The sequence below is a fragment of the Nilaparvata lugens genome, chromosome 11 (genome assembly GCF_014356525.2).
Source record: "Nilaparvata lugens isolate BPH chromosome 11, ASM1435652v1, whole genome shotgun sequence".
Classification (NCBI taxonomy): domain Eukaryota; kingdom Metazoa; phylum Arthropoda; class Insecta; order Hemiptera; family Delphacidae; genus Nilaparvata; species Nilaparvata lugens.
This window is the reverse complement of record NC_052514.1, coordinates 44,508,075-44,609,746: the sequence shown is the minus strand read 5'-3', so window position 1 is coordinate 44,609,746 and position 101,672 is coordinate 44,508,075. Positions and strand designations below refer to the sequence as shown.

Sequence of the window (101,672 nt, the reverse complement as noted above, 5' to 3'; positions counted from 1 at the left end):
ATATTTTAATAAATATTGCCAAAATGGCTAAAAAGACAACTCAGTTGTAATAATTTGACAAGATGTTTTCTATAAGATGTAATATCGGGGACCGAGCTTCGCTCTGGAGTACACAAACATAAAAATTCAAAATATAAAGAAAATAAAAATCTCAGTACCCTTTTTTAAAATATTTTATCACAACATGTTTCGGTCATTTATGCCATTTTCAAGTGATATGAATTAAATTTGATTTTCTTGAGATTTTTATTTTCTTTATATTTATATTACAAGTAAAAATAAAAACAAGTAAATGAAAAATTCATTACGAAAGAAGAAATTTATAATAACATTCATACAGAAATGTTCTATTCAATCACAGTAAATTGAGATTAATTCCCAGAGGAATGCAAAAATTTCCCTCACAAAGGCCCAGTTGCACAAAAGCCGGTTAAATTTCAATCCCGTTTAACTTCACATGAACCAAATCTGAAAAGATCATTTCAAAAAGATGGATCTACTGGATTTAATCAGGATTGAGAATAACCCGGCTTTTTTGCAACCGGCACTAAGTACCTGATTGAATGATTATACAAAAGTTCAACAGCTGAGTCATAATTTTGACACAGTCCCACACAAAGACCTTAAAGATGCATACACTCACATGCAGCGCTAGTGTCGTACTTGGAATTGAAATCCGCCATTGAGGGGGCAACCCATAAGATTATTACATACCAATGCCACCAATGCCTTTGTGATCTATAGTATTACAAATATATATAGATATAATATCTCGTGCTAAAATACCCCAATGGCGGGCCTTCATTTCAAGTAAGAGCTATCATTGGGAAGGCATAGGCATTGTGGGTCTATATCTCTTCAAGGTCTTTGGTCCACACCACATGAACTCGCTCACTCACTTCCATCACCAACAGACGACGAAATAATTATTATCAGCTGTGTTTTACCAAGGATAATGTCCTTCTAATGAATGTCCTTTAAATCCTTCAGCGAGTTTTCCTAGGGATGAGACCTAGTTAAATCGAATCTCTATATTAAAAACCTATTATGTTATGAATTTCGTAATAATCTGTAGAGCCGTTTTTGAGATCCGGTGAAATACAAACATATAAACATCTAAACATCTTAATATCTGAACATCTAAACAGAAGTTGCTCGTTCAATAGTATAGGATATAACCACAAGCAACCAGAAATTCATCATTCAGTCACTGAATATATCTCGATAATGAATGTGTCAATCATTATATTACTGAATATTTCGATAAATATATAGTCAAAATTGTTTGAATAGACAACTCAGTTGTGATAATTTGACAAGATGTTGTCTATAAAAATTATATAGCCACAAGTATACAACAAGTCATCATTTAGTCACTGAATATCTTGATAATGAATGTGTCAATCATTATGTCACTGAATATCTCAATAAATATTGTAAAAAAATTGTATTAAAAGACAATTCAGTTGTAATTATTTGACAAGATGTTTTTCTATGACATATGTGATCACAACCATCCAACAATTCATCAGTTAGACACTGAATATTATATTGATAATGAATGTTTCAATCATTTAGTCACTGAATATCTCAATAAATATTGTAAAAAATTGTATTAAAAGACAATTAAGTTGTAATAATTTGACAAGATGTTGTCCATAACATGTTATATAACCACAAGAAACCAACAATTCATCATTTGGTCACTGAATATCTCAATTAATATTGTCAAAAATTGTATAAAAATACAACTCAGATGTAATAATTTGACAAGATGTTGTCTATAACATATATAATCACAAGAAACCAACAATAATTCATCATTTAGTCACTGATTATTTCGATGAATAATCGATAGGTTGAATATTGTAATACTAAAGAGACAGATGGAAACAAAGTGGAAGTTGCATTTATCAAATGCTAATTTAATAAATAATCATTATTAAACGAAAATCTCAATTAAATGCTGTAAATCACCCGAAGACCTCTACTACTACAAATATTTGCGAATCTTTGGGTGATTTACAGCATTTAATTATTGCGATTTTTGGTCAATAATAATTATTTATTAATTAGCATTTGAAAAAATGGAGCTTGCACTTTGTTTCCATCTGTAGACTGGCTGGCCGCTATATGGCTTTGTGTAAAAATGAGTGCTGCTATCCAGAGATTTTGGATAGGACGCTGCTATCAGTTTGGTGTTAGGGTAAGCATTCCTGACCGACATTTAGGAGGTACGGGGTTTGATTCTCGGGCTGACAAATAATTTTTGAATAGTAGCGCTCATCGAATTTCCATCTAGCTGTTTACCCTGTTGTCAATATTTGCAATAGCAGGGTCTTCGGGGCGATTTACAGTATTTAATTGAGATTTTGAGTCAATTATGAATTGAGTTACTGAATATGTCAATAAATAATATCAAAATAGTATAAAAAGACTATTTAGTTGTGATAATTTTACAAGATGTTGTCTACCAACAATTCATTCTCGGAATAACTCAATGAATGTGTCTATGATTGTATGGGAAAAATCAACTTAGTTTTTATCAATAAGATGGCAAGATATTGTTTTCTTAAACATGCATACAAGAGATTTACCACAATCATCTAACAATTCATTTTCACATTTTGTATAGTTGAGAAGCTGATATTGTGGTAATTATTCATATATCGAATAAAACGACTAAGAAATTATTGTGAAAAAACCACAGATTTATTGATTATCTGATAAAATTGTGGTTTTTGACAATTTCATAGCTGATAAAATTGTGGTTTTTGACAATTTCATAGTCTTTTTATTCGATATGAATAGTTACCAGAGCTGATTTTGAACTGAGTTTATCGGAGAATCAATAAATCTGTGGCTATTGATATATCTTAGTCTTTTTATTAATTCATTTTCAAAGAATGTGAAATTGAGAATTGTCTAAACACCCTTTTTTAGAACGTAAATACAAAAGTTTAACAAGAGTTTTCAAATTTGGTACCCCCATCAGCTACTATACAGGATGAGTTAAGAAGCTGCAAACATAGAATTCTCAAATTTTAAAATGGTCATATCTCCTGAACGGTAAGGAATTTTGAAAATATAATTCCAGATTCGTGTTCTCGCATCAAAGACCATAAGATCACGAATTTTGAGCGATTTTTATTTTTCATAAAAATTGAGAAATCCATGGACTAAAAACCATCGTGAAACACACTGAAACAAAAAGTATCTCACATTCGGCTGAAATTTGCATCATAGATAAAGCTTGACTTGAGAAATGTCGGAGCCAAATTTGGCACCCCCAGCTTATATACAGGATGAGTTATGAAGCTGCAAACATGAAATTTTCAAATGCTCATATCTCCTGAACGGTAAGGAATTTTGCAAATCTGATTCCAGATTCGTGTTTCTGGCATCAAAGACCATAGGATCACGAAGTTTGAGCGAATTTTATTTTTCACAAATCAATGACATCGTGCAATATTCGGTTCATGAAATCAACCATCGCGCAAACAGTGAGAGAAAGAAGTATCTCGGATTCGGCTGAAATTTGCACCATAGATGAAGCTTTAACTGAGAAATTAATGTCGGAGCCAAATTTAGCATTCCCAGCTACTATACAGAATGAGTTATGCGGCTTCAAAACATGAAATTTGCAAATTTCAAACGCCATATCTAATGAACGGTAAGCAATTTCGCAATGTGATGACATTATAATTATTGTTTCTCTTGTCAAATATTTTTATCATTGCTGAGAGTTTTAGTGATTTTAATTAATTTTTGGATTCATGAAAAATGAATCTGTTGTTACCTGTTGCTTTTTTCTGCTGTGTGTGTTCTAATTCTCATCCAATACAAATGAGCTCAGTAGTCACAAAAATCCTGAGAAATTTGAATTTCCCGCTCAAATCAGTCGGTACCTCTTTGCATGTTTCTGTTGCCCTGGTAGTATTTTAGTTGGTTTTTAAGTGTACCAGGGAGTCAGAACACTTGAAGAGGTAGCAGCATGGTTTTTCAACGCCTTCCAATGCAAGCATAGGCAACCCGCAACACTGATCTAGTTTGTGTACCTCTTGCATGTTTCTGATGCCCTGGTAGAAATCTGGTCATTTCTAATATGCAAATGAGCTACTATTGAGCGGGTAATTCAAAATTCTTATGATTAGCGGGAATTCAAATTTCTCATGAGTTATATACTATTTGAGCGGGTAATTCAAATTTCACATGATTTATACTATTTTAGCGGGAAATTCAAATTTCTCATGATTAGCGGGAAATTCAAATTTCTCCTGATTTATGTGACTACTGAGCTCATTTGTATTTTAGGAATGTAACAGGAAGTTAAAACATAGCAAGTGGTAACTGAGGCATTACGATTAATGCTTACACACATTAAATACTATATGTGTTCAGTTCAGTTGATAAGGTGTCTTTATTTTCCATTTCATCAAAGACTTTAATTTGATACCAAAATCAAACAAATCCGACCATCCTTACGGAGTTTCCAAAAAATTTATGTCATTTGAATTCTGGAAACAGACGAAAAAAAGGTACAGTAGGCCAAGGAACAGGTGAGTGGACCTTGTGATGGATGACCTGAGAAGGATGGAAAGAAAGAGCCATGAACAGAGAGGAATGGAGGCGGGTTGTGGGGGAGGCCGGCTCACCTAGGGCTGTAGCGCCAGATAAAGAAGAAAGAAAAAAATTCTGGAAAATAAGATTATTGAAAATAAAATTCCAATGCAAGTAAGTTACATTCTTCTCCAAAGCAAAGAAATAGCAATCAACTTCTGAATTATTATTTTTGAGATCGAGAAATAAATAGAGGTTGTAAACGATTAGAGTCTCAAATGTAATGCGAAATTGTCACAGTAGCAATAAATAAATAATAAATATACATCGATCTAACTAAGCCTAATAAATTCGGAATAGTATTGATAAAGTTGGCAAATCTTTACAAAAAATGAGTACAAATGAATATTTATAGCATTTAAAATTGTTTACACAGGTTATTACTATATTTTACAAATTCACAACCTTAAGAAAAGTATAAAATCTATTTGTAATGAAAAGTTTAATTCAATAATTTTTTCATTTTCTATATTAATCTGTAATAATTTGGTAGTTTTTTCAAAATTTTAATTTTCATGGGCAGTAGCATAGCCAGCCACTTTAGGCGTATACACCATAGGCGTATTTGACAGAAAATAAACATGCAAGTTGTCAACTTTGATTTTTCAAAGTTGTGTGATTCAAGTTTGTAGAGCGAGAGAGAGAAAACTTTCAGGATTTACATTGTGAAATTTAAAGAGGTAATTAAAATATAGAATTGAAGTTAGTTTATAAAAAGCAATAGCTTACATTCCAAAACTAGTTCAAATTTGAGGTTGAGTGGTAGAGAGTCCTAACCCCGCATAATAAAGAATTTTTTCATTTCATTTCAAATTTTAATAAATCTTAATTCACTAAATATCGAAAATCAGATTATTAGAAAAATAATCGTTCTGAATCGCACAAAATTTGTATAAATTTGCAATACGAGTAAAATATGAATATCTTTTCAAAAATCAGAAAAATGATCGTTCTAAAACGCACAAAATTTTTATAAATTTGCAATAAGAGTAAAATAATTATTGCTTTAATGATAGTAAGATAATAAATTGCTATGGAGCAAAACACTTCAAACTGTCTGAATTGTTTAAATGAGAAGCATGGATTACATTTATAGTCATTGCTGACATTTTAAAGTGAACCTCAATAAAAAAATATGCAAATTATTATTTTCATTGACCAGTTCTAAAGTATTCTCTGAACACTTCCCTCCAAATCTCAAAGAATTTATAAAATTTGACTTTGGACTAAAATTGTCTGATAAACCCGTGTTTGAGACATCGATTCAAAATATAGATATTCGTGAATTTGGCGGTTCCAAAGTGAGAGGTCGCATTTTCCTTCGCTCCTAAAAATCTTAAATCAAAGTTCATAATATTTCCTACAGTTACGTTGAAAAGTGTCCATTGCTGCACTGATTACAGAACGCAAAGAATCACTTTTCGCTCTAGTGGGGAAAAATTTTTCTGCACTCCAGATTTGCAACATGGCAACGCAAAATACTTAGTAGGTTATATGGAGCAACAGTGCAGCAAAATCAAAATGAAGTTGGTAACAGTGACTGCTGTGGCTGCTATAGTGAGCAGAGGTGCAACCAAGCACAACGCGCTAATTATTACTATTATATATTATAACCAACGACAACGAGGACTTTAGGATTTTAGGATTAAGGTTTTTATCAATAATAAAATTACACAGAAAAACATTTGATGCATTTCAGGCAATTTTACCCATAATTACCCACTTTTCATATTCAATGGTAACTGTAGGAAAAACTTAATGTGAATACGTGCGCAAAGTTCCTCTGCTGCACTCAAGAAACCATTCCGTTTCTTCCGGTGCAGCAAACTGTCACTTTGCGCACTAGTTGCACAAATATACTATTTCAGGCGATTTCTCTCAATTCCTAATGTATTTCTTACTTACTTTTCTCATGGAAAACCTCAAGAATTCGGTAAATAACTTGCGAATAATATTGTAGACATGAAATGTATTTTAATTGATGTTATTACAATAAAAAATACAATATAGTTCATAATCAATGACACAGCAAACATTCAGATACTAGAAAAAGTAAGCCGTTTTCAAAACAACATACAAAATGAGAAGTTCTAATTAGTTACAGGGTTTTTTGTAATTAAATAATACAATAGCTTACAAGTTTTGCCACAATAATATTGCAAATCATACATCCAAATTATTTATTCATACAATAAGTACATTATCGAAATGATAGGGAGAGGAAAAATAAGGTAACCTTGTGCTATTCCTCTCCCAAATTTAGATAACACATAGTCTGAAATAGGTTAAGTCTTGTAGTTCTTCAATTCACACAATTTTCAGTCTTCTAATATTTTCACAAACTTAAACAATTTTTGAAACAACATGCAATATTTATAGTCTCAAAATTTTATAGTTTTTTCAAAGTTTGGAATTTTCTATTAATTGTGATTGATTTAATTCAATTTAGAAGTATTTTTTAATTTAAAAATGATTTTTGTGTGTTTTGAATATTGTAAATTGAATGTGTAATTGATGAATGTTAAGTGACACATAACCTAGCTACATTTGGACTGTTGTATAAATTAGAATTGGAACCGTTTTGGGCGTAAGTTAGCCTGTGGTACTTTTCTGTAAGTGTGTAATTCTGAATGATTAAATAAATAAATATAAGAAGTTTAAAGTTATTAGTCTACAGGGTTTTTCTATAATGATATAAACATGGAAGAATCAGAAGTAATAAAGTAACATGTTTTGTATTTCAGATTGATTAAATTGTATTTCTATGAATGTTTAAAGCATTAGCATAAATTTATTAGTATCATAATTTAGTACTAAAAATTCTGATTGTTTAATGTGCAATTTACAAAAATACATTCAAGATTGCGTGGAAGGTGGCCTTTAAACGCAACTTCCAACATACATGGTTTATATGGCCCAGAAACTTCCAGTACAGTAATAAATCAATCATTATGATATACATATGATACAGATAACATACATAATATAATACAGCTAACAATTCGTTTCACAATAATCTACAAAAATATGAAATCCAACAACTCCTAAGCCTGGTTTTCACTAGTAGAGTTAGTGGTCAACTCCATATAACTCTACTCTACTTACTTGGTCGAGTAAATGTTTTCACTACAATTGAGAATAGTAGGTAAAGTGTGTTGTCTAGTGAACAGAATAACCTTGAAATTTCAATACTTTTTTAAAAAATAACACTTGATCACTTATTGACACTTTTTAATAAATTGATACTTTTTAATAAATAACAATAGGCTTACTACTTAAACTTGATAGCCTAAGGCACGACTCTACTCTACTAGCTCGAGACTGTTTTCATTAGCATAGCAGTGGTAGAGTAGAGTGAGAAGCGGTGGTGGGGGAAGGCAAGTGGTAGAGTACTATCCCACGGTGCTATCCCACTCTACTCTACTAAAGACTAGTACTCTACCATGAACGTTTTCATTGGGAGAGTTCACAAGATAGTTAGTACTCTACCAGACTCTTTCCTGCTCGAGACTGTTTTCAATAGCATAGTAGTGGTAGAGTAGAGTGAGAAGTGGTGGTGGGGGAAGGCAAGTGGGTAGAGTACTATCCCACTCTACTCTACTAAAAACTAGTACTCTACCATAAACGTTTTCATTGGGAGAGTTCACAAGATAGTTAGTACTTGCCCAGGAAACTCTACCACTAACTCTACTAATGGCAACCAGGCTTAAACAGTCTCATATGGATATATAGTAGTTTATAAAGGTTTCTCTAAAACAGAAATATTCTATGCAGATGTGAGAGACGTTTCGATGTGATCTATAATAATTCATACAGCAGAAGGATCAATAACGACCACTAAGGAACTCCACCACTAAGGCCCGGTTGCACAAAAGCCGGTTAAATTTTAACCGTGATTGATTTCACGAGAACCAATCAGAGAAGGCCTTTTTGATAAGACGGCTTCTCTGATTGGTTCTCGTGGGATTGATCACGGTTGAAATTTAACCGGATTTGTGCAACCGGCACTAATTCTACTAATGAAAACCAGGCTTTATTTCTATTTTCACTTCAGATCATACAATACAGATAACATATCATAATTTCAACAAAAAACATCCAAGAATGTATTTCTCACTTTATAGCATGATCCTGAGCTTCCAGTTCACAATTCATTCATTCATGAACTTCATTCATGAAATTCATCCATGAACTTCATTGATGAAATTCATCCATGAACTTCATAGATGAAATTCATCCATGAACTTCATTCATGAACTGTATTCATGAGATTCATTCATTCATTCTTATAGGATCACACTTGATGATCTTGGACAGTCCTTTATTATCTCTGTACACTTTCCAGAAACAGTTCACCTTCTCCTCCCGGGTGAGACGCGCGATAAAGTCCTCATCGTGAGTGATGATTATCATCTGAAAGTGCTTCTGTGTCGCTCTAGACGAGACAAGGCTGCAAAAACAAAGTTAAAATTAAAATTAAACGAGTAAAAATTAACACATCCTATCCTATACTATTAAACGAGCAATTTCTGTTTATATGTTTTTATGTTTATTATATATCTGTATGTGACCGGATCTCGAAAACGGCTCTAACGATTCTCACGATATTTTAAACAAAGTAGGTTTACGATATGAAGATTCGATTGCACTAAAGTGCGAGATAAATTACTTTTAACACGGCTCTTTCTCGAAGACGGAGAGGTCCGATGCTCTATCCTCCACTTATCACTCCCACTACCTAGCAGCATTCTCCTTCTTTTGTGTCTTGAGTGAGAGAGCTTTGTAACGCGACGCGGCAACACTCCTCTCCAACAATTGCTGGCAATGTTCCAGTAGTGTACTGGTCAGCAGGTACTGTTTGTGTATGTCACAGAGATGTTTTCATCACAAGAACATGAAGCAAAATGACACGGCGCATCCAATTGTGCGCAGGATGTCCGTCTGTGTCCACGCTACAAACTGTGGAGGGAGAAATGGGTTTCTCCTCTTCATGTTAAAAGTAATTTATCTCGCACTTTAGGTCTCAACCCTGGGATAACTTGCTGAAGAACATTAAAAGGATAAATACGTCCTTGAAAAAACAGCTGGAAATTGTGTCGTCTGTCGATAACGTGGAAGTGAGTGAACGAGTGCATGTGTGTGGGATCATCCAGCTGATCTCACAAGAGGAAAAATTCAGCAAGAGAAACTTATTTTCGTTTATATTTCTTTTTTTTAGAAAACATTTTTACTTCAGAAAGTCTGAAATAGTAACTAGATGTGTTAGTGATACATAGTATAAATAAATAAATAAATGTTTATTTCCCAAAAAAAAAACTAAAACTACAACATCAATTACACAAAATATTAAATAAATTACAATATTACATACAATAGTTAGTTACAAAAAAATCTTATAATGTGTCCTCTACTTGTTTAGTTTTTTCTGTGTGGAAATGACCTACTCCACTATGGCGTACCATGTTCTAGAGTATATTAACAAATATTGTAGCAAACATAGTATATCATTCTAAATCGAATTCATAGTATATCTATTTGTAATTGATGATGTGTTCGTTTTTCGAAGTGTGAATAAATTTTTATTTTGATGAGTGATAGTAGCTTAACCTAGATTTTGATTTGGACTGTAGTATAAATTTGAAAAGGGACAGTTTTGGGCATAAGCCTGTTGTGCCTCCTCATATAACTGTAAAACTAATTGTATGACTAAGAAAATAAATAAATAAATAAATATAACTATAAAATCAATCTTTCGTTACAAATTTTCTATGCTTTTACACTCCAGAGCAAAGCTCGGTCACCCGATATTCATCACTAAACGAGTTCTAAGTTTTTAAACTCTACGGTTTTGATGTTTATTCATTTATTATTATGCGTGCAAAGGCCAAAAGTACTGTAATAATAATTACTGAAAGTTGTCCCAATTGAATCATTTTAATGACAAGTGCTATTGTGGATAAAGGATTATTAGGTGGGTTCCTTAGCACTTACTTGATGAGAGCGTTGCAGAGGCTGATCACATTGTCTCTGTCGAGGTTGGTGGTGGGCTCGTCCAGGGTGATCACTCCGCAATTCGTGCTGAACGTCTCCGCCAACGCCAGGCGAATTATTATCGACGCCAAGATCTAAAACAATCAATAATTTATCAATCAATCAATCAATGATCTATAGTGAGGACCACGTTATAATGGCAGTGAAGAAAGATAGGAGAAAAACGTTGCCAAGTCTCTCCATTTTGCCACTGAGTGTACACAGCTGTTACTCCCAATTCATACCATTAAACTTGATCTAATAATAATTATCATTTCCTTGATAAAATAATCAATTTAATGTCAAATTAATCAAGAATATATATTTTTTCATAATTAGATTTAAAAATTTGCTTCCATAACTGAGATAAGATTTTTATTGTTATACAAACTGAAATGGCGGCTAATTTAAAAAGCTATGATACACCAATTTGATCTAATAATAATTATCATTTCCTTGATAAAATAATCAATTTAATGTCAAATTAATCAAGAATATATATTTTTTCATAATTAGATTTAAAAATTTGCTTCCATAACTGAGATCAGATTTTTATTTTTATACAAACCTGAAATGGCGGCCAATTTAAAAAGCTATGATACACCAATCTGAATTTCAAAACAAAAGAAATTAAGTTATTTGGTAGGTATTCTATTCCAATTTCTTTTAAAAATAATAGAAATCCTATTTAAAATTAGTAATTTCAATAGAAATGATTCTGAAATAACCTATATGTGTAGGCTAACCGAAGCATGGATGAAGTCTTGGATGATTAGCTATCAACTTTTAAAATGTCATTTCAGGTATTTTAATGTGTTTCTCATTTCAGGTATTCTAATTTGTGTTTACCAGGTATTTTAATTTGTGTTTCTCATACGGTAATGTCTAAAAATTATTTCATTGTTTCAAAAATACATTTTAAATCAATTATACGACTTGTGTACTAAAGTATTTTGATAGAATGAAGAAAAAAAATGGCGGCTGAGAATTGTTTGTTAACTTTTGTACAGTCACTGTCAAATGTAAACATAAAATATTCTGGCAAACAGACAACATTGCAAAGCTAGAGAGAAATAGTGCTATCTGTTTTGTTGTATGATAGAAAAGGACAGCAACAGTATTGTCAATCCTACACTGCCATATAACTTGAAGATCTACAGAACAATCAATAAGTCAATAATTAATCAATGAAATCAAAACTTGAGACACTGAACGAATAGCTTGCAATTATGTAGATCAAACAATCTATATATATAATAAGGGAAAGTAGGGTTGTGTTTGTTCGTGTGTTCGTTTGTTCGCATCAAAACATGTCAACTTGTGGATTGCATACCGGAAAACGGGAATGATTTAGATCTCAAAATTTTGCACATAGATTCTAAAAATATCATTCTCGAGTACCTCGAAGTCCAAGTATCAATTATTTTCCTTCTAGATTTTTCATAATTAATGTTCAAATTTGTTCAAATTAGGGGACATACGATTTCATACGGCGATTTCACATCAAATCATATGATAAAATTAAAAAAAAAACAGCTGTTCTATTATGCTTTTTACCTGATTCAACTTAACCTCAATAATATTGTTTTGATAATTGTATTGATAAATATTATTAATAATAATATTGTTATTATTATTAAGATTATAATAGTATTGTTTTGATAATTACATTTTATTTTCACAAACTCTGTATAATAATATGGTGAATGTGAACTGCTGAATCAAAGAAATAATCTCAAAAACATCAGTTTTGAAACTTCGTTTTTCTGATGCAATGTATAAGGCTTCATGTGGCATGGATTATTAATTTTTCAGCTAGAACAGTTTTTTGAGACAAAGTGCTAAATAACGTATACAGTTTTATTAATGCTGTATCGGCAATATGAATACGCATGCAGTTAATATGGCTTTGAATAAAGGTGCTGATATTCTTACATTATTCTCTTCAATTTTTATTTAATTACAGTCCAAAATTATTCGAGCCCTGATAGAATGATTGACTCACTGTACAGTCAGTCGGAAATTTTAATATTGATATGAGGGTTTTTTTTTTGGCAAGCTGAACAAAAAAATAAGGCCTATGCACCTTTTCGATATTTTTTCAAGTGAAAAATGAGTTTGTGGGTGTCAAAACCCCCCTGGAAGGGAACTATTCAACTTATCCTATCATTTAGTCAAATAACAATGATTTCTCTGCGTTGAATAACATGTTTCTTGCCAACAACAATCGAACTCTTTGTGAATTTAGATAATATGATCTACACTGTAGATTTATATAATTTATCAATTAAATACATGGAAATTGAAGTATTTATTTCAGTCAGTTTATGGTAGTTGATGAATTGTTGATTAATTGTAGAGCAAACTGCACGGCGAATTGTAATGGAGGACTCTGATTGGCTGAAAAGTTCAGCGTTCGGAGTACGGTACGGCGAACAGTTAAAACAGAGGCGAGCGGCACGGTGAACGGTTCGGAGTACGGTACGGCGAATGGTAACAGCTGATTTTTAACTTTATGAAACATATGCTCATGTTCGCTGAAAGGCGCGATGTTCGGCGGAATGCACGGATTGCTGCGCGGTTCGAGGTTCGGTTCGGCTTGTGTAGTCGCTCCTTTAGATGATACAAGACATTATAGACATTATACAAGACATTTTTACTGATCACAGATCAAAGCAACATAATAATCTATACTATAATAAGGAAAGAACTGGCTTATACACGTACGGGATAGGAAAAATATGTTTGACACACTCACGTTTTAACTACTGGACTGATTAACTTGACATTTTTCATATAGGTTCCTTTTAACCGAGGATGGTTATAGGCCTATTTTCGATTCTTCAAGATTGATCACATCAAGTTTTCAATTTGACATGCTTCCAGTTTTTGTATGGAAGCAGCTGAACATTTTTTCAAAAAGGAAAATTAGAAGATATGATGGAATCCTATTCGAATAATAAAAATAAAGGTTATAAATTAAAAATAAAGGTATGGAAGCCAGCTGAACATTTTCTCAAAAAAGAAAATTAGAAGATATGATTGAAGATATGAATAAAGGTTTTCAGTCACACCCAAATTTCGTCCACCATTTTTGAACTGCCATTTTGAATTCAACTTCATTTTTTTAAATTGGAAGGTGGTCATATGATTTTTTCAGAGGTGGCCTGTTTTTCTTTTCCGATTCTTGTATTTTTGCTAACCTTATAATAAATAATAAATAAATGATACATGATTTGATACAGGATTTCAGAGAAACTATGGTGAAAACCGCACATCGATATCTCAAACCTTCCAAAAGTTAATTCTAATTCGAAGATACTGATAATTCATCTATCTATCATCTTCTATACTGTAATGAAGTGAAGAACTGGCTTGAACTTGTATACACGTGTAAAGGATAGGAAAATCAAGTTTGACGCTTCATCACGCTTCTCACATCTCTTTCTCGCTTTGCTCTGTTGCCAGACCGTCTTCAACAATATAGAATTAATTGACCGAACGAAGTGAGGACTAAGATTCAAGTCGACGGTTTGGCATATCTCTTAATGTTTAATGTTTATATGTTTATGTGTTGCGCATTTACGGCGAAACGCGGTAATAGATTTTCATGAAATTGACAGGTATGTTCCTTTTTAAATTGCGCGTCGATGTATATACAAGGTTTTTGAAAATTTTGCATTTCAAGGATGATATAAAAGAAAAAAGGAGCCTCCTTCATACGCCAGTGGTAGAGAGGACTTAAAAGTCCTAACTCCGCCTAATAAAGAATTTTTTCATTTTCATTTTCATTTAAAAATCAGACTATAGAATATTATTCATCATAAATCAGCTGACAAGTGATTACACAGATGTGTGGAGAAGCCAGTCTATTACTGTATTTGTATAAGATCTATAGTTTCAATCAAAGACCTTCAAGAGGTATGCATCTTTAAGCTGGGTTTAAATTTTGTTAATAACTTAATCCGTATAGATTCTATTGAATTGAACGCAAGTTGACAAACACACATGTTCATCATGTGTATGATAAGTTATGTTCAATCTAATATAATCTATAAGGATTGAGTTATTAACATTTTGTTAATAAATTTGGTCCAATCGCAGTTTTAAGGTATTGGTTTCAATATTTTGTTTTGGCAGTCATGGTATTATTATGCGTGTCCATCAGTGTCAATATTCTCACATTCGAAAAAACTAATTCAATAGGTGATTAAAAATAATCAAATGAACTAAATAATGCTGAAGAAATTATAATATTTTTGATTGAAAAAAAATTAATTTTCATTAGATATAAAGATTATCACGGAACTGGATGAATATTATATAAATTCTGGAATAGAAATATATTCTATTCATTGTTTAAATTAACATAAATATTAATAAATTATGGAATACAAATTCAAACGTGAACTGATTTTGTTAACATTTAAACAGTTGACATCAGGTACTTGTGGATGAGAATACTGCGTGAGGTCTACTGTTCAGAACTACTAGTAATTAATAAACAAAATATTTCATCTCAATTATGAAATTATAGAATAATATAATTTCTTGCTTGATAAAATATAATTGATTATTTTAAACGAGAATGAACAGTTGATACTACATCAATAAACCTGTATCAGCTACCGTCTATAGAAGGCAATGACAAGACAGAGTTCCGGCAACATTGTTCGCCTATCTTTCTCCACTGCCATCATAACGTGGACCTCACTATACACATAGAGAAACAATAGCATAAGTAGATATCCCATGGTATAGGGCGTTTATGTCGCAACTTTTACTGTTATCACAAGCCGATAGTCCACGTAGTTCTTTCCTGTGAAGCTTTATGACGCTGGTAGTATCTCATATTGTGCCGTTCATACACTCTTACCCGGTCAAAACAGTAAAAATCGACAATAATCGACAGTAATCGGCTTGAGATAACAGTAAAAGTTGCGACATAAACGCCCTATGCCATGGGATATCTACTTACGCTATTGTTTCTCTATGCTATAGACCACAAACTCAAGTTCTGTTGTAAATTTGTCAAACTCTTTAAATAAGGATGATATTTATAGATAAATGGGCCAATTTATTATTTCATTTATTATTTATTTATTATCTATTTCAATTTATTATTTCTATGCTATAGACCACAAACTCAAGTTCTGTTGTAAATTTGTCAAACACTTTAAATAAGGATGATATTTATAGATAAATGGGCCAATTTATTATTTCATTTAAAAAATTTTAAAACTCTCCTGCTACTACAAATTACTTCTTATTTATTATTCATTTATAAATATTTATTTATTTATACTAACCTTTTGGCCGGCACTACACCGTCCACGCATGTCCAGTTCCGTTCCATTCTTGACTTGGACCACCCTGTAGTTGAAATCTCTCCTCTTGTCAGCTGCAAAAAAGGTAAACATTTATAGGAACGTTGTTAAAAGTTATATGCAATGATTCTTCTATATAATTATATAAAAGCGAAATGGCACTCACTCACTGACTGACTGACTGACTCACTCACTCACTCACTCACTCGCAGAACTAAAAATCTACCGAACCAAAAACGTTCAAATTTGGTAGGTATGTTCAGTTGGCCCTTTAGAGGCGCACTAAGAACGGATTTGGAAAAATTTCCAAAGATACGCCCAAATTTGCGTTTTTCCAGCGTTTTCTCAGCTTTATCGAGAACAAATGAACAGAAATTGTTCAAATTTAGTACAAAAGCTAAGCTAGGGTGTAATAATGTTGTGTTAGAAGGAATTTGCAATAACGTCAAAGATACGCTCAAAATTAGCGTTTTTTGCTTTTCTCAGATTTATCGAGAACAAATGAACAGAAATTGTTCAAATTTAGTACAGAAGCTAAGCTAGGGTGTAATAATGTTGTGTTAGAAGGAATTTGAAATAACGCCATGGATACTCCCAAAATCTGCGTTTTTCCGGCGTTTTTTGCGCTTTCTCAGCTTTATCGAGCACAAATGAACAGAAAATGTTCAAATTTACTACAGAAGCTCAGCTGGGGTGTAATAATGTTGTGTTAGAAGGAATTTGAAATAACGCCAAAGATACGCCCAAAATTAGCGGTTTTTGCGTTTTCTCAGTTCTTTCATGAAGTAATAGACAGAAAATGTTCAAATTTGGTACAGTGGTTTAGCTAGGGTCTACAAATTTTGTGATGATGTGACTTTAATATATTTCATCAAAGATACGCCCAAAATCAGCGTTTTTCCAACGGCTAGTAATCTAAATATAACTGAGTGTTATAAATTATTATTTTGGTATTTGTAACATCTAAATACAAAAGAATGGTTTGTAGAAATATACTTGGACTAAAAAATTTGTGGAAATCCAGAAGACATAACCTCATTTCGGACTTTTTAATTCGGACTTATCTAAATTTTGAAGAGAAATAGTATAAGTTATTTTCAGTTTTTCTCTCCCGATCTGTGCTTTATTGTAAAAAGAATAAATAAATATTATAATAAGCTTGTTTCAGTAGGTAGTGTAAGAAATCATCATTCTTGTACCGAAAATCAAGTGACGAAGCAGTGTGTGATTACATAACCTTATCTTTTGGACAACATTAACATTTTATCAAAATTTTTGGAGAGAAATAGTACAGGCTCAGCCTAGTTTTTCCTCCAATGTCATAATTGTATTATGATTATAGTATTTTATACAATAAATAAATGAAAATGAAATGAGATGAAAATGAAATGACAGGTTCATAGATCCTCAAAAAGAAAAAAGTGAAATCCTACAATAAAACCATACAGGAGAGATATCTCATCCTATATTTTATCCATGATAAAACGTTGTATAGTGGAATCCACGTTATAATGGCCATGGAGAAAGATAGGAGAACAACGTTGCCGAACCTCTCTGTCTTGTCAATGCCTTCTATAGACAGTAGCTGATACAGGTTTATTGATGTAATATCAACTGTTCATTCACGTCACCCTGAAGGTGCATAGAGATTTACGCGCCGCGAACACGCGAATTTCACTTTTCATCAGCTGATTATAATCTGTATTTGTACAGAAACGGTAAGATACAGATATAAAAAGCTTGGCATCAGCTGATTAGAAGTGAATTGCTCATGTTCGCGGCGCGTAAATCTGTACGCACCTTTAGAGAGTATAGGAAATCTTCAAAAAGTACAAGACATTAAAAAAAATTTAATAGATTCTTTTATCAATTGACTGATTGTTTTGACTGACTAATTCCTTGTTTGATTGACTGATTGACTCTTGGACAGTATAGGAAATCGTCGAGAAGTCAAAGAGATTGAATTAAAGAGTGAATATATTAATTGACTGATTGACTGACTGATTGCTTTTAACTGATTGACTGCTTTTAACTGATTGACTGACTGCTTACAACTTATTGACTGACTGATTGATTGATTGATTGACTGACCATCTTTGATCTCGTCGTCGCTAGTTTTGATCTCGATGTAGTCAATGTCGTTGCCGACATAGATGTTGCGCCATAGGTCGCGAATGATCACATTGATTGTGCGCATGCGCTCAGTGTGTGTCTTCTTCAGAGCCCAGTCCATTGCCAGGTAGTAAGCGCCCAGGTCTTTGATCACTGCTTCCTGCACCTAACGCAACAATCAAGAATCATGAATCAAGAATAAAGAATCAAGATCAAGAATCAAGAATCAAGAATGAAGAATCAAGAATAGAGGATAGAGAATATTTTATTATCACAAACAAAATAATTGCATTGACAAAAGTCACCTCATTTGGATACAATAAAATATTTCTTATAAAAATCTGGTGTGGCGCACTCACACAACTTTCCTTGCCGTTATGAAAATTGATCACCTGACGCTAGTGTTCACGCGCATCTCAAGTCTACTATTCAAAGATTTGAGCCAGCTGGTGACAGGGCAACGCTGGAGACACACAAGGTCTGCTATTTCTTCATAGTGAATGATTTAATAGAATCTACAATATTTTGCAATTGAATAATCAAATTTTCCCGAATTTCGAGCTTATTTTAAATTTTAGATGAAAATGTTACTGAACATTACTTGTAGAGATTTTTATGCTTGATCTTTTCCACTTAGAATTTTTTGTTTCGATTGTATCTGAAGCCTGATAATTGGGAATCTAAAATCAAACTTTGCATAGATGGGGCGGTGCTCCTGGAATTTTTACATATATGGGACTTGTGGCAGTTGATAGAGCTTATCTAAGACTATTTTAGGTATAAATTTGATCAAAATCGTTTTAGCCGTTTTCGAGAAAATCACGAAAAATCCTGTTTTTGACAACATTTTCGCCATTTTAGCCGCCATCTTGAATTGCATTTGATCGAAATTGTTCGTGTCGGATCCTTATAGTGTGAGGACCTTAAGTTCCAAATTTCAAGTCATTCCGTTACACACACACCCAGACACACACATACACACACACATACAGACCAATACCCAAAAACCACTTTTTTGGACTTAGGGGACCTTGAAACGTATAGAAATTGTGAAATTGGGGTACTTCAATTTTTTTCGGAAAGCCATACTTTCCTTACCTTTGGTAATAGGGCAAGGAAAGTAATAATTGCATTGACAAAGTCACCTCATTTGGATACAATAACTTTTCCTTATAAAAGTACAGGTTAGCCTATATACGTGTCGTCTGTTTCTTTGTCCTCGAGTTGATTGTAAATGATGAATAAAAATAAAATAAAATAATATTACAAACTAGCAGAAAACTCGTGCTCCGCAAGGGTATAATTTAAAACTTGACTTAATGAAATTTTGAAGAATTGAAAATAGACCTATAACCATCCTCAGTTAATTAAGAATCTATATGAAAATTTTCAAGTTAATCAGTTGAGTAGTTGAGACGTGATGATGCGTCAAACATAATTTCCCTATCCCATACGTGTATAAACCAGTTCTTCACTTTATAATATTATAGATTAAAAATACAAATAGGCTATCTAAATATATTTCAACTATGGATAAGAGTTAAACACCTTCATTTCCTCGACTGAATAGAATGCTTTAAGCCTGGTTTTCAATAGTAGAGTTCCCTGGGAAAGTACTAGTTCTTGTGAACTCTCCCATTGAAAACTTTCATGGTAGAGTACTAGTTTTTAGTAGAGTAGAGTGGGTTAGCACCGTGGGATAGTACTCTACCACTTGCCTTCCCACACCATTTGGTAGAGAGTTATTGGGAAGGATATTTTGAATATTCTTTCAAAAGAATGGACATTGATATGTCCAAAGCTCCGCCAATTTATGTAGATGCATAACAATACTAGTAGTTCTGTGAACAGTAGACCTCACGCAGTATTCTCATCCACAAGTACCTGATTGAAACTATAGACTTTATAGAAATACAGCAATAGACTGGCTTCTCCACACATCTGTGTAATTACTTGTCAGCTGATTTATGATGAATTTTCCTAGTCCGATTTTTACTCTAATATTGGCGTATAAAGGAGGCTCCTTTTTCCTTTTATATTATCCTTGAAATGCAAAGATTCCAAAAACCTTGTATATTCGTCGACGCGCAATTAAAAAAGGAACATACCTGTCAAATTTCATGAAAACCTATTACCAAGTTTCGCTGTAAATGCGCAACATATAAACATTAAAACATTAAGAGAAATTCCACACCGTCGACTTGAATCTTAGACCTCTCTTCGCTCGGTCAATTATCTATAGTTATTCCAAATTGCTTTTTTCATATCATATACAGTTCAATAATTTTTTTTTTAGTCTATATTATGTAAATTCATCTATAATATTTTGCTGTATCGTAAGCTATAATATATAAGTGTATAAGCCAGTATATATTGTAATCTACATAAATAAAGTACTCAATCAATCACCGCTTCTCACTCTACTTTAACACTACTATACTAAAGAAAACAGTTTCGAGCTAGTAGAGTAGAGTTCCGTATTGACATTTTAAAGTTAGTTCTTTTAATATTTCATTTTATCAGTGCTAAGAAATACTATATTATTGAACTATTGATTGATATTGAGTTCTGTTCACTAGACAACACACTTTACCTACTATTCTCAATTTTAGTGGAAACAGCTACTCGACCAAGTAAGTAGAGTAGAGTTAGCTCGGTAGAGTTAGTATGCCAGTTACTCGACCACTAACTCTACTAGTGAAAACCAGGCTTTATTCTTGAACCATTCTTTTATTGTTCTATTGAAACAAGTATTAAAGGAGGAAGTACATAAAAATAATAGAATAAAATTAAATAAATTGTAGATGAATGGAATAAATAAAATAAAATCATAGATAAAAGATAGCATGAAAAGATATCCCATGGTAGAGGTCGTTTATGTTCCAAATTTCACTGTTTACTCTAGCCTATAGTCATAGTATTTTCTTCATTAAGCTATGTGACGCTGGTAGTCTCTCATACTGTGCTATTTTTACTCTCTCACTCGGCAAATTTCAAGCCGATTTTTTTCGTTAACTCAAGCCGATTATTGTCGGAATTATTGTTGACATATTTGTCAATAAAAATTTATAACGCTTTGCCTGAATGTGACGCTGGTAGTCTCTCATACTGTGCCATTCTTAAACTCTCACTCGGCAAATTTCAAATCCATGATTTTTTAACTCAAGCCTATTATTGTTGGCATTATTGTTGTCATATTTGTCAATAAAAATTTATAACGCTTTGCCTGAATGTGACGCTGGTAGTCTCTCATACTGAGCCATTTTTACTCTCTCACTCGGCAAATTTCAAGCCGATTTTTTTCGTTAACTCAAGCCGATTATTGTCAGAATTATTGTTGTCATATTTGTCAATAAAAATTTATAACGTTTTGCCTGAATGTGACGCTGGTAGTCTCTCATACTGAGCCATTTTTACTCTCTCACTCGGCAAATTTCAAGCCAATTTTTTTCGTTAACTCAAGCCGATTATTGTCAGAATTATTGTTGTCATATTTGTCAATAAAAATTTATAACGCTTTGCCTGAATGTGACGCTGGTAGTCTCTCATACTGAGCCATTTTTACTCTCTCACTCGGCAAATTTCAAGCCAATTTTTTTCGTTAACTCAAGCCGATTATTGTCAGAATTATTGTTGTCATATTTGTCAATAAAAATTTATAACGCTTTGCCTGAATGTGACGCTGGTAGTCTCTCATACTGAGCCATTTTTACTCTCACTCGGCAAATTTCAAATCCATGATTTTTTAACTCAAACCTATTATTGTTGGCATTATTGTTGACATATTTGTCAATAACACTTTATAACGCTTTGCCTGAAAATATCAAAAGAATGAGCTGTAAATAGTTACTGTAAATATTTGAAAAAGTACTGGTAAATGAATGTTTATATAAAGTTGAAGATTTCTTTGTAATAGATTTTTAAACTGATGTTTTCTATGTTATCAATGACGTTGTTGTAACATTTTAATGTTGTGTTATATATTATTATTAGCGTATGGCAAACACATAGACACACACATGAATTCACAAAAATATATGCAGGTTTTTGACCTTTGTCAGCTTGAAAAAATATATATATATAAAACAAAATAAAACCATCTATCTAGGTTATAGAATAAATGTCTAGTTTAATGTTGTGTGACAATGAATGATTTGATTTGATTTGTAATTGGGCCTGAAAAATTCAAAAAAATAAAAAACTTACTTTATGGTCGATCAGTTTTTCCTTGTAATCCTTCAAGGCATTCTTAAACTGGGGCTTCGCAAGATCAGCTTTAACCTCTTTCACTTTCGATTCAATTTCACGTTTCGTACCGAAAGCTTGATTTTTCTTCTCTTTCAGGTTATCGTATTTGAATTCCAACTCGGCCGACTCTTGTATTATTTGCTCAAAATCCAAATCGCCGATATTCGTTTCCAAATCTTTCAATCGGTTTTCCAGTTCCTCTGCTTCTTTACGCTTTTTCCTCAAATTCTTGTTGTCGTTCAGGTCACGGTGCCGAGCCTACAAAGAAAGAATACACAAAATTTGAATGAATTGCTGCCTTTATTTCAAGTCTGGGAAGTAGATAATGTATAACAATAAAGGAAGACAATATATTAATCAGTGAATCCTTTGATCCTTAGAATAATTGGGGCAAAACTAAGAATTGAACAAATATTGAAATATATAAGGCTTGAAAAAATATATAAAGAGGGTACTAGTAATTTTCTATGATATACAGGGTGATTCTTAATTATGGTAAAATAATGATAGTAGAGGTAAAAATAAGAAAAAAGTTCTTATAAACATATATCCATAAACGCTTCATTAGCGAGCTATACAGGGTGAAAGATTTCGCCCGGAATTCAGTTCCTCTGGTGAAATACACCGATACTGAATTGTTTAAGAACTAGTTTTTGATAAAATTATGCTGGATTAATATGGAAAAATATCTGAAAAATTGAATAAAACTAGTCTGGAAGCTGTAGTGGGAGTAGTTTTTGAGAAAAAAGTTGAAATATGCAAAAAATCTAAGTAGAAAAACACAGACTTCTATGTTTGATGCCCAATAACTTTCTTCAATGACCAGTAAACAAATATTTTTTTGCAATAAAAATTGTAGAGAATTTAATTCTGAAAAGAATTATGTAAGTTGTGTAAACTAAATTTAAATAAAATGTATTCTTATGTAGTACATTACACCACGAAAATTTGCTGTTTTATGAGGAGAGAACTAATAACTCATAGGTTGTAGCTGAATTATTTGTTTACTGGTCATTAAAGAAAGTTATTGGGTATCAAACGTAAAGTCTGTGTTTTTCTACTTAGATTTTTTACATATTTCAACTTTTTTCTCAGAAACTACTCACACTACAGCTTCCAGACTAGTTTTATTCAATTTTTCAGATATTTTTCCATATTAATCCAGAATACGTTTATCAAAAACTAGTCCCCAAACAATTCAGTATCGGTGTATTTCACCAGAGGAACTGAATTCCGGGCGAAATCTTTCACCCTGTATAGCTCGCTAATGAAGCGTTTATGGATATATGTTTATAGGAACTTTTTTTCTTATTTTTACCTCTACTATCACGTATTAAATTATTTTACCATAATTAAGAATCACCCTGTATTGAGATATAATTGATAATCTACAACAAGAATCAACAATTAAAATCGGATTATATAATAACGGGATAACTTGAATCACAGACAGATATGTACGAGTACTATAGAAGGCGGTGGAAAAGAGAAAGTGGCATCAATGCCTTACTATGATTTTCACTGATATTGAAACATGAATCTCCATATACTCACATCCTGATTGGATATATCAGCCTTTGCCATATCCTTCTGCGATAGCAGGGTCACCTTGTTCTGGGCACGACTGTCAATGGTCCTTGTCAATTGGCTTATCTCCTTCTCTATCTCCTCCAACTGCTGGTTGATCTTCTGTCGCTCAAACTGCAACACTTTGCTGTTCAACTTTTGCACGTCCACGTTTTGCTGTTCGATCGATTTCAGCTGCAAGAAACAACAGAATTTTCATTTATACATTGATAGAAACCATATAATTCTCAACAATGAATGATTGAAAAAAACTGATAATATTGATTTTATTCATTTAATACGACAAGAAAGACTACATAAATGACAAGTCTTACAGAATACAAAAATAAAAGAGATGAATCGAAGTGAGCCTGGTCGAACAAATCGACCTATCGAACAATCTATAACAAACTGAATAAATCTAAGTTACGAATGATTCAGTCTATAGTGAAGGCGACGTTAAAATTGCAGTGGAGAAAAACGTTGCTGATCCTCTGTCTTGTCAATGCCTTCTTCAGACGGTAGCTGATACAGGTTTATTGATGTAATATCAACTGTACATTTTCGTTTAAAATAATCAATTATTATATTTTATAAAACAAGAAATTATATTTTCAATAATTTCATAGTTAAGATAAAATATTTTGTTAATTAATTATTAATTTATTTATTCATTTACAATGCAAATGACACTTATGCAAAAACATTATGAAAGATAAAATAATAATATCAAATCGTTTATTGCACAAAAATATATACAGAATACAACTGAAAGGAAATTGACAACTTTGTGCTACACATCGGCAAAAGAAAACTTGTACGCCGACGTGGAGTCTTAATATAACTTATTCACTTATACATTAATATTAATATATAAAATGGTCCTACAATATTATAATATAGGCTAATAGTAATTAACATTCAACCAACTAAATATTCTATTCTAAGAAATAACAATAAATTAAAGATATACATAAAGCTGAATTTAAGATTCATACAACATCAATCAATATTAAACCAAATCATTAATTGAATAAAAATAATTTTCTTTCACCCAGGTATGGAAATCTTTTATTTTAGGCTTCTTTATCAACCATCCTTTTGAACTTTATTATAGAGTTTATTTCTCAAATATGAAATACTTCTACGGGATAGGGTGCTATCAACTCTTTCAATTGTGATTAAGTTTTGAGCGACTTGTCTAGTTACTCTTTGAAAATTTTGAATATTTTTAATTTGAGCACATGTTTCTTAATAGTCTTTAAAATGAACAATTGTCTTATAGTGAACAGATTGGAATTTTGAAACAATGTGACACTTGGGAAATCTCTCGGATACCTCATTATTGTTTGATAACTAACTTTTGTAAAACAAATAGAGGTTTTAAAGTTGAATCAAAAGTTCCTCCCCATATAGAATTACATACTGAACTAAGGATTGGAATAGAGCAAAATAAACAGATTTAGTAATTTTAGACTCAAAATACTTCTAAGCATGTACATTTTTAAATTGACCACCCTTAATTTTCTACAAAGGTAGCTAATCTGAGGTGACCAGCGTAGATGCTTATCAACAAAAATACCAAGATACTTGTAATTGTTTACACTCTCAATAACCTCATTGCAAGAATCACATGGATACCTGTTACAAGCATTATTCAAACAAAGCCTGTTCATATCTAGATCTCCTCTTGTTGTTGGACTGAAGGTCATACATTTTGTTTTACCAAGATTTAGTCTCAAATAATTACATTTTAGCCACTGATACTACCACAATAAGGTAGTCCTTTTGATATTTTTCTTCCAAATTTATAGGTGACAAAGTCCAAGATAAGGTTAGAATATCACAATTTTTGTACAATTTTTATAAAATTTCAGTCCAAAATAAACATGAAAACTATAAATTTTGAATTTAGATGACTTGAATTAATAAATTGATAAGTAATTATTAATTCTACATTGTTAAAAGACGATCTGGCAACAGAGCAAAGTGAGAAAGAGATAGCGCTATCAGCTTTGTTGAATAATAGACAAGGATAGCAATACCGATGCTAATCAAGCACTGCCATTATAACGTGGACCTCACTATAGCAATTTGATAATTGGGTACCTTGTTGTTTTCTCTCTCAATAGCATTACGACTGGTACGCTTGTGTTCGTTCTTCTCTCTCTCAGCCGCCTCCAGCTTCTGTTTGATGGGAAACTCTTCATTCGACAACTTCTCAATCTGGTCACTCAGCGAACTCTCCAATTCCTTCAGTTCGCATTTCTTGTCCATCAGCTGTTTCATTTGTTGTACACCTTTCTCCACCTGCAACACAAAAAACACAACATTTAGGAGAAGAATATGAATTAATGAATAATAATGCCTATAGAAATATGATAATCTATAATATAATAAAGAAAAGAAACCTTTGGAAGCCAATCGCGCTTGGGACCAAGAAAAATAATTTACAAATACCTTATTTGGCTTTTGCGGATGATCTTGCAATAATGGCAGACTCGGGCGAAGTTGCAATAAAACAAATGATAGTAACTTTGAAAGAATGTGCAGAAAAAGTTGGCTTACAAATATCCTTCGAAAAAACAGTGTTCACAACCACAAACCTAGAAGTTACCAGACTACAAACTAAATATGGAACAATCAACAAGGTTCCAGGTTTTAAATATTTAGGAGAGGTTATTTCGGAGAGATTATCACAGAAGGATAGAATAAAGAAAGCTCGTAAAGGCCTAGGGCTGGTGCAATCCATTTACAATAAAAAATGCTTGTCTCTTCACACTAAAATTAGACATTATAATACAGTAATAAAGCCATCAATGCTATATGCCAGTGAGACCCTAAATCTCAACAGGAAAGCTGATCTAGAAAATTTGAAGAAAGAAGAAAGGGAAATAATTAGAAAATTCTAGGTCCGAGATTAACTGAGAATGGTTATAGATTACAGAAAAATAGCACAGTTGAGCAACATTCAAATATTGTAACAGACATGAGAAAAATACGTCTAAAATTCTATGGTCATTATCATGAGGCTCCCTGTCCATAGAATCACAAAAAAAAAAAATAGTAAAATATGTAGCTTCGCTTGCCTATGGAGGAGAATGGATTAGGAATGTTAAAAAAGATCTAGTTTTGGCAGGAATTACTGATGATGAAATTCTCAGAGAATGAAAAGCTTGTGGGAGAACAAGAAAACCGCCAAGTCTAATAAAAATCGATGATCATGATTTTACTCAGCGTCTTCCACTTCGGGAGCTCTACGACTAATAATAATTATTATAATAATAATAATAATAAAGAAAAGAATTCGTCTCTAACTGCAATCAATAAAATAGTCTAGCTCATAAAGCAATCAACTTGAATTCTCATATTCTTGAGTTCATAAATACCGTAAGGGTACAAACACAAGGTTCCAGGTTTTAAATATTTAGGAGAGGTTATTTCGGAGAGATTATCACAGAAGGATAGAATAAAGAAAGCTCGTAAAGGCCTAGGGCTGGTGCAATCCATTTACAATAAAAAATGCTTGTCTCTTCACACTAAAATTAGACATTATAATACAGTAATAAAGCCATCAATGCTATATGCCAGTGAGACCCTAAATCTCAACAGGAAAGCTGATCTAGAAAATTTGAAGAAAGAAGAAAGGGAAATAATTAGAAAATTCTAGGTCCGAGATTAACTGAGAATGGTTATAGATTACAGAAAAATAGCACAGTTGAGCAACATTCAAATATTGTAACAGACATGAGAAAAATACGTCTAAAATTCTATGGTCATTATCATGAGGCTCCCTGTCCATAGAATCACAAAAAAAAAAAAAATAGTAAAATATGTAGCTTCGCTTGCCTATGGAGGAGAATGGATTAGGAATGTTAAAAAAAGATCTAGTTTTGGCAGGAATTACTGATGATGAAATTCTCAGAGAATGAAAAGCTTGTGGGAGAACAAGAAAACCGCCAAGTCTAATAAAAATCGATGATCATGATTTTACTCAGCGTCTTCCACTTCGGGAGCTCTACGAATAATAATAATAATAATAATAATAATAATAAAGAAAAGAATTCGTGTCTAACTGCATTCAATAAAATAGTCTAGCTCATAAAGCAATCAACTTGAATTCTCATATTCTTGAGTTCATAAATACCGTAAGGGTACAAACACACTGGACGCGGAGCGTGGAGTGGCGTGGTCAGAGCGTTCATGATACACACAGGAAGCGTCTGAGCGTCAAGCGTCAAGGGCCTAGAAAATGGCGGTGTCTAGTTTGCACGGACATTAGGCTACTTTGTGACAATAATTACTTAAATCATTTGATATTAGCTAAGACTCAGTGTGTTCAGCCAATACCCACTATTACTTAGGTAATATAAGTAATAGTAGGTATTGGTTCAGCACGGGGAAAAATATAAACCAAATTTCCCCCACAACATTTACAAGATATTGAATGAAAAAGACTGAGAAATTGTCAAAAACCACTGATTTATTGATAATTAGAAAGACCGGTTTCGGTTATTACACCATTGTCAATCTCTGATAAACTGAAACTAAATACAAGAGCAGCAGAATTTATACTAGTAGGTGAGTACTGCTATTGGTCAAGGGCATGAACGCCTGCCAATGGCCCAGCTAGACAGTCTCCTCCCACTCAACGGTGTGACAAAATGGCGGCTTAAGCAACAGAATTGCCATGATTACAAAATTTACAAGATGATTACATGATTTACAAGATAGTGAGAGATATTATCATATTTATCATTATGAGATAATCTCAAGACATTACTTTGTGAGAATAATTACTTAAATCATTCGATATTAGCTAAGACTCAGTGTGTTCATCACGGGGAGAAATATAAACCAAATTTCCCCCACAACATTTACAAGATGATGAGAGAATTGATACATTTTTGAAATTTCATAAAAATATGAATGATATGGATTAAAATAGCCTTACTTTTGAAGTGCAATAGATGAGTTTTCTCTTTTGAATAATCAAATAATACACATTACAGGGGAATTTGGACAAACATTAAAAATATACTAGTGTACTAGATGGTGAGAAAATGTAGTAGAACAAGTGCATTATTATGTACAAGAGTAGACCACTAGTATGTACATTAGTAGGGCACTCGCACTTTGACGCTCCGCTCGTAGACGCTCCAAAAAACAAACCAGCTTGTTCCAAAGTTTGACGCCACGCTCCGCTCTGCGAGTAGACGCTTCCAGTGTGTTGCAGCTCATTACTTAACATGGTATTGATGTAATTAAATAGAGAATGCATTTATTCAAATGATAATCAATATATAACTATTATTTAACGAAAATCGTAAATAAATGCTGCAAATCACCCCGAAGACTTCTGCTACTGCAGACATTGACAACAGGGTTAACAGCTAGATGGAAATTCGATGAGAACTACTATCCTAAAATTAGTTGCCAGCCCGGGAATCGAACCCAATACCTCCCAATTGCCAGTCAGGAATGCTTACCCTTACACCAAACTGACAATCTCTGGATAGCAGCGCTCATTTTATACTAATTTTATATTAATTTTTGGATAGTAGTTCTCATCGAATTTCCATCTAGCTGTTAACCCTGTTGTCAATGTCTGCAGTAGCAGAAGTCTTCGGGGTGATTTGCAGCATTTATTTACGATTTTCGTTGAATAATAGTTATATATTAATTAGCATTTGAATAAATGCATTCTCTATTTAATTCCATCTATAACTGGTTGGCCGCTATGGCTTCATATAAAATGAGCGCTGCTATCCAGAGATTGTCAGTTTGGTGTAAGGGTAAGTATTCCTGACTGGCAATTGGGAGGTACCGGGTTCAATTCCCGGGCTGGCAACTAATTTTTGGATAGTAATTCTCATCGAATTTCCATGTAGCTGTTAACCCTGTTGTCAATGTCTGCAGTAGCAGAAGTCTTCGGGGTGATTTGCAGCATTTATTTACGATTTTCGTTAAATAACATGATATTGTTCACGACGCTACTCAACGCCACGCTCCGCTCAGCTTCAAGTGTGTTTGTACCCTAATAAAGGATATAACTGGCTTTTACACGTATGGTACGGGATAGGAAATTCACGAATGACACATCGTCACGTCTGAACTACTGGACTGATAAACTTGGAATTTTGTATTTTTGATTCTTAATTTACCGAGGATGGTTATAGGCAATTTTTTTTAATTCTTCAAGAATTTAGTTCGTCAAGTTTCCAATTGGACCCTTGGAATTTTCAAATTTTTGAGTTCATCTATCTTATATCTATATATATAAAAGCGAAATGGCACTCACTCACTGATTGACTGACTGACTGACTCACTCACTCACTCACTCACTCGCATAACTAAAAATCTACCGGACCAAAAACGTTCAAATTTGGTAGGTATGTTCAGTTGGCCCTTTAGAGGCGCACTAAGAAATCTTTTGGCAATATTTTAACTCTAAGGGTTGTTTTTAAGGGTTTAAAGTTCGTCTTTTAGCATGTATATTCTTCTTCTCCCAATCTCTTAATTATAATTGAAATTTCCATATCATATGTTACTATAGAACTATAATCTAGATAGAGTACCTCTTCGAAACAGTTGTAAACTGGCAACTAAATTAATAATTTTGTCAGGTTGGCATTAAGTTGAGTTGACTTTGTTAGGTTGGCACCAAGTTGAAGATTTAAATGCATTTATCGCGGAAAATTGATTGGGCACTGCTACTTCAATCCTGGGAATATTATAATATTAGTAGCAGTCAGGCTCGCTTCGCTCGCCATATCCGTTTAGCAAGCCGTTTAGTCTGGACCCCCGACTGGATTGTCCTAAAATATGATAAAAGTGCCCAAATGAAAAATGCAGGCGAGCGAAGCGAGCCTGCTGATCTCATTCTTGGACGACCTAGTCAGGGGTCCAGGGGGCGGAGCCCCCTGGCTACACGGATATGGCGAGCGAAGCGAGCCTGACGGCTAGTACTATAATAAAGGAAAGAACTGGCTTATACACGTACGGCATAGAGAATTCATGATTGAACCGAGGATGGTTATAAGCTTATTCCAAATTCTTCAAAATTTCTTTACGTCAAGTTTTCAGTTTGTCAACTTTTATAGACCCTTGCGGAGCACGGGTTTCCTGCTAGTCTAGGAAAATGATGTTTGACGCATCATCACGTCTGAACTACTCAACTGATTAACTTGAAATTTAGTATTTTTGATTCTTAATTTACCGAGGATGGTTATAGGCAATTTTTTTTAATTCTTCAAGAATTTAGTTCGTCAAGTTTCCAATTGGACCCTTGGAATTTTCAAATTTTTGAGTTCATCTATCTTATATCTATATATATAAAAGCGAAATGGCACTCACTCACTGATTGACTGACTGACTGACTCACTCACTCACTCACTCACTCGCATAACTAAAAATCTACCGGACCAAAAACGTTCAAATTTGGTAGGTATGTTCAGTTGGCCCTTTAGAGGCGCACTAAGAAATCTTTTGGCAATATTTTAACTCTAAGGGTTGTTTTTAAGGGTTTAAAGTTCGTCTTTTAGCATGTATATTCTTCTTCTCCCAATCTCTTAATTATAATTGAAATTTCCATATCATATGTTACTATAGAACTATAATCTAGATAGAGTACCTCTTCGAAACAGTTGTAAACTGGCAACTAAATTAATAATTTTGTCAGGTTGGCATTAAGTTGAGTTGACTTTGTTAGGTTGGCACCAAGTTGAAGATTTAAATGCATTTATCGCGGAAAAATTGACTGGGCACTGCTACTTCAATCCTGGGAATATTATATTACTAGCAGTCAGGCTCGCTTCGCTCGCCATATCCGTTTAGCAAGCCGTTTAGTCTGGACCCCCGACTGGATTGTCCTAAAATATGATAAAAGTGCCCAAATGAAAATGCAGGCGAGCGAAGCGAGCCTGCTGATCTCATTCTTGGACGACCTAGTCAGGGGTCCAGGGGGCGGAGCCCCCTGGCTACACGGATATGGCGAGCGAAGCGAGCCTGACGGCTAGTACTATAATAAAGGAAAGAACTGGCTTATACACGTACGGCATAGAGAATTCATGATTGAACCGAGGATGGTTATAAGCTTATTCCAAATTCTTCAAAATTTCTTTACGTCAAGTTTTCAGTTTGTCAACTTTTATAGACCCTTGCGGAGCACGGGTTTCCTGCTAGTCTAGGAAAATGATGTTTGACGCATCATCACGTCTGAACTACTCAACTGATTAACTTGAAATTTAGCATATAGATTCTTTATTTACCGAGGATGGTTATAGACCTATTTTAAAATTCTTCAAGATTTCAGTTTCCCAAGTTTTCAATTGGACCCTTGCGGAGCACCTGCTAGTAATAAAATTAGGAAATAACAGAAGTTTTGGGCAATAGCTGGTTTTTCATTTCCCGACTATTGTATTGTTTGCTCTATCTTATGAATTAATGAATTACTGAGTGAATAAATAATACAATAAAATAATTACTCACTTTGAACAATTAATTACGACATAGCAGTCAGGTATTTATATAAATAAAAGCTATTAGCTTCTACTTACATTAGTGTAGCGCTTTCGGACACTAGTTCCTTCATCAACACTGGCTGTCACTTCCGTTGTTGAATACATATGGTTAGTAAGCAGCGTGGGTTGTGGGAGTGGCGGGAATTTTTGAACTGTTGGCGGCGGGGGTGGCGGGAATGTTTGAATTTGTGGATTATTGGAGTAGGAGGTTGAAGAGGCTGTGTGATTTGAAGTTGGTTTGCTCATTAAGGATGTTGTGGGGGTCTCTTTTTGTATGTTTATATATTTCAAATTGTTCCAAGGTGTTTAGTTCAGGCCCTTTGTTTCTGATGTGTAGAATTTTCAAATTTGTGGCTATGTCTGTGTAGGTGTGATTGTTTCCTATCAAGTGGGTAGCAAATGCTGATTCGGGGTTGTTAATGTGTTCTTTGAATCTTTTTTCAAATGACGGGCCGCTGTGCCCAAGGTAGTATTTTTGGCAATTTGAACAGTTGAGTTTGTATACCCCTGGGTTTTCATATAAGTTTTGTTTCTGTTCTCTTGTGGTTAGTAGGTTTTTGATTTTGTTCTTTGTTTGGAATGCTATCTTGAATCCTGCCTTTTTGAAATTCTTTGCTAAACTGTTGGACTTTGAGTTTATGTATGTTAGTGTTATGAATTTGTTATGTTCAGTGCTGGGCTTTTGAGTTTTTTTTTCAACCCCGAATCAGCATTTGCTACCCACTTGATAGGAAACAATCACACCTACACAGACATAGCCACAAAATTTGAAAATTCTACACATCAGAAACAAAGGGCCTGAACTAAACACCTTGGAACAATTTGAAATATATAAACATACAAAAAGAGACCCCCACAACATCCTTAATGAGCAAACCAACTTCAAATCACACAGCCTCTTCAACCTCCTACTCCAATAATCCACAAATTCAAACATTCCCGCCACCCCAGCCGCCAACATTTCAAAAATTCCCGCCACTCCCACAACCCACGCTGCTTAATAACCATATGTATTCAACAACGGAAGTGACAGCCAGTGTTGATGAAGGAACTAGTGTCCGAAAGCGCTACACTAATGTAAGTAGAAGCTAATAGTTTTTATTTATATAAATGCCTGACTGCTATGTCGTAATTAATTGTTCAAAGTGATTATTTAACAAGCAGTTCGTAATGGAATCAAACATTGGAGAAAATAATTACCTTGAGTTGTTCTTTGACAATTTCGTTTTGGTCAGTGGTAAGCTTGTTGATTTTATTGACATGAGTGGTTTTCTTAGCCTGGATACTCTCCACCGATTTCCTTGCCGATTCCAGTTTTTCTTGTAGCTCCTCACGTTTATTGCGAGCTTGTGATAAGGTAGAACCTGAAAAAAGCAATGAAATTTGTCATAAAGCATACAAAACTCTCAATAAAATCCAATTTATTCCAAAAAATTCTCAACTTAAACTTATTTTTGGTCATCTTTAGTAAATTGAATAACTTTCTCAAAATTCTGGTGTGGCGCACTCACACAACTTTCCTTGCCGTTATGAAAATTCATCACCTGACGCTAGTGTTCCGCGCATCTCAAGTCTACTATTCAAAGATTTGAGCCAGCTGGTGACAGGGCAATAACGCTGGAGACACACATGAGATCTGCTATCTCTTCATAGTGAATGATTTAATAGAATCAACAATAATTTGCTATTGAATAATCATATTTTTTCGAATTTAAAGCTTATTTTCAATTTTAGGTGAAAATGTTACTGAGCATTAATTGTAGAGATTTTCATGCTCAATGAACTCCATTTGATTTTTTGTTTCAATTGTATCTGAAGCCTGATAATTGGGAATCTATCTGCATAGATGGAGCGGAACTCCTGAAATTTTTTTTTACAGATATGGGACTTGTGGCAGTTGATAGAGCTCATCGATGACTATTTCAGGTACAACTTTAATCAAAATCGTTGGAGCCGTTTTCGAGAATATCGCGAAAACCCCTGTTTTTGACAACATTTTCGCCATTTTAGCCGCCATCTTGAATCGCATTTGATCGAAATTGTTCGTGTCGGATCCTTATATTGTAAGGACCTTACGTTCCAAATTTCAAGTCATTCCGTTAATTGGGAGATGAGATATCGTGTACACAGACGCACATACACACACACACACACACAACACACACACACACACACACACACACACACACACACACACCACACACACACACACACACACATACAGACCAATACCCAAAAACCACTTTTTTGGACTCAGGGGACCTTGAAACGTATAGAAATTTAGAAATTGGGGTACCTCAATTTTTTTCGAAAAGCAATACTTTCCTTACCTATGGTAATAGGGCAAGGAAAGTAAAAATTGGTACTTTCAGAAAATTTTTGTTTTATTAGATCAACAATATCATGAAGAATCTCTCCCCTAAATCTCATGGATTTATCTCTTACCGAACTTGAAATGTTCTGTCCCAAAAATTTAAGCTTTAGGCGCTCATATCTCAAAAAATAATTATCGGAAAGAAATGTTTTCCTGAGAAAACTTCTTCATTTTGATAACTTGATAGTATACAAATCGAACAACTTTGAAAAATATCACCAGTAGAAAGTTTATTTTTAGCCTTTGCACAGCCTTAAACATCTGAAATTCAAGGAAACTTGACTAATGTGAACCTTACTTTAGGCGTTCAAATTTATGGATATATAAAAGCGAAATGGCACTCACTCACTGATTGACTGACTGACTGACTCACTCACTCACTCGCATAACTAAAAATCTACCGGACCAAAAACGTTCAAATTTGGTAGGTATGTTCAGTTGGCCCTTTAGAGGCGCACTAAGAAATCTTTTGGCAATATTTTAATCTAAGGGTTGTTTTTAAGGGTTTAATGTTCGTCTTTTAGCATGTATATTCTTCTTCTCCAAATCTCTTAATTACAGTTGAAATTTCCATATCATATGTTACTATAGAACTATAATCTAGATAGAGAACCTCTTCGAAACAGTTGTTAACTGGCAACTAAATTAATAATTTTGTCAGGTTGGCATTAAGTTGAGTTGACTTTGTTAGGTTGGCACCAAGTTAAAGATTTGAATGCATTTATCGCGGAAAAATTGATTGGGCACTGCTACTTCAATCCTGGGAATATTATATTACTAGCAGTCAGGCTCGCTTCGCTCGCCATATCCGTTTAGCCAGCCGTTTAGTCTGGACCCCCGACTGGATTGTCCTAACATATGATAAAAATGCCCAAATGAAAAATGCAGGCGAGCGAAGCGAGCCTGCTGATCTCATTCTTGGACGATCCAGTCAGGGGTCCAGGGGGCGGAGCCCCCTGGCTAGACGGATTTGGCGAGCGAAGCGAGCCTGACGGCTAGTTTATGGATATAGGCTAACTTCTCAATTTTATATTAGATTAGATTCATTTATAAAACAACTGACCAGTAGTTGGTATCTTTGCCCGCAAATTTTCAATCTCCTTTTCAATGTTTCTGGCCTCCAACATTTTCTGATCCAGGTTGATGACATCCACTTGGATGCCTTTGGCGAGGTTCTCGTCCTGTTTGAGTCCAATCTCCAGGTCACCTTCAATGGCTGCTATTTCCTCAGTCAGCGCCTTGATTTGCTCCGAAACGGCGCTCAGCTCTTCACTGAAAATACAAACAAATTTCAATCAAAACTTACAAAATAAATTGGTCGATGTACAGTTAAAAGTTTAGAGTGTTTCAAATAGAATGACCCAATTTTAAACTGTTATATTTATTAAAAAAAAATGATGCACACAAACAAAATTTACATCAATTTACTCACAGAAGTATCGAGTTTATGATGATGTATTATAAGTGTTCTATGTGTCCTCCTTTTTAGGCTCGGATGACACCTACACCTTTTCCAACAGTATTTAAGAAAGTATCAATTGTAATTGAGAATAGTCATTTGTATTTGAGAAAACGTCAGATGTAAATGAGAAGAGTCAATTGTATTTGAGAAGTCATCACTTGTAATTAAGAATAGTTAATTTTATTTGAAAAAAGTATCATTTTAATTTGAGAACATACGATTTGAAATCGAGAAGTTGTCAGTTGTAATTGGGAAACGATTTTAAAAAGCCAGTGCTTCCAGTGCTTATATTTTTCATAACTGCACTCATATAAAATACTATGATAATGTAATTAATATTCCAATAAAACGTTTAGTTTTTAAATGAAACATTATTTTCAAGCCTCAAAATCCATTGAAGAATTGCCGAATCGTTTGATCAAGAGATTCAATTGATTGATGATAAAGTTTAATTGCGCCGTAAACATAGAGAATTTGATCTTCATCAAGTGCAATGTTTCACAAAATGTTTGGAGACTAAAGTCGCGTTGCCAATACATACATAGAAATAATTCTCATTAATCATTACTTTCACCATTGAAAATATTAATTTTCCCCCATGCAAAGTCTATGCTAGTAATTGGAATACTGTGTACGAAGTACAGTACCCTTTCCTGCTCAAATCGAACCTGTACTGTAGGCTACAGAAGAGTCACGACATGTCAATTGGAAAATTTTCTCATTTTCAATTGATATCTTGTCATTTACATTTGACGATTTCTCAAATACAGTTCACTATTCACAATTACATGTGATGACTTATTTTCAAGCCTCAAAATCCATTGAAGAATTGCCGAATCGTTTGATCAAGAGATTCAATTGATTGATGATAAAGTTTAATTGCGCCGTAAACATAGAGAATTTGATCTTCATCAAGTGCAATGTTTCACAAAATGTTTGGAGACTAAATTCGCGTTGCCAATACATAAATAGATTTAATTCTAATTAATCATTCGTAAACAGTACTTTCACCATTGAAAATATTAATTTTCCCCCATGCAAAGCCTATGATAGTAATTAGAATACTGTGTACGAAGTACAGTATCCTTTCCTGCTCAAATCAAACCTGTACTGTAGGCTACAGAAGAGTCACGACATGTCAATTGGACATTTTTTAAAATTTTCAAAAGATATCTTCTCATTTACATTTGACGATTTCTCAAATACAGTTCACTATTCACAATTACATGTGATGACTTCCCAAATAAAATTGACTATTCTCATGTACATCTGACATTCTCTGAATTACAAGTGACTATTCAAAAATACAATTGATACTCTCTCAAATTAACTTGATACTTTCTCAAATAAAATTGGAAAAGGTGTAGACGGTAGCCAAATTCATCCTAGACTTCGTAAGATGTCTTCTCGGACCGTAGCTACTGCATTAGTTATGCTGGTTCCTGGGTTTTAGCTCCTCATTATCAAGTGCTAAGGGAGTGCAACGTTAAAGATAGTGTTGATGTTCCTCCCTAAGCACTTGATATTGAGGAGCTAAAAACCAGGAACCAGGATAACTAATGCAGTAGCTACAGTCCGAGCTAGAAGACATCTTGCGAACAGTCTGGGATGAATTGGCTACTGTCTACACATTTTCCAATTTTATTTGAGAAAGTATCAAGTTGATTTGAGAAAGTATCAATTGTATTTGAGAATAGTCACTTGTAATTGATTGATTGATTGATTGAGTACTTTATTTATGTAGATTACAATATATACTGGCTGATACACTTATATACAATAGCTTACAATACAGCAAAATTATAGATGAATTTACATAATATAGACTAAGAAAACAATTATTGAACTGTATATGATATGAAAAAGTAATTTGTAATATAATAACTATAGATAACTATATTGTTATGCATCTACATAAATTGGCGGAGCTTTGGACATATCAATGTCCATTATTCGGAAAGAATATTAAAAATATCCTCAAGTACCTAATCTTTGAGTTCCGTAATTCCTGTTCAACTCTATTTCTAAGGCTCCTATACTTTATCAAACTGTAATTGAGAGAATGTCAGATGTATGAATCACGATTGTACGATTGAATGAATCATAGGATGAAGGAATGAATGAATACTTGGTTTCTCACTTGAACTGAGGTAAATCGGTGTCTTTAAGCTGACTGACTCGTTGGTAGACAGGTCTCAACTGCTGTAATCTGGTTAGCTTCTCTTCCAGTCGATTCTGTTCTTCCGTCGATGACACCAGTCGCCTGGGTACATTCTCCAGTTTTGTCTCTAACTGCAATCAATTAAATAATAATATTAACAATTAATAATGATAATAAATGAAAATTAATCAATAAAATAATAAGCTCCTCGCACGCTAACGACAACCAAGCTCTAATAATAGCTATAATAATAATAATATCGAGTGACCTGGCTGGCTCAGGTCTGGTGTCAGTTTTCAGGTCGCAACTGATCAATTTCAGGGCCTCAGACATGACCTAACGACTGCTTTTTAGGCAGCCGGGACCGACGGCTTAACGTGTCCATCCGAAACACGGGATTGGCCCGAGATAAATATCTTGGCCCGGGCCGGGAATTGAACCCGGGCCTCTGAATCATTAAGCCAGCATCTGATCCACTCGACTACGGCCACTCCTTCCCCGAGAGCTGATCCTCTATCGAACATTGTTCAGATGTATTTTGTGCATTTTGATGAATAAAGAAATTTTCAATTCAATTCAACATTGAAACCAGCTTGAAGCGGGCGGGGAATTAGTAAAATCACAGACACAATTTCACACATTCTATGAATTCGATTATTAGAAGAAAAGCTTGTTAATGTTGTCACTTCTATCACTACAAAAATATAATGAAATAAACCTTTTCTCTCTCCTAATCCAACTGACTTGGAAATGTTTCTTATTGAATTGGCAACAGTATTATTGGATAACAGTATTATACCGGGTGATTACAAATGAAATAGACAACTTCAATAGCCTGTACAAAATTAAACTGGTGTATTTCAACATAGCAAGTGATATAGGTTTGTAGGGAATTTCTTAAAGTTTATGTTGGTAGAACTGTTGTTGGCTATTGTTGGCTGCTCCGTGTTACAACAGCCAGTTTAGTTTAGCAATATGGCCGCTACTCAAGTGGAGAAAGCTTATTGTGTTCTTGAATTAGCCAAAACAAACTCTGTTACTGTTGTGCAGCGTCATTTCAGAACAAAATACGGTAAACCACCACCAACAAGGCAATCAATTTATGACTGATATGAACGTTTTGAAAGCAGTCGATGTGTGTGTAAGAAGAAGAGTACTGGAAGACCTTCTGTTACAGAAGAAAAAATTGATAGTGTTCGTGATGTTTTTGTACGAAGTCCAGGAAAATCGACTGGATCAGCGAGTTTAGAATTGCAAATTCCTCAACCTACTATGTGGAAAATTCTGCGGAAACGTTTGAAAATGACACCTTATAAATTGCAGTTAGTACAAAGTTTAAATGACAATGATAAAGTTGTACGTAAAAATTTTTGTCAAGAGATGCAACATTGTCTTGAAAATGACGACACATTGTTAAGTCGCCTGATTTTCAGTGATGAATGCACTTTTCACATTAGTGGAAAAGTTAACAGACATAATGTACGAGTATGGGGAACAGAAAACCCAAGAGAGACTGTACAGCATATACGCGATTCTCCTAAAGTGAACGGTTTTGCGCTTTATCTTGTGAAAAGGTTTACGGGCCTTTCTTCTTCCAAGAACCATCAGTAACCGGAAGAATTTATCTAGACATGTTAACCGAATGGTTAATGCCTCAACTACATGAAGATAGTTGTAACTTCATTTTTGTACAAGATGGAGCTCCGCCTCACTGGTACTCAGACGTCAGAGGGTATCTGGATGAACATCTTCCTAGACGATGGATCGGCCGTGCAAGTGAGGAAAACGTTGTGTTTCAGCCGTGGCCACCTCGTAGTCCGGACCTAACGCCCTGCGACTTTTTCTTGTGGGGCTATGTAAAAGACAGAGTTTTCTACCACCGCTTCCTGTGGATATCGATGATCTTAAACAACGAATCACAAATGCTCTTGCTACAGTTAACCGTGAGATGCTTAGTCGTGTGTGGTCAGAATTTGACTACCGTGCTGATATCTGTCGTGTTGCAAATGGTGCACACATTGAACATCTGTAAATTTTCAATAAAAACTTCAAGAATTCTTCTATGTAATCATGTAAGTAATGATCTAAACTTTTAAATAATAAATTCTCTACAAGCTATTCAAACTGTCTATTTCATTTGTAATCACCCGGTATTATAATATATGTAAGTACGTACAGGAGCGGCCTGAGCGGCCATGCGAGCCTTGCGCTCTGGACGAATTGTAACAATATAATTATGTTACCAGTATTATATTAATGTACGCAAGCACTACATGATTACCAATCATGAGAACACGGTTGTCAAGGTGACTGTTTTAGCAACGAACGTTAACAAGTAAATAACTAGTTGGAGTTTTATGATGAACGTTCAAAGATGATGTTGTATTTTATTTTTATCTTGTTCAAAATTTTAAATATGAATAAAGTATTTATTACAGCAGCACATTTACAACAATATATATAAATACTGATGCCACTAAATACGTTGATTTAGAACTGTTCCAAAATCCATTAAGTAAGTGCAGGAAATATTTGTCACTTTTTGTGTAGTTAAGAAGTTGATATTGTGATAATTATTCATATTGAATGAAAAAGACTAAGAAATTGTCAAAAAACCACTGATTTATTGATAATTAGAAAGACCGGTTATGGTTATTAAACCATTGTCAATCTCTTATAAACTAAAACTAAATACAAGAGCTCAGACTAATAAATACAAGACTAAATTCTGCTGCTCTTGTATTTAGTTTTAGTTTATAAGAGATTGACAATGGTGTAATAACCGAAACCGGTCTTTCTGATTATCAATCAATCAATCAATCTCTTTATTCAAAACATACATCAAAATGTACATGAATGCGTCTTTCTTTATTATTTTCAAAATAATAAAATAAATACAAGTAAAAAACAAAATACATCAACAATAGGTAGTCTAAATACATAATGAGTTGGCACTATAAAATTCTTCATAACTGTATAATTCTAATTCCAGGATATACTTTTTCAGTTTGTTTTTAAACCTTGTAATATCTTTTTCATGATTAATCTTAGTAGGAAGTAAGTGATGAATTTGATGCCCATATAGGTCGGGCTTTGTTTGTACTTCTCTTTATACTATGTTCTTTGATAATAAAGTTGTTCCTATTTTTTGTATTATAGTCATGCACACTGGATTGCCTGGGAATTTGTCTTCATTATTTTTACGTGTAATATTGTTTTATAATATAAAGTCCATACACCGTCATAATTCTAACTTTTTAAAAAATGTCCTGCACGACTCTTGTCTATTTAAATTAAATATTTTTCTTACTGCTTCTTTTTGGAGTTTTAATATCCTATTCAAGTTAAATGCACTAGTCCCACCATAAATCGCAATGCCATATGAAATATGAGAGTGGACAGTGGCATAATACACGGATCTCAAAGTTAATAAATTACAAATGGGTGCCAGCCTTCTTAGTGCAAATATTCCTGTACTTACTTTTTTACATACTCTTGATACAAATATGATACAAGTATCAAATCAGTGTTTTTTTGACAATTTCTTAGTCTTTTTCATTCAACAAATATTTGTCAGTTTACTCGCGAAAACTCCGGAACGAGTCAGGAGCTAGGTTGTCACAAGCTCCTTGCACGCTGGTGTCAACGAGTCTCCCCCGATAGCCAATCCCCTACTGGTTAAGAGGGGACTGATTATCAGGGCCATTGACGACAACCTAACACCTCGCACGCTGACGACAACCAAGCCCCCCGTCAGCCAAGCTCCTCTCTCAGAAGCTCAGTTGACGCCGTCAACCAATCCCCTCGAAAGTGGTTTTGAAAGGAGCTTAGCTGTCGGGGAGCTAGGTTGACGCGTTCCCCTTTTATTGTGTTTCAATTAACTTCCAGTATGAAGTGAGTATTTCTTTGAAAAGAAAAGTGAGCATTTCTTTGTAGTTTGACAGAATTTTGATGGAAAATTATGAGAGAATAAAAGAAGAATAATGACTGACCGATCTAGCCAGTTCTAAAGCCTCCTGGTCCGCACTGAACGTCCTCGTACAGAGGGGACAGCAAGGTCGTGGTTCCTGCAGCTTGGCTATGTACTTTCTAAACATTACCATCGACGACTTCAGGGTGCCTGTGTCATCCTACAATCAACAAACAAACAAAGAATTAGCAACAAAAACGTGTAAGAAATAAATAAACACGACTAGATAAATTAAAAATGAAAAATAATTATTTAATTAAGGAATGAATTATGAATGAATTGAGAATCTAAAAGAATTAAGAATGAAAATGAACAATTATTCAGAGTGTTTGTGTCGTCCCGTAATTGAATCGGCCTGAGGAGAAAATGAAAATGAACAATTCAGTGTTTGTGTCGTCCTGTAATTGAATCGGCCTGAGGAGAAAGGGAACATGTCAAAATTTTTCATTTTTTATGGTTGAAATGAGTTGTTTATTGTGGGATACATCGATTGAAGTTGAAAGGGAACATGTCAGCATTCTCTTTATAAGAGAAACAGATATCGTATTTTTGGTGTACTGGAGTGAAAGGGAACTAGTCATGACACACATGTTCCCTTTCAACGCCGAACATTCGAAAATCACTTGTTTGTCACTTGAGATTTTTATGCTATTTGTTAGGTTTCCTTTGATTCACGCGTTGCTTTGAGGTTAGATTGCTTTCGGTTGAGGTGTTTATTGTAAAAGTTGAAGTGTGATAATTTATAATATTTATTTATTTATTTATTTATTAGAACAGTCACAAACACGATATTTGGAAAGAGAAACAGGCAATTGCCCAAAACTTCTTCAATTCCTTGATTTTGGCACATAAATAGTCCAAGTGAGGTTAAGTTTAAAATTTCTGTTTTCACCAAAAATTAACACTCAGAGAATACGTATTCGAGATATGACTTTTGAATTTCGAAGGGTTGATAAGAGCCGGAAATAACACTAACAATTCGAAAGTTTCAATAATATTGAAATAAACTTGAAAATCAGCTGATAGTTGCAGTGATAGTAGTTTTAATTTTTCTGCTCAAAATTTTCAAGTTTATTTCAATATTATTGAAACTTTCGATTGTTCAGTGTTATTTCCGGCTCTTATCAACCCTTCGAAATTCAAAATTCATCAGTCATATCTCGAATACGTATTCTCTGAGTGTTAATCTTTGGTGAAAACAGAATTTTAAACTTAACCTCACTTTGGACTATTTTGTGCCAAAATCAAGGAATGAAGAAATTTTGGGCAATTGCCTGTTTCTCTTTCCAAATATCGTGTTTGTGACTGTTCTAATAAATAAATAAATAAATAAAATTTTGAGCAGAAAAATTAAAACTACTATCACTGCAACTATCAGCTGATTTTCTAATATCATCATGAGTAAAAGGAAGTTAACAAAAAACTCAATTTTAAGGGGTGAATCTTATATAAAAGTGCTTATACTGAATAAAAATGTTGTCTTAAAAGAGTTTGCACCCTAATGACAAAAAACAATCTTGAAATATCAATACTTATCTGTATTCAGTTTTTTTCTCCCCTGAAAATTCTGATTTTTGACATGTTTAAGATTCAAGATTCAAGATTCATTTATTGTCAGAACACTTTAACAAAAATGCAAGACAAAGTCAACAATTAAATAAAAAATTCTAAAATATAACAAATAAACATTAATAGTCATCACAGTCACATCGTAATATACACAAAAGAAGACAAAGATAAGCAAATTCTATATAATATAATAAACATTTTTAAAACAGTTATATCACAGTTAAGAAAATACACAGACATCACCACAATCCTCATAACCATATGGACAGCAGTCAATTAGAATCTTTTTAACGGAAAACCTAAAACTATTAATATCACATTCTTTATATTAGCAGGCAGTTTATTAAATAACCTCTTTCCAAATTCAACAAAACTTTTCAAAGTTAAACGGTAATTGCACTGTAATAATCTAAGTGCTTCTGCTTGTCTTGTAAAATGATTGTGAATATAACTCTTCCCTTTCTCTTCAGACCGATTCAATTATTACAGTCAAACACAGAGAGGTAAAATTGTAAAAAATAAACACGACTAAATAAATAAAATAAAAAACAACTCGACTTTTTGTGCCTATGACGTCCTGCAAGCACAGACAAACAAAGAGTTAGGGTAGTCAAACAGTACAAAATTAATACTTGAATAGTTTTATTGCAGCATTCATAATTAGTACCCTTCTATTTTATTTGATAAAACAACTGGTTAGGTTATTCATCCCCATATGTGTCCAAATAAATTATTATTCGATATCATTGTTTCAAGAGAATAGTCATTATTCGTGCATGGATGGCATAATCAGGGGTGCTTCACAACCAGTTGGACAAAAAAGAAGTAATTGTTTCTTCTTCACATAGACACAAAAGCATCGGTCACAGTTGAGTGTAACTCCAATAATATGAACACTGATTATCCCCTAATTTCAGATACGATAAAAATGATAATGATGAAGGCTGATGATTGTGAGCCAAATGATTATGATCAAAATTATTATGATTATGATAAAGATGATTATGTTAGATCAGGTCATCTAGAGACCATGATAATATACTTTTCCTACAGTTACCTTGAAAAGTGACGATTCCTGCACTGATTACAGAACGCAAAGATTCACTTTTCCGCTCTAGTGCGGGAAAAAATTTTTCTGCACTCCAGATTTGCAACATGGCAACACAAAATAGTTGGTGGGTTATATGGAGGATTAGTGCACGATAAAAAACATTAAGTTGGTAAAAATGACTGTGGTTAGATTTAGATAAGAATCATTTCAATGGCTACCCTACATTTATGATAAAATCCCAATCTGGAAATCCAAAACAAGAATAATGTTCATCCAAATCATAATTAAATAATCATCATTTACGAATTTTCATCATTAAATAATAAATAATAGTTCTTTTCTATTGATAATTATTATTTCAACTCCAAGAAATGAGAAAAGTAGCAAATATACATTATAAAATTCGAATTTTGAGGTTAAATGATTACCGTTCGATATTCATATAAATAAAAATGATAAAAAACATAACAATAGTACAATAAAAAATATTCTCTGTTGTCTATGTTATTTTTATAAATATTTTTCAGTTTACTTTGAGCATTTTTCTCGTTAATTTGAGCATAAGTCTAAATTTCTGAATCGTGTTTCAGTAATTTTTATCTGGATTAAACAAACTTAGGTACAATTCTTCCCACTAGGTCGCGCGCTTGTCGGTTCAGGCATCTTGTTGTGTTCAGCCATCTTGCATCTCGGTTCAGCCAACAAGCTGTTGGCGTGTATTTTGAATATGAAGTTTTTGTTCCATCTGTATTTTTTCTGATTCTTGAATGAATAAAAATGAGAACTTTGGCTGAGAATTTTCAACTTCAATTTGATTATTAATTTTTAAATGAATTAAAGTTGCTATTAATAGCAGCATCACCCACACACAAACATTTGATGGATTTCAGCCATCATTTAACCCATAATCATTCAATCAACCACTTATCATATTCAATGGTAACTGTAGGAAAAATTAAATGTGAAATACGTGCGCAAAGTTCCTCTGCTGCACTCAAGAAGCCATTCCGCCCTCGCCTACGGCTCGGGGCGTAAACGTTTCTTTCGGTGCAGCAAACTGTCACTTTGCGCACTAGTTGCACAAATAACTATTAATAGACTATCGCTGTTACTATAACCATAGAGAATCAATAGCGTAAATAGATATCCCATGGTATCGAGCATTCATGTCGCAACTTTTACTGTTATCTCAAGCCGATTACTGTCGATTTTTACTGTTTTGACCGGGTAAGAGGGTATGAACGGCACAATATGAGAGACTACCAGTGTCATAGAGCTTCACAGGAAAGAACTACGTGGACTATCAGCTTGAGATGACAGTAAAAGTTGCGACATAAACGCCCTATACCATGGGATATCTACTTATGCTATTGTTTCTCTATGCTATAACGCAGTTTATACTCAGCTGCACAGCTAGAGTCATCGTTCATGGATTGGATCTTAAGCTATTGTCACTCTATTTATAATCTACAGATCGGCAATATTGTCAAAACATTAATAAACCAACAACGTATTTCGAAATGGGCCTATAAATTCATTGATGAAACAATGCAATGGATCAATAAATTTGAGCAAACTAGTCAACTCGAACCTCCCTGATCCCTATTGAAAGCTCTTTTTTTGTGTTGCACTGTGTCTTTTTTCATCTGACACAACACACATCACATCACTAAATACATAAAAGAAAACTCACCATTTAGCTTTGTTTGAAACAGATTTATTTTCAAAGCACAAGTCCACAAAATGTACATCTCCTAATCATCGTATTTTCATCACTCTGCCTAAACCTATAAATTGAATGTCTGTTCCTCTTAGGTTCATTAAAAATTATAATTAAATAAATCTGTTTCAAATTTCAAATTTAGAAATAATGTTTCTGTTTCAAATTTAGAAATACAGTTGAACCTCTCTATAACGAACCTCCACTTAACGAAATCCTCTACACAACGAATTTTTACCTGGTCCCATGACATCTTAGAGTTTTTTCTGCTTATTTACCTCTATTTAACGAATTTCGTACCTCTCAACAACAAATTTTTCTCTTGACTTCAACATACAAAGTGTAGTGTGTATAAGGAAGCAGACGGTCATTTTCAAGGAATTCTTTAGTTTCAGCAGAAAGGTCAATAGACTAAAAATAATGGCAATTCAGGTAGGAAGACGGAAGAAGATACAGTGGTAGACAGTCAATAGAGGGTGAAGCACATGTCGGAAATTGAATGCAAGTTACTGAAAATTGAATTCCAAGAGCTTTCAAGTTTGAATAAAATTAATATTTTATCCAATTCCCTTTAATATTCTTATTAGTTCATAAAGTGTTTCATCATCATTTTCCCATGTCATTTGGTGTGGGCTCTCCGTATCAATTTGCGCCATTCTTCTCTGTCTTTTGTCTTTTGTCGATGGGTTCATTATTGTAGACCAGGCAGGTGAACGACTGGACTTTTTTCCCATTCTTGCTTTTGTCACACATTTCAATTCTTTGAACTGACTATGATGATGATGATGACTGTGACGAACCTGAGGAGAAGAATCCGTCAGATCAAAAAGTTCTAGAGGTTTTCAAAATTATCAGGCAAGGATTAAAACTGAAAAATAGTGTACCAGACATGTCCGACTGTTTGAATAAATGTGAGTCGTTTATAAAACATAATGTTTTATTCAAATGCAAAATTCAACCGATATTACTAACTTTTCAAATATAAAACAAAAAAATAGGAAATTTGAGTTATTATAGTATTTATAGTAAAGATATAGACAAAATAACCGTATTTTGCGTTCCATCTAATAGTAGTGTAAATAGTTGAAAAATATTGCTACAGAATATGTACTTTGATTAAACTCTACTACTAGTACAAATCAAGCATTCTGGAAATAAATTGGTGAGTTTACTTACTTATTACGTTCTACAAATATTCAAAAAACATGTTTTTATCGACAGCATGAATTTTCAAATTTCCATATTAATATTGGCCAAATAGGTACCCTACCTACTTTCGCGATGATATGTTTCATGTACCATATTCATTTATTTACCGCCGTGATACGATATTATAAAATCCATAGGATCGTGGCAGTTTTATTGACAGAACCTCTCAATAACGAATACCTCTCGGCAGCGAATTTTTTCTCGGGATAATCGACTTCGCTATATAGAGGTTCGACTGTAATACATTTATTATATAATCTTTAATTAGCCTAAGAGGAACAGACATTCAATTTATAGGTTGAGGCGGAGTGATGAAAATACGTTTGATTGATTGATTGATTGAGTACTTTATTTATGTAGATTACAATATAAACTGGCTTATACACTTATACACTTATACGCTTATAGCTTACAATACAGCAAAATTATAGATGAATTCACATAATATAGACTAAGAAAATAATTATTGAAAGTATATGATATGAAAAAGTAATTTGTAATATAATAATTATGGATAATTATATTGTTATGCATCTACATAAATTGGCGGAGCTTTGGACATATCAATGTCCATTCTTCGGAAAGAATATTAAAAATATCCTCCCCACTAACTCTCTACCAAAATTGATTGAGAGATGTAAATGTAGTGGACTTTTGCTTTGAGAATAAATCTGTTTCAAACAAAGATATATGGTGAGTTTTCTTTTATGTATTTAGTGATGTGATGTGTGTTGTGTCAGATGAAAAAAGACACAGTGCAGTGTGATAAAACAGTCTATTGAATCCAATAAATTCGAGAAAAAACTAGTAAACTCGAACCCACCTGAACTCTCTTGAGCGCTTCCGTGGTAGTATTGACCACCTCTTCGTAGTCCTGATCGAGACAGATGTTCTGCAGTTCCTCTTCGTCTGCTAACAGCGTCCGTCGACTGGTTCGCAGCTTCTCATCCGTGTGTTGCCTCTTACTCTCCAGTTTTGTCAGCTCAGTCTGTTTCTCCGCGATTCGTTTCTGGGTTGACGTGATGTTGTGTGTCTGAACAGAAACAAATCAACTATATAGTCAGGAATGTGAGGTTTACGTTGGTGTTGCTATCCCTGTCTATCATTAGACAAAGCAGATAGCGCCATCCTTTTCTACTGTCTCTTACTCTCCAGTTTTGTCAACTCTTGTCTGCTTCTCCGCGATTCGTTTCTGGGTTGAAGTGATGTTGTGTGTCTAGACAGAAACAAATCAACTATATAGTGAAGAATGTGAGGTCCACATTATAGTCAGTAGAAATTATAGGACTACATGGTTGCCAAATTTCTTACTCTCCAGTTTTGTCAACTCTTGTCTGCTTCTCCGCGATTCGTTTCTGGGTTGAAGTGATGTTGTGTGTCTAGACAGAAACAAATCAACTATATAGTGAAGAATGTGAGGTCCACATTATAGTCAGTAGAAATTATAGGACTACATGGTTGCCAAATTTCATATCTCCACTGCCATAACTTTCCACTGCCTTGTAGATGATAAGCTATGTTTATGGATTGAAGTTATGTTGTGTGTCTAGGGACAAAACAAATCAACTACAGTTAGGTTCACGTTATAATGACAGTATCAAATCAAATCAAATTTCATTTATTCAAGTAGTTGCATACAAAAGACAAGCTTCACAACATTGAATCGTCACAATCAATAATAAACACAGAAAATACAATATTGAATGAAAAGACTAAGAAATTGTCAAATAACCACTGATTTATTGATAATTAGAAACTAAATCTATTTATCAATAAATTCTAATTATCAATAAATCAGTGGTTTTTTGACAATTTCTTAGTCTTTTTCATTCAATATGAATAATTACCACAATATCAACTTCTCAACTACACAAAAAGTGAAAATACAATAGTGCAAGAAAAACACTGCCTTCAGGAACACCCCCTGGAACATATCGATTAATTTCAGTTGATTTGAAGGGAATTTTTATTTTGTAATAATTCTATGACATGTAATTTTCTTCCCTCAAGACATCCACACATTCATCCACTGTGTATGGCGCTCTTTTTAACAGAACTTTCCTTATCCTTCCGGTCATCTTTGAAAAGTTGGAAAAATCTTTAAAATTATGAGGGAGTCTATTTAACATTTTTATTGCGCAATAGTGTGGGCCTTTCTCCAGAAGGGTTAGTCTATGTGCCGGGTAACCGGGGATTGAGCCACCACTCCTCGTATTGTAGGAGTGATCAAGTAAAACGGTAGAGAATGCCCTCCAATTTTTACTAACGTACGTGATGATCTCCAGAAAGTACATGGCTGGCAAAGTTGATATACTCTCTCTCACAAAATAAGGCCTACAGTATGTTCGGGCACTGAGGTTAAAGATTATTCTCAGAGCTCTTTTCTGCCTCCTGAAAATTACCCCAAGGTGTGTGACATAGCCACCCCAGAATATCAAACTGTAACGAATGACAGACATGAGATAGCCATGATAGATCGCAAACAGGGAATTATACCCTACTGCTCCCCTCACACACCTCAGCGAGAACAGAATAGCAGATATCCTATGCAAGAGACGCTGCACCTGATCACCCCACCTCAAGTCATCATGCCCCGAGAAACCTCGTCACTTTTGACTGATTGTAGCCTGATAGGTCTACGTTAAGTATATTGTTGTTCAAAGTTGATGCTGTAAATTGAAGATTTACAATGTTATCTGATTAACATTGGTGTTGCTATCCTTGTCTATCATCCTTTGCATCATCTTCAATAGTGAGGTCCTCTTTATAATAGCGGTATTTGATTAACATTGGTACTGCTATCCTTGTCTATCATTCGACAAAACAGATTGGGCCATCCTTTTCTACTGTCTCTTACCATAGAGAAACAATAGCGTAAGTAGATATCCCATGGTATAGGGAGTTTATGTCGTAACTTTTACTGTTATCTCAAGCCGATTTTCACTGTTTTGTTGGGGTGAGAGTGTATGAACGGCACAATATGAGAGACTACCAGTGTCACACAGCTTCAAGGGAAAGAACTATGTGGACTATCGGCTTGAGATAACAGTAAAAGTTACGACATAAACTCCCTATACCATGGGATATCTACTTACGCTATTGTTTCTCTATGCTCTTTCTCTCCAGTTTGCCTCCTGTGGGTTGGGGGAGGTTTGAGTCGATCATCGTACTCAAGAATGTATTTAAAACCAGAATTCACCCACAGTATCCATGCTTGTCATAGGAGGCGACTAAAATGTACCTCAAGGCAACTCCAGAAGTTGCCTTGCCTTCAAACCCACGGGATCTGCCCCATCAGGTGGCGACCACAGATGGGCGAAACTCCAGGCACAAATGTGGGTCAAGAGGCTGAGTCTACCGATAGGAAGACCGCGAGTAAGTTGGGAGGAAAACGTTTCACGGATTGCAGCAATAAAGCTGCGTACACATATTCGCGCTTCCAACCCGCACCGAGCACGCTCCTCCCTCGTACCACCATCGAACCACAGTCGCTCCTCCCACGCACCCATCATGAACGTTACTGAAGATGTTAGATCTTCTCGCGTTCCCCGGTCGAACCACTGTTGCTCGCCGGTCGATCATCAATCGCTCTGCTGGAGTGACGTTCGGTTGCGGAGCAGAGCGAAAGTCTGTACGCACCTTTAGAGGCAAGACCATGAATCAAATCAAGAGAATGGCTTTGGATAGGGACCAATGGAGGAGGTGGGTCCGAGGCAACATCACAACGCCGTGAAAACGGCACAATGGGCGAAGAAGAAGAAGAAGAGGCTGAGTCGAGGGTGGCCGGGCGCCGGGCGCCCTAGAGGCAACTTGGCCGCCCCTTCCTCAGTGGAAGGACCTACAAAGAAGGCCAGGAGTGGAACTCACGTAGGTCACGAGGACTAATCAGTCTGCCAAGCATATCACACTGGATTGCAACCAGGTGATGAATGGAATGTTAGTATAGGGGAAAACTCCTGGTTCTTGTAAAGGACATAGGTATTGGTTTGCCTAACTAACATACTACTTGGGAACACAATAAGCTTCGGTTGACGTGTGGAGTTCTTTGAACCTTTGGATCCTTGAATCCGTCCCTTAAAAAACAATAAACAATAGTGAGGTCCACGTTATAATGGCAGTGTTTGATTAGCAATGATATTGCTATTCTTGTCTATCATTCAACAAAGCGGTTGGCGCTATCTCTTTCTCGCTTTGCTCTGTTGCCAGATCCTCTTTTAACAATGCAGAATTGATAACTAATTAACGAAATATTTTATTTTAATTATGAGAATTCATTATGAAATTATTGAAAAATATTTTTCTTGCTTATTAAATATAATTTCTAGGTTGGATTACATAACAAACGAAGTAATAAGAACCGAACTAAATGTAGAGTCTTTATTGCAAATATTGAAGAAAAGTAGAGAAGACTGGTCCAGCCATCTACTTCGTATGCCAGCAAATAGACTTCCAATTCAAGCTTGGCACTACAAACCCGATGGGAGAAGAGGCGGCGGACGACCGATGAAGTAATGGATGCCAGAACAGGCCAACAGAGCCTAATCCTTAATGTCGATGATGATGATGAGAATTTCTTTCTTAATAAAATATAATTGATTATTTTAAACGTGAATGAACAGTTAATATCGCATCAATAAGCCTGTATCAGCTACCGTCTATAGAAGGCATTGACAAGACAGGATCGACAACGTTGTTCTCCTATCTTTCTCCACTGCCATTATAACGTGGACCTCACTGCAGTGAGTGTTATTGAAGTTGGTGTTGCTATCCTTGTCTATCATTCGACAAAGCAGATAGCGCTATCCTTTTCTACTGTCTCTTACTCCACAGCTTTGTCAGCTCAGTCTGCTTTTCGTTCGTGTGAGGCTCAACTCACACTTACGCGACTCAGGTGGAGAAGAGACTCGACTCTAGTCGAAAGCATGTATTTTCAAATGGTGACGTCGCGGAGACTAGAATCGACTGGTCTGAGTGTCACCATTTGCAAACACATGCTCTCGACTGGAGTCGAGTCTCTTCTCCACCTGAGTTGCGTGTGAGTTCAGCCTTAGGGCCAGTTGCACGTACGTCTGTTAAATATGGACATTAACGTCGATTAACAAATCAGCGTTAGTTTTACGGATTCATTTCTGTTCCACCAAGATCGGTTAGTTTTTAATACCGATTAAGTTTACCGGTTAAATAGCCAAGATTTTAACGGTTTCACAATCCGGCAACACTGTAATTTAACTGACACAAAATAATTGAGGTTATGTTATTGAAGCGGTGAATTTAAAACTGAAAAAATATTAACAAACGAGATCATGGTCCAATATTATTAGACAAAGAAAAAATGAGTTTGATTTCAATTCTAATAAGAGAGAATATTTACATAATAGAAAACTGATAATGATAGGTATTTTTTGAGGTAAAAATGAGGTCATGTTATTGAAGCGGTGAATTTGACCATTCAATACAGAGGCATGCGCCATAAAAATGCTCTGTCTGTCGCCAGTGTCAAGTGCTATGCTGCTAACAGACGACAACAGATCGTAAACTAACCTCAAAATTCAGAATCTAATTTTGAATGCTAATATCAGCTAAATACACTTCTCTATTTTATTAATGAATGAAATTCATTCATATATTAAGCCCTTACTTTGAATTTTTTAGTTTTTTTTACCCAAAAACAGCTATCAGTAGGTACCTAACCGGCGTTAGTTGGATTTAATTCCCCGTGAATGGCCTGTTAAAAATCTTTCACGTCGATTAGTTTAACCAGCGTTATTTTTCGATTTTTATTTTTGTGCAACCAAATTTTCTTTGTTTCAACTAATCGCGGTTAAAATAGAATAGAATAGAATAGAATATCTTTATTAGCCTCAATAGTACATCACAATTTGACATATAGGCCAGTCAACACAATACATACAGCACAATAAAAACGGGCAATAAACCACCACAATAAACAGTCACAGTAGTACATTGGATTGAAATTCAAATACATTACATACAGTTCATAATACAACAATACACATCATTCAAAAATATACATTTTTAATTCATTTCAAAATCCCTTGGATATAATTTTTCTCCATATATTCTTTGACGGAGTAGAAGGGATTATCTAAGAGATTTTTCTAGCACATTTCTAAACCTTTTGTAATTAAGTTGTCTTATTTCAAAGGGCAGTCTATTCATAATTTTGATTGCGGCATTAGTGGGGCTTTGATCTGTCTTGTGGAGTCTGCTTCTTGCTAAATTCAAAGATTGACTTGTTCGAGTATTATGTGTGTGTGTAGCACTTCTCAACTCCATTTTTCGGGATTAGCTTTCAAGAACAGTAAACATTGTAATATGTATAATGAAAAGAGTTTGATATACGCAATCCCTTAAAATTTCTCTACAATGTTCACGAAATGGAGCTTTGGCAATGACTCTGACAGCCTTTTTCTGCAACAAAAAGATATCATGCGCTTGTGCTGCACAACCCCAGACTATTAGGCCATATTGGATATGCGACTGAAAAATGCCAAAATAGGCCTGACGAATGCCATCCTGGTCCAGCTCACCACAAAGACGTTTGAGGGCAAATACACTGCTGCTCAACTTATTTTTCAGACTGGCAATGTGATGGGTCCAAGTTAGAGTAGGGTCTACAATGATTCCCAAAAATTTCTGAGCCTTATTATTTGTGCTATTGGAAGCAGATCTACTTTTAAGCCCAAACGTGATTGTTGTTGTTTTATCTGCATTGAGAAGCAGCTCATTCGCATTCAACCACGTTTGAACTACCTTCAAATTAGATTCAGAAAGTGCCACAGCCTGAGTGTCATCTGAATGCCTATTGAGAACTGTGGTGTCATCTGCATATAAGACTATTTTCGATGGGACATTGATGCTCAAATCATCAATCATAATAAGAAAGAGCAAAGGACCCAGGACCGAGCCCTGAGTACTCCACACTTAACAGACAAAGTACCCGAGCTTTTACCATCCACACATACATATTGAGTTCTGCCCTGCAAATAGCTGGAGAATAAATCCAGTGCTAATCCTTCATCTGTAAGTGCTTCAATTTTGCTAACAGGATGTCACCCTTTTCGGAAACCGAACTGAGTCTTACAGAGCAAGTCATTCTCCTCCAAAAATTTGCAAAATTGCTTTCCAAGCAGAATTTCTATTATTTTCGAAAAAATAGGAACTATAGCAATGGGCCTGAAGTTTGTAATATCTTCATGTTTACCCTTCTTGAAAACCGGTATTACTTTAGTGATTTTGAGTGAGGTGGGAAATTTCCCTTCCGCAATGACTTTATTTACAAGGCATGTGAACGGGGTTAGAATACAATTGATAATATTCTTTATTAGAGCATTGGACAGTCCATAGTGGTCCTTACTATTCTTTGTAGACATATGCTTTACAACTTCCAAGATACAATTTCTGTTACAGGTTTGAATCGGAACTTCTTAATATTTTCAGGAATATTTTTCTTTTCTAATAGTTCAGCCGATGTTACTCTATAGTTTTTAACAAGTTTTTTCTTAATTTCTTCAGCTGTATTTACAAAAAAGCTATTAAAATTATCAGGAGATATATTTATTTGCGGTAACTCCTCTCTTTTTGTTTTACTTTTATTTACAATGTTCCACAACATTTTTGACTTATTTTCAGAATTTTCTATAATATTTCTGTTTGCTACTTTCTTTGCTTCTCTTATCATTAGTCTATATGAACTTTTTTCTCTAATATACATATATCTATAATCTAAGTGTGTTTTAGAAAGAAAATACAGAAAGTCCAACCTATTTTTCTGCTCTTTCAGCTCCGGAGTGAACCAATAATTGATTTTATTATAAGAATGCCTAGCGGTTCTTGAGTTAGATTAATTTTTTTGATCATGATGGAACTCAGATCATAATATATATAACTGTATTCAAAAATACATCAAAGCTCGTATCAACATCACTATCATAAATAGAACTGACCAACCTTCCTTTAACAGGTGGCATCTAAATACATTAATATTACTTTCATTTATTTTAGTGACTTTTCTATAGATCTTACTCGAGGACAACAAACTTTTTGAGATTTATTGAATTTTACTGAGATAAGCTGTCCTAAGTGGTCGCTGACATGGCAGTTGCTTATTTCTACACTCAAACTGTCTTGTAAGCTGGATGAGAAAACATTATCAACAATTGGCCCCCCTAGTCGGCTCATAAACCCTCATTTCAAGCCATACATACTACACAAATTAACAAAGTGATCTGCCTGTTTGTCATTTGCATTGAAACGTAAGTTGAAGTCCCCACAAACTATTGACTTTCGGTTTCTCTTATTCAAGTAACTAAGAGCTAATTCCATTATTTTACAAAACATTTCAAAAGTACCTTGAGGACTACGATATACAGTAATGACCATAGTATCAATATTGAGAATTCTACACCTGCTAATTCGCAGTCCAGCTCTACAGAAATGTTATTTATATATTTTAATAATCTATACTGTGAAGGTCTATATTTTGAATAAATGGCTACCCCACCATGCATTCGTGTTGTGCGGCAGTAACCAGTAACTAATTGAAGTTCTTTTAGATTAGAATTTACTTCCAGTTCAACCTCAGTCATCCAATGCTCAGTAAGACATAAATATCTAGTTTCTTATCCACAATGATTTGTTCAATTAAACCTTTTTATTAGATAGACTCTGTACATTCTGGTGGAGAATATTTATATTACCGCTAGCTGAATCGCATTTAAAACTTTTTCCTTTTATAATTGCCCCTGTAACTGTTTTACTGCTAGGTGTTTATCCCCTATATCAGTACATAAAAACGTTGACGTGTCAACAAGAGTCACATTTTGAACAGATTTAGTATTCTGTTTAGTATGCTGCTTAAATGAATAATTCTTATTACAGTTGTCAAAACACATGCAAAACACCCTGAACACCTTTTAGACTGTAAACACATTCTAAGCTCTAAATTGTTTTGATCGTGTTGATCAGTTATAGAGAGTTGTCTAAAAAAATACCATCGTAATGTGATTGAGCAGTTGTAAAGTTCACAATTGAAGAGTCACTCACGTTACCAGCTTCACTTAGTACTGCAAAAGGATGTTCACCGCTGTCAGTTGTTGAATCCCTTGGAGTAAATGAGAAACCTTGTAACTCCTGGCGTGGTGCCAACTAATCCGAATTAAAAATTGTTTACGCCGGTTAGTTTAATCGGCAGCATTATCGCTTGAAATTTCTGTTTTGTGAAACCAAAATGCATCGGTTAGCACTTATCTCGATTAAAGTACAGCATTTAATCGTGAATAAACGTTAACCGACGTACGAAAAACTGGGGGTTAGTGTCAGTTGTTGAAATCCAAAAGTTGAATAAAAAACTTACCAAGTTCGACAAATATAAATCCAGATGATTCTTCACATTCTTCTCAGGATTTCTTTCAATAGATGTTTCAAGATATCCTGTGTTTTAGCTTTCCTGTAACAACAAATGAAAGATTTTATTTGAAAACAAATTTCTTACATACAATGTTATTAAGAACAACACTTCTATTGCGTTCAAGTAACTTTTACAATTTATTTTACTTAATACTTTAATTATACTTCATGCTGAAGAGAGTAGCACAGGGCGGTGAGGAATGGAGTAGGAGAAATCATGTATGGACCTGCCCTAGGGCAGAATACTGATGTGATGTTGAATACTTGAACTTTTACAATTTATTTCTAATTTCATTTTTGAAACTCTCGAAAACGGAAAACGGAACATTAGGTAAAATTCCTTAAGCAAATAGGTTGGTTAATTTCTTTTCCTACAGTTACCTTGAAAAGTGACCATTGCTGCACTGATTTCAGAACGCAAAGAATCACTTTTCCGCTCTAGTGCGGGAAAAATTTTTCCTGCACTCCATACTTGCAACATGGCAACGCAAAATAGTTAGTAGGTTATATGGAGCACCAGTGCAGCAAAATCAAAATTAAGTTGGTAACTGTGACTGTGGTGCACGTTATAAGAATATTGAGGCGGTGGACAACAGTGGATGACAGCAGTTGACATCACAGTGCCACCACAGCACACACCACACAGCCCCCCCCCCACCATTCAAACACACATACATTATTCTATTTTATGTATTAATAATAAAATTACACAGATATACATTTGATGGATTTCAGGGAATTTTACCCATAATTACCCACTTTTCATTTTTATTTATTTATTATTTATTTATTTATTTATTTATTAGAACATCCAAGCACGATATTTGAAGAGAAAACAGGCAATTGCCCAAAACTTCTTCAATTCCTTGATTTTGGCACATGAATAGTCCAAAGTGAGGTTAAGTTTCAAATTTCTGTTTTTCACCAAATATTAACACTCAGAGAATACGTATTCGAGATATGACTGATGATTTTGAATTTCGAAGGTTAATAAGAGCCGGAAATAACACTGAACTCCGAAAGTTTCAATAATATTGAAAAAACTTGAAAATTTTGAGCAGAAAAATTAAAACTACTATCACTGCAACTATCAATGGTAACTGTGGAAAACTTAATGTGAAATACGTGCACAAAGTTCCTCTGCTGCACTCAAGAACCATTCCGTAAACGTTTCTTTTGCGTACTAGTTGCACAAATAACTATAAGCGAGCAGTATTGTATTCAATGTTCTGTAATATCATTTCTGTAACGGAATTTGTTATGTAAATGATGTCATTGAATAAAACTTGATTTGATTTGAATTGCTGTTCTGGGGCGTATTTGGAAGAGGGTCTGCCTCAGGGAAAACGTTACAGATTTATGCCCGGTTGCAGAATCGTCAAGATTAGAAACAGGCAGTTTTTTATGACGATACTCCACACCAGTAACTCTTGAAACGAATAATAAAATAGATGTTTTGATCTTCGTAAACTCATTTACGAAGCCATAACTCCACTTTTCGTTGCACAAACGTCAAAGTAAACTATAGCTCACATACAACTAAGAACGCCCGAATAGACACATGATTTCGATGCACAGTCGTCAGAAGGAGCTTATGTCTCCAATAGCTAAAAACGGCCAGTTAAGTTAAGGCCTGAAGCCGTGCTGTTAAATCCACTATCTCTTCGCACCAAATGCATTTTAGAGCTCATTATAGCTTGTTTTGAAAGTTGCTTACGGAAAGCTATCTTTATATAAGTAAATAATATGAGTAAATTAGCATGTACGGAAAAAAGTGAATAGAGCTGCAGTGTGACTTATTTGTGATGCTAATTCGAGATATAGCTAAATGGGCTTCGGCAAACGACTGTGCAATGACCAACCATTTATGTCTCACATAGCTGTGTTTGATTTTATGTAACGACACTGCAACCAAATGTAAATACTTGGGAACAATTGTCACTGACAACAATGACTACTCCGAAGAAATAAAATCAAGAATTGGACAGGCTAGAGCTACTTTTAATAAAATGAGGAGCGTACTGAGTAGTACTGATCTTAGCCTGCATCTCAAATTAAGAATGCTTAAAGGCTACGTATTTCCAGTTCTATTATATGGAATGGAAGCCTGGACTCTTAAAAAGACCGACACCGACCGGCTAGAAGCCTTTGAGATGTGGGCTTATAGAAGAATTCTCAGAATAAGCTGGACTAGCAGAACAACCAACAAGGAAGTATTAAGAAGAATGGGAAAGGACAGAGAAATCATGATCACCATCAAAATCATGAAACTGCAATACCTGGGTCATGTAATGAGAGGAGAGAGATATACACTTTTGCAAAACATCATACAAGGAAAGTACAAGGCAAAAGAAGTATAGGAAGAAGACGGATCTCCTGGTTAAATAACTTGAGACAGTGGTACAACAGTAGTTCCATTGATCTTTTCAGGGCGGTTGCCTCAAAAATCAAAATTGCCATGTTGTTAGCCAACCTTCTTAAAGAAGACGGCACATAAAGAAGAAGACTGCAACCGCATTAGTCTCAAAAATTGTGTTTTGAAGCTATTTGGAAGCAATTTGGAGAAACTTGAAATAGTTGTAAAATAGAAGGGAAAAATATCAAAACATCTATTTCATTTCTCGTCCAAAGAGGTACCAGTTTGGAGTATCGTCACAAAAACAACACTGGTGTGAGCTGAGAACTCGCTTTGCTAAAACTAAAAATTCAATAGATGACTGTGTATCAATAAATAATAAATGAGAATAAATTAAGGACTGAAAATTTTGTGAAGTGAACAACTACAAGACTCAACCTATTTCGGACTATGTGTAACCTTATCTAAATTTCAGATTCATATTAAGATTCATGTATTTAACAAAACAAAATTCAACTTACGTTCTAGCGTTAAAAATAACTACAAGCAGTAAAATAACATGGTAATTTTCTCCCAAATTTGGGAGAGGAATAGCACTAGGTTACCATATTTTATTCTCCCTATTTTTTGGTAGAGAGTTAGTGTGAAGGATATTTTTAATATTCTTTCCGAAGAATGGACATTGATATGTCCAAAGCTCCGCCAGTTTATGTAGATGCATAACAATATTATCTTTAGTTATTACAAATTGCTTCTACTAGGTACCCTACTGTATAGGGACACCTTATGTATGAATGCAAATGATGTAGCATTTTGAATTATTCAACTTTTCGAGTGATTTCTATCCTTCTATAGCATAGGCAGAAGCTGTAGTACCTTTTCCATGAATAGTGATAATAAATCAGTGAAATTTATCACTACGAAAATTATTGTTCAATTTATTGTGAATTTTATTGGAAGCTCGAGGTATCCTTGAGGTCAAGAAAATTGAATGCAATTAGATTCAATTGATCAGTTCAATGATTATTTTCTTAGTCTATATTATGTAAATTCATCTATAATTTTGCTGTATTATAAGCTATTTTATATAAGTATATAGCCAGTATATATTGTAATCTACATAAATGAAGTACTCAATCAATCAATCATTTGGATGATATACTTATTGTATGAATCAATGAAGAATCAATAAATAAATGACAAACTTACAGTCTATCAACTTCTGAATCGATTGCCGCTTTCCTTTCGACACATGAATCCAACGATGTCTGCAGGTTGCTCACTTCAATCAGATCATCTATCTCTTTATTCACTTCCAACATCTCATCTTCAATTCTGCAAACAAACAGATATTAAAAAAGATGAAAAAAACTGGTTTTCAAGCATCTAAATTTAAAAATCTACTTTGTGAAAATATTTAAGGACTGAAAATCTTGTGAATTCAAGAACTAGACAAGACTTAACCTATATTGGACTACAAGACTTAACCTATATTGGACTATGTGTTACGTTATCTAAATTTGGGAGAGGAATAGCACAAGGTTACCTAAGTTTACCTCTCCCTATCATTTCAATAATGTACTTATTGTATAAATGAATAAAAAATGAATCCCACTAAGATTATTATTATTTAGCGTATGGCATTTTTTTTGTCAATATTATTAAAATTTCACACTTTTATAAGTGCACGTCAAGGGATGAAATATACTGTATTGCCTACTAAGATTGAAGGTAATGCTCAATTCAAATAAATAATCGGTGTACATAATATAAACAAGAAATTAGAAATTAGTAATGAAATCTTGAAGAATTAAAAATAGATCTATATTGTGGTCCACGTTTTAATGGCAGTGGATAAAGATAGAAGAATAGCGATGCCAATTCTCTGCATTAATTAATTATATTTCTACACTGTCAATATCATAATTGTCATCGTTGTGGACCTAGAAAAGGATAGTACCACCGGCTTTGTCGAATGATAGACAAGGATAGCTTTTAATGGCAGTGGATAAAGATAGAAGAATAGCGATGCCAATCCTCTGCATTTATTAATTATATTTCTACACAGTCAAAATCATAATTGTCATCGTTGTGGACCTAGAAAAGGATAGTACCACCGGCTTTGTCGAATGATAGACAAGGATAGCAAAACCGAAGTTGATCAAATACTGTCATTATAACGTGGACCGCACTATATAACCATACTCGGTGAATTAATAATCTATAATACGTGATGATGCGTCAACCATAATCTTCCTATCCCTGTACGTGTATAAGCCAGTTCATTCCTGTATTATAGTAAAGATCAAACATTTCAAAGACATACTTAAACTTATATCTGAAATCAGTCCAGGTCATAAATCAACAATTTGAAAAAGTTATCAGTTTTTTACTTTTCTTGCCCTATTACCATAGGTAAGGAAAGTATTGCTTTCCGAAAAAAATTAAGATACCCCAATTTTTAAATTTCTATACGTTTCAAGGTCCCCTGAGTCCAAAAAAGTCGTTTTTGGGTATTGGTCTGTATGTGTGTGTGTATGTGTGTGTGTGTGTGTGTGTGTGTGTTGTGTGTGTGTGTGTGTGTGTGTGTGTGTGTGTGTGTGTGTGTGTGTGTGTATGAGTGTATGTGCGTCTGTGTACACGATATCTCATCTCCCAATTAACGGAATGACTTGAAATTTGGAACTTAATGTCCTTACACTATAAGGATCCGACACGAACAATTTTGATCAAATGCAATTCAAGATGGCGGCTAAAATGGCGGAAATGTTGTCAAAAACATGGTTTTTCGCGATTTTCTCAAAAACGGCTCCAACGATTTTGATCAAATTCATAATTGGAAAAGTCATTGATAAGCTCTATCAACTGCCACAAGTCTCATATCTGTAAAAATTTCAGGAGCACTGCACCATCTATGCAAAGTTTGATTTTAGATTCCCAATTATGAGGCTTCAGATACAATTTAAACAGAAAATTTCCAGTGGAAACGATTGAGCATTCAATTAATGTTCAGTAACATTTTCACTTAAAATTGAAAATAAGCACGAAATTCGAGAAAATGTTATTATTTCAATTGCAAACTGTTGGCAACTGTTGATTCTATTAAATGATTCACTATGAAGAGATAGCAGACCTCGTATGTCTCCAGCGTTATTGTCCTGTCACCAGCTGGCTCAGATCTTTGTTTATAAGTAGACTTGAGATGCGCGTGCACACTAGCGTCAGGTGATCAATTTTCATAACGGCAAGGAAAGTTGTGTGAGTGCGCCACACCAGATTTTTATAATTTGGTAGTCAAATTGTTTACTTTGAAATGAAAAAATCTGAAACACTCACTCAGTAATTTTTGTTTGCAGTGTTTTGATTTCAGAGTCCATAGCGCTTACGTCCACACCTTCAGATTCCGATTTGATTTCGGCCACCACGCGTTTCAATCGATTATCCAATGCTGTCAAATTCTTCGAAGATTGCCCTACCTTCAAAAATCAAGCAAACATTCCTTGTGTTAGAATTTTATTCAAAATACAGATCAGGAAGTGGAGAATATATGAATTAGAATAGTAATTTGTGCAACTAGTGCGCAAAGTGACAGTTTGCTGCACCGAAAGAAACGTTTACGCCCGAGCCGTAGGCGAGGGCGGAATGGCTTATTGAGTGCAGCAGAGGAACTTTGCGCACGTATTTCACATTAAGTTTTTCCTACAGTTACCATTGAATATGAAAAGTGTGTAATTATGGGTAAAATTGCCTGAAATGCATCAAATGTTTTTCTGTGTAATTTTATTATTGATAAAAACCTTAATTTATTGTCAAATTGAATAAAAATGTTGTCCTTGGTTATAATATCTAATACTAATAATTAGCGCGTTGTGCTTGGTTGCACCTCTGCTCACTATAGCAGCCACAGCAGTCACTGTTACCAACTACATTTTGATTTTGCTGCACTGTTGCTCCATATAACCTACTAAGTATTTTGTGTTGCCATGTTGCAAATCTGGAGTGCAGAAAAATTTTTCCCGCACTAGAGCGGAAAAGTGATTCTTTGCGTTCTGTAACCAGTGCAGCAATGGCCACTTTTCAACGTTACTGTAGGAAAATAATATAACTGTGTAAAATATTGAATAAACAGAATAAAAGCTCATTATTTGAACTCTCTCACTCCCATCACCCAATATAACAAAGGAATGAAGGATGATTCACACAATATGGTGCGAGAAATCGGTAAAGTAGGGTTTACATTAGTAAAGTTTCCTTGAATTCAAATTTTTTTCAACGTTCGAGCACATATTTATTTGTTTATATAGGGCCGGTCTGCGAGCTCGGGATTTAGCTAAGTTCTAGACTTTAAACAGCTGGACTCAGAAAATTGGCTTTCAGAAACGGGGCGTACTCGCAGTTTTTATGACAATCTTTATTTTCTCATTTTTATAATTGGAAACGTTTTTCATTGACTAAATTAAACATTACTAAACAATTCAAAATAGCTGAAACTTACTATTTTCTCTTTATTTTATTTTGTGTTCAATTTTATAGTTTTCCGAAATTTAATTTAAACGTGGACTGTGACTGCGCCCCGTTTTGGAAAGCCAATTTTCTGACTCCAGCTGTTTAAAGTCTAGAACTTGGCTGAATCCCGAGCTCGGAAACCAGCCCTTAGTGTGAGGAAACAGCAAATACAAATAATTGTAATAATACATAATTTGTTATGATTGGTAATCAAATTAAAGACAGTTTCCCAACAGTCTCCTAAACGATCAAATAAATTTCTCCTCCCACACACTCTTTGACAAAATAGTCCACAATTAAGAATTACCGCCCCACTAACGCATCCACCAACCCCCGCCTTCATCCCTTACCACACATAACCTTGACATTAGAGTGAGTTTTACAGTCTGATGATGACCCACACCAACCATTATTAAAAGAAAATCCCAATTAAATGCTGTAAATCACCCCGAAGACTTCTGCTACTGCGAATATTGACAACAGGGTAAATAGCTGGATGGAAATTCGATGAGCGCTAATATTCAAAAATTATTTGTCAGCCCGGAAATCGTACCCAGTACCTCCTAATTGCCGGTCAGTAATGCTTACCGTTGCACCAAAGTGACAATCTCTGGATAGCAGCGCTCTTTTTATACGAAGCCATAGCGGCCATCCAGTCTACAGATGAAAATTACTGAGATATTGCAATTATTCAAATGCTAATAAATTAACAATCATTATTAAACTAGTTTCCATCTGGTTGTTTACCCTGTTGTCAATATTTGTAGTAGCAGAAGTATTCGGGGTGATTTACAGCATTTAATTGGGATTTTCGATTGATAATATTGTTAATTCATAAGCATTTGAATAATTCGTCAGCCTCAACAATATCCCACAGACACACTATTTAAACCAATTTCAAGTTCTTAGCATTACTCAACTCTATGTCAAAACCCTGATTTTGTATATTTTTAAGCGCAAGTCTTCTTTATTCACTAATATCCGCCACAATTACCAAACAAGAACAGCTCTGAACACACGTATCATCACTCCTAGACTGCTTGAAACATTCACAACAACATCCTCGCCTTGAAAAAATAATATGCTTTTCCCTAAGCTACCAGAATTTATAAAAAAATCCCGAAAATAATGAAATAAGCCATCTCAAGCAATTAGTCAACAAATGGATACTTAGTGTGAATCGTGAGGAAATGGAGAATTATATAGCATCAATTTATTCTGATCGATAGTGGTCGAGTAGTGTGATAAGATCGCAAGTATACAATAATATTAAAAATTAATATAGAATATGATTAAAAATGAAAATGAAACATATAAATAGGGAAGTTCAAATGAATTTATACGATATTTGATGGGTGCGGTGTGGTTGATGGATTTTGAGTGTTTGGAATGTCTCTTTTAGGTTTAATTTCTTGTTGTAACCTAATACCATAATCATTTTACGTATGTAAGTAATATATTTTATTTTATTTATTCGTTGATATAATTACAAATCATATTAATATGATCGGGATAGAACAACAGGCATAGCCCAAAACTATTCTGTTCCCAAATTTTGATAAATAATAAAATGTCCGAAAAAATAGGTTATGTTCTCACTGAGGAAATTTATAGTTTAAAAGTTCTGTCCAAGAATATATATTAGCTAGAAATTTTGAATTTAGACTGATTAAAATACCAAATTATAGTCAAATTTTGCACTTAATATCACCGCACTTTGAATAAATTAAGTTATTTCAGAAAATTTTGAAGCCAAAAATTTATATCTTGTAATTAATAATTATTTTTGCTCTGTTTCTTCTATTTTGGTAATATGTTATGGTTTAGTGCTAAAATTGGTTGAAATTGTTTTGTTCTTCAATTGTATTGTATCATTGTCATATCTACCATTGTATATTCAAGTATATGAAATTGTAGAGAACTCGTTCCTCGCAAAACAGGCTTTGCCCATGTGAGGAACCTTCTTCAAGTTTTGTATTTGTATATTGTTTGTACTTTCTAAGAAGAAGAATAGAGATAATTTCAATTTTAATTGCGATATCTCAGTGATTTCCACCCACACCAGGTCGATACGACCGTCACTACCAATAGTCAGTGCATCTTCACTTTCAAGTGTTTTTAAAAATCAAGTTTCATTTCATTAATTAAAAAAAAAAGCAATAGAGTAACCAAGTTAATCTGACTTAAATAAATACCTCTTCAAGATCAGCGACCACCTTCTTCATATCCAGTTTAGCCTTATTCAGCTGATCCGTCTTGAGTTGCTTGGTCTGTTCCAGCTTTGCCTGTTCCCGCCTTATGGCATCCACCCCATCCTGCTCACTCTTCTCTCTCCTGTCCGCCTCCCCTTTCTGTCTCTCCACCTCCGATCGCAGCTCGCGAATTTTATCCTCCACCTCTTCCATGGACGTGTCGAAACTGGTGCACGAACTGCCCGGTGTGGATGGGCCCGAATCTACCGACAAAAAACAAAAAAACAGTAGTAAAAAACACAAGTAGAACACTTTCAATAATTTGGAATAAAATTTTATAAAAATTGTACACGTGAAATTCTAACCTTATCTTGGACTTTGTCACCTATAAATTTAATGACAATTAAATGACTATAAAATTAATGACTATAATGACAATCTTATTACATAAGTGTCATTTGCATTGTAAATAAATAAATAAATTTAATGATTGACAATTTCAATTCGGGTTCTTCATTATAGAAAAATACCCACATCACAACTGTAATCCTATACTATTAAACGAGCAATTTCTGTTCAGATGTTTATATGTTTGTATTCCACCGGATCTCGAAAACGGCTCTAGCGATTCTCACGAAATTCAGGAAATAGAAGGTTTATAATATACAAATTCGATTGCACTAGGTCTCATTCCTGGGAAAACTCGCTGAAGGACATTAGAAGGATAATTATTAGTCACCCTTGGAAAAGCAGCTGATAATAATTATGTCGTCGTCTGTTGATGATGGAAGTGAGTGAGCGAGTTCATGTGTGTGGGACTGAGACAAAATTATGACTCAGCTGTTGAACTGTTGTAATCATTCAATCAGGTACTTAGTGCTGGTTGCAAAAAAGCCGGGTTACTTTTAATCCTGATTAACTCCAGTAGAACTATATTTTGGTCTTCTCTAATTTGGTTCACGTGAAATTAATCAGGATTATAATTTAACCTCAACCGGGCCTTTGTGAGGGAAATTTTTGCATTCCTCTGGGAATTAATCTCAATTTACTGTGATTAGATAAAACATTTCTGTATGAACTATGCATATTATTATAATTTCTTCTTTCGTAATGAATTTGTTATGCTTTTGTACTCCAGAGCGAAGCTCGGTCCCCGATATTGTTGAAAGCAAATAGATCAGTGAAACAAGTCGAAAGTGGAAGAATGAGATAGAATGATAATTGAAAGATGAAAGAAGATAATGTGTGAAAGAGAATGAGCATTATTTTGCCATTGAACATTACTAGATAATTGAATAGTGACGGAGGGAAACGGGAAATTTTCGAAAATTTTTGTTTCAAAAGATAAGTGGGTGGTGAAAGCGACATTGATGTTCAGGTATTGATGTTATACTCTTCCACTTTTTTACAATTTCCACTAAATAAACTACAATAATATAAACTTAATTAATAAAAATTTATAAATCTAACTTATACTCTTCCACGTTTTTCTATAATTTCCACTAAATAAACTACTAAAATGATTTTTTTTAGTAAAATCACGGACCAAATCAGTAAAAATCTACATATCTCACCACTAATGCCAACAGCCATAGCTAGTTTGTTGAATGCGTCATTGCGTTGCTGCACCATATCCTTGTAGGCATCCTGGTCCCGCTTCAGTTTGCCAAGTTTCACCTGCTGAGTGCTCAGTTTACTCTGCATCAGCTTCTCAGAAGAGTCCATATTCTTGATTTGGGCTTCGATTTCTTGCAGTTTCTTCTTCTTTTCCCTGATAAAAAAGAGAAATGAAATGTGAAAAAGATGAATAAACTGTCACCCGACTCAACAGCTTTTCAGAAGAGTCCTATTCTTGATTTGAGCTTGATTTATTGCAGTTTCTTCTTCTTTTCCCTGATAAAAAGAGAAATGAAATGACTATAAAATTAATGACTATAATGACAATCTTATTACATAAGTGTCATTTGCATTGTAAATAAATAAATAAATAAATAAATTTAATGGTTGACAATTTCAATTCGGGTTCTTCATTATATAAAAATACCCACATCACAACTGTAATCCTATACTATTAAACGAGCAATTTCTGTTCAGATGTTAATATGTTTGTATTCCACCGGATCTCGAAAACGGCTCTAGCGATTCTCACGAAATTCAGAAAATAGAAGGTTTATAATATAAAAATTCGATTGCACTAGGTCTCAATCCTGGGAAAACTCGCTGAAGGACATTAAAAGGATAATTATAGTCACCCTTGGAAAAACAGCTGATAATAATCATTTCGTCGTCTGTTGGTGATGGAAGTGAGTGAGCGAGATCATGTGTGTGGGACTGAGACAAAATTATGACTCAGCTGTTGAACTTTTGTAATCATTCAATCAGGTACTTAGTGCCGGTTGCAAAAAAACCGGGTTACTTTTAATCCTGATTAACTCCAGTAGAACTATATTTTGGTCTTCTCTAATTTGGTTCACGTGAAATTAATCAGGATTATAATTTAACCGCAACCGGGCCTTTGTGAGGGAAATTTTTGCATTCCTCTGAGAATTAATCTCAATTTACTGTGATTATATACAACATTTCTGTATGAAAACTATGCATAGTTTCTCTGTAACTATGCATATTATTATAATTTCTTCTTTCGTAATAATATATATATATTATATATATATATATATATATATATATATATATATATGTGTGTGTGTGTGTGTGTGTGTGTGTGTGTGTGTGTCCCCGATATTGTTGAAAGCAAATAGATCAGTGAAACAAGTCGAAAGTGGAAGAATGAGATAATTGATAATTGAAAGATGAAAGAAAATAATGTGTGAAAGAAAATGAGCATTATTTTGCCTTTGAACTTCACTAGATAATTTAATAGTGACGGAGGGAAACGGGAAATTTTCGACAAGCTAGAAACATTTTTTATTTAAAGATAAGTGGGTGGTGAAAGCGACATTAATGTTGAGGTATTGGAGTTATACTCTTCCACTTTTTCCCAATTTCCACAAAATAAACTACAATAATATAAACTTAATTAATAAAAATTTATAAATCTAACTTATACTCTTCCACGTTTTTCTATAATTTCCACTAAATAAACTACTGAAATAAATTTTTTTAGTAAAATCACGGACCAAATCAGTAAAAATCTACATATCTCACCACTAATGCCAACGGCCATAGCCAGTTTGTTGAATGCGTCATTGCGTTGTTGCACCATATCCTTGTAGGCGTCCTGGTCCCGCTTCAGTTTGCCAAGTTTCACCTGCTGAGCGCTCAGTTTACTCTGCATCAGCTTCTCAGAAGAGTCCATATTCTTGATTTGGGCTTCGATTTCTTGCAGCTTCTTCTTCTTCTCGCTGTTGAAGAAGACAAATAAAATGTGTAAAAATATGAATAAATTGTCACCCTCTTTGGCCGAGCGAAGTGAGGTTCAAGATTCAAGTCGACGGTTTTGCATTTCTCTTTATGTTTATATGTTTATATTTAGATTTATATGTTCCGCATTTACAGCGAAATGCAGCAATAGATTTTCATGAAATTTGACAGGTATGTTCCTTTTTAAATTTCGCGTCGACGTATACATACGGTTTTTTGAAATTTTGCATTTTAAGGATAATACAAAAGGAAAAGAAGTCTCATTTGAAGGCCAATATTACCGTAAAAAATCAGACTTTAGAATTATTCATCATAAATATGCTGTCTAGTGGACAATAATACTACCCGTTCAAAAACATCGAACATCTTGAAAATGTATCTTTCCATAAACGTTGTAGACAGTTGTAGCCAGACCTGATAACAGCGCTCACACTCACATTCCGGGATGACATGTCACGGTACGATAGGACAGAAAGCTCTATGTTTATTTATGATTTTTCTAGACATTTAAAATTGATAAATTATTTATTAATTTTTGAGGAAACATAACAACATGTCAATGTAACTTACTGAGCGTGAGGTCTACTGTCACAGAACTACTAGTATAAACTTTGTTATGGATCTAAAATAAGGTCCACGTTTTTATTTATTCATTTATTTATTTATTCAGCCATGTACAATATTATTACACTCATTTGAGAAGGCACATGAAACTTAATTTTTATAAAATTATAAAAGGTTTAGGCTAATTTTTTTGTAGCTCTATCAAGTTGTCATCAATGTGTGTGCAATGTTTCACTTTTTTAATGTAGTCGATTATTTGACATGCATTTTTACAGTGTGAGTGTACCCACTGAATTAAAAGTGTTGACGATGGTTATTTAACATTCATTTTCACCGCCGTCGACACTTTTAATACAATGTATGTTTTATATATTTTCAAGTTCTAAGAGTTTATTGAATGTAATCATTCTAATATATTCGTTTTTTAATCAAATCAAATTCAAAATTTCTAGTTTATTCATTTGTGGACTGAAAAGTGGACTCAAATCAATTCAAGTGGATAGCATAACCTATAATTTCTATTCATTCATAACTCTACCTTCATTGTATTATCATTCATTCCATCATCATCACCTAGGCTTATAATAAAGAAATATACCATGGTTTCTTATGCTATCTTTTCTCTACTAGTAGTTCTGTGAACAATAGACCTCGCGCTCAGTAAGTTACATTGACCTGTTGTTATGTTTTCTCAAAAATTAATGAATAATTTATCAATTTAAAATGTCTAGAAAAAATCCTAAATAAACATAGAGCTTTCTGTCCTATCGTACCGTGACGTGTCGTCCCGGAATGTGAGTGTGAGCGCTGTTATCAGGTCTGGCTGCAACTGTCTACAACGTTGATGGAAAGATACATTTTCAAGATGTTCTATGTTTTTGAACGGGTAGTATTATAGCATAGCCACCTCTAATACAAGGCCCCGGCCTACGATATTGCAACGTCGCAGTGTAGGCCTAGAATCTAATACATGATTGGTGAAGATCAGCTGGTATTTAAAAAAATCTTTTTCACCAATCATGTATTAGATTCTAGGCCTACACTGCGACGTTGCAATATCGTAGGCCGGGGCCTTGTATTAGAGGTGGCTATGATTATAGTCCACTAGACAGCTGATTTATGATAAATAATATTCTGAAGTCTGATTTTTACGTTAATATTGGCGTTCAAAGGAGACTCCTTTTCCTCTTGTATTATCCTTAAAATGCAAAATTTCGAAAAACCGTATGTATACGTCGACGCGAAATTCAAAAAGGAACATACCTGTCAAATTTCATGAAAATCTATTGCTGCGTTTCGCTGTAAATGCGGAACATAAATATAAACAAAAATATAAACATAAAGAGAAATGCAAAGCCGTCGACTTGAATCTTAGACCTCACTTCGCTCGGTCAATGATATTATTACGAAATATGATTTAATTAATTTATAATACTCACTCGAAATCCAAATTGAACGACTTTATGGCATCCTCCAATTCCTCATCATTACCAGCGAACTCCCCCATAGGAAGACCTTCGACTATTTCATCCAGTGATTTCTTCAACGATTCCAGAATCCTCGTGTCGGCCGTTTTCTGAGCTATCAGTTCCGTTATATTCATCTCTTTCTTTTTCACCACTTTCAGTTTGTCTGAAATATAAGTTATGTAGGATATGCGATTTTAACGATGGTAATTCTATTTTGTCGTATGATATGATATCATCATATGAAAGTAGTCATGTGATAAATTCAAAAAGCAACATCGTTAATAAAATAAATAAACAAGTTAGTTTTACGAGAAACGCTCAATGAATAGGTTAAAAAAATGTAAAATGTGAATGTGTAGAATTAATAAAAGTGTTATTGATTTGTATCAGGATATTGATTTAGATCATTACTTTTTGAGATATGAGCGCCTAAAGTTAAAATTATTCGGACCGAACATTTCAAATTCGGTGAGAGTCCATGAGATTCAGAGGATAAATTCTTCATGGTATTGTTGATTGATTTGGAGAAAAATTTTCTGAAAAATAACATTTTGAGAAAGTTATTCAATTTACTAAAAATGTCCAGAAATAACTTTTAGTTGAGTTATTTTTGGTAAATTGAATAACTTTCTCAAAACTTGATATTTTCAGAAAATTTTTCTCTAAATCAATCAACAACACCATGAAGAATTTATCCTCTAAATCGCATGGATTTATCTCTTACCGAATTTGAAATGTTCTGTCCCCAAAATTCAAACTTTAGACGCTCATAACTCAAAAAGTAATGATCGGAAAAAATGTTTTCCTGAGAAAACTTTCATTTTGATAAACTAGCTACATTTGGACTGTTGTATAAATTAGAATTGGAACCGTTTGGGCTTATAAGCATGTGCTACTTTTCTGTAAGTTGTGTAATTCTGAATTATTAAATAAATAAATATACAAATCGAAAAACGTTGAAAAATACCATCATAGAAAGTTTATTTTTAGACTTTGCACAGCCTTAAGGTTTTCATTCTCACTTTAACTTTTTGTGTAGTTGAGAAGTTGATATTGTGGTAATTATTCATATTGAATGAAAAAGACTAAGAAATCGTGACTAAGACAATTTCTTAGTCTTTTTTCATTCTCACTTTAACTATTTGGTATTAACTATTTAAAATTGGTAAATAACAAAACTTTGAGGTTAACATTTTCAGCTTTTACAATAGATGGGGCTCAGCGCGCTATAAGGCGTCCACACATTTCAAGTGAGTTAAAAAAGTGAACGTGAAAATAGTTAACCATGAAGTTTAAATAGAGATTGTTGACATGTTAGCCTACTTTTTGTGTAGTTAAGAAGTTGATATTGTGGTAATTATTCATATTGAATGAAAAAGACTAAAAAATTGTCAAAAACTACAGATTTTATTGATAGTTAGAAGACTGGTTTCGGTTGTTACACCATTGTCAATCTCAGATAAACAATGGTGTGACATCGAAACCGTCTTCTATCAATACTAGTAGTTCTGTGAACAGTAGACCTCGCGCAGTTATAACGACGTCCCAAACCGTAAGCACATCCACACTGATACACTAACTATTTATTTGATCAGATCATGCTTACACAAGATTAATTATCATATAACGCTTTCCGGAATTTAGCGCGAGAAAACCAGAAGACATCTAGGCGCCCAGACCAGCTGTTATAAGTTCTTTGCATCCTATTTAATAGTGCATAAAAATTGCATTCAATGAGGAATGCAATTTATAGTCTATACAGCTGTTAATTTTTTACCAAGTTACATTGAGATATTGAACTGCATGCAATTTATAGTCAACTCGACAGCTGATTTATGATGAATAGTTCTATAGTCTGATTTTTACTCTAATATTGCATATGAAGGAGGCTCCTTTTTCCTTTCATATTATCCTTGAAATGCAAAATTTCCAAAAACCTTGTATATACATCGACGCGCAATTTAGAAAGGAACATACCTGTCAAATTTCATGAAAATCTATCACCGCGTTTCGCCGTAAATGCGCAACATAAAAACATATAAACATTAAGAGAAATGCCAAACCGTCGACTTGAATCTTAGACCTCACTTCGTTCGGTAAAAAATCTGTGGTTTTTGACAATTTCCTAGTCTTTTTATTTAAGATTAGTTATTACTTTTTTCATGCAAGAAATTTCTTTTTCCTACAGTTACCTTGAAAAGTGACGATTCCTGCACTGATTACAGAACGCAAAGATTCACTTTTCCGCTGTAGTGCGGGAAAAATTTTTCTGCACTCCAGATTTTCAACATGACAACGCAAAATACTAGTAGGTTATATGGAGCAACAGTGCAGCAAAATCAAAATGAAGTTGGTAACAGTGACTGGGCTGCTATAGTGAGCAGACGTGCAACGAGCACAACGAGCAAATTATTAAGTATATATTATAACCAAGGACAACGAGGACTTAGGATTTAGGATTAAGGTTTTTATCAATAATAAAATTACACAGAAAACATTTGATGCATTTCAGGCAATTTTACCTATAATTACCCACTTTTCATATTCAATGGTAACTGTAGGAAAAACTTAATGTGAAATACGTGCGCAAAGTTCCTCTGCTGCACTCAAGAAACCATTCCGCCCTCGCCTACGTTTCTTTCGGTGCAGCAAACTGTCACTTTGTGCACTAGTTGCACAATAACTATTACACCTCTGTAGCACAACCCAATTTAACCAACCAATACAAAGACACTCTGAAAGAAGGCGAAATAGCACATTCTCAAAATATTGTTTGTATCAATGGTTTCGAATAGGGACTTGACCTTCCTGCCAACATTGGTTGACATCAGACGCAACTGCCAGAATTGGCTCATTCCTTGAATGGGAAGCTGGAGTTTGAGTTCACATATAATTATTATATTAGCAAGTAACCTGTGCTCCGCAAAGATCTATTTTAAAACTTGACAAACTGAAGACTTGACCGAGTGGAATTTTGAGTTTGAAATAGACCTGGAACCATCCTCGGTCAATTAAGAATCTATATATTCAAAATTTCAAATTAATCATTTGAGTAGTTGAGACGTGATGATGCGTCAAACATAATATTTGCCTATCCCGTACGTGTATGAGCCAGTTCTTTACTCTATTATAGTATAGATAAGTTCTTCAACTTGGTGCTAACCTAATAAAGTGACAGAACTCAAATCTTGTTTAGAAACCTTCCTCAACTTGATGCCAACCTGACAAAATTAGACTGGTTATTAATATTTAGTTGCCAATTATAGCCATCTTCTTCGAAGAGGTAGTCTCTCTTGATTATAGTAATACTAGCATGTAACCCGTGCTTCGCAAGGGTCTTTCTTAAAACTTGACGTAATGAAATCTAGAAGAATTCAAAATAGGCCTATAAGAATCCTCGGTTGATGAAGAATTTATATGCTGCATTTCAAGTAAATCAGTATGACCACCTTTCAATTAAAAAAAGAAGTTGGATTCAAAATGGCGGATAAAATTGGGTGCGACGGAAAACCTGTTTTACCAATCGGAAAGGATCCCCAATCATACCTATGTTCTAATTTCCCCTTTTAAGAGAAACGTTCTGCTGCTTCCTTACAACAATCGAAAGCATGACAAATAATTGAAAACTTGATGTTAATCAGATATTGGAGAATTTAAATAGTTTATAACCATCCTCGGTAAGCAAGAATATATATGCAAAATTTCAAGTTAATCAGTCCAGTAGTTCAGACGTGATGATGCGTTAAACATAATTTAACTATACTTTACATCTGTATACGTGAATAATCCAGTTCTTTCCTTTATTATAGTGTAGAAGATAATAGATGGTTGGATGATTATTGTTATTTTACTAAAGATAGAATAAGTTGAATAGTTTCCCTTTCAGAGGGAGTTTTGACAACCCACAAAACTTATTTTCCATTTGAAGATATAATGAAAATGTGCATATGACCCTATCTTTTTGCTCAGCTTGTCAAAATACCCCTCATTCCAATATTAAAATTTTCGACTGAATGTACAGTGAGTCAGTCATCCTAATTTCGACCATATGATTTTGTGATTTTTTTATGAAATCGTATGTACCATTAATGGAATTTGAACATTAATTCTGAAAAATCTAGAAGGAAAATTGAAATTTGGGCTTCCATGTACACGAGATTGATATTTTTAGAATTTATGTGCACAATTTGGAGATCTTAATCATTCCCGTTTTTCCGGTATGCAATCCACAAGTTGACATGTTTTGATGCGAACAAACGAACAAACGAACAAACACAACCCTACTCTCTCTTATTATATAGATATATCAACATATGGTATGTATTCATATCTCATGAATGAAATGAACATTAATTCTGAAAAATCTAGAAGGAAAATTGAAATTTGGGCTTCCATGTACACGAGATTGATATTTTTAGAATTTATGTGCACAATTTTGAGATCTTAATCATTCCCGTTTTTCCGGTATGCAATCCACAAGTTGACATGTTCTGATGCGAACAAACAAACACACGAACAAACACAACCCTACTCTCTCTTATTATATAGATATATCAATATATGGTATGTATTCATATCTCATGAATGAAATGAACATTAATTCTGAAAAATCTAGAAGGAAAATTGAAATTTGGGCTTCGAGGTGCACGAGATTGATATTTTTAGAAACTATGTGCAAAATTTTGAGATGTAAATCATTCCCGTTTTTCCGGTATGCAATCCACAAGTTGATGATGATTTGATGCGAACAAACACAACCCTACTCTCTCTTATTATATAGATGTTAGCCTACCTTCAACCTTTGAGAGTTCGCGAGCACACGCTTCCATGGTGTTTTCACAGGCGACCAATTTGGCCTGCTCTGTCTCCAGTTTCTCCTTATACTGCAAAGCTGTCTCCCAGTTATCCTTCAAGTATTCCACATCTTTGGCGGTCAGCCGATTTTCTGTGCTCAACAAGAAACAGAATAGTATATTTCGCACCTAGAGCAGAAAATGAGATTTTTCCAGCTCGAAATCGGTTTTCAAGTCCGAGGCCGTAGGCCGAGGACTAGAAAAGATTGAGAGCTGGAAAAACATTTTTGCCCGTGGTGCGAACGATATTTTTCGCCACACTACAGGTATTGCTGACAAAATAAATAAAGAATACAAAATAAAGAATACTCGTTAAGCTATCGTACCTATCTCTTGATTTTAGTGGTAGAAGATTTGCAGTCAGGATTTCAGATTCTTTAAAATTTCACTTGGAATACCACAGTCATCTTCAAGCATTTTTGAAAATTCGGAATGCACTAATCAACAATAAATAATTGAATAAACTGGTTGCGAAGCGAATTAGTTTGATTCGAAACTGCAACTAAAATCATGGCGACTTCAGCTTATTATGAAAGTGGACACTCGCCCGATCTAGCGGATGACTTATTAATAATAATAATTAGCGCGTTGTTTCCAGCCATAAGCGGCTGGAAAGAGACAACTTTCTGGCCTAGCCCGGAAAAGAAACCCTTTTCTGACGTCGTCTGCAAACAAGGTCTTTCAGATCTACGTAGGGACTGGAAAACAGCTGCTTTCTGTGCAGTGTGGCGAAAAAACATAAATTCATTGAGAATAAGAAGGAAAATAAGAAGAGGAAGAGAGAAGTGAGAAAAAATTAAAAAGGAGTTGAACGGAGAGAGTAGTTGGATTATCTACTAATAAGTCTGTAAAAAGATCTTTTCCTACAGTTACGTTGAAAAGTGGCCATTGCTGCACTGATTACAGAACGCAAAAAATCACTTTTCCGCTCTAGTGCGGGAAAAATTTTTCTGCACTCCAGATTTGCAACATGGCAACGCAAAATACTTAGTAGGTTATATGGAGCAACAGTGCAGCAAAATCAAAATGAAGTTGGTAACAGTGACTGCTGTGGCTGCTATAGTGAGCAGAGGTACAACGAAGCACAACGCGCAAATTATTAGTATTAGATATTATAACCAAAGACAACATTTTATTCAATTTGACAATAAATTAAGGTTTTTATCAATAATAAAATTACACAGAAAAACATTTGATGCATTTCAGGCAATTTTACCCATAATTACCCACTTTTCATATTCAATGGCAACTGTAGGAAAACTTAATGTGAAATACGTGCGCAAAGTTCCTCTGCTGCACTCCAGAAACCATTCCGCCCTCGCCTACGGCTCGGGCGTAAACGTTTCTTTCGGTGCAGCAAACTGTCACTTTGCGCACTAGTTGCACAAATAACTATTGTGCTGTAGTACAGGGTGGACAAAAGGGAAAGTCGTAACTAAAGTCTTCTAGGCCAGGATAGCCGAGACGACTTATTTATTTACTAATTTAAAGACTAAGGCGTTGCACCCCTCATGCCCGGTTGCAGAGTCGACAAATAGACTTAAAAACAGGCAGTTAACTAATTTTCGGAGCAATAAATTCACTTTCCGTTGCACAGATGTCAAAGTAAACTATGGCTCCAATAAAACTAAAAATCTGGTGTGGTACACTCACACAACTTTCCTTGCTCATTGAACGGTAAGCCCCATTCTTTAAAGAGAATAATTTAGGGAAATAACATAATGACGATTGGCAGCAACATATTTGAAACTACGATCACACTACTGTATATATGTGTATATAGAATTGTTTTCAGAGTACTTTTTCCTGTATGTAAATTGTGAAAATCGATGATATTTTTTAAAAGTCGTCAAAACAGCTGTTCTACAGATGAAATGTCTCAACTATGTGTTATCTTTATAAACTGCTCTACCTACCTACCTCATGCACGAGAAAGAGGCTACAAAGTCCATTTCTCAAGGATGAGGTGGACCCCCAGTAGTTTCCCAGAAAGGAGACTCATGCCAGTTAATAGAGCTGATAGATAACTATACAGGGTATAAATTTGAAAAAAATCGGTCAAGTCATTTTTGAAAAATTGTGAAAAACATGGTTTTTTAGTAAATATCCGCCATTTTTCTCAAGAATATTACGGAGCTCCTGCAATTTTCCCAGAAATGAGACTCATGTCAGTCGATAGGGCTTATGAATAGCTATCCATGGTATAAATTTGAGGAAATCGTTAGAGCCGTTTTCGAGAAAATCGTGAAAAACATGGTTTTTTAGTGATTATCCGCCATTTTTCTCAAGAATATTACGGAGCTCCTGCAATTTTCCCAGAAATGAGACTCATGTCAGTTGATAGGGCTTATAAATAGCTATCCATGGTATAAATTTGAAGAAAATCGTTGGAGCCGTTTTCGAGAAAACCGTGAAAACATGGTTTTTTAGTAATTATCCGCCATTTTTTCCGCCATCTTTAATTGAATTTTATTGAATTTCTTATTGTCGGATCCTCATGGTATAAGGACCTTAAGTTTAAAATTTCAAGTAAATCGGTTAATTAGGAATGGAGTTATCGTGTTCACAGACATACACACATACACACACACAGGCCAACACCCAAAAATCATGTTTTTGGGCTCAGGGGACTTAAAACGTATAGAAAACTTGAAAGTAGGGTACCTTAATTTTTTTTTGGAATGCAATACTTTCCTACCTGTGGTAATAGGGCAAGGAAAGTAAAAAACGCCCGATTACATACATGATTTAGTTGCACAGTCGTCAGAAATAGCTTATTTGTCTCCAATAGCTAAAAACGGTCAGTTAAGTTAAGGGCCCGAAGTCGTGCTGTTAAATCCAAAATCTACTCCCGCCAAATGCATTTTAGAGGTTGTGATAGCTTTTTTTGAAAGATGTTTACGAAAAACCATGTGTATATAAATAAATCATTTTTTCTCTCCCTATGTTTTTTTAAGTTGTTTATAACCTCCAAATCGCTAAATATGGTGAGAAATCTCGCCAAAAGCCAAGAGTCGCCATATTGTTTATCAATTTTATGTGAGGTATTTTAGGCCTGTTCACAGTGATGTCAATTAAAACTTTCCCTGATGCCAAGACGTTGATTGGATAGAAGCATGTACGGAAAAATGTGAATAGAGCTGCAGTGTGACTTGTGCGATGCTAATTCGAGATATAGCTAAATGGGCTTCGGCAAACGACTGTGCAACGACCAACCATTTATGTCAGTGATTTTAAACCATGCCTCACATAGCTGTGTTTGATTTTATGTAACGACTCTGCAACGGGCATCAGTGTGCTAGAGCTACCTGTTCGTGGGTTCGAATCCCACCGGTAGACATGGACGTATGATCATCTCATCAAATCACCCTCGCACTTTCCACTACCCACGCACAAGTAAACAACTCATGTGGGAATCATTCGCATTGGAAATAAGTATGAAAGAATAATTATTATAGAAAAAATGTTACCAGTGACTCGCGTTGATCTCATTTTCCGTATCTTTTCCAAACATTTGTTGTATTTATCTGCGTCGAATATCTGATCGAACCGCTCCTTAACTGTTTTGCCTTCTTCCATTGGCCTACAAACAAAAATAACACACTTATACAGAGTGAGTCATAAGTATGGGAACCCCTCAATAAGTTGGAGACTGTTGTAGATATAATACTGTAACTTTCAGGATAAGTTATTGGTCAAATACTCTACCTTTTGACGTACAACTGAATTTTTAACCCCTTATGACTTAGCGGTTGTAACTCGAATATTTTGAATGTAAACACCCATTGTGAGGTACATCATTTTAAAGGCCTTTTTGAAAAAGAAAGATGACATCAATAAAAACTTTCTATGATACATGTATCCAAAATGGCGGCTGATTGAAGTTTAAGTTTTTAAAGGAATGAGGGGTTGTAACTCGAATATTTTGAATGTAAACACCCATTGTGTGATGATAATTTTAAAGACCTTTTCAAAACTAGAAAGGACATCAATGAAAATGTTCTATGATACTTTTACACTAAATGGCGGCTGATTAAACTCTATCAATTATTTCTTTTAAAACTAAAACTTCAATCAGCCGCCATATTGGATAAAAGTGTCATAGAACATTGTTATTGATGTCATCTTTTGTTTCAGGAAGGCCTCTAGGATGTTGTATCACACAATGGGTGTTTACATTCAAAATATTTGAGTTACAACCCCTCATTTTCTTAAAAGCTAAAACTTCAATCAGCCGCCATTTTTGATACAAGTATCATAGAACATTTCAATTGATGTATATTTCTTGTTTTAAAAAGACCTTTAAAATGATGAACCACACAATGGGTGTTTACATTTGAAATATTCGAGTTACAACCCCTAAGTCACCCCCTTATGAGGGGTTGAAATTCAGTTGTACGTCAAAAGGTAGAGTATTCGACCAATAACTTATCCTGAAAGTTACAGTATTATATCTACAACAGTCTCCAATTTATTGAAGGGTTCCCATACATATGACTCACTCTATAATTGTAACAATTACATAATATAACATCCAGGACAATTACAATACACATGAGAATGTTGGTGCCAATGCCTGAAATCTGATTTTTATTAGGCCTATAAGATGAATATGACAAAAAAAATATATTCAGTACAAAATATGATATTTAATATGAAGAAAGATAATGAATTATTCTATGATTTTTATCATGGACAAAAATATGAACTATTCTAAACTATGGTAAATGAAAATATCATTAAAATTCAACATAATGTTCAAATGTGAAGTATCAAATACTATCAGGCAAGCTTGATTTTGTAGAGTTTTTTTGACAAAAAAGAAATTGAACCGAACTTAACTAATTATTTCTAAAATAGCACCATAGTTCCCGTTTTGAAAAGTTTTAGATATAAAACAACATATTGAAAACAAAAATTGAGAAATTTAGTAGCCCTGAATAATTATATACATTTTGACTAATTTATATCAGTATTTTTCTTCTCAGCCATTCAGTGGGGTCGGCGTTTCGAGTCAGTCGCTTCCAGGAGTCTCGGTAATGGGCTTCTTCTGGTGATAAGTCTCTTCTCTACAAGATCTTGGGCGATACAATTTTCCCATTTCTTCCTAGTACTAATTTGTATTCAGTAATTTATCAAAATATATTGGACATAACCTATGTATAATATTTGGACAATTTGAAACTAAATTAGGAAATTGAAGAAGTTTTGGGCAGTAGCCTGTTTCTTCTTTTCCCATCTTTGTATTGTTTGTGCTAACCTAATAAATAAATAAATATTAGGATAAAGTCCACTTGAAAATTATGACGATTACCCGATCCAAGGACCGTGGCAAAGACACCGTAAGTAGGAAGTAAGGATATTCATGATTATGAATAATTCAATAATAATGATGAGATATTTGAATAACTAAATATAATAAATAGACTTAAATATAATTTATGACTAATAAAATAGATACATTTGAAAGTTGATTATTCTAAATCTTACCAGCACGATTGTTCTTGGTGGCAAAAAATGACATAGTTGAGAATTGGCTTTGAAACTCCAATGAAGTTGCACATCTGCTCATCAGTGTCAATACATCTGTTGCTAATCGTGTTTTTCTGAAAAAAATGGAGAAATAAATTCAGAAAATACTTGGAATATCAAACTAAACATGAATATTATTCTAATACATTTAGAAATTACTTGAAATATCGAACTATTATCCTAATACATTCAGAATCTCTAGAATCTATGTTTTTGTACAGAGAATTGGAGTTCAATTCTTGAAGTGAACATAAACATATTCCCGCGTTCTTGAAACCTGAAATTATTATTTATTGAATAAGTTCACATCTTTTCCCTTTCTGTTATACCTTACCTGCCTATTGCATGTAAAACTATAGTTGATAGTCTATGGGCAATATGTTTTTGATGTCATAATGTAATTTAAAAAATTCACTGATTTAGAAAAGAGAAGTAGTATTTCACATAGATATAATACTAGATCCGGAAGAATAGTACAGATACATAATTTAGAATTTTTCAAAATGAAGACAGCTTTCATGGGAGAGAAATATTTTAACATGCTGCCCCGAAATTTAAGATCCATAGAGGAGTTGACAATTTTTAGTCAAGCTGAAAAAATATCTGATAGGATTGTCCTTATATTCATTTGAAGAATTTTTACATATTTGATTGTGATGAATTTCTTATTGACGTCGCTATGATGATATGGGACGCCGCTGAATTCAAATCTGAAATCAAAATTCCTCTATCTCCATTATTGGACGATTTGGATTTTGGTGGAGAGGATAGCCTTGAAAAGTACGGCAGGCCGGGCTCGCGTTGCTTACTACTAGAGTGAGGTCCACGTTATAATGGCAGTGGATAAAGATAGAAGAGCAGCGTTGCCTGTTCTCTGCCTTGATTAATTATATTTCCATATCGTCAAAAACATATTTGGCATCTTTATGCAGCTAAAAAAGGATAGTACCATCTATTTTGTGGAATGATAGACAAGGATAGCAACATCAAAGTTAATCAAATACTGCCATTATAACGTGGACTGCACTATAGAGTGTAGTGATTTTGCTCTGAGTCGTTCAAGGACACAGGCCGAGACAAGCCAAATCCGTACGTGTGTAGGGCCCTTAACAGTTTTGGGCTATGTCTGTTGTTTTCTTCCAATCATAAATATTTGATCTGTGATTGTTATAATACAAAAATATGAAATGAATTAATGAAAACCAACTCACCTCATAAGTAATAGTCTGGTCGATAGTCTTGAACTCCATGCTTTTCAGTTTCTGCGTGTTCTTCATAGTCCTTGACACCACCACAGGTTTGCTATGGACGTCAAAGATCCTCAACTTGATCAGTGCCATCGTTTCCGACGAATTGCCCAATTTCGGATCATGGACGAAAGCACTGCCGCCATTTTTCGATTTCGAATTGGGCGGCTGCTCGCTGCAAATCGCAAATTTGAGGGCTTCTATGATGGTGGTCTTGCCGCACCCATTTTGGCCCAAAATCAGGGTCAAGGGCGACTGGAATTTGATTTCGCCCACGTCTTCCGTTTCGGGGCCGAAGCTACGTATGCCCCTGATCTGGAGACGGTCTAGACGCGACATTTTCGTCTCTCTGAAACAAGGATTGGAGTTTTGTATTATGACGTCATCGATCCCACAAGTGTAGGTAAAGGATTGAAGATATTTTGGATATAAGATCACTTCAGTATGGGATACTTTATTAAAATGATTAAAAACAATATAAAAACAAGGAGTATTTACCCTTTTATTTAAAACATTTCAGACAATAAATTGAAATGTTTTGAAGTTTAGAATAAAATGTGCAAACTCAGCTGGAATAGTCATATACAGCAGGTAACCAGCCGACTCTCCCGCATTTGCTTCCTGATGCTCAGGACCAGGGGCCTGGTGACGGAGAGATATATATCTCATAATTATTATGATATATCATTAATAATGTGATCATTATGATGTATCATTAATTGTGTTTCTTGCTCTCTTCATCTATGGATTGCTCCATGTGGTCAATCGGCAAGTGCTGCTGATGTCCTGAGGCAGGCTGCAAAAGAGGGCTGTAAGAATAATAACAGGCAGCGATCATCTTGCACACTGTAAGCCCATCTTTGCTCGCCTTAGGCTCAACTCACACTTACGCGACTCAGGTCGAGAAGAGACTTGACTCTAGTCGAGAGCATGTCGTGTTTCCAAATGGTAACACTCAGACCAGTCAATGGACCTCAGTACCTTATAATAGCTGCCCGTGGTGACATCCACACCACAAGACCAGGTGCAGTGAGCTGTAGGATGTCCCTGATTGTCCAGAGATGTCCCCTAAATTATTTATTTATTTAGTTATTCGTGGACAGAATTATCAAGAAAACCGTCCTGAAGTTGCTTTGAGACAAGGCATATTACAGTGTGGGCCTACATGAATTCATGGGTGATAATTTGAATTTTTACTGAAAACGGTGAATGGATTGCTGTCAGGACAAGGACCAAGTCAGGTCCACTTTCTGACACAGTCAATAAATGACGTTACGACTATTACTGGTAAAACATAAGAAAGGATTGAACAAATTAACTAGATAAAATAACAAATAGGTGACAAAAACTAGCTAAATCAAAGAAAACAATAAGCAGTTCATTTCTAACCAACAAATTTTACAGACCGCCTTTGCCGGGTTTGAGAAACACTGCTACCACACCAATAGACCGAAAGCAAGCTTGCTTTGGCAAGACTGGTATGTTGGCCAGTAACCGGCAAGTTCAAAATGATATCAGCTCATGAATCGATTTCCTATTATTGAATTCTAGTTACAAACTGCTTGTTTTGTTGCTTCATATTATCAAAATCCAGTTGAAACAATATAATATTAGCATAAAGAAGACTTCAGGAATGTTGTGATAGAAATCAACTGGGATCTAGACTAGAATGAAGCTTCAAATATTTAAAATAATTTTCAAGGGTTTAGTTCCGCATACTATTTGTGCTTCAAAATACAATAAAAATAATAATTCTCTTCTCATTTTATAATCCACATTATCTCAAATTTGATAAGGTCGTTATATCGTCAAAAATAGGAATAATGTTTAGTAATTTATTAAGTAAAATGGTAAAAATCAGTGCTGCTACACGTTGCCTTGTCATTGTTGTTCAATCACGGTTTATTATAATGGTAAAAAAATAATTGAATGACGATGTAAAACAACAATATTATTCTTGTCATGAAGAAAACTTGAAATGCTGATTAATATCCATGAATAAATTCCAACACAAGTGTTCAAGAAAAATCTCAAGAGACCACATTTTTCTTTCAAAACTGCAAATAAGTTGAACAAGATTGATGTTGTATTGTACTTTTCTGATGCATCTTAATAAGTACCTAATATACACGTATTTTTCGAGAAAATATCATTTAGACTTTAGAAACTTCAAGAAAGTATTACAAGTGCTTTTGTTCTTTCATCTTCTATTCTGAGACTTTATTTCCAAATTTGAAAGAAGATTAATAAGTATATGTAGGTATAGTGAATACAAAAATTGTTGTAATTTGAGTCTATGCGAATCATTTTCTATAAGTTTTGTAGATAATGTAAAGAATCCTAGATAATCTCTAGTGATATCCTTTTTTTTCAAGATGCATACCATAACTAGGCTACCTGAGTAAGTTATTGAGACTTTTCAATAGACTAATATCAATCTTTTATTGTCAAGGAAGAAACATTAAAATGTTACAGGCAACGTTATTCTCTGGGATGTATTTCAATAGGAATTGATTGCTTCATTTTTGCAGATTACAATTTAAACTGGCTTATAAACTTATTATTTATTATGTCAGCTTACAATACAGCAAAGTTTTAGATGAATGAACATAAGATCTGAAATAAAAATTATTGAACTGTTCATGAAATGGAAAAAATGCAAGCATAGTTTTAAATGAATTAACATAATATAAACTGAAATAATATTAATGAACTGTACATGAAATGCAATTATTTAGAATAATTACTATAAGATAGAATTGGTTTGTTTGTAATGCATGAATTGACGGAGCTTAGAACATGTCAAGAAACAGTTTTGGGCTGTACCTGTTGGTCCTTCCCCAATCATTTTAAAGGATTGTGTTCTGTGTATCAATAAATTGATTCCCATTCTTTGGGAAGAGTAGCCTACTCAGAAAATCCTTCCCAGTAACTCTCTACCAAAAATTGACAGGGAATTAAAAGAAGCAATATTCAAGTTTATTAATTTATACCGAGAATATTTTGTTTATCTAATTTAGGTAGGCCCACCGTAGTGAGTTTCAAGGATGTATCCTATAGTGAGGCCCACATTATAAAGTCAGTGTTTGATTAGCAATGGTTTTGCTATCCTTGTCAATCATTCAACAAAGCGGATAGTGATATCTCTTTCTCGCATTGCTCTGTTGCCAGATCGTCTTTTAACAATGTAGAATAATTATAATTAATTGACAAAATATTTCATCTTAATTGTGAAAATTCATTATGAAATTATTGAGAAATATAATTTATTCCTTGATAAAATATAATTGATTATTTTAAGTGAGAATGAACAGTTGTTGATATTACATCAATAAACCTGTATCAGCTACCGTCTATAGAAGACAATGACAAGACAGAGGTTTGGCAACGTTTTTTCTGCTATCTTTCTCCACTGTCATTATAAAGTGGACCTGACTATAGTAGTTCGCGGCTCTTATATTGCTGCAAACATAAAATCATAGACCACAGACTGTGCTTGTCGTGTTCAAGAATCTTATACATGATAAATGTCTGACGTGTGTTGCAAATAAGTCTGTTGATGAGTGTTGTTGGAGTAGATATTGTGAAGGAAATATTCAATATTGAGAAAGATTTCAAAGTGATTATCAAGAGGAAAAAATTGAGAAAGATATTGGGTAAGAAGATGCGTAAATGACATGTGAATGGAAAGGAATAGGAAGACATCAATGAGATGGAGAATGCAAAGGTGGAAGAAGGAGAGGAAAGATAATGATAACAGGTTCAAGTAACGACAGAGAGAAAGAGAGAGAGGGCGATTGAGAGAGTGAGTCTGCAAGGAGTGTTCCTTGCACCTTAAGTGGGACAACCGATTGGAAAGGAAGGAGAATCCTAAGAGAAGGAGGAGGAAGAAGAAGAGGTAGGAGGAGGAAAGAAATTTCAACTTCTTCGATTCTCACTTCTCAACTCAGACCACGTCCACTAGCGTTCTCGCCCGGATATTTGGTGATAACTGGCCGATTTTCAGTGATAATACACTAGATTCCAGTGATATTACACTAGATTTTCAGTGTTAACAAGCATCCAAGCAAACTGTGTACAGTTGTATCAATATTATTGTGTCACATTTTGAACCGTGGATTATTTCAGCAGGTGAAGAAAGTTTCAAAAAGTTTTCTAGTGATAATAGGTTGGACTAGGTAGAGTGATTTGTACAGTGATAAGGGAAAAAGTTTGGGGGAATTTCGGGAGAAAGCTAGGGAAGAAAGTTTGGATAAACTTCAGGGTGAATATTCAAGAATAACCGGATTTTGGCCCATGTCTGGATAAATTTGCTGAACTTCTAGCTTTGACAGCTTTAAAATGGTGAGCTCATATATACAAATCTCAATATTTATTTATTATTTTACAAAGGCGACTTTCTAGAAGTATTTTAAGCCTAGGTGATGATGATTGGATGAATGATAATACTATGAATGTTATAATAGAAATGATATATAACTTATAATACCGTACATTATTTAAATCCACTTTATTCTAAAAAAATTCAACAAAAGCATTCAAAGTTTAATATGAGAATGGCTACAGTGAGATTAATTAACTTCACTGAATAAAAAGATGATAGTGAAGTGAATAGAAATGATATATAACTTACAATACATTATTTGAATCCACTTTATTCTAAAAAAAATCGACAAAAGCATTTTTAAAGTTTAATATGAGAATGACTGCAGTGAGATTAATTAACTTCACTGAATAAAAAGATAAGTGAGGTCCACGTTATAATGGCAGTGGAGAAAGATAGGAGAACAACGTAGCCGATGCTCTGTCTTGTCAATGCCTTTTGTAGACGGTAGCTGATACAGGTTTATTGATGTAATATTAACTTTTCATTCTTGTTTAATATAATCAATTATATTTTATTAAGCAAGAAATTATATTTTTCAATGATTTCATAATGGATTTTCATAATAAAGATTGAATATTTTGTTAATTAGTTATATTCCTACACTGTTAAAGAACAATCTGGCAACAGAGCAAAGCGAGAAAGAGATAGTGCTATCCGCTTTGTTGAATGATAGACAAGGATAGCAATACCATTGCTAATCAAACACTCTGCCTTTGTAAGGGGGACTTCGCTATAGAAAGATTAACTTCAGACTGTGGGTCAGGTATTAATATTGTACAGATACTAAACTGAATATTATTTACTTTGTAATTATGGTGAGGTCCACTTTAAACTATTAGCATTTTTTATAATAAGAGGAGCATTAAACATAGATTTTATTCATGAGGAATGCTAATCATTTGAAATGAGTCTCACCTCTTCTCAGCTCAGAGAAAACTTTTAGCAACATGACTTTATTGAGCAACGAGGAAAGACTTGAGAAAGTCGGTTTTAGCAGATATTCCATGAATAACTTGACTGCCAGGTTTTTGAGATTGACCAATTCGAAACAAATATCAAGCATTCATCAAACATAGGTCTCCTCTGATTGTTTAAAGCTCTGATTCAGTTTAATTCTGTTGATGTAATTAAGATTAATTAAAGTTGTTGACATGATTCTGTCTTGTAATTTTAACATCTAATTAACAAACTATCTTTTATAATTATTATCAAACGAAAACCCCAATTAAATGCTGTTAATCACCCCAAGACTTCTGCTACTGCAAATATTGACAATAGGGTGAAGAGCTAGATGGAAATTCGTTTAATAATAATTATTCATTAATTAGCATTTGAACAAATACAACTTTCAATTTATTTTCATCTCCATCTGTATTTTTTATATACTTGGTTCAAATAAATTTGCTATACTGGCCTTTTTTAGAATAATTGATAATCGATTATATCTGTTCAATTTTACTATTGAATTACAATTTAATATCTGTAGTTCATAGGCAATTAAGTTGTTTTATCTCTTATATTATTTATCTAATTGTCATGTTATTAAAACATTTATATGTTCTCAATTATCTTGGATACTGTTTTTGTTCAATTCGAATTGTTCTATCAATTTTTCAAATATAGTTAATCATCAGGTAACCCGTGCTCCGCAAGAGCACGTTTGAAGCACAAAAATATTGGATCTAGACAAACTGAAAACTTGTCGTAGGCTACTAAAATCTTGAAGAATTTGAAATAGGCCTATAACCATCCTAGGTAATAGATAAAAAATCTATAAGTAAAATTCAAAGTTAATCAGTTGCTGAGTAGTTCAGACGTGATGATGGGTCATTCGTGTATTTCCTATCCTATACATGTGGAAGCCAATTTATTTATTTGCATCAACCAATGCACAAATCAAATACATGATTAGAAAAGGACCAACAGGCCTAGCTTAAAACTGGGCTAATAATTAAAATAATTATAATTTTCATTATTATATCACAGATTATAGATGATGGCTGATACCTGTTCAATCCTTACTATTGAATATTATCTATTGACTATTGTGCTTAAAATCTTGACTATTGACTAGTTAACTATTGATTTATTATATCACAGATTATAGATGATGGCTGATACCTGTTCAATACTTACTATTGAATATTATCTATTGACTATTGAGCTACAATCTTGACTATTGACTATAATATGATCTATAGTCTGCTGATGTGGTCTAAATTTCTATATCAAATTAGGAATTAAGTTTGTTTTTTGGTCCTTCAAAATTATTCCTTTAATACCGGTATGTGAATATTTCCTATTTTAGTGAAAATAATGTGAAATTTTTCTTCTATGTATGGTTTTGAAGCATCTCAATTTAAAAACCTACTTTGTAAAAATAATTGAGACCTGAAAATTTTGTAGAGTGAACAACTACTAACCTATTTCGGACTATGTGTAACCTTATCTAAATTTGGGAGAGGAATAGCACAAGGTTACCTTATTTTTTCTCTCCCTATCATTTTGATGATGTACTTATTGTATGAATCAATAAAGAATAAATTTACTCATTTGACACCCACTTGATTTTGAACATAATATATGTTGGTTTCAGTTTGTGCTATTGACCTTTTTACTTTCCTTGCCCTATTACCATTAGGTAAGGAAAGTATTGCTTTCCGAAAAAAATTAAGGTACCCAAATTTCTACATGTTTCAAGGTCCCCTGAGTCCAAAAAAAGTGGTTTTTGGATATTGGTGTGTGTGTGTGTGTGTGTGGTGTGTGTGTGTGTGTGTGTGTGTGGTGTGTGTGTGTGTGTGTGGTGTGTGTGTGTGTGTGTGTGTGTGTGTGTGTGTGTGTGTGTTGTGTGTGTGTGTGTGTGTGTGTGTGGTGTGTGTGTGTGTGTGTGTGTGTGTGTGTGGTGTGTGTGTGTGGTGTGTGTGGTGTGTGTGTGTGGTGTGTGTGTGTGTGTGAGTGTGTGTGTGTGGTGTGTGTGTGGTGTGTGTGTGGTGTGTGTGTGTGTGTTGTGTGTGTGTGTGTGTGTGGTGTGTGTGTGCGTCTGTGTACACGATATATCATCTCCCAATTAACGGAATGACTTGAAATTTGGAACTTAAGGTCCTCACGATATAAGTATCCGACACGAACAATTTCGATCTGATGCAATTCAAAATGGCGGCTGAAATGGCGAAAATGTTGTCAAAAACAGGGGTTTTCGCGATTTTCTAGAAAACGACTCCAACGATTTCGATCAAATTCATACCTAAAAAAGTCATTGATAAGCTCTATCAACTGCCACAAGTCTCATATCTGTAAAAATTCCAGGAGCTCTGCCCCATCTATGCAAAGTTTGATTTTAGATTCCCAATTGTCAGGCTTCAAATACAATTCAAACAAAAAATTCTAAATGGAAAAGATTGAGCATGAAAATCTCTACAATTAATGCTTAGTAACATTTTCACCTAACATTTGAAATAAGCTCGAAATTCGAGAAAAGCATTCAAAGTTTAATATGAGAATGGCTGTAGTGAGATTAATTAACTTCACTAGATGAAAATACTGTATTGAGGTCCACGTTATAATGGCAGTGGAGAAAGATAGGGGAACAATGTTGCCGATCCTCTGTCTTGTCAATGCCTTCTATGGAGGGTAACTGATACCGGTTTATTGATGTAATATTAACTGTTCATTCACGTTTAAAATGATCAATATTATATTCTATCAAGCAAGAAATTATATTTTTCAATGATTTCATAATGAATTTTCATTTTCATTTTCATATTATGGATTATATATGATGGCTGATACCTGTTTTTTTTCAAATTCAAATTGAGTTTTATTCACAGAATCATTACAAATACAGTACATGTATGAACAATATAAACACTTGTGAATTTTCCCCACATAGACAGGTCTGTGTGTGGGAAAACACAATCTTGACTATTGAATCATTCTATGATCTGTAGTCTGCTGATGTGGTCTAAATTTCTATATCCAATTCAATTATAATTAAGTTTGTTTTTTGGTCCTTAAAAATTATTGCTTTAATACCGGTATGTGAATATTTCCTATTAAGTGAAAATAATGTGAAATTTTTCTTCTATGTATGGTTTTGAAGCATCTCAATTTTAAAACCTACTTTGTAAAAATAATTGGGACCTGGAGATTTTGTAGAGTGAACAACTACTAACCTATTTCGGATTATGTGTAACCTTATCTAAATTTGGGAGAGGAATAGCAAAATAAGGTTACCTTATTTTTTCTCTCCCTATCATTTTGATGATGTACTTATTGTATTAATCAATAAAGAATAAATTTACTCATTGACACCCACTTGATTTTAAATATAATATATGTTGGTTTCAGTTTGTGCTATTGACCTTTTTACTTTCCTTGCCCTATTACCATAGGTAAGGAAAGTATTGCTTTCCGAAAAAAATTAAGGTACCCCAATTTCTAAATTTCAATACGTTTCAAGGTCCCCTGAGTCCAAAAAGTTGTTTTGGGTATTGGTCTGTATGTGTGTGTGTGTGAGTGTGTGTGTGTGTGTGTGTGTGTGTGTTGTGGTGTGTGTGTGTGTGTGTGTGTGTGTGTGTGTGTGTGTGTGGTGTGTGTGTGTGTGTGTGTGTGTGTGCGTCTGTGTACACGATATCTCATCTCCCAATTAACGGAATGACTTGAAATTTGGAACTTAAGGTCCTCACGATATAAGTATCCGACACGAACAATTTCGATCTGATGCAATTCAAAATGGCGGCTGAAATGGCGAAAATGTTGTCAAAAACAGGGTTTTTCGCGATTTTCTCGAAAACGACTCCAACGATTTTGATCAAATTCATACCTAAAATAGTCATTGATAAGCTCTATCAACTGCCACAAGTCTCATATCTGTAAAAATTCCAGGAGCTCTGCCCATCTATGCAAAGTTTGATTTTAGATTCCCAATTGTCAGGCTTCAGATACAATTCAAACAAAAAATTCTAAATGGAAAAGATTGAGCATGAAAATCTCTACAATTAATGCTTAGTAACATTTTCACCTAACATTTGAAATAAGCTCGAAATTCGAGAAAATGTTTTCATTTCAATTGCAAACTGTTGGCAACTGTTGATTCTATTAAACCACTCACTATGAAGAGTGGTGCATTGGAGTGGTGAGTGGAGTAGTTGCATTCACTATGAAGAGATAGCAGACCTCGTGTGTCTCCAGCGTTATAGTCCTGTCACCAGCTGGCTTGAATCTTTGAATAGTAGACTTGAGATGCGCGGGAACACTAGCGTCAGGTGATAAATTTTCATAACGGCAAGGAAAGTTGTGTGAGTGCGCCACACCAGATTTTTCAATATTGTGTTGTTAATGGGTGATATCTGTTTTATCGTCAAGTTAAAAAAATGACTCCATATCTGTACCTATACCTGCCTAGTACCCTTGTCATATTTCTCTTAATTTATACTGTTTTTATCTTGTATATTGGATCACTATAGTCTACAGTCTATCAATACACTTTATAGTTACTTTGTAAAAATAATTGGGACCTGGAGATTTTGTAGAGTGAACAACTACTAACCTATTTCGGATTATGTGTAACCTTATCTAAATTTGGGAGAGGAATAGCAAAATAAGGTTACCTTATTTTTTCTCTCCCTATCATTTTGATGATATACTTATTGTATTAATCAATAAGAATAAATTACTCATTGACACCCACTTGATTTTAAATATAATATATGTTGGTTTCAGTTTGTGCTATTGACCTTTTTACTTTCCTTGCCCTATTACCATAGGTAAGGAAAGTATTGCTTTCCGAAAAAAATTAAGGTACCCCAATTTCTAAATTTCAATACGTTTCAAGGTCCCCTGAGTCCAAAAAGTTGTTTTGGGTATTGGTCTGTATGTGTGTGTGTGTGAGAGTGTGTGTGTGTGTGTGTGTGTGTGTGTGTGTGTGTGTGTGTGTGTGTGTGTGTGTGTGGTGTGTGTGTGTGGTGTGTGTGTGTGTGTGTGTGTGTGTGTGTGTGTGTGTGTGGTGTGTGTGTGTGTGTGTGTATGAGTGTATGTGCGTCTGTGTACACGATATCTCATCTCCCAATTAACGGAATGAATTGAAATTTGGAACTTAAGGTCCTTACACTATAAGGATCCGACACGAACAATTTCGATCAAATGCGATTCAAGATGGCGGCTAAAATTGCGAAAATGTTGTCAAAAACAGGGTTTTTCGCGATTTTCTCGAAAACGACTCCAACGATTTTGATCAAATTCATACCTAAAATAGTCATTGATAAGCTCTATCAACTGCCACAAGTCTCATATCTGTAAAAATTCCAGGAGCTCTGCCCATCTATGCAAAGTTTGATTTTAGATTCCCAATTATCAGGCTTCAGATACAATTTAAACAAAAAATCTAAATGGATAAGATTGACCATGAAAATCTCTACAATCAATGTTCACTAACATTTTTCAATATTGTGGATAATGAGTGATATCTGTTTTATCGTCAAGTTAAAAAAATGACTCCATATCTGTAGCTATAGGCTACCTGCCTAGTACCCTTGTCATATTTCTCTTAATTTATACTGTTTTTATCTTGTATATTGGATCACTATAGTCTACAGTCTATCAATACACTTTATAGTTACTTTGTCCATCCTTCTATCAAATTTGTTTTGTAAAGTTTTTCGACAATATAATCATATCCTTTATTCTACACAAAAGTGAGTCGACAGACCAGTTCACATGTATGCCAGTCGCCTATTTCTCCAAGGCAAGTGCACACACAATAAGGAAAACAGTTCATTTTGGCAGGCCTGTGACTGCACCCATCCCAAATACCGCAACAATTTTTGGCATAATGATCGTATCTTTGCCCCAGAGCAGGACAGGCCAATTTAAGCCATCTGCTGTGTATTTTATCTGATTTATGAACAGATTTTGATTGAGTTTAACTGTAAAATTCTGTGTAAAATTGGGAACAAAAATGGTTCTCACCTTCCAGGCATAGATAATGGTGAGAGAAAATTAATTTGAAAACTTCAGCTTTGGTTGAATGGAAAGCATTGATTGTGTAAAATTGGGAACAAAAATGGTTCCTACCTTCCAGGCATAGATAATGGTGAGAGAAAATTAATTTGAAAACTTCAGCTTTGGTTGAATGGGGAGCATTGATGCTATAGTGAGGTCCACGTTATAATGGCAGTGGAGAAAGATAGAGAACAACGTTGCCGATCCTCTGTTTTGTCAATGCCTTCTATAGACGGTAGCTGATACAGGTTTATTGATGTAATATCAACTGTTCATTCTCGTTTAAAATAATCAACTATATTTTATCAAGCAATAAATTATATTTTGTTAATAATGAATGTTCATAATTGAGATGAAATATTTTGTTAATTGATTATTAATTCTACATTGTTGAAAGACGATCTGGCAACAGAGCAAAGCGAGAAAGAGATAGCGCTATCCGCTTTGTTGAATGATAGACGAGGATAGCAATACCATTGCTAATCAAACACTGCCGTATAACGTGGACCTCACTATAATGTGTGGAAGGCTGACAGTTTGAGATAATAAATATCACTATGGATGAAATTTATGCTATTGTTGTGGAACATCGAAGAATGTTAGCAAGAACTTATGTTATTATGTTATGATGCTTTGGAGCATCATAAAGCCATCTTCATGATGATAGCATATAGCATTCCTTCATTTTCCAACATCTTTGATACATAATTATATATAATTTTCTGTAAGAGGCTGGTAGATGTTCGAACAATGTTTTATTAGAATATTATTCATGCAGAGCTCTGCTGTTTTATTTTTGTTTAATTGAAATTTTGAAAAACATTTATATTGCAACTCACACCTGCGCACAGGGTTTCTTTGCAGGTGTAGATTCTTATATATAGTTCTTTTGTCTTGAAGTGTTGTATATTTTTTGAGAATCAATAAATTTGAATTTGTTTGACATTGTATCCATACTGATCAAGAGATTGAATAATTAAATAAAAATACTACGAATAAATGCATTATTTAATCTATTTTTGTGTAGTTGAGAAGTTGATATTGTGGTAATTATTCATATTCAATAAAATCTATCAATATATTTCTAAGTATCAATAAATCTGTGGTTTTTTGACAATTACGTAGTATTTTTATTTAATACGTATATGAATAATTACCACAATATCAACTTCTCAACTACACAAAAATATATTAAATAATGCATATGGAACATGAACGACCCCACACTGTATAAGCTCAGGGTTTATTTAAAACATTATTTTCCATTATTTTCAGTTATATATTGTGATAAATGTATTTTTCTAGAAGAATAAATTTCAATTTCAATATTATTACTGATAAAAGCTCACCTGCCTCTTACCAGGTATTTTTTCAAATTAAAGGGGACTTGAAAAAATATGGGTAAATGTAAATAATAAAACACAATGGATTTAAATTGAGTTATTATAGGATTTTTTAGATATTGCAGGATTGAAATGTGTGAACACTCTCATAAGTACCAATGATATTATTTTTTTGACTAGCAGAGTAAAGTATTCATTGCAAATCAGGGATTAATGTTTCAAAGACAATATTGAAAAACAGTGTGAATACTTCCATAAATAACAATGGTACTCTTTAGTGATAAATGATAATATGATTCATACAATAAGCACATAATAAAATGATAGGGAGAGAAAAAATAAGGTAACCTTGTGCTATTCTTCTCCCAAATTAGATAAGGTTACACATAGTCCGAAATAGGTTAAGTCTTGTAGTTGTCCACTTCACTAAATTTTCAGTCCTTAATTATTTTCACAAAGTAGATTTTTAAATTTAAATGCTTCAAAGCCAAACATAGAAGAAATATGCAACATTATTATCACTAAAATAGGAAATATTTACATATCTAAGAAATAATTTTGAAGGACTAATAAAAAAACTTAATTATCTCCCTGATCAGTAGGAGAGGTTCATCATTGGATATGTATCAGTAGAATTCATACTACTCTTTTCAACTTTATTATTTATCTCTCACAATATCAAAAATATTATTTTGTGAACAAGTCTTGTTAAATTAACAAACCGTTGTCAATAATTGTTTAAATTATTAGCTTAAGATTTAGAAACAGTTAATAAGTCTCTACTCCTTCTGGCGAACAAGTGTTTTACTTATATGCCAGTAGTTCTTCACCTCCAGCCGTATTTCAAAGATAGTTTACATAGATATTTAGAATGTCAAAAAAATTATTTCGTGAGCAAGTCTTGTTAAATTAATAATTGTATAAATTATTAGCTTAAGATTTAGAAACAGTTAATAAGTCTCTACTCCTTCTGGCGAACAAGTGTTTCACTTATGCCAGTAGTTCTTCACCTCCAGCCGTATTTTACAGATGTTTACACAGATATTTAAATATCAAGAAAAAATATTTCGGGAGCAAGTCTTGTTATATTATAATTGTATAAATTATTAGCTTAAGATTTAGAAACAGTTAATAAGTCTCTACTCCTTCTGGCGAACAAGTGGTTTACTTATAAGCCAGTAGTTCTTTTTAAGCCAGTAGGTATTTTACAGATATAACATAGATATTTAGAATATTAATTTTTTTTTCTAATTGTCACATCTTTGTAATGTTTTTGTGTTTTTGGTGAAATAAATTGAATTGAAAAAATATATAATATGATGTTCTCTACTCTAATCTTTGAGGGTTGAGTGTAAGAGAGGGCCGGCTGCGCCCTAACTCCGCCCTCCTAGGTAAAAATAAAGGCAGCCATTCTATTCTATTCTAATCAGTTGAGAAGACATTCATTGGAAATCAGTGATCAATCTTAAAAAATAAGATGGGCTACTGTTGCTGGTAAGATGTTGTGATATCTATCCATAATGAAAACACTGGAATTTTGTCAAAAATATCACTTATTTATCGTAAAATATATCGAACATGTTTCATCTCTGAATACCTAAATTTGAGAAAGAAACAGTTTTGGGCTTTAAGCCTGTTGTTTCTTTCCTAATCATTCATAAAGTTGAGAATGATATTGTATCTATCAATGTATAAATAAATAGATAAATAAACACCAAAATGTCATCTTCAGACACTATTATATTCTACAATGAATAAGTGATATTTCGGACAGAATTCCAGTGTTTTCATTATCTTCAAAAATAAGATTGCAAATCCATGAAAAAGTTACGAAAACGGTTGCATCATTTTTATAGCGTTGGTTATGAGGGCAAACATTGACGGTTGAAAGCATGCCGCTCTGTTCTAATTAGCGAAAAATAATTATTTTCTGCTCTACTGACAGAGTTATGCTAATTTTCAGATTCATTTCCCTTTCTTACTGTTGTTTTCTTCCTGATTATTCCCCAATCATATTCCAGAAAATAACTAGAATGTTCTCCCCAATCATATGAATAAATTTTCATGAATATAGTGAGGTCCACGTTATAATGGCAGTGTTTGATTAACAATGGTATTGCTATCCTTGTCTATCATTCAACAAATCGAAGTTGATGAAGTATATTGAAGGAGGTAGATGATACAAGGGATAATAAATAAGAAGAAGCAAAAGAAGAACAAATGGGCAGAAGAAGAAGAAGAGGAAGAAGAAGAGAAAGGAAAAGGACTAGAAAATGACTAAAATGACTAGAGTAGATAAAAGAAGGAAGTAGATGAGACATGAGGTAAAAAAGAAGAAGAAAAAGAAGAAGAAAAAGAAGAAGAAAAAGAAGAAGAAGAAGAAGAAGAAGAAGAAAAACGAAAAGAAAAAGGTGAATAGACGGTCTTTTAGAAGAATAAGATGATCATACCTGTATTCACACCGGTACTACTGTACCAAATTATATATTATTAGAAAGTGACTATGGTACTGCAGCTATATTCACTCCATACTGACAGTATCAGTTCATTGAGAAACTGTGGTGTAATCTATAAGAAATTGTGACAATAATCAGTTGCTTCTGGTGATAAGCTAGTTACTGGTTCGGTCTTCTTTCAAGTTTTTTCCTTTTCTCAAGTTTTTTTTTTCTCTTTTCAAGTTTTTTGCTCGCCACATTCTTTCTTCACACCATATTCTAGATTTGTGTTGGCAGCAAATAGCGAGACAGGAATGTGTTGAACCGGAAGTGAAAAAAGACGGATATGGAACTAGAAGAGGAAGAGAGGATGGAAAAGGAAGGCGAAAGAAAAAAAATGGAGTACGTGATGAGATGAGCTTCTTTCTATGTCTTTATTATCAAGTTGTGAACTGGAGAAATCTATCAAGTTGCAGTTGATTTTATCTACTGCCACTGTACTATACTTGTGTAAATTACGAATATAAATATTTTGCTCATACATGTTGCTCATATATAAGGGACAGAAAATATACGATTGATGAATTAGCAATTATGAATATAGTGAAGTCCACGTTATAATGGCAGTGCTTGATTAGCAATTGTATTGCTATCCTTGTCTATCATTCAACAAAGCGGATGCCAGATTGCTCTGCTGCCAGATTGTCTTTTAACTATCTAGAATTATTAATTAATAATCAACAAAATATTTCATCTTAATTAAGAAAATTCATTAAGAAATTATTGTAACGTTTGTAACAGCTGTGTCTAGTTGAAAGTTGTGTGTATATTTTTGGCTTCAAATTTCTAAAATAACTTAATTTATTCAAAGTGCGGTGATATTGAGTGCCAAATTTGACTATAATTTAGTTTTTTAATCATTCTAAATTCAAAATTTCTAGCTAATATATATTCTTGGACAGAACTTAGAACTTTAAATTCCTCAGTAAGAACATAACCTATTTTTTTGGACAGTTTCATTATTTATCAAAATTTGGGAACAGAATAGTTTTGGGCTATGCCTGTTGTTCTATCCCAACCATGAATATGATTTGTAATTATATCAACGAATAAATAATTATTTATTTGAAAAAAAATATATATATATAACTTCTTGCTTGGTAAAATATAATTGATTATTTTAAACGAGAATGAACGTTAATATTACATTAACCTGTATCAGCTACCGTCTATAGAAGGCATTGACAAGACAGAGGATCGGCAACGTTTTTCTCCTTTCTTTCTCCACTGCCTTTATAACGTGGACCTCACTATAATTAACTTGAAGTGTTGCATAAAGATTATTGATTTAGGATAGTGGTAAAGGCCTGTTTTCAATATTCTTCAAGATTTCAGGACATTGAGCTTTCATTTCAGAGGATGGATATAGGTTTATCCTCATTTTTATTGATCAATTGGTGTGTATGGAATAGAAACAAATATATTAAATTTGTGATTCGAAGTTTATGCCTAACCAAACAGAGCTTATCCAAGTTAATCCGTGACGTAATTAGTTCATTAATGGAAGGTTTTTCTGACCGTGAATGAACGGTTTAAATCGTCACCGTCGCCGTCATGGAATGCGATTCGCAGTGACTTGCGTTGAAGATTCAAAGTTCGGAGCATACACAAGTTATAATACTCATGTATTCATCATGCGTGAACGTAAGTCTGATGAAAAAGCGAAAGTTAGTTCCGGTGACAAAAACTCACTGCTTTGTCCTCCTCCTCCTCTTCTTCTTCACCTCCTTCTCCTCCTCCTCACCTTCTTTTTCTTCTTCTTCTCTCTTTATCAGACATTTCTTCTCCATCTCCCACTCTCCTTGTTAACCAACCTCTTTACGGTAGACTCAACGATTACCGGTATAGGTCCGTTAAGAATGTTATTTTGTTTGCTCACGAGTCAAGACCGACTTGGCCAACAACTCTTCTTGTACATATCATTCTTCTCAATATTTATTTATTCTTATGGCTTTTATTGGCAGAGAGATCCTTTTGGATGTTCTGCCTTGCCGTATTACCCAATGTCATTTCCTATCAACACTCAAGTTTATAGGTTATGTATTCGGTTCTTCCATGGCTTACTTTAGATTCTTCTATCTATAGTATTCTTCTCAATAAAATATCTCAGACTCTTCTGTTCCCTGTTTCTTCTAGTTCTCATCCTTCTTTTTACTCTTTTTATTTCATCTCCTCCTCCTCCCACTATTCCACATACTAATATTAATTCCTTCCTAAAGTGATTCCTGATAAGTCTTCTATAGTGAGGTCCACGTTATAATGGCAGAGGAGAAAGATAGGAGATGAACGTTGCCGATCCTCTGTCTTGTCAATGCCTTCTTTAGACGGTAGCTGATACAGGTTTATCGATGTTATATTTACTGTCCATTCTCGTTTAAAATAATCAATTATATTTAAATAAGCGAGAAATGATATTTTTCAATAATTTCATAATGAATTTTCATAACCAAGATGGAATATTTTGTTAATTAATTATTAATTCTACATTGTTGAAAGACGATCTTGCAACAGAGCAAAGCGAGATAGAGATACCGCTATCCGCCTTGTTGAATGGTAGACAAGGATAGCAATACCATTGTTAATCAAACACTGCCATAGTATTGTTCACATTCCCTTCACGGTAAACAAACTCTTATTTTTTTCTTCCCCATCTATTCATTTGCTTCTGCTTCATCTCCTTCCTCTTATCTTTATCCTCCTTCGTCTTCTTCTGCTCTTTTTCTCGAACCTTTCCTTTTAAATCCTTCTCTATCCATTTTTGTCAGCTGTTCCATTCTACCCTGCACTATCATTTTACTTATCTTCTTCCCAAGTTGCAGTAGATTCTTTCTCTCCTTCGCCCTCATCTTTATTCCAAACTTACTTTTTAGATCAACACATATTAAGCTGCGTACAGACTCAAGAACCACGAACACGATAATTGAATTTTTACAGATGGAATTGGGAGGTACCGGGTTCGATTCCCGGGCTGGCAACTA

At 34.1% G+C, this 101,672-nt stretch overlaps 1 protein-coding gene across 1 annotated transcript; it reads right to left on the bottom strand.

Annotated features, from left to right (window-relative positions):
* Nucleotides 1–8,189: 8,189 nt before the first annotated feature.
* Nucleotides 8,190–83,841, bottom strand: LOC111047842 (DNA repair protein RAD50). The gene is given in 23 exon segments (XM_039437319.1): nt 8,190–9,070; nt 10,612–10,745; nt 15,960–16,051; nt 18,069–18,255; nt 22,296–22,595; nt 23,892–24,098; nt 26,013–26,213; nt 33,626–33,789; nt 35,863–36,071; nt 38,402–38,553; nt 42,415–42,552; nt 48,765–48,974; nt 57,318–57,367; nt 57,370–57,410; nt 60,936–61,061; nt 63,063–63,202; nt 66,428–66,687; nt 69,590–69,786; nt 71,809–72,001; nt 76,631–76,783; nt 80,162–80,274; nt 82,182–82,297; nt 83,435–83,841. Coding segments are annotated over 23 exon segments (3,936 nt in total). The 5' UTR covers nt 83,810–83,841; the 3' UTR covers nt 8,190–8,892.
* Between the last annotated feature and the right edge of the window lie 17,831 nt (nt 83,842–101,672).